The following is a 144179-nucleotide window of genomic DNA, read 5'->3' as shown; positions in this document are numbered from 1 at the left end:
ATCACTTTTCCTAAAGAAGGCACTATGCGGAGGCAAGAGCCTTTGCCTGAAGCCCAAGTGAGACAGATGCAGACCACCTCTGGCAAAGCATCATAGTCTGTCAATCATATCTTCCCAGGCTGTCAGGTACTGGATCACCTGGTATGACACCAGAAACTAAGCCAATTGTTAAAGTCAATAATTTTCTGTTTGTATTGAGGCATCATTCTGGGTGATGGTAAAATGCTGCTTAAGGCTAGGGACATACCTGCCAGTGACACATATTCAGCAAGCTCAATCATGTCTCTCTTCATATAGTCCAGGGAAGTATGTCTCAAGTCATTCACTCCAACATGGACTATGACAGAGTCATAACAGTACCTGTTGTTGAGAGACTTGAGTGCATGTGTGATACAGAGGATTCTTGCACCTGACAAATATATAACCATGACTAATCCAGCCTTGTGAGAGGCACATCTGTGTGTCTCACAATGGAGTCTGCTATTACTAATATGTTGGGTTTATGGTTAAGCCTTATTGGCTGTGAGACACAGGTGTGTGGACTATGCGTGGTATGTGGTGTGGACAATTGTGGAGTTCGCATGTGTTTTTGGCTCGGAGGTCTCCTTTGTTTGGGTATATTTTTGTTGAGAATCTCCATATACGTGGGTGTGTATTGTGTAAGTGTGGGTGATGTTTGAGGTGCATGATTGTGTTGTCAGCCTTCTCAGTGCCAGATATACTGGCTTGTGAGAGAGTGAGCATAGACTCCAGGATCCTAATGTAATTGCATCTCTCATAAATTGTGTTCCTAGGTGGTAGTAGTAGATGGTTATTCATGTACGTGAGGCAGTTGCTAGACTGTCGCAGGATGCCCATATCAACCAGACTGGCAGGAGAACTGTAGGAAACTGTCCATCCATATTTGTCAGAATCTGAGGGAGAGATGCCAGGGACAACTAAGGGGTAGGCCTAAAGCATGAGTGCTTAAAACAAAACTAAGAGGCTTAGAATAACATTTAAAATTTAAACGTGCTATAAACAAGCAGTAATAAATGCAGCAGAAAAGATGCAATTGAACACACAGCAATGCATTTGAAAGCATACCCAAACAAAGCAGCAGAAAAAGCAAGATGAAGTAATAGAGTAGGAGGAGGAAACACAAATACAGTAAAAGCAGCTGAATAAAGTTTTTTTTATGTCGAGTGGAAAGGGAGAGAGGTGCAACAGAAGATAATTCAAGTTAAGAAGCTAAGGGGTTTGGCCTTCCCAAATGATCTCGCTGTATTAGGTAGAATGGGCTAATGAGGCAGGACTGGGAGGAGTGCCCCCGATCAAATTTATAGTAGGGGTGGGCAATTGCAAAAGCCACTAAGTTTAAGAACACAACAACAATTGGTCTGGAGGATGAGAAAAGCAAAACTCAGATAGAGGTCAAACAAATATATAAATGCAGACACAGATAAATAATAATTCAGTCAAGGAAATAAATAAAACAGTACAGTCCTGTTAAGAATCACTGAAACAGTTAGATCAAGTGCAAAATTATACTTATATCAGCTCTGTATTTCCAGATTGTTTAAGAAGCAATCACAGTCAGGCACAATGAAGCTTCTAGCAAGATATGCACAAAGTCACACAAAGGTAATTATTTTATACCAGCAAGATAAAAGACCCTTCAATGCCAAGCCCTGAGGCAATCAGAAAAATACAAAAGCTGTTTGATCAATAGAACCACCCTGGAATGAGTTTACTTCAAACTCCCTCTCCCTACTGCTCCAGATAGTGTAAAGGACCCCCTATGTGAAACCAGTTGTTTCAAGCTCAAGTGCTGTGACAAATGCCTTATAACATAAATAAAAATCTCAGCAAAGATCAGGAAACAAAATAAAATTAAGACTTAGGTCAAGCAAATATGTAAATGCAGTTATAGATAAGTAATAATTCAGTCAAGCAAATACAAATAGCACAGTACTGTTATGAATCACTGAAACAGTTAGATCAAGTACAAAAAAATATACTTATATAAGCTCTGCATTTTCAGATTGTTTAAGAAGCAATCATGGTCAGGCACAATGGAGCATCTAGCAAGATCGATGAGTTAACTTTTTAGACATGCATTGGGGTGTATAAATTTTATGACCTGTCATATTTTTTGGTGGCTTTACACACTAATAACCTTTGTAAAATAGACAATATATAATCTCCAACATTTACCTTCTTGCCATAGGAGAAGTTTGTGTCAGACACGCTCATTAATTATATATAAATATTTAAGAGTGAGTGGTTAACTATGTATGTGTGTGACCTGACAATGTCCTGGTTGACACATTCATTTGTCTATGACTATCATTGAAGTAGGTAGTCTATCATAGGGCAGAAAGGACACTTTTAAGTAAAGTAACATAAATGATAGTATACACTCAGTCACACATATAATATACAATATCCACTACTATACACATTTATCTTTATGCAAAATTGCATTTCTATTGTTAATTTTAATATAAATGACAGTGGAACAGCATTAATAAAAATTGGAATTTACTGGACTGGAACCCTGCCTCACTTGTATTTTGGCCATGAACCGTTTAATTGTATAACCATGAATGTACTTATAACCACAGTTAGACATATAATGCATGCTCAATCCACCTGCTATACATAGTTATTTTTATGTATAATTATTATATATTGTTATTTTTTATATAAATTACAGTGGACCAGCATTAATACAACTTAGAGGTTGCTGGATTAGAACCTTGATTCACCTGTATTGTAGTGACTAACACCTGTATCGTAGCAATTAACTGACACCTGTTGCCACAGGTAGAGGTAAGCAGTAAGTGTATTTTTTAAACTTAATACTGTGTATGAATGCTGAATGCTAATTAGTGTGATCATTTGTTGGAAGACCAAACATGTTACAATGTATCTTTTTAGAAATTGACAAGTCAGCAGGTATTGAAGAACCATGTTAACCACTGCACAATACCACTTAGTACGTTTGCTCTATAGAAACCACAACTTGCAATAATGTATCTTTTTTGAAATTGACAATGTCTGCTTATTGTCTGCAAGTGTTGTGAGATTGTGCTGACTGCCACACAACACCACTTAGCAAGTTTGCTCGATGGTAGGCAAAAGATATAACAATGTATCTTTTTAGAAATTGACAATGTCTGCTTGTAGTCTGGGGCATTTTGCCATGTTTGAATGGAAGTGATCATCATGCAAATGAGACAGACAAAGACCAACATGTATTCTTGTATAACGTGTATTTTATTTTTCATCATTAAAAGATAAATGTGGCACTTGAACCATGATCTACATATGCTATGTGTATCATCATGTTTACCAGGTGTGCTACACACTCACTTGATTCACAGCTGTAATGTATGTTGTCCTTATCATAGAAGCAACTCCCATTAAATTTAATTTACTTACCTGTTTCACTGTGTTTGCACTAAGCCACATGTCATGCAAATACTAATATTTAAAATAAAAAAATAAAAAATAAAACCTAAACATCAATACAAAATACACTTTAACACACCTTACAGATTTTTACAAACTCTGGATATGAACTGTTATACTAATGAAACTAATAAACACACTAGGAGTGTCTTATCTCTCTTTGCCACAGAAACAACTTTTCAGCAGGAAAGCAAATCATTGTGCATAAAGCAAATCCAATTTCCTCCACGGTATTAAAAACACATATACATGTGTATACTCTCAGTTATTTGTACACGTGTTGCATACAAATGTATTGCAATGAGTGACTACATGAGTTTTGAGTATTGTTTGCAGTAATCGAACTCTGTTTTCTATTTATATTCTGGTCATTCTTCTCATATCTGTGCTGTACTCTCAGACATACAATATATTTGTCATTCTGTATCATTGTCCTTTAAATGTATGATAAAATGACATTGAAAAACAGTTTTTAGCAAAGGCAGGAGAGTTTGACTATTACTGAATAAAAATGAGAACTGGGTGCTGTTCTTTCCATTTAAAAGCTGCTACAGTTACTTCTACACTTTGTAAGTGTAGCCTGGGTGAAACGCTTAATGCATTTTAGGTAGTCTAAATTAAAGTTCTATTTTTCATTTGTGGCTGTTGTTTGTACTGTGGTAGTCTGAATTGCTGTTGTGTCTTCCTTCACTCTTATACTAAGCCTTCACAGTTGTAATCCATTAGTAACTAACACTGAGGTACTACCTACACTATGTTTACACCTGCTAAATAAAGTCGGAAGTTTGAAATTCAGCAATTCTAATAAGTTCACACATTATTTGCATCTTCACCATGCTCAGAGACCTGAATCTACACTATAAAAAGGTAACTGTATAGCTAGGGAACCTAATGAAGAGAGTTGTGTATTTGTAGAACATAGAAAATTGCTGTTCCTTTTGATTTATCTGCAGAAAAGACTTCATATCTTGCTAAGGTATGATTCTAAATTTCAAATACATTTAATCTTGTTAACATCTTACAAAGACGAATTTTATATACATGCCTTCGAAAATGGAAATTTTATCTGCATGTACTTTTTATAGTTCACTATTGGCATAGGCATGTTAGGCAGGCATTTTTTCTGAGATAGACAGCCTATTAACTTTTATCACAAGTGTCATTGCTAACACTGGGTTATCTTATAATTTTCTCATGTTATTTCAGGAAATGTAATGTATTACATTGTCAATGACACAGGGGTGTTATGCTTCTAAGATGGCCCATAAACACCCCAGGTGTGTGCTAGGTACAGTGAAAGTTGACTGGCAATAATATAAAATTGACATTTCTGTTTAAAATGTGTACACATTTTTTGACAATTATGTTGAAAACATAAATAACAATTAAATGATGTGGTATTCATTGGTTTGTACAAACTTTTTATTCGCCTGTTTTTGGGAGGTGGGGGAGTCAAGTACCATTTGTGTGCTGCCACAACAAAGTTATGTGAGTTTAAAGAAGTTTTCTCTTTAAATAATGTAGTCATCCTTTTATTTCTGTGGTAAAAATTACATTACTGAAATTATATTCCTTTTTTTGACCAAGCATTGGTTTGTGTGTGAGTGTGATATGTACATCCACATAACATTCAATTTTAATAACTGAAATGTGTGTCTCCACTGCTTCAGTGCGCTGTGTAGGTTTTATTGAATCCAGATTGGTCATTTGTTACAAGTATTTTATAATGGTATTTTGTAATCTACAGTCATTTTCATTTTATTTAGTTTAGTTTAGTTTAGTTTACTCATACAGTGTTGCATCTCATTTCTTCTGTCCAGATTATTAGTACACCAATCAGTGGTACAACAAATGGTCTCCTTTGAGGTAAATATAAAACCTGTACCCCCATCTAATCCTGGAGTATTCAGGACCTAAGGCTACCTTCCTGGTATTATGTGATAACCTAGCAAAATTTCAAGCTGCCATAAATATTGAGTACACTGCTACCTATGCAGAACTCTTCAGAGAAACAGTATACAAGCATATTAATAGCTGCATAGAAGCAACTGTGCCCACTATGAAGAAGTACCGAACTAACTAAAAAAGCAAGTCACCCTGGTGGATCACAAAATCAATAGGCTGTATAAGAAAAGGAAGAAATTCATGGAAAATATTAAGAGGTGCAGTGCCCAGCAGGATAAAACACTCTCATTTACATAAACAACTCAAAGGACAAATAAACTATACCAAAGCCAAATCTGAGGTAAATTAAGGACAACCACAACACATTTTTTAGCTATGTTTGCAACCTCAAATGCAATACATGATTGTGTGCACAGCTCATTGTAAATAGAGCCACATATAATGAGTCAGAAGATATAGCAAATTTACTGGCCAAAAAAATTCAGCTCCAGCTTCACCTCTCTCTCCCCTTCAACCTTCCCTCAGGAAACACCATCAAATATAACTCCCCCTGTTATCACTAGGAAACAGGTCCTTAATGATCTCTCTAAGACCAAGAACACTGTATCAATGGGTCCAAACAATATCCAAGATGCCTTCTAAATAGCATGTAATATGAACTATAAGGCCTTCTGGAATTGCTAATTAACTGTAGCCTCCAAACAGGCTTCATGCCTCATCAGCAGTCATCCCTCTGCACAAAGGTGGGCCATTTACAAACCCTGGAAACTACAGATCCATAAGTCTCAGTGGTCTCATATGCAAAGCCATGGAAAGAATTTTCATGGAAATGATCAATAATGATCTAGTAAACCTCCTGTCTCTGGGCCCAGCCCAATCTGGTTTTGTCAAGGGCATGTCAAGCTTACTCAACTAGTGGACTTCTTTGAGACAGTCACCAATGCAATGGATGTGAGTAAAGTGGTTCATATGCCTACTTTGACTTGGCCAAGGCATTTGACACAATACCCCATTCGGGCATTGTTGACAAGAACAAGACGTTAGTTACAAACCCTTATGTTACTCAGTGGATAGCCAACTGGCTCACAGGCAGGACCCAGGAAGTTAGAATTGGGGAGTCCACCTCTACAAAGAGGCCAGTCACAAGCAGAGTCCTTTAGGGATCAGTCCTGAGACTGGTCCTTTTTGGCATTTACTTCTCTGAAGTCAAGGCCGATGTCATGTTGCAGATGATTGCAAATTAGGAGCAGTTATTGAATCCCACACTGACACAAATGTTCTCTAGGAACGTCTGACATAGACAAACAACTGGTCTCAGAGCCATGGACTAAAACTAAATGCCAAGAAATGCATAATAGTACCCTTCAGCAACTCATTCACCCCTGGTAACTATCATAGTGACAACACCCCCCTCAGAGCAGACCCAATAGCCAGAGACTTAGGGACCCACATATACAGTAACCTAGCCTTTGGCCATCAGTTATCTACAGTAGTGAGGAAATCATTCTATGTTGAGCAACTTATAAACAAAGGTATGGCATATAGGTCCAAGGAGATCATTGTTCCACTGTATTCAGCATTCATCATACCTATCATTGAGTACAGTGCCCCCTTTGGTATGTAGCTAACCAGGCATATCCAACAATTGGAATGTTCACAGAGGTTCCTCTTTAAAAGTATACCAGACATAAGTAACATGTCCTATGCAGACCACCTGAAGGTCCTATCACTGTATTCTGCCTCCTACAGGCTATTGAGGGGAAATCTATGCTTGGCATACAGGGCATTGCCTGACACCACTCTGATGGACCTCCTGCATAGCCATAAAACAAACAGTACCAGAATTACCTGTTCTAAATACTTAAACATTGCCTCTGACATAAATAGGACCTGCTGGATAGACACATATGTATCATACAGGCTACCTCATCTCTGGAAGAAGCTCCCCATCCATGTGAAGCAGAGCTCCTCCATAACCCAATTCAGGTGTACCTTGGACAATTGGATGGGGAACAGGAAATTCATCCCTCGTTTGGCACCTATGTCTCTAACGGAAACAGGCAGCCTATAAATTGTTCATCTCCCAGGCCCCTGTCTGCAAACTTTTCATCTCCCAAGCACCTGCTTACACTTATCACGGGATACCAGAATTTGTCAGAAATTTGGGAGGCAAGGTTAGACTTAAAAAGGCCCTTGTGGTCATTAGCCTGGTAAAGACCTATGAACCTATGAACTTTATATTAGATCAGACACTGTTAGGTCTCTTAAATATTGTGACTGTATGTTTTGTTAGTCACACATGTCAGCAGGAGTACAAGCATCATATTCCTTTAGCTCTTTGTGCTGTTATTTCTTATTCATTGTGAAAAGTTTTGTTTTTGTGTAACTCAGATTAATGCTTCAAAACACTCATTTTATGACCATTTATGTACCCTAAACACCTTCTTTGAGTACTACTAGTACAACTACAGCATTCAATGTTGGAGAAGCACTCTCACAAAAATACAGAATCATTGTAGAAAAGCAAGAAAGGAAAACAAATCAATTTTTGTAACCATTTTCCTACAGTTTTGAACTACAAGACTTCCAAGAGATTCATCTAGAGATGGTGGCTGCATAGGAACATATGGCAAATGTCTCAGACCATTGATAAATGAGATACTTTAGACATTAATGATAGGTAATATGTTTGCCTGCTCAAGCTACTGCACTGATCTTGCACTCCATGCAAGCGTTTGAGAATCCGGGGGGGGTTTGTATTTGGATATCATAAACATGAAATGAAATTACACAAATGCTTTCCTTAAAATGCTCAATGAAGACAGAGAAAAATAATATTGGATTTCCCCTATCTAACAACTAAAGTATGCACTTAATAATACTCTCTAATGGCTAATGTCTGTTACTGAAGTAAAAACATCTAGAGACAGGTCTATAAGAAAACTGAAACCTCTGCAATCAAAACAGTTTATTGAAGGATTAAATATTATTCATATAAAGCAAAAAAAAAAACAAAACATTTCCAACAATTAAGAACAAGCATATTTTAATTTGAAATAATAATTCAGAATAAGGGTGGTGTGAAATAACTGTCATGGGTGGTCTTATTTATAGTAGAGAATAGTGACATCAGAAAAAAAAATATTTTAAGGACTAGTAACTTCTGAAGATGAGCAATTTAATAATTTATTACAAAAGGGTTAAACAACACAGAAATATTACATTAAAAACAGGTAGTGTAGTATTGTGGTAAACTATGTTATGAGCCTAGAAAACAAAAAGTTACTGAAAAAATGCAATGATCTCTACCAGTAAAAGGTACAACATATGCAGACATCTGTTAAACACACTGTTATATATATTCAAGTAAGAATGCCAGAATATAGCCTGTGAAGCAACATCTAAATTGTAGAGTGGACTGGAATATTTGTGTCTCACAATGTGACTTTTGAAAAGATTATGTAGAAAAAAGACCAACATCAAAATAGTAAAACCTAAATACTGATCCTTTTATCATGACACCACTGAATTTCACCTTGAAAAGATGTTCAACGCACTGACAGAAGAATGTCCAGTGACACATTGGTCTTTAATAATATTCACAGGCTGGAAAGCCATATTCTACTTGCTAAGGACAATGTTTTGACCATATAATTACCTCATCATTATACCATAAAGGAAAGATTTATATTATGGTCTCAAACCTTCAGTAACACAGGAAGCCCTTTCTGTTATTAACTGTGTGGTTGGATGACAGATAAAACAGAATTAAAAAATAAAGTACACTGTTACAAAATAATATAGGACCCACCTGAAAAGACACAGGTGAAAGGAATGTACAAGGATATTTGGAAACCTCTGTTTATCAAGTCATTGTGGGAGATATGTAATTTACTCCTACAAAAACATGTAGTGCTTCAGTGTACTGGTCAATAATTCGCTGCAGTACAAAATCTTTAATAATGTATCTGACATGGATTAAAAGTGGACATAACTAAGAAATGCAAATATATTACCTATCATTAATGTCTAAAGTAAGAAAAAAGAAGTTAAACCAGGAAATAGCAGCAGTGTGTACATTTGAGCACTCTGTTTGTGCGGCGTGCACACGGGCTTAAACAGGAAGGCGAAAACAGCAGTAGGAAGATAATCAAAGAGAACCTGATTAGCTGTCAGGTGAAATGTATCAGAATCAGCCAATTACACAAGCAGCAGACCAGCTCAGCCCAGAACACAACTATAAACTAAGGAAACACCTTCCCCTCTGTTTTTTCCCACACTCTACACCACCGGTGTAAACAAGCAGGGAACTTTTAACACTCACAACAGCAAAATGATAGGGGCTGCAGTAGCTATCATACAACTGGTGGAAGAGGTTGAGGGTGGTGAGGATGTGAATGCTGTCGACCAACCCACAGAGAGGAGATGGAGAAAAGTGTACTGACCCGGGGTAACCTACCAGGGGCTACATGAGCTGGATATAGTGGAGCGCTATAGGCTGGACATGGACCTCCTACAGCAAATTGTTGAGCTGTGCCGGCCATGCCTGACACACAGAACTTACAGAGGGGAACCCATCCCAGTGGATACCAAGGTATGTGTAGGCCCAAGAGTACTAGCTATTGGTACCTTCAAAAGGCCAACTGGGGATATAATGGGGATTTCACAAGCATCAGCATCCAGGGTACTCCACCATTTCCTGGATGCCATGTCAGCACATATCAGTGAGCATGTATATTTTCCCAACACCCGTGAGGCGTTGGACAGCAATATGCAACTGTTCCATCAAATAAAAGACTACCCTGAGGTAGTGGGTGCAATAGACTGCATGCACATATGCATCAAAGCACCATCCGGTGAGCGAGGTAGAGTTTACATCAACTGCAAGGGCTTTCCCTACATCAACTGCCAGGTTGTGTGCAATACCCAGGGGATAATAATGAATGTGTGTCCTGACTGCCCTGGAAGCTGCCATGATTCACACATCTGGCATCTGATGCAGCTGTACCAGAGATTTGCCAATGGGGACATCCCTCACGGTCACCTATTGGTAGTTGCTGGATACGCACTGGAGCTGTGGCTGATGACACCCATCAGAAATGCACACACACCCGAACAAGAACTCCATAATGAGGCACATGCACCGATCAGAATTATAGTAGAGCATATGTTTGGGATGCTCAAGTCACAGTTCTGGTACCTGGACACATCCGGTGGAGCCTTGCAGTACTCACCAGCTACATGTACCCAAATTGTCCTTGTATGTGCAATGCTACAATATATGATCCTGTGGAAACAGCTGCAGCAGGAAAAGCACGGGACAAGGCCACACAGCCCCCCATCATTGCCAAGGCCTGCACAGGCACAGAGTGACTCGGAGGAGGAAAAACCTGAGCCTGACCCAGTAGGCAGAAGGAGGCATGCCCAGTATGCCCTGGCCTTGGCAAAGATGCAAGGCATAGCACATACACTGACACAGGAGGGACCCAGGGAAAACACCTCTCTCCGACTCTCACATACAGTAAAAGGGATGTCAAACATTACATTACCTGTTCCTAACCATGTGTACGGAGTGTACTATGTGCATCCAACATAGGCAGCCCTGCAGCACCACCCTCAATATTGGGACACCCACAAGGTAAGTGACTAACACATGCCAGTCAGAGAGGGGTCACATACCCAACAACAGTCACAGCCAGCAGGACAGGTGCAGACAAACACGAACAAAGGCTGTGCTATGGCCTCTGAATGAGGCCTATGGGTAACCCCCCCCCCCAGGCCTACACTAACAGACTACAGCAGGTCAGGCAGTGGGATGACAGTTCTGAGGGGTAGGAAGTCAGAAACTAATGTCCCTCTCACCAGGTTGAATAAGGAGAAAATTACAGTCAGCTGCCTGTCGGGTGCCAGGATCCGCCACATAACGCATGCACTCAAGTCACTCCACAACAAGTACAAATATGACTCTGTCATTGTCCATGTTGGAGTGAATGACTTGAGACGTACCTCCCTGGACTACATGAAAAGAGACATGGAAGAGCTCTCGGATCATGTGGCCCAGGCAGGTATGACCCTAGCCCTGAGTAGCATCCTGCCTTCGCCCAGAATGATACCACAATATAAGGATAAAATGATTGACTTCTACAATTGGCTAAGTTTATGGTGTCATTCAAAGGGGATCCAGTATCTGTCTGCCTGGGATGACATGATTGACAGACCACGATGCTTTGCCAGAGATGGTCTGCACCTGTCGCCCCTGGGATTCAGGTTACTGGATAAGGCTCTTGTCACCCCTATAGTGCTTTTTTAGGCAAACTTCAAAGGACAAAACCACCACCGTAACAGGTACAAGCATGCAAAATCTGAAGGTAATGCTACTCAATGCTAGAAGTCTAAACCTCAAAATGCACTCTCTCGAGGCACTCCTAAAAATGGAGAACATCGATATCTGTGCAGTAACTGAGACCTGGTTCAAGGCTCCAGAGAGCACCCCTGCAATACCAGGCTACAACTCTTACCACACTTTTCGGCCACCAAACCAGGACCGAAACACTAAAGGTGGAGGAGTGTCAATATTCACCAAGGATATTCACACCACCAGGCTAGTTGGCCAACACAATGTGCCTGAAATTCTCCAAGTGCAACTAACACTAGGTAAGACTGCAATCCAAATTGTAGCTTGCTACAGATCCCCCCACCATACCCCAAGATTCTCACTACACCTTTTTATACATACTGGCAAATATTAAGATAGAACCAAACACCCTAATACTGGGTGATTTTAACTACCCTGCCATTAACTGGGAAAACTACTCATGTCCCAACACCTTTGCGCAATGGTTCTTGGAATTCATAAATTCCAACGCCCTAGATCAACTAATCCATAGTCCCAAAAGGGGCTCAAATATCCTAGACCTGGTCATTACCAACATGGGAAATCAATGCTCCACACCTATGGTCACCCCCTCGTTAGTCAGGTCTGACCATAAGCTAATCACCCTTAACATCCACATCCCACCCCCCACCCCCCAGTAAAGAAACCACCATAAAAAACTTCTCCAAAGCCAACTTCATGCTACTCAAGTCAGAAGTGACAAACTTCATGACACCCATACAGATGGGAACTGAAAGTTCAACTGCTGAATCCTACACTAAGGAACTGTACGAGCACATCCACTCATGCATGAATCGTGCCATCCCAAATAGAACCAAAATGCTCTCACCCAAAAAAAGAAAGCCAATCTGGTGGTCCCCTGCCATAAATAAACTTTACAACAAAAGGAAGAAACTTTTGCAGAAAAGAGGAAAATCCCAGGATGCAAAAAACTCCCTTACTAGGCTCAGTAAGAAACTGAGATGCCTCATAAAATCCTCCAAAGCTAGTTACGAAAACAAAATTGCCAAAGATTCCAAAGACAACCACAAAGCATTCTATAACTATGTCAAGAATCTAAATGGCAATGCTCAGATCTGCTCTGAGCTAAAACAGAATGGCATTAAATATACTGATCTGAAGGATATTGCCAATATCCTGGCAGATCGATTCAGTGCCAACTTCACCCCCCTCTCACCCCCTAAATGGCCCATCTCAATACCGGAAGATTGCCAAATTCCAGTAATAATGGCCACACAGGTACAAAACACACTCTCTAAAGCCAAGAATACAGCATCCATGGGACCAGATGACATCCCGGGCTGTGTACTACATGAACTACAATATGAACTGGCACCTCACCTAAGTGTCATATTTAATCATAGCCCACTGAGTGGCGCAGAGCTACAGTTATCCCAATCCACAAGGGAGGATCCACCTTGGATCCTGGAAACTACCGTCCCATCAGTCTGACAAGCCTTATCTGCAAGGCCATGGAGCGTATTATCATGGAACTTATAAACAAAGACATTGGCAACCTTCAAACACTGGACCCCACCCAGTTTGGGTTTGTGAAGGGCCGATCTTTTCTCCTGAACCTGATTGACTTCTTTGAATCAGTCTCCAGAGCCATGGACAAGGGTAAGGTGGTCCACACAGCCTATCTAGACCTTGCCAAGGCCTTTGATACCATCCCCTACTCTGGAATCATAGATAAACTTACTAAGTTGGGCATTAATCCCTATGTCACCCAATGGGTTGCTAAATGGCTTACTGATAGAACCCACACTGTAAAAGTAGCCGACTCCAAATCCAGCTCCAGACAAGTGACAAGTGGAGTACCTCAGGGTTCAGTCCTGGGGCCGCTCTTGTTTGGCATCTACTTCTCTGAAGTACAGGTCAACACTAAGGGACTCTGGCTAACAAAGTTTGCAGATGACTGCAAACTGGGAGCCATTATTGAATCCCCAAATGATGTGGATACTCTACAAAAGGGCCTTACAGAAACAGATGCTTGGTGCCAGAGCCATGGGCTCAAGCTCAATGCCAAGAAATGTATTGTTATCCCTTTGGGAAAAACATGTATCCATGAATTACCATATAGGTGGCAGTACACTAAACACAGAAAGTGTGATAAGAGACTTAGGGACACAGGTGGACAGTGGTCTCACCTTCGATAACCACATCGCCACAACAGTTAGGAAATCCTTCTATGTGGCACACCTCATCACGAAGGGCTTTTCATCCAGAAAAAAGGAGGTCATTGTCCCACTGTACTCATCCCTCATTAGACCCATTATAGAATACAACGCCCCATTTGGTATGTACCTCTCAAGACATCTGCAACAACTGGAAAGGCCTCAGAAATACCTCACTAAAAGAATCACAGGCCTAAAGCAGATGCCCTACGCTGACCACCTTAAAAAACTCCAGCTATACTCTGTCGCATATCGCCTACTCAGAGGCGATCTCTACTTAACATACAAGGCCATGTCAAACCCAGAGCTGTTGGACATGCTACACTTAAAGAAATCCCAATCCCTCAGAGCTACACGCTCCAGGGATCCAAACCTTGTCATCACAATAAACAAAACATGCTGGAGGGATAGGTTCTTGACCCAGAGACTCCCCAGATTCTGGAATAGATTGCCCATACATGTCAAGCAGAGTGCCTCTTTGGACCTCTTCAAGATGAACCTTGACGATTGTATGGGAGAAAGGAAATTCACCCCAGGGATCACGTCAGTCGCCCTGCTAGACAGGGGTCCAGGAAAGTAAATAATGTGGGAAGAAATAGCCAGGGAATTGTTATGGCTAGGCTTGTATAGGCCCTAGGGCTGATAGCCTAGTACCAACCTATGAACCTATGAACCTATAATATGTAGGTAATTCAAAGCTAAGATCTGTAGTACACTGTTATGTTTCTAGCCAACATGATAGGTAAGACTACAGACTGAAATGGAGTACCCGACATATCAGTACAGTCCTAGCAAATGTGTAGAAGTGTCAGGTGTGCCCCCCATCTGATGTAGAAATGTAGTCACAGTCAGGTGTGCCCCACCCCCAATCCTGTGTAGAAACATAGAAATAGTCAGGTGTGCCCCCCCCCATCCTATGCAGAAATGTAGTAACAGTCCATGCCAAATGATCGATGGATACCCTGCAGAGACAGCATGCTACCTGTAGGTGTACAACACAAAGGTCAGCACTGCAGTACTAATTACCTGGACTCAATCCACACATTCAATACAGACGGCTATACTGAGCATGCCCACATACTTAGAGTAATGAAGGCAATGTCAATCAACATACTGAAAGGTCATACTGGGCATGCACACACACTTCAACACATGGAGGCCATGTCTGCAAACACCAGTGGAGCAGACATATCTGGCAGCCGCAGATGTGAGTGCAGACACTTCTCAGTATGCACCACACATGCTTTGCACACACAGTGGATAGGAATACAAGCATATATGTAAGGACAACACACTATAATAAGCCAAAGGTAGACATACATAGATATGTGGAAGAGGATGACTGTGACAAGGAGCCATCTAGAGCTCTCCAACCCAGCACACAGCTAAAGGGCCACAACCACATGAGGGTCTGATGTCACACACTGCAGATACTAGCCACCAGTATCTGTCACCAGTACAGAGTATGTGGTGCATGTGCCAGCTGTGCAACATGACTGTTCAAGGAAGCAGTCATCTAGCAGCTGTATACACATACCTGTAGAATATGACCCAGGTTGTGCCTGCATGTGGCATGCCAACCACTAGATGAATGGGTTATGGCCCATGCACACGCAATGCCCTCCCCATAGCCCCACTCTGACAAGCCTGCTGAGGTCATCTACTGTGAAATACACCTTTGGGAAAGTTGTATCCCACTAATCTCCATGATGCATCCCATAACTGCGTACTGCTGTAGTGTGATAAACTAGTTAGATAGGAGCTCTAACCCCAGCTTTGACAACTGTGTGTGTGTACGTGTGTATGCACGTGTGTCTGTCTGTGTAGAGAGCAATGCTTTTTAGGGTGGTCACACTCCTTACAATTGAAATGCTGATGTCATCCACCTAGAAATACATCCCTGGAAAAGTCATGTTCCAGTAATCTCCATGGCGTGTCCCATAACTGCATACTGCTGTAGTGTGATACTATAGTTATGTAGGAGTTCAATTCTCAGACATGGCAATTGTGTGTTTGTCTGTGTAGAGACCAATGCTTTTTAGGGTAGTCATACTCCCTACAATTCAAATGCTCATCTTTGGCAAGGCTACTGATGTCATCCACCTAGAAATACACCTCTGGGAAGTTATAACCCAGTAATCTCCATAGTGTCTCCTGTAACTGCATACTACTGTAGTGTGATAAATTAGGTAAGTAGCTGTTTTCATCCCAGACATGGCAAGTGTTTGTGTCTCTGTCTGTGTAGAAATCAATGCATTGTAGGGTAGTCACATTCCCTACAATTCAAATGCTCATTTTTGGCAAGGCTGCTGATGTCATCCACCTAGAAATACACCTCTGGGAAACTGTAGCCCAGTAATCTCCGGAACACTTCCTGTAACTGTGTACTGCTGTAGTGTAATAAATTAGGCAGGTATCTGTTCTATTCCCAGCAGTGGCGGCTGGTGACTTCATATCAAAGTGGGGGCTGCAGGAGAGAGTTGAATGGGTGGGGCCAATAGGAAGGGGCGTGGCCAACTAGAAAGGGCAGGGTTAGGCTCAAAACCACAAAAACTGTGACTTTAATTAAATACGCTACCCTAGGTGCCAAACTGTCATTATGAGAGTACAATGAAGACCAAATGAAGTGTAGAAGAAAAAAAATATTTCAGTGCATTGGCTACATGACAGCTTACTTAATATCTAGATGGAAACAAAAAGGTTGTGAGGCGTGAAAAATTAAATTACTTTTTAAATACATTACTGGAATGCCAGTCAAAATCAAGTATAAAAAAGCAAGCAGCACTCAACTCAAACCACTTTTCCTTGCACTGCAGTTCTAATTATAATTTATGTGCAGCTTTATAAAAGTACTAAGTAACAGGTTGAAAGTAGCAATCTCTGTGATACCCCCACTTGTAAAAATGTTTCTTATCCGAAAAAGACCTGCTACCTGACAACTACCTACTTGTTTCATGGGGAAAACATGATCAAAGTAAAAAATGAACAGCAAACAAAAAACAAGCTCAAGATAAATTGCTTAGAGGATTACTGCAGAAGTTATGGGCCACACATGATAGACTGGCATTCTGTTTAGTTCACGGGTAGAGCCTGCAAAGGTGTCTGCAAGTCTCCAACAAATGTAATGAGCTTCTTTACTGTAATCCTGTCCTTTATTACAAATACTGATATATGCATTTCAATACCTAAGGCTTGTACGTTATCTAATTATGTAAATATTCTCTGCATGGCAACAACAAAAAGACTTTCAAAGTTGGTAATTCTTTAACAGTATGCTTAAACTTACTTGCATCTTACAATCTCAGACAAGCTTACCTCATGGTCATTAAAGCATTGCTACTTAAACAGAGAGCAAGAGGCACTGCAACAACATGCATTTTCTGAATAATAAGCATACATCAACAGTATAAAGATGACAGAAAACCAGAGCATTCTGCAAAATCAAAGACAGATGAAAAGCCACTGTAGTATTTGTGTCTACCTTGGATGGGGGATACTCTGCACAATTACATTGCATAACTGTTCCTTGCCTTGGTTTGACACATCCTGAGTCACTACATGGGGCAGTGGGGTGCAACACATATGTCACAATTTGAAATGTCTCTGGCTGACAATGATGGCCCTGACACATTTGTCATACCTCTCAACCTCAGAGCAAGAAATCTGGACAAAGCCATAAATAGAAGTGGCACAAAGGCCCAAAAATAAGGACAATTTTTAAATACTGCTCTTACAAACTTAGAAAGATAATCAAATTAGTAGGTCTTGCATTAGTATGACTTTTCTGAAGGGAATGAAATCTGAAACTCAAATATCTGTCATTATTTTCCAACTTCAGTCTTTAATGATTTGCCACTAATTTGCCAGTAAAGCACAATTTTAAGAAAAACGAACCAAAGATGTGATGCAAAAATATAAAATAGCTGCACAATACAGCTGGGAACCAGTTAAAAAAGGGACACATTTTTAAATATTAGTACTGTTAACTTGAGCAGCTGACAAAATGGGAGAATCTACATACATTTCTTAAATAAAAGTAATCTATAACTCTGATCATTACGGTTATTTAGTAATTGTAAACCCTCCACATTTTCTTCCAAAATTGCCATTTTGCAGAGGGATTATTAGGAGGAAAGCAACATTTTGAGCCAAAGTCGGGGACAGTTGAGAGGTCTGGATATACCTAATACTATAAAGCAATTTATTTGTGCGTACCTCTCAACCTCTTAACGCAGGATATCTGAACAAGGCCAAATATATTGTGGGAACATACAGACCGTAATTAAAATTGGTCTTGTATAAACTTAAATAGTTGATAGAATAACAGGTCTTGTTTTGGCATGTATTTTTCTGAAGGATATGAAGTCTGAAACTCAATGTTTCATTATTTATTGACTTCATTCCTAAATGATTTGCCAGAAATCCACAAATTTTCTGAGGAACATACCAAAAATAAGAAGCAAAAATGTAGGCATTCTGCAAAAATCTGGACATTTGATAGGTACAGTTCAGCCAGGGCTGTCTTTCAGTTTGCCGCCCCCCCCCTCACAAAATCATGGTCAAATGGAGCCTCCCCTGCAGCCATTCCAATGTCCCATTACTTGGCTATTTTGCCCTATTTACCATAAACACTATAATGTGCATGCTGCTTTACTTCTGTGACGATTTGTATTTCATTTGAAAGTTATATTTTGCATTTTACAGTACAAACATTAATAGACAATCTGCTAAACAAAGCAATGCAGTTTCACAATGAAAATACTTAGTATTAAAACTTCTCTGCCCTTGAAACTCACATTCATTGAAACAGCATTGAAACCCACATTCAAAGAAAATATATTTTGCCAGTGGCAGATAAAGATTAACTTTGGGCTGTTCTCAAATCATAGGCCCCTTGCACACGAAACATACATGTGTTCTTTGATACATCTTCCTGATTGTATTAAATAATATTCCTTGTATAATACAGTACAGTTGTTAGACGGCATTTTAGTTTATTGTTTTGAATGTTTTTCCAGTAAACAATGAAACAAAATGCATGCACCAATAATGACAAAACTTACCAATTCAGAACATTTCCATCATAAAAGTCTACTCAAACTTCTAGAATCCACCAATATCAATAAATATGCACAATCTCTGAAGAAGTCAGTCATCTAAATGATTCCACATTAAAGAGATCTGTAACTAACGAGGTTGTTGCTAGCAAACAACTTTAGATTTCATTGTTTCATCTACAAATAAAGTACCTGTAGCCCCTGAAGAATGAATTGCCTATGTTAAACTAAAAAAAAAAGATAAACTAGTATTATTGCAATAAGGGGTATATGGCAAACTGACAACAGGTTCATAGTCACTAGGTATCTTTGGCAGAAAGTACTGCAGCATCCACCCCCTTTACAACACAGTACAGTATCAGCAATGCATCTACATACTGAGGGAGTAGAACCCACAACCTTCAAAAGCAAGTACATTACATGCTGTGCTATTAACAATGCAAGCAGATTCAGCATAAGCAGCACTGAACTTCTCTTCCCTGTAGCTCTCAGCTCCTTGTAAAATCTACTAGACACTCAGCTGTATCTCTCAACTTTGCAGCACAAGAAATCTAGAAAAAGACAAAATTTATTGGAGGGGGGGACAAAAGCCCAAAAACCAGGGGCACATTTTAAACATTGCTTGTATAATCTTGGAAAATTGCTAGAATAAAATACTGTGTTACCACCATACATTTCACTGCACATCTCTTATCCAGGACCTTGTGCAAAACAGTCAAAGCAACATACCACTATGCCATATCAGGTGTTTTCTTAAAGAGAGGAAGACTGAAACTTAACTGGCTACTATTCAGTGAATTCACTTCTCACCACAGCTGTCAACCTCTTAGAACAAAACACCTGAACAAAGCCAATAATGTGGGAATACAGCTCCCAGACATATTCAGTGAATTCAATCCTCACCATAGCCATCAACCATAGCACAAAAAACCTGGATGAAGCCAATAATAGGGGTATACAGTCCCAAAAATAGGGACAAGGTTCAAATATTCATCTTATAAATTTGGAAAATTGGTAGAATAAAGGTTTTGTGTAACCATGTACCTTCTGAAGAATATAAAGTCTGAAATTCAGATGTCTGTCATTATTTATTTAACATTTGCTAACCAAAAAAGTCTGACTTGGAACAAAAGGCAATTTTCAGCAGAGTCCCAGGGAGAAACACTCCATACACCTGTCTTTATAACATGAGAGAACACCAAAGTACACCCATACAAACATGCAGACTCCCCAAGCAAGAATCAAACCAGAGAACCTGTAGCTGGGAGGCAACAATGTGACCACTTCACCATCATCAACTGCAATGACTTTTTGAAAGAAACCTCCATTCCAGAAATAAGCCACAGATTTTATGAGGAACACAAGAAAAATATGAGGGAAAAATTTGCAAAGTTTTCACAGATGGTGGTGGGTAGGGAATTCAGGCTCTTGGTACCTGACCCTAAGGTACAGGGTTCAAGTCAGAGGTATTTTCTACCCACCATCAGATGTGAACTGGGCCATTTTATACACACAGACACACACTAGATTGTGCTAAAACTCTGAAAAATACTTTGTACTGGCATTAGATTGTGCTAAAACTCGCTAAATACTTGGTGTTCATTTATGGCATGCAATCACTAACTCTGCACACACTTCACTTATCGGCATTAACTAAATGGTTGCTAACTCTGCAGCATTTGATTGTGCTAACTAAACTCTGCAAACTGCCAAATACTTACCTTACTGGTGTTAAACTCTGCATTAGATTGCACTAACTCTGCAAATACATCCAAAGCTGCTTTGTCTGTGTTCAAGCTGCAATGTAGCTTTACCGGCATTGTCCGTGCTGGCACTTGATAATCCAAAGTCTTGGCTGGATCTGTAAATACACTCAATCTCTGCTGCTAACTCTGCAAAATAAGTCCAAAGCTGCTTCTCTCTGCAAATGTGTCCAAAGCTGCTTCTTGTCTGTGTTCGCAGCTTTTGTACTGGAATGCACTCTTACGGTTTCCTGTTTGTGAATGTTCCAAGTTCCAAGACTGCTGACCTTGCAGTCTGATCCCCTTCCAGTCTATGCGGTGCTAACAAAATAGACTGCTGGGGCATTGGCAGTCTGCTGCCTTCTTCCTGAATCCGGACTGGTAAGGCAGCAGTCCAGATTCACTTTCTATTGAGAAGTTATTGGATTGCTGGATTGTACCATTGTGGTTCACAACTGGGGGGCTGCAGTCCTGCAGTCCGATATCACAAGCCACCACTGATTCCCAAACATGGCAAGTTTGTGTGTGTGTCTGTCTGACCCTGTCTGTGTAGAGAGCAATGCTTTTTAGGGTAGTCACACTCCATACAATTTGGCAAGGCTGCTGATGTCATCCACCTAGAAATACACCTCTGGGAAGGGTGTAATCCAATACTCTCTGTAGTGTGTGCCATACCTGCTTACTGCTCTAGTATGATATAGACCCCTGTGAGGGGTTCTGTATCCACACATGTCGGTTGTGTATGTTTTGTGTGTGATTCAATGTCTGTGTAGGGAACCATGCATTTTAGGCTAGTAACACTCAGTACATTTCCAATGGTCTACTTTGGCAGTCCTGCTGATGTCATCCAATGTGAAATACACCTTTGGGGAAGAAGCTCTCCGGTAATCCCTGTGGTTTGTCCTGTAATAGCTCCATACTGTAGTGTGATATAGACCTCTGGTGGCAGTTCTATACTCATACATGTTGGTTGTGGATGTTTTATGTGTGTTTCAATGCCTGTTTGGGGAGTGATGCATTTTAGGCTAGTCATACTCAACATATTTCCAATGGCCTACTTTGGCAGTTCTGCTGATAGGTTCATAGGTTCATAGGTTGGTACTGGGCTATCTGCCCGAAGGCATATATTAGCCCAGCCACCTTGTGCAGTATTCACCATCCCTTTAGTAGTTCCCTAGACCCTTGTACTAGCAGCTAGTACCCTTGGCCCCTATCTAGTCGTGCTGTTGGTGTGATCCCCGGAATGAACTTTCTTTCACCCATCCACTCATTAAGGTTCCTCTTGAAGAGTGATAGTGAGGGGCTCTGTCTTATGTAGATCAGGGCCCTGTTCCATAGTAAGAGAAGTCTCTGCAAAGGGAATCTATCCCTTCAGCATGTTCTATTCATTGTTGTGTTGAGGTTTATATCCCTAGAGCGTGTAGCTTGAGTAGATTTGGTTTTGCTAAGATGGAGCATGTTCAACAATTCTGGGTTGGACATGGCTCTGTACGTTAGACAGAGATCGCCTCTGAGAAAGTGGTATGCAACAGAGAACAGTCTTAGCTTTTTCAATCGTGCTGCATAGGGCAACTGTTTGAGGCCAGTAATCCTCTTGGTTAGGTACCTCTGTGGTCTCTCCAGCTGCTGGAGATGTCTAGCCAGGTGCATTCCAACTGGTGCATTGTACTCAATAATGGGTCTGATGAGGGAAGAGTAGAGGGGCACCATTACATCTTCAGATCTTGATGCGAACCCTTTCATGATCAGATGGGTCACATAGAAGGATTTTCTAACCACTTTGGCAACACGGCTATCAAAGGAAAGCTGACTATCTACTTGGGTCCCTTGATCCCTTATTTCTTCTTCAGATTTCAGGGGATTACCTCCTATGTTGTAGTTTGCGGGTACTCTGTTTTTTCCAAAGGGGATTACTACACATTTTTTTGCATTTAGCTTGAGACCATGGCTTTGACACCATGCATTGGTCTCATTTAGGCCCTTCTGGAGGATCAACATGTCAGCCGGAGACTCTATTATAGCACCCAGTTTGCAGTTGTCCGCAAACTTAGTCAGCCACAGCCCTTCTGTGCTTGCCTGTACTTCTGAGAAGTATATGCCAAACAGGAGGGGCCTCAGGACAGAGCCCTGAGACATACCACTCATTACTGGTCTGGATTCGGACATAGATCCCGCTACTCTTACTTTATGGGATCTGTCTGAGAGCCATTTTGCGATCCATCTTGTGATGTAAGAGTTATGCCCAGGCTGGTGAGTTTATCAATAATACCTGGATGGGGAATGGTGTCAAATGCTTTAGCAAGGTCAAGGTAAGCTGTGTGTACCTCCTTTCCCTTATCTATAGCCTGAGTAACTGTCTCAAAGAAATCCACCAGGTTCAGGAGGCATGAGCTGCTCTTGACAAAGCCGAACTGTGTGGGGTCCAGCGACTGGAGGTTCCCAATCTCTCCATTTATGTGTTCTATAATGATTCACTCCATAGCCTTACAGATCAGACTGCTCAGGCCTATTGGTCGGAAGTTCCCAAGGTCAGTTGTGGCCCCACCCTTGTGTAGCGGGACCACTGTTGCCGTGCGCCATTCTATGGGCACATATCCTGTGGAGAGGCTGAGATTGAACAGGGTATTAAGATATGGAATTAATTCCTTTTGGAGCTTGTGTATGACACAGCCTGGGACACCATCTGGTCCCATGGAGGCAGTGTTTGTAGCTTTAGATAGAGCCTTGTTTTTAGGGTAGTCACACTCCATACTACTGGATTTACACAATCCCCTGGAATGGTAATAGGCCCTGTAGGTGGTGAGGGGGGGAATACACCTTTGGGGAAGTAGATCTTCAGTGATCTCAGTGGTGTGTCCTATAACAGCTCCATGCTGTAGTGTGATATCAATCTCTGCTAGGTGTTCTGTACCCACACATACCTGTTGTGGATTTTTTGTGTGTGTTTCAATGTTTGCATGGGGAACTAGTCACACTCAGTACATGTCCAATGGCCTACTTTGGCAATCCTGCTGATGTCATCCAAAGTGAAATACACCTTTGGGGAAATAGTACTCCAGTAATCTCCATGGCATGTACTATAACTGTGTAGTGTAGTTAAATAGGGGTTCAACTCCCAGACATGACAGGTGTGTGTGTGTGTGTGTGTGTGTGTGTGTGTGTGTGTGTGTGTGTGTGTGTGTATGTGTTTGTATCCTGTGTGGAGGTGAGTGTGTCACACCTGGGCCCAATGCGGGGTGGCAATGTGGGGTGGGTTTTGCAAATGTCTTTTATGGTGGCCCTATATCACAATGCCCACTGTACGGGGATAACAGATGTGAAATAGCCGAGAGGCTGGGGTGCAAATCCATACCCATACATTTGACATCATGGCCAGGCAATCACAGTTAACAACCCCAGCATTACCCAGAGCACACTCTCAACCCATGTCACATACACACACGCACATGCTGAGGCAACAGTCAATATGTATGTAGTACACTGCATATTGGTATAATGGTGACTGATAGTAACTATGAAGTGAATGAAGTGGCCTACAGAGGGCATAGCATCCTGTCCATTTGTCCAATAGGCACATACATGCAGACAGTACACCTTCCCCATGTTTCCCACTGGACACCTGCAGCACCTGTGGTGCCATCACATGTGACCCACAAAGGACATACCATGCCTGAAAACATGACCTGTATGGACAGATGCCACTGACACCAGGGAATGCCATTAGCATGCTATCAGTGTAGGTACAGGGTTAATCTGCTGTCCATTACCAGTTCCTGCCACAGGTGGCCAAGACTGGCACATCTGATGATAATCTGTGTACACAACATGGGCCCGACACCCCAGGTACAGTTCCACATATCACTTTACATGCATGTGGGAGGTGTGCACATCCCAGACACCGTCCATGTCATGGACTAGGGAACACATACATGGCAAGTGATGCACAGCATTGGCCACATGCAATAGCCACTCAGGTGACTGGATGTTGGATACAATACCCACCTGTATGGGCAAATACAGAAACCACAGGCCTGAGCCACAATGCAGACCATAGTCATGTGGCCTGATGCCAAGGTATACCCATCACCTGGCCTTGTATAGCTGTCTGGCACAGTCGACCACCACATACCCGTGCAGAAATGCACCCATGCATGTCAGTACTGGCACCCTGTGTTTGTGTGTGTGTTGTATGATGCATATGACCACATTCACAATTATTACAACCCCCATGGGCATACTGAAGCATGCTGTCTGATGTCAGACACCTCCCCATACCCTTTGCCCATATAACCTCCATATGAACCATGTGGTGCATGGGATACCTGCACAGTAATGTGTTGTGGCAATCTCACTAGTGATGAGCTATATCCCTGGCCCTGCCAAGTGTGCCAATGTGTGTGCATCCCTGTGAGAGTGTGGCTGTGTTGACACTGGCACCTGTTCATGTGGACAGGCATGTGTACATCACCTACCATATAGCTACCATATCCCTGTTGCAGATGTCACTCACCATCACATATATGTTCTGTGGACTCCACAACAGTTATCCTATATGGTGCATCCAACAACTGTATAGGACTGTGATAGCACTACATAGTCATCAGGGGTTTGATACCCTGTGCTGGTAAGTGTGTGACACATACATGCTTAGGTTTTACTCTCCCACCCCTCCCTGAATTGTTGATGCATCTGTTTGCCTCTCACGCTCCCTCACTGGTGGATGTGGAGACCATTACCTGCTTTTCTTAGGCAGCAGCATGTGTAGTTTAGGTAATGCTCATGATCAGCTGATGGCCTCTGCACAAATTGCAGCCCTCCCCTAGCTGATTGCATGTGGAACAGCTGTGGTAACATTCCCATAGCCAATTGCATGAAAACACACTCCAGTATCTAGGAACATCAAGTTTGTGTTGATCCTTTTCATTCACTGTGAGCAGGAACTCCTTCTGTTGTTTGGCAGACAGCATCTCAGATGGAATGGGGATTTACCTCTGACAACATACACTGTAGAAACAGGCCAATACACAGGAGGGAGGTGTACCTGACCTGACTATAGACTGTAAGTGCTGCTATACTGCATTCATAGTAATGTTGGTTTAACAGGGTGTGTGTGGATATGGCTGCCCTACATGTATTAATACCTGCCATGTCAGTTGTATGTCTATGAGGATGCCCCATCTGTAGGGTCATCTGCAGACTGGGCAGTGTGTAGTGCATTTGGTGTCATGTGTTACCCATAGAACATGTATCTGTAAACTGCAGAAGGTAGTGTGAGGATTTTAGTCTGTAGGTGGTGAAAGCCATGATAGTTACTGACTTCATATCCCTCATAGGACATATGTTGCAACAAACCCTGTTACAACAGTAAATGTATGATGTTATCACAGCAATGTGTTAATATTGGCCCTGTGTATGTGCTTCCAGCCACAACTCAGTCAACCTTTGTACATATGTGATGCATTAAGAGGTGCATATGTGCTGTACACCATAATTAGTGTCATCATATCTGATAACAAGCCAGTGAGATATCAGACTGCTACACATGTTATGTACAGTAGAGGTTATATTTGATGATATAACCTGAACATACTGTGGTTGTTTGTGCAGTACTGAGGTCTGTGTACTTAAGGTGAATGTTGACAGTGTGTGTATTGTTAATATGTACCTTGGCCTGTGTACAGACTGTTGTAGTTCTCATCATCCTAGGTCCAGTCCTATCTGATGTTACATGCTGCTCCACTGCATGTTACTGTATTGGCTTACATATTTGTAGGGCCATACACACACAGGTCCCATACTACAGTCATCCATCAGACCAAACTGTGTAGCAGCCCAGGATATTTAGGATTAGTGTGTGAGTGGCACATATGAGGATGGTGTTGAACAGATAGTCCATATACTGTAATATTATGCTAGCTTGCCATATGTGACTGTGGCTGTGTTCTCATTGGTTGTGGTTATGCACTTTCACACTGGTGTATCTTACCCTGTACTGTGACATGCCTGTACAGCCTGCTATATAGGTACATGTGCATTCCCCTATAGGAGATGTAGGCCAGTGTTGAGCCAGTCTGCCTGTAGCCTACACAGTGCATTGTTACATGCCCAGCAGCTTAGTGTACTTACCCAGTGAGATGTCATGTGCGGATACTTGCCAGATGTACTGCTGCCGGGCCTCCCTTAACAGTCATGTATGTCAGAGAGAGCAATGGGATGCTGTACAGATGTATGTCAATATCTAGTGGGTAGTATAGGGCCATGGCACTCCTGTACCAGCGGTTATTACGTGTCAGGCCAGACAGGGGTGTGTGAATGCATAACCTATGGTGGCATATGTATACCAGTCATTATGTGTTATACCCATCTAGATTGCTGTTAACATCCATATTGTCAGGCATGATACACATGTTTTGCACTAAGGGGTTCTGTGTATACCTCTGGACTGTACAGAGTATGTCAGAATATCCACACATATTGGCCAATATCTCTGCTGCAGTCAAAAGGGGCAGTACATGCTAGCAGAGGTACTTTACTATGATGTCCTTAGGATGTCTGTCAGTAGCTAATGGCACACATGTGAAAAGCAGATGTGACCTCCCACACACACCATGTCTGTGAAGACAATCCCAATTACAGTAGCAATAGTATATAGAACTGTAATAATACACAAATAAAGGTTTTACATTTCTGCAAAACTGTGTGTGGTGTTTTGTCAGATGACCTCTCTGTGGGTATATGTTGCAGGCAAATGATTGTCATTTGTATGGGTGGCCCATACAGTGTCCAATTGTTCAGGTGAGAACTGTAGGCAAAGTGGCTGTTCCATACTTTGTGCACCTACTACATATGTATCTTACTGTACATATCTCTGTGTGTGTATGTGTAGCCACATGTATATCTATATATATATATATATGTAAATATATATATATATATATATATATATATATATATATATATATATATCTGTATCTGCATATATGTGTCTGTATATATGCATCCTGGGGATGTTGATAGCTTCCACATTTTACATTTCCTATGGGAGCCAGACTGTACTGCATGATATGTAACCAATACCAGCCTGACATCATACAGGTGGGATGTAGTACTGTTAACATCTTGTGTCCATGTCATGTCAGGTCCTGATTATGGGATCTGCAACAGTTGGGTAGTGTATTGCAGGGTGGATGTGTTTGGCTGTGGGGGGAGGGGGGGCTATGCCTATTCGTACAAGACGTATGTTGTTTGGGGCCTCTTAACCCCATTAACGGTGCATGTGGACATATTTGTTTTTGTTAATCTACCATTGCTATCTACAGATGTATGGCCACATATAGCTATATATATATATATATATATATATATATATATATATGTATATATATATATATTTTTTTTTTTTTTGCTTATATATATATATATATATATATGACTATGTCCGTATATACCAAACTAGATATATATCTGCATACATATATGTACCTTGCTGTGCATATGTAGACATATATATGTGTCGATGTAGGCATTTGAATATATATATATGTTCATATATATATATATATATATATATATATATATATATATATATATATAGATATAGTTTCATCTTTTCCCGGTTAGGGGTTGGCACAGCAGAACTCCAGTCTACTAATGATTGACAGTTGTGTTTTTTTATGGTGTCGAGTTGCCAGCCTGATGCCCAACCTTCAACAAAGGCATGCCCATTCAATGCATGTCTCCGAACGCCCACTCGACCGCAGGGAGGACATGCAGACTCCACACAGAAGGCACTCCCAACCCAAGCCAAGAATTGAACGCAACAATGCTACCACTGCATCACCGCAGAAGATATATACATATATATATATGTTGTATCTGTTTAGATATTAATATATTTACACCCACACATACATCTACAGGTTGGTATACATTCTCTGTACTGTTGCATGACTGGGCTGTATGATATGTTTCTGAAAACATCCAGTTTATCTATATCTGTAATGGCTTTGTGGTAAATCTCTTTGTCTATTGTGTATAGGGTCCTGTGTTTGAATTTTGCAGAAGCTGTTTATTTTGTTGCTGGGCAGAACACAGGCCATTGGATACATTGTGATTAAGACACTTTAAAGCAGCTGTAAGCAGTTTTGCATTGGTTTGCATGGAGCTAGGCACTGCTAACTTCCAGATACAGTTTCTTACTTGCTTCTAAATTGCTTAGTCTGTGTTGGCAGTGCTTACCCCTGCCCAAACGCACTTAAGCATGCTTACTTTTGCTTACATATGCTTACTACTGCTTATTTGTGCTTAAACCTGCTTACTAGTGCCTTATTCATTATGACACTGACACTTCACATGTGTATTTCCTGCAGTACTCCAGTTAATAAATATAGGTTATTTAGTGGGTTTTGCAACAAAAATATTGGTTATGATGTGCTTTGTCATGTGAAATAGACTGCATTGTAAAGGGACTCGAACCAGGAATGCCTGTTCATTAGGCGAATCTTCTGCCCACTACACTATTGATATGCTGCTTCAGTTGCATATATCTTCCTTGTTATCCTCTTCAGCCTTTTAAGCTGCTTTAACCATAGCTAAGCAATGGGCACACCCAAGCACCTACGGTTAGCTGTACTCAGATTAAAAAAAAAATAAAGGAGTTTCTTCATTTGATTTTTATGTACTGTTGCTGTTGTACACATGAAGATATGTGGACACCTATGAGTGATCTCGCTCATTTCTTACCACTTTCTGCTGTTCTACATTCCAGGGGCGTGTTTATTCTGAGAGCTCTGCTCTTAGACATGCCTCCTGTACACGTACACACTCCATGTATGCCTAGGAGCTCGGGCAGTGTGCCTTCATTAATATATATTGCGCGTTGCCATCCTGCTCTTAAGCGGGTGCTTCCATGCAGGACTATGCTAGCCCTGCAGAGAAGGTCAGTGAATATGGGAGAATGTTTTCTTATGAAATCCATTTTTTCACCAGTCCAGATATTCACACTCACACAAACACCCACACATTAACAACCGCACACACACACACACACACACACACACACACACACACACACACACACACACACACACACACACACACACACACACACACACCCACACTCAGACACACACTCACACACAATCAGTCAACAATGCACATGCCTTCAGTTTATTAAAAGTTTAATGTATTGGCATAACTGCGTGCAAAATATACAACACCTGCCTTTCTCTTTTTTTACAAAAAGTAGTCTTTTAGAGAGGAATATTTTATTTAAGTACTTCTTCAAATATCAAGGCTCAAAAGACAAACCCACCTCCTTAGAAAACAAAAATGGAAAAAAACTAAGGGTAATGCTGCTCAATGCCAGACATCTAAATCTCAAGATGCAGGCACTCGATGCACTCCTCAGCATGGAGAATATCGACATCTGTGCAGTAACTGAAACCTGGTTCAAGGCTCCTGAGAGCACCCCAGCACTACCAGGCTATACCTCGTATCATGCTTTTCGGCCCCAAAACCCGGGCCGAACCACAAAGGGAGGGGGAGTGTCCATATTCATCAAGGACACCCATACCTCCAGGTTAGTAGCAACACATGAAGCATCAGAGACCATACAGGTGCAACTAACCATAGGCAAAACTGCTATACAACTGGTAGCATGTTACAGACCACCCTCCCAATCTCAGGAACCCCACTCAGCCTTCCTGAAGACATTGGAGGATATGAATGTATCACAAAATACCATCATACTGGGAAACTTCAACTACCCAAACATAGATTGGGTACATTATTCTAGCCCTAACACCCTAGCCCAAAGGTACCTGGAATTCATAAATTCAAATGCACTGGAACAACTAGTCACCTCTCCCACTAGGGGAGATAATATACTAGACCTGATCATCACAAACATGGGGACAAAATGCTCCACACTGGAGGTATACGCCTCACTAGTGAGATCTGACCACAAACTAATCACCCTGGATATACATATCCCACCTCCACCCCCAGCACAAAAGACCATAGTGGAAAACTTCTCAAAAGCAGACTTCACTCTTCTTAAGACTGAGATGGTATCCTTTAAGCCCACTGGGCCAGTGGATACCACATCCCACAATGCCAAAACCTTCACAAATGCTTTCTATGGACATCTCCAAGAATGCATGGATCATGCAATCCCAAATAAATCCAAGTCCCTCTCCACCAAAGGCAAGCGTCCTGTCTGGTGGACATCAGCCATTAACAAATTGTATAACAAAAGAAGGAAGCTACTGCAAGTCAGAGCAAAATCCCATAAAGGGAAGACATCTCTGCTCAACATTAGCAGAAAACTACGTTCTCTTATAAAAACATCCAAGGCCAACTTTGAGAGAAAAATCGCTAAGAACACTAAAGATAACCACAAAGCCTTCTTCAGCTATGTTAGAAACCTGGGCGGAAACCCTCAGATATGCTCAGTGTTAGTTCACAATAACAAAAAAAACACTGAACCCACAGATATTGCCAACATTCTGGCTGACAGGTTCAGTGCAAATTTCTCCCCTCCCTCACCCCCAAAAGAAGAAATACTTATCCCAGCTGAATGTAATCTCCCTGTCATCTCAGATGTCCAAGTGAGAACCGCCCTCAACAAAGCTAAAAACACAGCATCAATGGGACCTGAGGGTATCCCAGGTTGTGTGCTACGTGAACTCCAAGAGGAGCTAAACCCGCACATAACAATGCTATTTAACCTTAGCCTTACTACAGGATATGTACCTGAACACTGGCGTACAGCAACAGTGGTCCCACTCCACAAAGGAGGTACCTCTACAGACCCTGGGAACTACCGCCCCATAAGTTTAACCAGCCTGGTCTGCAAAGCTATGGAAAGAATCATTATGGAACTCATAAACAGAGACATAGGGGACCTACAGACACTTGACCCCACCCAGTTCAGCTTTGTAAAGGGCAGATCCTGCCTTTTGAACCTGGTTGACTTTTTCAAAACAATCACTAGAGCCACTGATGAAGGCAAAACAGTCCATACAGCCTACCTGGACTTGGCTAAGGCCTTCGACACAAAACCCCACATAAGGCATCATAGATAAGCTCAACAGCTTAAACATAAACCCTTATGTCACTAGATGGGTTGCAAACTGGCTAAAGGACAGAACCCATAAAGTTAAAATCGCTGGAGCAATGTCAGACTCAAAGCCAGTCACAAGTGGTGTCCCACAGGGATCTGTCCTGGGACCCCTCCTGTTCGGCATTTATTTCTCAGATGTTAAAGCAAACATGGGAGGGTTGTGGCCGACAAAGTTCGCAGATGACTGCAAACTAGGTGCCATAGTCGATACACCAGCGGGCACATACATCCTACAAAAAGGCCCCACAGAAACAGACAACTGGTGCCGGAGTCACGGCCTTAAACTAAATGCCAAAAAATGTATAGTCATCCCCTTTGGGAAAAACAAAGTACCCACAAATTATCACATAGACAGCAACCCACTGAGTATGGAAAAAGTAATCAGAGACCTAGGGACCCAAGTCGACAGTGACCTCTCATTTGACACCCACGTTGCCAAAGTGGTTAGAAAAACATTCTACCTTGCACACCTCATCATGAAGGGATTCACATCCAGATCCAAGGATGTCATTATGCCCCTATACTCCTCCCTCATCAGACCCATGATTGAGTACAATGCCCATTTGGTATGTACCTCACCCGACATTTGCAACAGCTGGAGAGACCACAAAGTACCTCACCAAGAGGATCAAGGGTCTCCAACATATGTCTTATTCTGCCAGACTAAAGAAACTTCAGCTCTATTCAGTAGCATACCACCTGCTCAGAGGTGATCTCTGCCTGACGTACAAGGCCATGTCCAATCAGGATCTGATGGACATGCTCCACCTCAAAAAATCCAAATCCATCAGGACCACGAGAGCTAAAGACTCAAACCTCGGCACAAGTATGAATAGGACATGCTGGAGGGATAGATTCATAACCCAGAGGCTTCCCATGCTTTGGAACAAGATCCCAGTTCAAATTAGGCAGAGCCCCTCACTGACTCTCTTCAAGAGAAATCTTGATGAGTGGATGGGAGATCGTACATTTACCCCAGGGGTCACATCTGTGTCACTGCTAGACAGGGGCACAGTAAACTAATTCTATTATATAAGGGGACCTTCATTGTGTCACTACTAGACAGAGGCACAGTATTCTAAATTTATTCTGTACATTTTTGCACGATTTCATGGGGTGGAAAAAGCCACATCACTATGGCTAGGCTTACAAATGCCCCAGGGCAGATAGCCTAGTACTAAACTATAAACTATGAAACTATGAAACTATGTACAATTGTTTGAAGCAAGTCTACAGTTCTATTTTCATTAACATAAGTAGCTTAATACTCAATTATTATTATTATTATTATTATTATTATCATCATTATTAAAAGTAGTAGTATTTATTTTGTTTTATTGTAAACTACACTCACATAAAATGCACTGGGTTCTTTAATAGGAATCATACTGAATAATTCTAATTTAGTTTGTATTTTAACACTGGTATTATGGTTATACAAAGCACAAGCAGAAAACTTTAACTCAAAATAGAAAGAGATGATGATGAAACAGGACAGAAGCTCAAGTAACAGGGAGAGACTGGGGTTTTGAATGCAGGCCTTTAAGGAGAACAATAATAATCATACAGAATATTATATTCATAGAGTAGCAGAAGGTCTTCTAAGAATTAAGCCAGCATGGCAAAGGAGAAAGGAGATTCTCGCAATAGAGATGACTGCAATTAGGGTTACAGACAATAGACAAGAGGGGGAGGGAATATATTGGAGAAAACTGCAAAGGAACCAAGGTATTAGGAATAAATAACCAAAGAGGGCAAGGTAATAGAATGGGAAGATGCCAATAACTTATTTGGACTGCAGGCTAGAGATTGCCTTCCATATCAAGAATTGATATCAAAGTATAAGCAAAGAGAAATAAATAGGGGGTCCTAAACAAAAGAACAGCAGTGTTAGAGTTTTTAGTAGCATCTAGAACAGAAGTTGCTGTTAAGAAAGGAATAATTAGTAGAGCATATAAAGTATTGCATGATAACTATAAAAATCAATCAGAGGAGGTTAGTAAGAATTGGAAATAGAGATCAGATAAGCAATTCACAAAGAAACAATGGGGGAATACATGAATGTCTCCCAAATATGCAACAAAATATAGAAGATTTAGAATCTTTGCCTGGAAGTGTTTACATAGGTATTTTTATACCCCAAGCAGGTTTCAAAGAATTTTTCCTCGGGTAGGCAGCAAATGTTGGAAGTATGATGTGGAAGAAAGGGTTCCCTATTAAAAGACTGAAGATGCAGTCTTTCGAATGCATCTTGGTCTAACTCAAAAGCCTGAAATTGCAAAATATCGAAGCGGCTTTTAACCAAATTCTTTCCCTCGGAAAGAATTTGCTTGGCCACTTTGTTACTTTGCTTTTTTTGGCACTGCAGTGTGCTCTCGAAGTTGGTATATTTAAGTATGGGGGGGTGTTTTTTTTTAGTTGGAACAGTGATTTTATTCTCTTAGGAAAGAAATCGCTGTTCTGACAGTTCTAAATTGTACATAGGGTTGATTAATCACTGTTCGCTTTTGTAAGCGTTCGGTGATGTAATATAGACCCGGAAGAAAGACGTAACTGGAAACATATTTTTTGGGAGTGTAGTGTATTTGCAGACTTTAAAGATTCCCTGCAGACTGCTCTGTCAGAGATGTTGGATGAGCAAATTGACGTAACTGCAGAAATTATTTTTTTGAGCTGTGATACAGAATCAGAATTGGCTAGACATATTAAAGCCTTGCTGAGTCTAATTAAGATGGTTGCCAAGAAAGCAACAACTAGAAAAAGGAAATCAAAGAATAAACCAGCTTTACTAAAAGTAGTGAAGATAGCAATGGAGCTAAAAAAAAACTGGAACTGGGATCTTTTGAAAAGGATAAGAGCAAGTTACATAGGATAAAATGGGTAACGTGGAATCAATGCATGCAGAGGAGGAACAAGGTTTAAAAGAAGGCAGAATTTGAACGAGCTATATAATGGTTGACTAACAATGACTGGATATGTTAAAAGTGATGTATAATGTTTGCAGATAAAATTGTGTTGACATGGTTAGGAATTTATAATGTTTGCAACTGAGATTGGTTATTTTCATTCATATAAATGTAACATGGCCTACGTCATACATGATCATTTAATAAAGATGTTTCTTGTTAAAAAAAAAATAAGCAGTGTTCAATGCTTTGGTACATGTGTTTGATATACATATACAAATATGTATGCGTGTATATATTATAAGGTTTACTATCAAAATGACAAGTGTAGGTTTGGCGAGCACCGAATGTTGGACAACAGTTGGCTGACTCCATGTTGGCGAACCTACATGTTTTTGAGTCTCCTGTTCAGTGAACGCACTGTGCATTCACATATATGTGGTCAGCCTTAAGATTAGAGATCTCAGTAGAGTGTGGATCAGGAAATGTACCCTTTTTCCCACTGTAGTGCAATCTTAGAGTTGGCATATATAATTTGCAAGGTGTGTATGTGGGGGGCACATCTTCCCATGGGGGCAGGTGCAGGGGGCTTGCCCCTTGAAAAAATGTGTAGTTTAGTGTTGTTAGGCATGTACATACTTCTGAAAAGTTTAACTTCCATTGCTGTTCTCAAAGATGCAGGGTAAGCAGTATGTTGAATAATGCTGAATTTGAATATTTGGCATTAAAATCGACATATTGACTCTGTCATTCTTGATTTTGATAGTAAACCTATATATATATATATATATATATATATATATATATATATATGGGTCTACTTTGTTTCGTTGAATCTCATTTCACTGACTTTCATTTCACCTTGACCACATCGCTGAAAACACAAATAACTGAAAACTCATTTCAATGAATCTCATTTCACTGAACTGCAGTTAGTATATATGGCACTGTATAGATTATTGTAAGGCAAGTAAAAAGTACATGCACTTTTTCCCACTGTAGTGCGATCCTGGAGTTAGTATATATATATATATATATATATATATATATATATATATATATATATATATAGAGTTAGGGGTGTGGGGGGACAGCCCCCGCATTGGGGAGTCTGGAGGCATAGCCCCCCACTTAATTTGAGTACATATTGTCTTCTGGAGAGAGTTAGTTATTGGTGTTGTAACTATGCATGTCTATTATTTAAAAGGTATCGTTTTGAAATTTTTGGTAAAATACAATATAAAACAAACATAATGGGAGAATACACCCCCACACCCCCCAATTTAGGGGGCTGTTCCCCCACTCCCCCTAACTATATATACTAACTCCAGTGAAAATAACTGATAACAGAACTATTTAACTTGGGCTATTTACACTTTACCAGTTTATAATCAATTAAAGAGAGACAGTAAGGGAAAAGACATTTATCATTAAGGAACTGAGCAAAACTCCTGACCTGTGCATGATGTGTAACCTTGATCCTCAAATCCTCCAAGAGATGGTAATTTTGGCTTATTTATCATGACTCCTAACCGAGGTATCAGACTTCTGTTAAGCACTTTTAACTTGCAAACTTCTGGTCATACCAGAGCCAAAGTGAGCTCCCTTCGCAGGAAGTGAGCCTCCTGTAATTTCAAGATGCAATTGAGGGCAACCCCTGACAGGTCTCCATTTCAGAAACCACTGCCATGAAGTTAATAAAGTCTACAGTCTTTCTAGTCTTAAACATACCAAGCTGCCTTTTCCTAAACAGGCTAGTGCATAATCAAGTTCTTTGTTCCCTGCCCTTCTCAATCTAGAATACACTGACCCCGGGATTCATGAACCTTGCACCAGGCGCACGCATAGCGTAGGTGTAACAACACCAAATACGGCCGCCAATTGATTCAGGTACGATCCAATCCCACGTGCACTACCGGCGTGCACCGGATCTGCGCAGCCCCCAGCATAGGTATGCTAAACACCCCATGGGCGGTGTTGCACCATGCAAATGAAGGCATATAGCGATTCACGAAATGGCGCAGGCATAGCATAAGCCCACGGCAATGTAAACCAAAAAAAAACGGTTTACATATTCCCAAACAGAACATAGGAGTAACGGAAGAGTGCCAGACCCAGGTGTCACACTGTTACCATATGCCAATGGCGAAATACACAGAGAATGTCAAAAGAAAGCATGCACAACATGTAAATAACAACTTAAATGGCATGTCCACAACAACTCACATCAGAACCCTAGGACATGTTTGCGGAAGGTGCAATACAATGAAATAATATAACAATGTTATAAAACAGCAGCGTAATACACATCAGGGTCACAGCATAATACACCATGGTCTGCATGGAACGCCACAACCACGGTGCAAGGGTTGCCAAGGACTCGCGGCAGTGTGCAGCGTGGTAACTATGAATTAGTAGTCAATGCCATGCAAATGAGGCAGATAATATTGAATCGCAAATCCCCCGCCGGCGTAAAGCTGTACCAAATGGTGCAGCGGTAATACACCGAGGAGTGGCTTAGAGGGAATACATGTCATCTGCAGAGGGGTGTGCCACTGTAGCAGGAAGCACATTGGAGCACAGCAAACCTGGGCTGTACATCACAAATCACAGCTGCAGGACCGGGGTGTGGGGTAATAGTTCAGCTGAGAGCACACAATGCGCACAGAAGTGCATGTGCACGAGGATGACTACGTTCCCTTAACCTAGTCATGTGACGCTCACCCCGCAAACAACATCGGAAACAGGAAGGTGATGTTAAGAATATGAGGAAATGCGGAAGAAGTGTAATTGGAGTACTAATGAGCAATCAACACTAATCAACCCACGAAGGCCAATCGGCGGCAGCTGACAACTCTGCATGCAGAAACCTGCAAAACAGGATAGGGGAGGCATATGAATGCAAAGAAAGTAGGGGAGGTAGCAGACTGCAAAGATAGAAGACCGGACACAGCAGAGCAAAGCAGACAGGCAGCACAACAGCGGCAGCACACAAAACGCATGATATGCCATGTCCCAGAAAGTACACATGACAGTGCTCTGCAGGATGCATGCCAGAAAATAGTAGGTGCAACGTGCAGAAATAGTAAGGGAAGGTCGAAAGGTAATCCATGGCAGGCAAGAGTAATGCAACACCAAAGGCAACAGCGTTGTAGTTGCATCGGTAAAACACGGAAGATAACCCCCAGATACGGCCGTACAAACACACCCTATGACATCATCGGTGTGCACAGCACAATAGTATAAAGTGTGAATGTACACAACACACAGCTGTGTATACCCAAATGCCGCACCATAGGTGTAAACACACGGGGAACTTTTAAAATGTACATGTTGGGTGCTGCCGTGGCTGGGATCCATCAGCATGTGTTAGAGACAGATGGTGTTGTGGAGGAGGGTGCCGACAACCACCGTAGGCCTCGGAGGAGAAGGAGAGTGTTCAGACCAAGGGTAACCTACCAGGGGCTACAAGACCTGGAGATAGTAGAGCGTTACAGGGTGGACAGGGACACGTTACAGCAAATAGTGGAGCTGTGCCGGCCATGCCTGAGAACAAGAAACAACAGAGGGGAACCCATCCCAGTGGACACAAAGGTATGTATAAGCTTGCGAATACTGTCCACAGGTACCTTTCACAGGCCAACTGGAGATATAATGGGCATCTCACAGGCATCAGCATCCAGGGTACTACACCAGTTCCTGGATGCCATGTTACCACATGCCAATGAGCATATATACTTCCCCAGATCTCAGGAGGATTTGGCTAGCAATATGCGCCACTTCCACCGTGTGGCACAATACCCGGAGGTACTGGGTGCGATAGACTGTACGCACATACAAATCAAGTCACCACCTGGCGAGCAGGGTAGACGCTACATAAACCGCAAGGGATTCCCCTCCATCAATTTCCAGGTCGTGTGCAATGCTCAGGGCATTATCATGGATGTGTGTGCTGGCAGCCCTGGAAGCTACCACGACTCCCATATCTGGCATGCCTCACAGCTGTACCAGGTATTTGCCAGGGGGGACATCCCACAAGGCCATCTCGTGGGGGATGCTGGCTATGCACTGGAGCCGTGGATGATGACTCCCATCAGAAATGCACACACACACATGCAAGAACGCCATAATGAGGCACACACACAAACCAGAATAATCATAGAGCATGTGTTTGTGATGCTGAAATCACGGTTCCGGTGCTTGGATACATCTGGTGGAGCCTTGCAGTACTCTCCAGGCACATGTGCCCACATATTCATAGTATGTGCCATGCTACATAATATGATCCTGCGGAAGCAGCTGCTGCAGGGACATAACGGTGAAGGGCCACAAAGCCCACCACAACTGCCAAGGCCAGTCTAGGCACAGAGGTTTCCAGACCAGGAACACACTGTGCCAGCCCCAGTAGGCAGATGGAGGCGTACCCAATATGCCTACGCCTTGGCAAAGAGGGAACGTATAGCACATACTCTGACAGCGTAGGCCCCATGGACTGACACCTCCCTACCTGCACACATAGTGAAATGGACGGCACACAAACATGACCACCTGTAAAGTGTACTGTATGGGTGGCCTCATGAGTGACTCCAACATAGGCAGCCCCCAAACACTGTACACCCAACAGCCAGTGGAGCATGTAACGCCAACACCTGAACAGTACGTGGGTCCTACAGCATACGGCGTTGCTGTATGCCTGCCACGTTCACCGCAAGATGTATACATATAAAAAAAATATATATATATATACATATATATATATATATATATATATATATATATATATATATATATATATATATATGTGTGTGTGTATATACATATATATGTAGATAGATATAATTATATATATATAGAAATATATGTACACATATACATATATATACTACAGTGAAGACAGGGAATTAGAGGGATATAAGGTGACTGAGATGTAACCCGAGATATATGTACATAGTATACATAGTGAAACGACAACCTGAACATCCGGGAGGTTCAACATAAGAGGATACCGCCAACCATGGAACGGGTAACATACCGATATGCATAACCGTGAGGCAGAAAGATCGCCAGACCACAGTACTGTAACAGTACATGCGCGTGTAATAGTATGATGATATGAAGGGAGAGGTAGACACCGCCGCCGGTTTTCCGGTCCACGTAGGTACGGTGTGCAACCGTCCCCGTGAGTGCCGTAGTATGTGTACGTGTGTGGTGAGGGTGCCGTGTGCGTCGCTGTGTGAGTGTAATGTGTGTGTGTCTGCAACATGTGCATGTTGGTGCCACGTTAGAGGCAGAGCGGAATATTAGGTGTAGGCATACGGTAAACTAGCCTCAGGCATATGTACACTACTAGTCCCAAAGTAGTAGTGACAGCCCCACCCTGGCTAGGTGTGTCGCAACATAGAACGATACAAAGTGAAACTGTCCCAGATGGTAGCACAGGAATATACCCCATATGAAATGGAAAGGACGTATGTAATAGTCATGCCTGTATGTACGACACCGATATGTTAATTGCAATAAGATACGTCGGCAAGGTCACACAGCAATAGGTATGTACCACGGAAATATGTACGTGTTACCCCAGTACTGACCGTGGCCATGTGTCGGCCTGTAAACACTGCTGTGTATTCTACAAGTGTCAAACAATCAATCCCCATCTGAGTATGTGGCAACCACTGGCAAACAGGCTATCCCAACAACAGGACCACAATGACTGCAAATATCTGGGACAGAATGACAAGGGATAGTTGTCAAGTACACACAACCGCTGATATACCACAGATGTTACGGAGGTATACATGCATCAAGCTCACCCGCAGGCGATACCGACACCATATGACAACAGCCCAACCAACAATCCCATAACAAAGGACAATTAACTGTCAACGCTCCAAGTAGGGATGGAGCACACAGACAACTATACTGGTTATGTAGAGATGCAAGGCCCACAAACCGTATCCGTGACGTACAACCAATGACATCCCACACTGTACACAATAAAGGAATACAAACCGTAACAGCAGCACAAACATACAGTCGGTCAATGACATCTGCATAACCACAACATATCGCGTGGGGGACACAATTAAAGGCGGCTGCATAATTGCATGCGTTGTAGAACTGCAAACAATAGCCATGTTACAGTTTTGAATGTAATACTCCGTTATTATATGTCGGCAGGACAGGTACACCCACCTGATGAAACAAATACTACACCTGTCACACACAATCCATGGGTGACCTGAATGCAGACCAGACTTGTTCCCATGCATAGCAGATGCAGTCACACATAACATAAGACAATACAGACCATCCCCACGAAGGTAGGGCGAATATCCAATGCCCAGGCGGAGAATCCAATCATACCCCAGTATCGACGCGTAATTACCGAATGGAGTAGATGCACAGGGGATATGCACGTAATTACTCACGTACACATAGCCGCTGATATACCACAGAAGTTACGGGGGTATACATGCAGCAAGGCCACCTGCAGACGATATTGGAACCAATTAACAACAGCCCAAGCTACACTCCCATAACAAAAGACTATTAACTGTTAACTCTCCAGGTAGGGATGGAGCACACAGACAACTATACTGTGTATGTAGAGATGCAAGGCCCACAACCCGTATCTGTCGCATACAACCACCGATATCCCCCACCGTAGATATTAAAGGAATACAAACTGTAATAGCAGCACAAACATACAGTCAGTCAATGACATCTGCATAACCACAACATCTCTCGTGGGAGACACAGTTAAAGGCGGATGCATACTTGCATGCGTTGTATAAAGGAATACAACAGCCATGTTACAATTTTGAATGCAATACTCCATTATCATTCGTCGCCAGGACAGGGACACCCACATGTCGAACCAAATACTACACCCTACACACACATTCCACGGGTAACAGTACTTCGAAAAATACCTGTCGCCACGCATAGCGGTTGCAGTTACACATAACATAACACAATACAGACCATGTCCACGAAGGTAGGGCAAATAGCCAACGCCCAGGTGAGGAATCCAAATATACCCCAGTATTGACGCGTAATTTGCGAATAGGTTCATAGGTTCATACTAGGCTATCTGCCCGAGGGCATTTACAAGCCTAGCCCATAGTTTTGTGGCTTACGCCACCCCTTTAGTATGGGGAACTATACCCATTATTTTGCTGTGCCTCTGTTGAGCAGTGACACTGAGGTAATCCCTGGGGTATATCTGCGATCTCCCATCCATTGGTCAAGATTTCTCTTGAACAAGGCCAGTGAGGTGCTCTGCCTCACATATACCGGGATTTTATTCCACAGCATAGGGAGTCTTTGGGTGATGAATCTATCCCTCCAGCACGTCCTATTAATAGCCGTGTCGAGGTTTAAGTCTCCCGCCCTTGTGGCTTTGACGGATCTAGATTTTTGAGGTGAAGCATATTCATCAAATCTGGGTTTGACATGGCCTTGTATGTTAGGCAAAGGTCACCTCTGAGCAAGCGGTAAGTGACTGAATAGAGCTGGTGTTCTTTCAGTCGGGCAGCATAGGACAGATGTTTGAGACCCTTTATCCTTTTGGTGAGGAACTTTTGTGGCCTCTCCAGCTGCTGCAAGTGTCGGGTCAGATACATTCCGAATGGGGCATTGTACTCAATCATTGGTCTGATGAGTGATGAGTATAGGGAGACTATGACCTCCCTTGATCTAGATCAGAATCCCTTCATGATAAGGTGGGCAATGTAGAAGGTCTTCCTAACTACTTTAGCTACATGGGTGTTGAATGACAGACTACTATCAACCTGGGTCCCCAGGTCCCTGATAACTTCTTCTGTGCTCAGTGGATTGCCACCTATTTGGTAGCTAGGGGTAACCTTGTTTTTCCCGAAGGGTATGACTATGCATTTTTTCGGCATTTAACTTTAGGCCATGGCTCTGGCACCAGTTATCCGTTTCTGTGAGACCCTTCTGAAGGATATCTGTGTCAGATGTGTTTTCTACTATGGCGCCCAGTTTGCAGTCATCTGCAAACTTTGTCAGCCATAACCCTCCTGTGTTTGCTTGTACTTCGGAAAAGTAGATGCCAAACAAGAGTGGGCCCAGGACTGAGCCCTGTGGTACACCACTTGTGACAGGCTTTGAGTCTGACATGGCGCCAGCAACTCTGACCCTGTGGGTTCTGTCACTCAGCCAGTTTGCAACCCATCTTGTGATGTATGGGTTAACATTTAAGCTGATGAGTTTTTCAATGATACCCGAGTGGGGTATTGTATCGAAGGCCTTCGCCAGATCGAGGTAGGCTGTATGGACTGCCTTTCCCTCACCAATGGCTTTGGTGACTGTTTCGAAAAAGTCAACCAAGTTTAGAAGGCATGCTCTGCCTTTGACAAAGCCAAACTGGGATGGATCCAAAGTCTGCAAATTCCCTATGTCTGTATTTATGAGGTCCATTATGATCCTCTCCATGGTTTTGCAGATAAGGCTTGTCAAGCTAATGGGCCGGTAATTTCCAGGGTCGGTGGAGGCACCGCCTTTGTGAAGTGGGACCACAGTTGCAGTGCACCACTCCCTGGGTACGTATCCAGAGGTAAGACTATGATTAAACAGCTGTCCTAGCTGTGGGTTTAATTCCTCGTTGAGTTCGTGGAGCACACAGCCGGGGACACCATCAGGTCCCATGGATGCTGTGTTTTGCTTTGGAGAGAGCAGTTCTCACTTGGGCGTTGGAGATGTTTGGGGGCTGCAATCGCTTGGTATAGATATCTCTCCTTTGGGGGAGGGAGAGAAGTTTGCACTGAACCTGTCAGCCAGTGTGTTGGCAATGTCTGTAGGATCAGTAATCTTCACATCATTTTGAACTAGTTCTGAGCATATCTGGGAGTTTCCTCCCAGGTTTCTAACATAGCTAAAGAAGGCCTTATGATTGTCTTTTGAGTCTTTAGCTATTTTTCTCTCAAATTTTGCTTTGGATGATTTTATGAGAGCTCTTAGTTTTTTACTTATAGTGATCAAGGGTGTCTTACCTTTTAAGGATTTTGCACTATCTTGTAGTAGCTTCCTCCTTTGTTGTAGAGTTTGTTTATGGCTGGGGTCCACCAGACTGGACGCTTGCCTTTGGTACAAAGAGTCTTTGTTTTGCTTGGGATTGCCTTATCCATGCAGTCCTGCAGGTGCTGGTAGAAGGCATTTGTAAGTGATTCAGCGGCTTGAGTACTGTTTTCCGCGGCTCGGGGCCTTAAAGGAGACCACACTAGTCTTTAGAAGTGTGAAGTCGGCTTTCGAGAAGTTCTTTACTGTGGTCTTTTTATTTCAGGTGGGGTGGGATGAGGACCTCCAGCGAGATTAGTTTGTGATCTGATCTCACCAGTGAGGGGTATACTTCTGGTGTTGAACATTGTGCTCCCATGTTCGTGATGATGAGATCAAGTATGTTTTCTCCTCTTGTGGGGATGGTGACTAGTTGTTCCATGGCATTTGAGTTTATGAATTCCAGGAACTTTTGGGCTAGGGTGTTTGGGCTTGAGTAGTGTTCCCAGTCTATATTAGGGTAATTGAAGTCACCTAGTATGATGGTGTTTGGTGATACATTTATCCCTCTAGTGTTTTCAGGAAGGCCATGTGAGGTTCCTGAGTTTGTGAGGGTGGCCTGTAACATGCTACAATTTGCAGAGCAGTCTTGCATATGGTTAATTGCACCTGGATGGTCTCCGATGCATCGTGCGTTGCCACCAGTCTTGAGGTGTGGGTGTCTTTGATGAATATGGATACCCCCTCCTTTCTTGGTATTGTCCGGATTTTGGGGCGAACGCATGATAAGAGGTAAAACCTGATAGTGCTGGGGTGCTCTCAGGAGCCTTGAACCAGGTTTCTGTCACTGCACAGACATCGATGTTCTCCATACTGAGAAGGGCCTCGAGTGCGTGCATTTTGAGATTTAGACTTCTGGCATTGAGCAGCATTACCCTTAGTTTTTTTCCTTTTTGTGTTCTAGGGTGGTAGGTTTAGAATTTGAGCCTTGCCTAAAAAGGCACTATGGGGTGGCAAGAGCCTTTGCCAATATCCGAATCCCAGGGTGACAGGTGCAAGCCGTCCCTTGCGAAGCAGCGTGGCTTGTCCAGCATGTCATCCCAGGCAGACAGACATTGGATCCCCTTTGAATGACACCAGAGTTTAAGCCAATTGTTAAAGCTGATCATCTTATCTCTGTATTGTGGCATCATTCTTGGTGAAGGTAGGATACTGCTCAAGGTCAGGGTCATACCTGCCTGGGCTACATAATCAGAGAGCTCCTCAATGTCTCTTTTCATGTAGTCCAAGGAGGTACGTCTCAGGTCGTTTACACCAGCGTGGACAATGACTGAGTCGTATTTGTACCTGCTGTTGAGAGACCTGAGTGCTTGCGTTATGTGACGGATTCTAGCGCCCGACAGGCAGCTTACTGTGACCTTCTCCTTACTCAGTCTGGTGAGCGGGACGTCAGTGTGTCTGACTATGGAGTCACCAATGACTAGTGTGTCTGGCATTGTGTTTGGCCTTAAGGGCTGTGACTGTTTGACACTCTGACTGTGAGGTCTATGTGTTGCAGGTGTTGTGTTCTGAGGTGGTGGTTGTTTGGGTGTCTGCTTTGGTGGCCTCTGCTGTTTTGGTAGATTTTTGATCAGAGCCGCCAGTATGTCTTTGTGTGTTTATGTGTATGATTTGAGGTTGTGATGGTACTATGTGAGACTGGGTCTATAGTGTGTGTGGTAACCTTCTCCTCCTGACTGGTCTTGCCAGTCCTATGTTGAGAGAGCTCAGCCTCCAGTTGGGCCGTATAGTTGCATCTCTCGCATGTATTTGTGTTTTGTGGGAGGAGGAGAGGGTTGTCTGTGTACATGAGGCAATTGTAACATTGCCTCAATATTCCCAGGTTCACCAGCTGAGCAGGAGAGGACACTAGCAACTGATCCTCGACATGCTAGAAGGACTAGACAAAAACTTTAAAAGAGATTCTGGGGGATGTGGGTGACCGAGAAATGGGGTTTGCCTTTTGGGGTGCTATCTATAAGAGTGCCGTATCAAGGTAATAAGTACTGTAGGAGCAAGTGCTAGGTTTAACAGATAGAGAAAAGTCTACTTGGAGTCAAGTAGAGATGATCTTTTAGGTATTAGAGAAAGTGCTAGTAACAGGGATGCTTAAAGGTAAGATTGAAAAGAATGCACTCTGCAGTGTGCACTAGAGAAGTTAGATATGAAAGTAGGTAATTTGAGTTTTACCTGTTTAAAAGTTAAGGTTTAGTGGAGAGTTACTATTTTTAAAACAGCAAGATGGACTGAAAGGGTGGTTACTTTTGTATTTTGGTACTATGAAATACTGTAGGATGGCCAATAAATTTAAATAATTGAAGGGTGGGATTTCAAAAGTGATGGTTTTGTGATTACTCACATAAGCCAGTGAAAGTAGAGAGAAATGAGATATATGGTCAGATTAACATAAGAGGCGGGCAACTAGAAAGACAGTGGTATTTAACAAGACAACTTAAATGGGTGGGAGGTAGGGAAAAAATTCTGCCTGACTCAGAACAGAGAGAGCTGTGGTCTCTTTTGAAGTTTTAATATGCTGTTAAAACAGAATGCAAGCAAAACACAAGATAAAGAAAACAAACTACAGTATTCAAAATATAGAAAGGCAATACAGAAATACAAAAAATAACAGCAAACTAACCTTTCCTTCACAGCAAAGTGTAGCAGAGTCTGGATGAGCCTTTCTGATAAAGCTCTGAAATGTTTTAGTTTACACCTTAAATAGAAATTTTAGTTCCTAGCTCCACCCCCTCTGTTAACAAGTGATTAATCTTAAGTGACCTCTTCTGTCTTATGAATGAGTCCTTAATTAATCAGTTCTTATTTCTGCCTGACTCAGAACAGAGAGAGCTGTGGTCTCTTTTGAAGTTTTAATATGCTGTTAAAACAGAATGCAAGCAAAACACAAGATAAAGAAAACAAACTACAGTATTCAAAATATAGAAAGGCAATACAGAAATACAAAAAATAACAGCATACTAACCTTTCCTTCACAGCAAAGTGTAGCAGAGTCTGGATGAGCCTTTCTAGATGCACAGGTGATATGCACGTAATTACTCACCGAGGAACAGCAATTGGTGGGATGAATTCACATGTTGCAGGTATCGACGGATATAAGGATGGCTCTCAGGATATTCAAACCGTATGCTCATACCGAACCAGCAGTGTACAACCAAAAGCGAAAGAAAACGGAAAACGATACACGGAATGAAACACGGAACGAAACACCGACAAGGTATGTAGAAAACACGATATGTATGGTTGTGTAACGCATGATGTGCATGACGAAGCTGTACTGTATGTGAATGGTGGTTGCAATTAATTACACTTGTCCGTAATGCAGAAAGTGGTGAAAGGTAGTTATGTAGTGATATCCTGCCGAGCATACCAATGCTTGTGGACACCGTGTGTACAGCAGTGGGACATCATGTACACAGCGAAGACACCACAAGGGCTGCCACAGGGGGGCATTAGAGAGAACAATGCCATACCACACGCCGTTGCTGGCAGTGGATGTCCAACAAGGAAGTGCCACAGCACGGGATAGGACATGTATGTATACTGTCACAGCACGCATGTGTATGGGCATATACTGTTGATGTCATACGTAAGGAGCGGCCGACGTGCAAGTATGCCCTTCATTAGGGGATACTATGTGAAATATGTGTAATGTAAAGCTGTCTAGGTAGATATGACAGATATCATACACAGTATCACAGGCATATCATGCATAACACAGGTATTGCCTATTGGTATGTACAATAACAGGATACATATGGCCTGTTGGTATGGGACAGAGTAGTAGCATGATAGCTAGCCGAACTGAAAGGGACACCAAGTAACCATGCCCAAAGGCCCTGTAGCAGCTGCACAGGTGCACAGTGGGCAACAATGCAGTCTGGCGGGTCCATGTGTAAACACATGTGCAGTGTACACAGTAGTGTCACCTCCCCATGGTAGTGTCCTGTGAACAGCAGAGGCGGGTGTCAACCGCACGTCTACACAGTACTGCTGCTGTGGTGGTACCAGGACTATGTGTCACTCAAACAGCAAGGGAGGTATCACATAAACAGTGCTACTGTGTGTCCCTGCGGGATGTGTACAGGACCTATGTTCCACAGCATGGTGTGTGTTGTGTTTGTGGAAGTAACACAGAAGCCCAGCCCATGCAGTGTGGTATGTGTGCACATATCCAGGAGCAGTCCGTTCACACTGCCAACCGCAGATGTCATGTACGAGGAGTATATGCATCAGTAATGTGGAGGACATGGGCCGTGTCAGAGCAGAAGACACCCCTGAGTATGTGGTATGCAGATGTGTACAGATGTGTTGTCCGTATGTCAGCCACATATGTAAACCGTCTGAGCCTGGTAAACATCGTGGCATGACAATGTTGTGCCATGTAAAGCTGTAGCTGTTGTTGAAGGTACACCATATATGTGGTATTGTACCCTTGACTGTGTGTAGATGTGTGTATTGCACAGGTACAATGGCTACCTATGTACCAGCATCACACACAGTACAGAGAGGTGTGGCCTTGCAGAAGGGTATCCATGCCACAGTGGAATACGGTAACCACAGGACCATGTGTGGCATATGTATGTACAGCAACCATGTACAATGTGATATGTATGTACGGGACCAGTATCCATGTGATAGTCGGTGGGTGAATGTTGTTATGCAAAGGTGATGTGCATGCACCATGTGTCATGCATCCTGATGCCATGATACTCATATGATGTATCCGCCACACTGACACCCATATGGTTGGTATCAGTATGAGCTGGTGGAGCAATAATGGCACTTGGTATGTAGGCGTGGGATATCTAGGCATGGACAGTACTCTGTGATAGCATGTTCTGTATGTAAGCATATAGTGAACATGAGGGGCCCCATGACTGAGGACTGTGTAATGCCATATGTACCTGACATGTAGTAGGTACTATGGTATGCTCGCACCACTGTGTGTCCTGTCCATGAGCCACATAGCATAACATCCTGAGACACAGAGTATGATGTGCAGGTGGATGTGTAAGTTGCCAATACCGGAATGTGGAATGGTGCTGAAGGGCAATGTGAGGACAACGTCTGATTTGTCGGCCTCCGTACCACCCCAGCCACCCATGCAACGGTATGACAGGTGGCCAGCATGTGTATGTGCCATGCTGTGGCATACACAAGCCCAACATGGGTGCTAGGAAAGGCCTGGAGGCCATCAATGTGTGTGGGAATCACGTTCGTGAGGATGTGCCCCATTGCCATTCAGAATGGTCCAGTCATGGGTGTATGACAACAGTCCCACACGTGCAATGCAGTGCCACCCGTGGGTAGTGCGTGAAATGCCACTGTGTGGCGGTCAGGGTACACAATGTCCGACAACAGGCTAGCAGTGAATATAGTGGCTTGGTGTGGAGACATATACCGAACAGGTTGGTGGGACATTACAGCCAGGGACATCGGAAGGTGACATCGGGCCAGCGTCCCAGGACATATCGTGTGCATGTCAGTACCGTGTATGTGTCCACAGGGACACTACGATGTCCATGTACGGATTGCGACCCTGTAGTGAGTGAGAGGGTGTATTGTCAGTAAGTACGCCATCGCCTGGCACGTTGCCAACATTAGCTCGGTCTGCAATGCCTGGGTGACTATTGTATGTGACATCAGATGTGGATGTAGCCAAACAATACAGACATACCACCACAATGCCTGAGGCCCCACACCGCAATGTGCGGCAGTCATGTTTACGTAGCTAGCCTTGGAGTATGTGATCATGGACCTCGAGGACCCACCATGGCTGACAAGTGATGCACCCCACACATGTGAATGTACACCACTGTGCAACAGCCTGCACATGGGGTTGTACATCATATGTGCATGGAACATGACCACCACAGTGGCATCTGTGAACAGGTCAGTACCGCCATGTCTCTGTGTGGAATAGCATGGTTTCTGCAATTGTGTACATGCTACGGAAGCGCACTGTGGTATGTGTCAGCATATGTATGTGCACTGTCCATCTGCTGGGGTGTCATGCCGTTAACAACTGCTGTGAGCAGACGTCGGTAGTACTGGTTGTAGTACACATGTTCCGTGTATGCTGCGATGGGTGTGTTTCCAGGCTGTGGCTAGCGGGGCCGTGTAGCATATGTGTTTAATCCACCAAAGAGGGGATAACCCCAGGTGCGTCACACCAGTCACATGGAGGTATTGTGCATGCTAAGGGTAGTGTAGGTATGGTATGTGTTGTGTAATGTGTCACCCAGCTGAGTGGAGTGCATGACTCGAGCATGTGTAGGTACATGGGTGTCTATTCCAGGGAAGTGTGGGTTGCTGTCAGCACATGGCAGTATTAGCTGTCTGAGGCCCAATGTACAAATGTACAGTATAACAACACAGACGGTATGTAATCTGTGGTGTACAATGTCGACTCTGTCACGTGTTACAATGTGTATAGCTGTCACAAACACGGGTATCTGCACATGGAGCAGCTATGATGCATTGTGTTAGGCAACAAGACAGGATGTGTGCAAAACACTGTGTGATGTGTGAACCCCTAACCTGTGGATGTCCCAGTCCAGGTATGTGCCTGGGAGGTACGATCCGTGTACAATCTGTACTCGCAGGCATGCTGCGCAGAGCATGGAGGCAGGTCCCAGTCACCGCAGAGATATGTCAGTGGTGCAATAGTGTTTGTGCCTCGCTTGTGTGCAGCACAGTGGAAGATGCAAGCATTGTCCCACATGACCCCATGCCGTGCCTGCCTGTTACAGCCCTGCCGGAGACAGTTATGTGAAACTGCCACAGAGGCAGTATAGCATGTGAAGATGTACATGTGTGCTCCACACCCCAGGCCGATGGCTGCAGGTCATGAGTGCCACAGCATTGTGGTCGACTAGGACTGTCATAGCGGTCACATACCACATGCCGGTACAATAACAGTATGAGCATAGGCAACAGTTGCAGTGACACAGTAGGTCAATGTACAGTGTCCCTGTGTTCAGACCTCTGCCTACTGTACACTTGGCTAGACACACACCCAGAAGGCTATAACACCAGTGAGCCATCGCATGTCCCAGTACATATAGTCTGTGTAATGCCATCACAGGGCAGTCACAATAACATGTTGTATGAGAGATGTATTGTACCAGGTGATGTGTCATGTGTGCATATGTTGAGTTGCAGAGCTGTTCACCCGTCTGCAAAATCACAGTGCATGATGCCTTGTGTAACATGATGTGTGGAACTGCAATGTGATCCACAACAGGGTCATCCGGGACTGGTGCGTTGTGAATGGTGTAACCCATGGGTCTGCAGGATATACACTGGTGCTGTCGGATGCCATGCTGGGGGCCACCAGTGGTGCCTACAGTGGTCATACAGACATACTACATACATTGTTCTGGCAGGAATGTCCATTGTTGTAGATGATGTGGTACTACGTGAAGGTAGGTGTGTGTTGTGAATGTTACCCATCCAGACGTGACCGTCAGGTGCAGTCATGGTTGTCGACAGCATCACACCCATCCACAGCCATCAGCACCCTGTCCCCAGAATGGGTAACAGTAGCCCTCGTACTGTGTGACTAATGTGCAGATGGCGGAACACCTACTACTGGCTGGCTAACAGTGTCATCTAGGAAGGCTATATGATGGCTGGAATACGCTGCTCCAATGTATAATTATGGTATCCCAATGAATTACATTGATGCACATATAGTAAGCCATGGCTGGCATGTAAACCGTGTACAACAATGACTGTGTGACAGACCCAACCAATGTGGAGCCGTGATGAACATGCACCCGTTAGAACACCAAATGAGGTACGTTGCACGTAATGATGTACAACTGACAGCTATGGGCACAGCATGGATGCAGACGCACATCCCCCACATGCAGTACCGCTCAGTGTTGGTAGGGGGGCATTGCACGAGTACATGTGACAGTTGCTGTATTGCCACATGTACGGCATATCCGTCATATAGGGGTAGCACTGGTACGTGACTGTCGGACATGCCTGTACATACGACCATGTCCCACAGGATATGTGTTACGTGTGTACAACACCTGTCGTACCGTCATCAAGCTGCGAAGTGTATGGCTGCCAGTGTACCTGTGTGACATGTTGTGCAATGGGTGCAAAGGTACGCAGTAGCGCATTACATGCCCACATGTCCTGCACAGGTGCATAGCCTGAACATACAATACAAATAGGGTGTTGGATAATAGCAACCCACAAGAGGTGATGGGTACGGGTGGCAATCCACTATCACCTTTCCGGGTAAGGTGTGCATGTCCATGACACATTAGCACCTGAGATGGTAGCAGTACAGCTGTACAGGGCGGCATGCATATTTGATTACAAATACCCTTGCATGTTCCACCACTGGCCTGTTGACAGACAGACACCAACACAATGTGCAGCATTGACATGTGCACAGCACATCACCGCTGGCTACAGTAGAACAGCGTTACTGTGTTGACATGTGCACAGAACATCAGCGCCAGCCACAGTCGAACACGGTATGTGTTGAACCCCACCGTCATTGTAGCCCATGCCACGGACAGATGTGTTATGCATCTGTGTATGTACGGCTGGGAATGGCCCTGGCCTAGCAGTATAGCTGTGTCAGTGTTGCAAACAACATACTGAATGGGCTGTGTGTGTGAGGTGTGCGTCATACATGTATGGCCTGATGGATGATACCAGCAGTGCCCCCGTTATGTGAACATCCCCGTCCCCATAAATGAATACCTAGGCTGTGCTCAACACCATGGTCCCTGTGGGAGGGATGGTGCTGTGTGGTGCACCCGCCGACATGGTGTTGGCAGCAGGCACTGGATGTACACATATGTGGTACCCATGTCAGGCCGTGGTACCATCCATGTGCACGGGATATCACCGTGCGGGCACATACAGCACTGTGTTGAACAATATCACAGCACATAGCACCTGTTAGGGGTTATGTGTATGCATGGATGTGCGATACCAGCATGCACCATACACACCCCCACCAAGCAGCATGCTGCCTACATAGCAGAAGGCCATTGTCCACACCATGATGATAGACATGCGACATGTCCATATACCCATAGAAATGACATATGGAATGGACAGCCACCCTCCCAATACTGGTATCCCACAGGCGGGACACATCCCTGTGCCATGTATGTGATATACCCTGCCATACCATGCAGCCCTGTCCAGCAAGGCTGAACATGCCATCACAGTCATACATGGTGCGATAGCCACATGGCACTTGCACTATCAACTGACCAGATCAGTAATGTGGCACTGATGCACCTTGTGGTGTCACAAGTGCTGTGTGTCAGCATGTACAACGTGCGCACACACATGCTATGTATGACCATCCCTGCTAATGTCATATGATTAGACATTGCCCCATTTGTATCACATGTGCAATACAGGCGAGCCATGGCAGGTTGTCCAACACCTGTACAGTGCTGTGTAGATGTATATGGCACAACACATGTATGTACAGGTGTCCATGTGTATGTGTGCAGTGCCACCGCTGACATCCATAACGGCTGCGTCCGTGATGCCTACTGACATATACACAGCATCCAGGTGAACAGTAGAACTGTGCACACATCGGGCCACGTGCTGATTGGTATGAACACAGGTGCAGGCAGGTACACATGTCCACAGCAGGTTACCATCTACATGGGGTATGTACAGCGTGATGGGTTGACACAGAGATATGATATGATACCCACTGCATAACGGTGTGACAGGTGTGACAGCAACACGTCAGCTGTGTCAATGTCATGATGCGTCTCAGAGATTACTGTGCAGATGTTGTACATGTCATAGCAATGTATGTTCAGCGGTATGCCAGTACATCAGTGTGAATGTGACTTGTCACCATCATTATGTCTTACAGATAATGCCTCGTTCACGACTGCCAGCCTTCAGCCACCAGGAGGATGAAGTAATCATACCGTTGCTCCATGACAACTATGACCTGCTATTCAGCCATGTTCCACAGCAAGCGCAGCAGCGGGATGACCTCTAGCAGGATATGTGCAGGAGGGTGAATGACATGGGTGGCAACAACCGCACCTACCAGCAGATACGCCGACACTGCATGGACCTCATACGGCACGCGAAACAGCGTGCCGCCGCAATTGCCAGAGAACAAGGTGGAACAGGTGGTGGGCCACCAACCCAGCCCCCACTCACACACATGGAGGAGCTCCTGGCCAGTCTGGGGACACCCAGGGAACAACATGCAGAAACACTAGCCGCCATCGTGGAGGTGGGTGTCTCCCAACCAATAAGCCTGGAGCTGCCTGGTAAGTCAGTCTTGCATATGAGTATGATATCCACTGTAGGCGTAGGTGTCACTGTACATCATGTAAAGTAACAACACATGCCAGGTATATGGGCACACAATCCGCATACTACAGTATGCTACGTTGTGTTTGCAGACGTGTGCATACCACATGCTATCACACAGGTACATGATGTGACATACACAGTGCGAACTGTGGCTGTCATACAGTCATGGATAATGTTTATGTCGCACAGACATGGGTCCGTCACAGGTGAGACTGTTGTAAGTAACAGGCATGTTACAGTGTAGAGTTATTCACCATGTGGCCAGGTATAACATGCACACCTGGGTTTTGTTCCAGTCACGGTATACAGGTTGCACCACCAGACACACACATGCCACCTGTGTGCAGTAGATACAACCGTTATCATACACCGGCATGAAACCACAGTACCTGTCAGTGCTGTATGTGCGGCCAGCTATGAATACAACGGTGGAGGTGTTCTACAATGGATGCATATGTAGTATGCATTTGAACACCATTCGTGGTACGCACACAGTACCACACAGTGAGCAGTGATCTAGGCAGCACACAGGTGTCACCAATGTGACATATGCCCCTGCATTGTGTGCACACATTGTGACACGCCACCTGACATGTCCCACGCCCGTGGTGTTCTGTCTGCAATATTGTCACACCATCACATGACCTACACCCGACATAGCAAACATCCACAATGTTGTCTGCATAGCCCTCTGGATTGTGACACCTCCGACATGTATGGGTGTATGTCACATGGGACACCACAGGAATGGGTACACGATGCCCATCACACACAATTGTCCAAGACCCAGTCACAGATGGCCATGGGTGATAGCCACAGGAATATTGCCACACAGTACGTCTGATGTGGATAGACACCGTTGCACATTGTCCACACATAGTGAGATCATAGCTGTAGTGGACCACCTGTACATTTGATGTGGTACAACTGACAACCAGGACGCCTGTCTGCAGCCACCGGAGGTGCCACCGATGTCTACCATATACGTGCTGTGGAACAGCATGACTGTGTTTCAGTCATGGCAATGCAATGCGTCCATGTTATGCATCGCACAGCAATGTACATGCGTCCTGTTGCCATGCAGTAGCACAGTGCCTGTACTCGCCACTGTATAGCTATGTACACAGCTCACACTAACCACACCTGCACAGACATATATGCTAAACATGCATTCTATCTGTAGACTGTACACACAACACTGCACTGTGAAGCCCGTTATGATGTGGTGCATGTGGCGGGACACCATTGTCACACATGTCCACATGTTACCGCACATGTCGGCAGATTACATGTCAAGGTAACATCAGCCATGTGTACTGTTAACCTGTCTGTGGCCACATGGTGTATCACGGTGATGCATGCAAACTACCATGATTGTGTGTACTGCATGCCTACTGATATGACACCTGCTTGATGTAGTGTGCACCCCAGGGCAGTATGCATACTAACACTATTAATGTCTGGGCTGCATTCCCTGTGCTGTAGTGTGGGAATGCAGCATGCCATCTGCAATATCACATGCATGGTGTGTCTGCATGTGTGTGTGTGTGTCTGTGTGTGTGTGTGTGTGTGTGTGTGTCTGTGTGTGTGTGTGTGTGTGTGTGTGTGTGTGTGTGTGTGTGTGTGTGTCTGCGTGTGTGTGTGTCTGTGTGTGTGTGTGTCTGCATGTGTGTGTGGGTCTGCGTGTGGGTCTGCGTGTGTGTAATGTACCTTACAGTATGTCTTTGTATTCACAGGTGGTGTAGGTGCGTTCCCCTCCTGTGGTCCATCTGATGTTAGTGTCCCCACAGATACTAGCGGTGATGACCATATGCATGAGGTACAGGCAGGGTTGTCAGGGGCAGAATCTGTGCCATTGGTTACCATCCCACCTATGTCCCCCTCATCCCCGCACACGGTTCTGATGCCGACACATACCACATCACCGTTGCCCATAGAGGAAGGACAGTCAGCGTCTGTTGGCATTGAGCAGGAATGTGTGGTGGCTACAGAAGGTGCGCCTACACACCATGTTGCCATTGTAATGACTGGTGATGTGCCACACAGGCATGTGGCTGGTGCTGCTCGTAGGAGGACCTCTGGCAGACATACACCTGCTGTACAGGGCGCAGCAGCTGGTATCACCAGACGCATGTTCCAGACTGTAATGGCGGCACAGGCATGTGCAGAAAGGCAGAACCAAGAAGGGCAGAGGCTGCAGAGGGCTGCAATCCATTCCCTAAATGACAACATCCAGTCATTGGCAAATGCTCAACAGCAGATTGCTAATGTACTGGATAGGCGATTAGGTGAGATGGTTGGAATCCTCGACCGAGGCATGGCAATCCGCGAGCGTGAGCTGTCTGTGCTGGAACACCTGTTAGGGGTGAGGCGTAGGACACGTGGACATAGGCCAGCAACACCACCTGGTGTAGGTCGACGTGTGCGTACCACCTCTCATGCCCACTCACACAGTGCCGATAGCAGCAGCAGTGCAGCTGGTGCTACACCATCCACACCAGGACACAGCAGGCCACGTGGACGTGGCCCTGGCCAGTCCCAGCGTGGACACGGTTCCAGCAGACATGTGTCATCAGAGAGTAGCCACTCTATACCTCCGCCCGGTAGTGCCCGTGCAACCCCAGGCAGGCACGGGACACGTGGCCGCAGACGGACACAGTGAGCCGTACAACCTGCACTGTACAGTCTGGGGCTGCCAATTATACCCCGTGTAGGCATCACATATGGCTGAACTGTGTACACACATACCCACACACGGCAGACACAACTGTAGGGCTCCACCACATCCACATGCATTCTGAACAGTCATGCCCAGTAAACTCACCGGCCCTTACACACACACATGATGTCATCCATTGGTGCAGCCTATGCCCCTGGCAGACATATCACCCTGTGCATATGATGAAGCCTCTGCCACATCCCTGTCATCCACACCATTGGTGCAGGGTTATGCAAATATATTCTGATGCACAGGGTGGACAAGATAGTGAGAGGTGTATGTGATACCTGTGTATGCATAGCGTGTGATGTGTATGTTGCAGTGGTTGCGTATGACAACTGACTGGTGCGTATGTGACGTGGGTTGTGTACTGTCAACATGCAGCAGACATACCATGTAGTGCAGGTGCAGCATGCATTGAGCTGTGTTCATGGTATGTTTGACGGTTACATGTGTAGCACCATGCTGGTTCTGATACCCTGAATCCCTCCTATGGTGTACTCGCATGTGCCTACAGGGAGCACTGTTATCGGACCCCCACGTGTAGCTGTGGATTACCCACAGGCACATCTGGCAATATCAGCATACCACATGTACCCGCGACCTGCCTGGACACCTACATAGGTTCATAGGTGCATAGGTACATACTAGGCTATCTGCCCTACGGTATTTATAAGCCTAGCCAGAGTGTGTGTGGCTTTCACCACCCCTTAGGCTGAGGATACTATACCCATTAGTTTGCAGTGCCTCTGTCCAGCAGTGACACAGAGATGAGTCCCAGGGTATACCTACGATCTCCCATCCACTCGTCAAGCTTTGTCTTGAACAGAGTCAGTGAGGGGCTCTGCCTCTCAAGGACTGGGATTCTGTTCCATAGTGTAGGGAGTCTCTGGGTGATGAACCTGTCCCTCCAGCACGTCCTATTTATATCCGTGTTGAGGTGTGTGTCTCTTGCTCTCGTGGCTCTGGTTGATTTGGTTCATATGAGGTGGAGCATGTCCATGAATTCCGGGTTGGACATGGCCTTGTATGTCAGGCACAGATCACCTCGGAGCAGACAGTATGCGACTGTATAGAGCCGGAGTCCCTTCAGTCGGGCAGCGTGTGACATATGTTTGAGCCCCTTTATCCTTTTGGTGGGGAACGTCTGGGGTCCTTCCAACTGCTGCAGGTGTCGGGTTAGGTACATTCCGAATGGGGCGTTGTACTCAATCATTAGTCTGATACGTGAAGAGTACAGGGGTACAATGACCTCCCCTGATCTGGATGTGAATCCCTACATGATCAGGTAGGCAATGTAGAAAGTCTTCCTAACCACATTGGCAATGTGAGTGTCAAAAGAGAGGTCACTGAAAAGTTGGGTCCCCAGGTCCCTGATAACGTCTTCCGTGTTTAATGGATTACCACCTATGTGGTTATTAGGGGTTACCTTGTTTTTCCCAAAGGGTATGACTATACCTTTCTTGGCATGTAGCTTAAGGCCATGGCTCTGGCACCAGTTATCCATTTCTATGAGACCTCTGGTGGATGTCTGTGTCTGATGGGGTGTCGATTATGGTACCCAGTTTGCAGTCATCTGCATACCTTGTCAGTCACAACCCCCCATGTTTGCCTGCACATCAGAAAAATTAAATGCCGAACAAGAGGGGGCCCAGGACTGAGCCCTGTGGGACACCGCTCGTGACCAGCCTAGAGTCTGACATGGCACCAGGAACTCTAACCCTGTGGGTTCTGTCCTTGATCCGGTTTGCAACCCATCTTGTGACATATGGGTCTACAACCACGCTGGTGAGCTTTTCTATGATGCACACGTGGGGTATTGTGTCAAACGCTTTTGCTAGGTCAAGGTAGTCTGTGTGAACTGCCTTACCCTCATCAATGGCCTTAGTGACTCTTCCGAAAAGGTCGACCAGGTTCAAGAGGCAGGATCTGCCCTCGACAAAGCCGACTTGGGTATGATCCAGTGTATGTAGGTCCCCAATGTCTTCATTTAGGAGCTCCATTATGATCCCCCCCATAGCTTTGCAGACAAGGCCCGTCAAGCTTATAGGGCGGTAATGTGCTGGGTCCGTAGAAGCTCCACCTTTGTGGAGTGGGACCACAGTTGCCGCACGCCATTGTTTGGGTACGTATCCTGTAGTAAGGCTAAGATCAAACAGCAGCCTTAGGTGCGGGTTTAGGTCCTCATTGAGGTCGTGTAGCACACAGCCGGGGACACCGTCCAGTCCCATTGATGCTGCGTTCTCCACTTTAGAGAGAGCAGCTCTCACCTGGGCATCTGAGATGTTTGGGAGGCTAGACTCTGGTGGGATACATATCTCTCCTCATGGGGGGGAGGGAGGGGAGAAATATGCACGGAACCTGTCTGCCAGTGTGTTGGCAATGTCTGTGGGCTCAGTGATCATTGTACCATTCTGGACTAATTCCGAGTATAACTGTGAGCTTCCACCCATGTTTCTACCATAGCTAAAGAAGGCATTACGGTTGTCTTTTGTGTCTTTCGTGAGTCCTCTCCCACAGGTGGCCTTGGATGATTGTATGTGTGATTGTATTTTACTGCTAGTATTGATCAGGGATGCCTTCCCTGTTAGGGGGTTTGCTCTGTCATGTAGTAGCTTTCTCCTCTTGTTGTAGAGTTTGTTTATGGCTGGGGTCCACCAGACCATGCGCCTGCCTTTGGTGGAAAGGGTCCTGATGTTATTAGGGATTGCCTGATCCATACATTCCTGGAGGTGCTCGTAGAAGGCATTTGTAAGGGTTTCAGCAGCGTGGGTTGTGTTTTCCAATGGCTCGGAGGCCTTGCAGGGTACCACTCCAGTCGTAAGATGTGTGAGGTTTGCTTTTGAGCAGTTCTTCACCATGGTCTCCTTTGCTGGGGTTGGGGGTGGGATGTGGATCTCCAGTGATATTAAGATATGGTCTCATCTCACCGATGAGGGATATACATCCTGTGTGGAGCATGTCGTCCCCACGTGTGATGATCAGGTCTAGTATGGTTCTTCCTCTTGTGGGTATGGTGACTAGTTGTTCCATAGCATTTGGGTGTATGAACTCCAGGATCCTTTGGCCTAGGGTGTTGGGTCTTGGGTAATGTTCCCGGTCTATGTATGGGTAGGTGATGTCACCCAATATGATGGTGTTTGGAGAGACATTCACACTCTCCAGTGTCTTCAGGAAGGCTGTGTGGGTATCCTGAGTTTGCGACGGTGGTCTGTAGCATGCTACAAACTGTAGGGCAGTTCTACCTATGGTTAATTGCACCTGGATGGTCTTCGCTGTTACATGCGTTGCCACTAACCTGGAGGTGTGGGTATCCTTTATGCATATGGAGACTCCCCCTCCTTTTGTGGTTCGGTCCGGATTTGGGGCCGGAACGCATCATATTAGGTATAACCTGATAGTGCTCGGGTGCTCTCAGGAGCCTTGAACCAGGTTGCAGTCACAGCACAGACATCGATGTTCTCCATACTGAGGAGGGCTTTGAGGGCATGCAATGTGGGGTTTAGACTACTGGCATTGAGCTGTATTACCCTTAGTTCTTTCCAGGTTTGTTTTCTAGGGCGGTAGGTTTATCATTTGAGCCTTGCCTGAAAAAGGCACTATGGGGGTGGCAGGAGCCTTTGCCAATATCCGGAAGCCCAGGGGTGACAGGTGCAAGCTGTCCCTTGTGAAGGAGCGTGGCTTGTCAAGCATGTCATCCCAGGCAAACAGACATTGGACCCCCTTAGACTGACACCGGTAATTAAGCCAATTATTAAAGCTGATCATTTTGAATCTGTATTGTGGCATCATTCTTGGTGTGGGTAGGATACTGCTCAGGGTCAGGGTCATACCGGCCTGGGCCACATAATCTGAGAGCCCCTCTCTGTCTCTTTTCATGTAGTCCAGGGAGGTATGTCTCAGGTCGTTCACACCGGCATGGACAATGACTGCGTCATACTTGTACATGCTGCGGAGTGACCTGAGTGCTTGTGTTATGTTGCGGATTCTAGCACCCAACAGGCAGCCTACTGTGATCATTTCCTTGTTCAGTCTGGTGGGTGGGACGTCAGTGTGTCTGACTATGGCGTCACCTATAACACGTGTGTCTGGCATTGTGTGTGGCCTTAAGGGCTGTGACTGTTTAGCACACTGACTTTGAGAACTATGTGTTGCATGTCCTATGTCTTGAGGAGGCAGTTGTTTGGGTGTCTGCTTTGGAGGACTCTGTAGTTTTGGTATATGTCTGAACAGTGCCTCCGAGTATGTCTTAGTGTGTTTATGTGTTTGTTTTGCAGTTGTGATAGTTCTATGTGAAACTGGGTTTGTGGTGTGCGTGGTGACCTTCTCCTCCTGTCTGGTCTTGCCGGTCCTGGTTGAGAGAGCTCAGCCTCCAGTTTGGCTATATAGTTGCATCTCTCACATGTATTTGTGTTTTGTGGGGGTAGGTGTGGGTGTCTGTGTACATGAGGCAATTATAACATTGCCTCAGGATGCCCAGATGCACCAGCTGAACAGGAGAGGATGCTAGCAATTGACCCTATGACATGCTAGAAAATGTGCATGCGTTTGCTGTGTAGCTGAGTCAGAAGGGACCTATAGGGAAATGGGTACTCAGGGGGATTCTAGGCTAATGTAGTACTTTATTTAGTGTATATGTACTTTACCTATATAAGAATGCTTTAGGAGCAAGTGCTGAGCTTTTGTGATAGAGACTAGACAGTTTAGATTGCAAGTAGAGGAGTTCTAAGGGAAAGCTTGAAGAGCATACTGTATGGAGCCAGACATAGTTTAACGTTGTTTACACAGTACATGACACACATGTCCACACATATACTGCACCTGACGCCTGTGGTTGGTGCCACAGGCTACAGTGGACAGAGACATCACATACATGGCAGGACACAGTACAGGTATGGTGACATTGTGCAGGTGTCGTACACAGCCTGCTGGCCACTGACCTCCGGTGTCACCTGTCAGCTGTGGTGCACGCTGTGCAGCAGTAGGATGCTGTACCAGTACAGGAATACAGCCGCAGTCGCGGGGTGTACACCACTATGGAGCACACCCCATAGTGTGCAGATGGGGACACCTGCCTGTGTGGTCAGCACCCCACAATACAATGCACCCACACGCCATGTCACAGTGGGCGGACTTGCACAGGTGGCCAGTATGGCTCGCACTTATGGCATCGACAGGGTTGTGCAATGCAGCACCAGTACAGGATGGTCACCCTGTGTGGTTAGTGTCCGTTCACAACAGTATATCTGCATACACCCTCACACCAGGCAGCAGACATACAAACATGTTGACACACACACATGGTGGTGACCACACATGTATACACGGAGAGACGATGTGTTGCATGTACTGCACCATCCACATCCATGCACCCCACACTGCGGTATGTACAGATCTCTACTATGGTGTACAGGGATGTGTGGCACGTGGGACATAGTCCCCCCGATATGTGGCATACATGGGCACACATTCCTGCACACATGTCGGTGCTGGGAATGCCACACCCGCCATATGAGACATGTGCAGGCGTGCAGCAGTATGTAGTGCATTATGCGTACCAACACTGTATCCGGCAGATGTGCCGATATATGCACTTGGGAGGTGGTAGGTGTTACAGTAGCCATGTGACATAAAGTCGATGACACCTGACCAGTGGGTATGCATTATGGCAGCACTGTCATGTAATAGCGACATAGCATACTGTATGCACATGGCAGGGTATGATGGTGTGTGACACACCTGTGAGCCACCACCTGCACACATGCATGTGGACAGGTGTTTAAACACATGATGTACACGCATACCGCCATACATGCTGTTACTATGCCACCATATGACGGCCCCCATGATGGGTACGCATGTGGTAGGGAGTTGCAACTATGTTATGGACATTGGCCACTGTTCATGCATGGCTGCACCATGCACAGTACACGTGTCACATGTGTCCCCTGTTGCCATGTGTGTATGCATTGCTACGTTATGACATGTGTGTTGACATACATGGAACATGGACTGTGGTATGGTATCACAGCTGTCACAGGCGAATAATACAAGGGTATGTGTCCCAGTCAACACTGCTACACCCTGTAGTGGGAGCATACCACAGACATGTGTCCACCTTCCATTCGTGTGTGTAGCACCACGTATGCCAGTGTTATGCATGTGGTACATCACAGGCTTTGTATGTGTCCTGTGTGCAGTCCATGCACACAGCCAGACAGTCACATGTATGACATATCCGGACGTTGGTTCACTCTGGTACAGCAGCAGTCATGTGTCATAGCTGTGTCAGTGCCGTGGTAGGTGTGAAGCCGACCTGTCTATGTATACTGATATGGGCGGACCACATCACACATGTGGGATCATTGTTGGTACAAGTGTACTCTGCACGACTGGTGTACACCGCTATACAGACCTGTCGATATATGTCACATGCTGTTGTTGGACCATGAGGCATACTGCTGCACCGCTGACATGGTGCTGGCATGGCAGCTACAGTTTTCACTGCAATGTGTACATGTTTGACCTGCACCCGTGATGCCTGTGATGTCATTTGTGTGTGTACGGTTAACTGCATGTGTGACCACCCTGTGCATGTGGACGGGTTTACCTGCACGTGACCTGCGGTGTGTACACACCGTCTGCACGGCAGACGGCGAGTAGCACATGCTAAGTGTGTGAGCTTGCCCGGTTTGCTGTTGTGTAGGTGGACACGCACGAAGTTCCACACTCTGCCCTTTCATGCTCACACTCCATGTGTATGCATGTCTGCACTTTGCAGATGCTAAGTGTGTGAGCATGCCCGGTAAGCAGTTGTGTAGATGGACACACAGTACAGTGCACACTGCGGCCGTCTGTGATCATACCCCGTGTGCATGTATGTTCCCCCTTTGCGACCGCTAGGTGTGTCAGCATGCCCGGTTTGCTGTTGTGTAGGTGGACACACACGACATTCCACACTCTGCACTTTCATGATTCAACCCCATGTGTATGCATGTCTGCACTCTGCAAATGCTAAGTATGTGAGCATACCCAGTAAGCAGTTGTGTGGATGGACACACAGTGCAGTGCACACCACGCCCATCTGTGTTTATACCCCGTGTGCATGTATGTTCCCCCTTTGCAACCGCCAAGTGTGTGAGCATGCCCGGGTTGCTGTTGTGTAGGTGGACACACACGACGTTCCACACTCTGCACTTTCATGATTCAACCCCATGTGTATGCATGTCTGCACTCTGCAAATGCTAAGTGTGTGAGCATGCCCAGTAAGCAGTTGTGTGGATGGACACACAGTACAGTGCACACCACGCCCATCTGTGTTTATACCCCGTGTGCATGTATGTTCCCCCTTTGCAACTGCCAAGTGTGTGAGCATGCCCGGGTTGCTGTTGTGTAGGTGGACACACACGACGTTCCACACTCTGCCCTTTCATGATTCAACCCCATGTGTATGCATGTCTGCACTCTGCAAATGCTGTGTGAGCATGCCCAGTAAGCAATTGTGTGGATGGACGCACAGTACAGTGCACACCGCGCCCGTCTGTGATTATACCCCGTGTGCATGTATGTTCCCCCTTTGCGACTGCTAGGTGTGTCAGCATGCCCGGTTTGCTGTTGTGTAGGTGGACACACACGACGTTCCACACTCTGCACTTTCATGATTCAACCCCATGTGTATGCATGTCTGCACTCTGCAAATGCTAAGTGTGTGAGCATGCCCAGTAAGCAGTTGTGTGGATGGACACAAAGTACAGTGCACACCACGCCTGTCTGTGTTTATACCCCGTGTGCATGTATGTTCCCCCTTTGCAACCGCCAAGTGTGTCTGTGTTTATACCCCGTGTGCATGTATGTTCCCCCTTTGCAACCGCCAAGTGTGTGAGCATGCCCGGGTTGCTGTTGTGTAGGGGGACACACACGACGTTCCACACTCTGCCCTTTCATGATTCAACCCCATGTGTATGCATGTCTGCACTCTGCAAATGCTAAGTGTGTGAGCATGCCCAGTAAGCAGTTGTGTAGATGGACACACAGTGCAGTGCACACTGCGCCCTTCTGTGAGTATACCCCGTATGCATGTATGTTTCCCCTTTGCGACCGCTAGGTGTGTAGGCATGCCCAGTACACCATGCATGGAGACACAGTACAGTCGGCACCGACGTCTGATACTAGGCTTGTAGCCATGGCCAGTGACATCCTGCTTAGCCATGGTGGCCGTCCAGGCGAGTTATATGTAGTTGCTATGCTACAATGGCTGCCTACATCATGCACGCCGGTTGCTCTCTCATAGGGTGTACTGTTTGTGGTGCATCCTGTACCCATGTCGTGATGTTGTGCTCCGTAGTTAGTTAGTATTCCCGAGGGCAGCACTGCCGTGTTACTGTATGCCCACCTTGGGATAGCAACATGCTGTGTGACTGTGCACTCTGTCTTCATTCCCTCTCAGCTGCCTTGCCTCTGCAGATGATATCACCCACCTAGGAGTATGCCTCTTGACAGTGCTGTGCTCAGTAATCTCGGTAGCGCATTCTGTAAATGCATCATGCTGTAGTGTGTTCATGTGGGTAGGCGTAGGTTCAACTCCCGGCCCTTCCCGTGTGTGTGTGTGTGTGTGTGTGTGTGTGTGTGTGTGTGTGTGTTTCCAGCTGCCTCTGGGGATAGTAATGCTTTTAGACGCTTCACAACACATACCTTGGCTATCAGCGTCTATTCCTTTACGGATGATGTCACCCACCTAGAAGTATGCCTCTGACAGTGCTGTGCTCAGTAATCTCGGTAGTGCGTTCTGTAAATGCGTCATGCTGTAGTGTGTTCATGTAGGTAGACGTAGGTTCAACTCCCGGCCCTTCCCCGTGTGTGTGTTTCCCGCTGCCTCTGGGGATAGTAATGCTTTTAGATGTTTCACAACACATACCTTGGCTATCACCGTCTATTCCTTTACAGATGATGTCACCCGCCTAGAAGTATTCCTCTGACAGTGCTGTGCTCAGTAAGCTTGGTAGCACGTTCTGTAAATGCATCATGGTGTAGTGTATTCATATAGGTAGGCATAGGTTCAACTCCCGACACTTCCCTGTGTGTGTGTGTTTCCAGCTGCCTCTGGGGATAATAATGCTTTTAGATGCTTCACAACACATACCTTGGTTATCACCATCTATTCCTTTATGGATGATGTCACCCGCCTAGAAGTATGCCTCTGACAGTGCTGTGCTCGGTAGCGCGTTCTGTAAATGCGTCATGCTGTAGTGTGTTCATGTAGGTAGGCGTAGGTTCAACTCCTGACACTTCCCCGTGTGTGTGTGTGTGTGTGTGTGTGTGTGTGTGTGTGTGTGTGTGTGTGTGTGTTTCCAGCTGCCTCTGGGGATAGTAATGCTTTTAGATGCTTCACAACACATACCTTGGCTATCAGCGTCTATTCCTTTACAGATGATGTCACCCACCTAGAAGTATGCCTCTGACAGTGCTGTGCTCCGTAATCTTGGTAGCACATTCTGTAAATGCATCATGCTGTAATGTGTTCATGTAGGTAGGCGTAGGTTCAACTCCCGGCCCTTCCTCATGTGTGGTGTGTGGTGTGTGTGTGTGTGTGTGTTTCCAGCTGCCTCTGGGGATAGTAATGCTTTTAGACGCTTCACAACACATACCTTGGCTATCACCATCTATTCCTTTATGGATGATGTCACCCGCCTAGAAGTATGCCTCTGAGAGTGCTGTGTTCAGTAAGCTCGGTAGCGCGTTCTGTAAATGCGTCATGCTGTAGTGTGCTCATGTACGTAGGCATAGGTTCAACTCCCGACACTTCCCCGTGTGTGTTTCCAGCTGCCTCTGGGGATAATAATGCTTTTAGATGCTTCACAACACATACCTTGGCTATCACCATCTATTCCTTTATGGATGATGTCACCCGCCTAGAAGTATGCCTCTGACAGTGCTGTACTCGGTAGCGCATTCTGTAAATGCGTCATGCTGTAGTGTGTTCATGTAGGTAGGCGTAGGTTCAACTCCCGACACTTCCCCGTGTGTGTGTGTGTGTGTGTGTGTGTGTGTGTGTGTTTCCAGCTGCCTCTGGGGATAGTAATGCTTTTAGATGCTTCACAACACATACCTTGGCTATCAGAGTCTATTCCTTTACAGATGATGTCACCCACCTAGAAGTATGCCTCTGACAGTGCTGTGCTCCGTAATCTTGGTAGCACATTCTGTAAATGCATCATGCTGTATTGTAGGTAGGCGTAGGTTCAACTCCTGGCCCTTCCTCATGTGTGGTGTGTCTGTGTGTGTGTGTTTCCAGCTGCCTCTGGGGATAGTAATGCTTTTAGACGCTTCACAACACATACCTTGGCTATCACCATCTATTCCTTTACGGATGATGTCACCCGCCTAGAAGTATGCCTCTGAGAGTGCTGTGCTCAGTAAGCTCGGTAGCGCGTTCTGTAAATGCGTCATGCTGTAGTGTGCTCATGTAGGTAGGCATAGGTTCAACTCCCGACACTTCCCCGTGTGTGTTTCCAGCTGCTTCTGGGGATAGTAATGCTTTTAGACGCTTCACAACACATACCTTGGCTATCACCGTCTATTCCTTTACGGATGATGTCACCCACCTAGAAGTATGCCTCTGACAGTGCTGTGCTCAGTAAGCTCGGAAGCACGTTCTGTAAATGCGTCATGCTGTAGTGTGTCCTTGTGGGTAGGTGTAGGTTCAACTCCCGACACTTCCCCGTGTGTGTTTGTGTATTTCCAGCTGCCTCTGGGGATAGTAATGCTTTTAGATGCTTCACAACACATACCTTGGCTATCACCATCCATTCCTTTACGGATGATGTCAACCGCCTAGAAGTATGCCTCTGACAGTGCAGTGTTCAGTAAGCTCGGTAGCACATTCTGTAAATGTGTCATGCTGTAGTGTGTTCATGTAGGTAGGCATAGGTTCAACTCCCGACACTTCCCTCTGTTTGTGTGTGTGTTTCCAGCTGCATCTGGGGATAGTAATCCTTTTAGATGCTTCACAACACATACCTTGGCTATCACCATCTATTCCTTTACGGATGATGTCACCCGCCTAGAAGTATGCCTCTGACAGTGCTGTGCTCAGTAAGCTCGGTAGCACGTTCTGTAAATGCGTCATGCTGTAGTGTGTTCATGTAGGTAGGCGTAGGTTCAACTCCCGACACTTCCCCATGTTTGTGTGTGTGCGTGTGTGTGTGTGTGTTTCCAGCTGCCTCTGGGGATAGTAATGCTTTTAGCCACTTCACAACACATACCTTGGCTATCAGCGTCTATTCCTTTACGGATGATGTCACCCACCTAGAAGTATGCCTCTGACATTACTGTGTTCAGTAAGCTCAGTAGTGCATTCTGTAGATGCATCATGCTGTTGTGTGTTCATGTAAGTAGGCGTAGGTTCAACTCCTGACCCTTCCCCATGTCTGTGTGTGTTTCCAGCTGCCTCTGGAGATAGTAATGCTTTTAGATGCTTCACAGCACATACATTTGCTATCGGCGTCTATTCCTTTGCGGATGATGTCACCCACCTAGATGTATGCCTCTGACAGTGCTTTGTTCAGTGCTCCGAGTAGCACGTCCCGTACCTGTGTCATACTGTCGTGCAGTTGGGTAGGTAGGGGTAAGGTCAATTCCCATGCCTGCCAGCTGTGTGTGTGTCTGTGTCTATGTTCCCAGCTGCATGGGTTCATAGGTTATGGTTGTAGACGCTCTGCAGCACACATATATCCTGCTGACATCTCTGTGTTTGCGGATGTTGAGACACAGCTAGTGGACTGCCTGTGTGCCTGCTGTGGTTAGCGACCTCCATAGCGTGTTCTCCACGTGCGTCCTGCTGTGGTGTGATAGGGTAGTGATGTGTAGGTTCCACTACCGGCCTTGCCAAATGTGTCTGTCTGTATGTCTCTCGATGTATATATACATACATATGTTATGCCCATAGCGCTGCTCTTGCATGGACAGCTGTCTGTCCCATGTATCGCATATTTGCACGGCTGACACATAGAAATGTGGTACGATGCATATCCAAACATTGTCCATGCAACGTCCGTGTTCCGGGAGGTGTTGCACGCCCTAGAGACATCTGCTGTATATCTTGGCAGACAGCTATCCTTGCTGTACTGTCACTGTACTGCATACGCCATAGACCTTGTGTATCATTGCCTGTTTATGGTGTGTGTATGTCTATCTGAGCTGTGTGCATGGTCGTGTGTATGTCCCACTATAATTGTCTGTGCAGGTGTCGCCACTATGGGTAATCCATGTAGACAGCTGTTTCATGTGCATTTCAGCACATACCTGCAGACAGTGCTACCCCTCCTACAGCAGCACATTCCATCGTCTTGCAGTGGATACTAGTGTTTCCACACACATGTATCTGTGTCTGTTCATAACACTCCACCTCAGGGAGTGTATATCTGGACACGGCCTTATGTGATAGTGTGACACTCGGGGCCAGTCATGTCATGTTGCTCTTAGAAACATTGGTAGTGGGCACAGTGATATGTTTTGCATGCGTATGGCATTTCTGTCTGGTTTGGTGTGTTCCTCGCATGTTTGTTGTTGCTTCCTGTCATCAGTTATCATGAGTGCGCCGGACTGTTACTGTTACGTGGAACACAGCAAACATATGAGGCAGACTTCTACACAGTCTGCGTACATCTGTGCAGTTGCAGGGTATGTGTCTAATACAACATACCTACTGTCCACCTACAATACACACACAGTGTGTGGCGGCATAATAGACCACATGACATTACTTTGTATTTGCACGGCACACCCACGCAGACAGTTGTATTCCTCACACAGGTCTACATCTGCTTATCCACACTACTTGTTCTTTCCTGTACCATATGTGTGCGTCATATTTGCGCTTCCCGTCAATGGCGGGGCTCACGTACGACTATGGGGGCCTGGTAATTGTTATGTTGACACTTCATGGCACCCTGGGGGACACTTCACCTTTGTGTCTGATTACCTTCCACATTGATCTTCGCGGGGCATACGTTGTCATTCACAATTACCGGGGTAGGACATATACATGTTTGCACATCTGTCCTGCTGTCTTTCTTCCCACCTGTCCACCTAGTATCACCGGTTCAGTACATGTATTCTGGACAGGTAGATCCTTCATACCCTGACCTGTTGTCATTATGTGTACACACCCTGACGTTCGGCCACTGCCCTTGTTACGTTTCGCATAGTGCTGTGCCTTTCTAGCTGATTGCTGCCTAGGCATTCCGGACTGTGCGGTGGGTGATAGGGAGCGCTATTTCCATTGCATGATTACTGACACTCATAACATCCGTATTCATGGCTATGCCAGCATACCTCTCAAGTGTACCTCGTTATGGGGGACGTACCTCATTTGGGGTCTTACACGGGTCCTGCTCCTCGAAATTCCACAAAGTTCCACATTGAAAGGGTCTGTTACACATTCAGTGTTAGGAATGTTTTAGGTGAAATCCATGGTAAATTGACATTAATCATATTAATTCATTAAAGGATCTTCATTATACGTGTTAACAGCGTATTTTAACCATCCTATGACCTTCCTAGTTGAAGTTGTTAGTAAGTCATTAGTATGTGTTCCACATTTTGCCCATTTGTTCCACATTATGGGGGCGAGTGTTCCTCATGTTGGTGATGGAAGGTTGAGAGCTATGTACGCCAGTATTCGCACAACGGTCTGACTTTGTATGGGGTATTTCTAATGTAGTCCCTATCTGTATTTCCTGTGCTATGCCTTACTGCAGCTGTGTTATTCCGACAGATTTCCAGTTATGGGTGCCATCTTGGTTGTACGCATGTCCATCCATGGGGATCGCCTAAAGGACACTGATATAGGGCTGTACATATTTCACACCTGCTTTCCGCATTATCCGGTGGATGCTTTGCACCATTAGTGGGGATTAAGGCATGTGCTATACCCACATCCCTCCCACGGGGCGGGGCTACGGATTCTCTGCCAAACAACACCTAGGCCCATTTCTGCATACCCAGGTTCCCATGCCTGCAACCCTCGACGGTACACATTACACATGGTTAATGTGTGCGGTACTGGGATGTGGACGCACTTCTATGGACTCGCCACTCTGGGGATATCTGTCCATATGTCCTGCATTTCATGGACACATGTGTCATCAACCTTGAACAAGCATTTAGTGCATGTATAGCTGTTCCGTAGTTGTGGCTGTCACTTCTTTTGCGTCAATCGCAGCAGGGGTTGCGAATGGAGCAATTTTTGGAGTCCTACAATGGACACCAGTGTGCATGTGTGAAGTGTAGAACTTGCTGGACTGTCACCTTCTGGCCAGTGGTTTTGACTGCTGCTGTATGTTCCACGTTCGCGGACGTCTGTTTGACTACCCATATTATCTATTACTTGGCATATTTATATCCATGTGTCATATATATGGGACGTTGGTCTGTTGTGTGTACATATATACATGTGAACCCCTCGTTTCATACCTTGCTTTGTTACTGTCTGTGGATTACCTGTGTACACACATATATAACCATACCATACCTTTCCACTGTACAGGTTCTGGCAGAGTTTATGGATGGTTGGCCCTTTATCTTAGGTGTGTGTTCCATTGACCTGTGTCTATCTGGCAATTTGCTGGCATTTCATGTGAGACTTACTTGATTCTATAGAGACCTGATTCTATATTTATGACGTGCTTCAACTGACTACATTTTTCTTTGTCTTCTGGAATCTTTATGTAACCAGTCCTTTTTGGACACTTTCTATTGTTGTTCATTTTTGTTTACATATATGACTGCTTTGGTATGTTGTGCTATTATTGTGTGTGGAGCATTTCTCCCCGGGCCTCTACTGACACTGGACATGTATACAGCTAGCCTAGCCCGGTCAACAAATGTAAACCAACATAAAATGTACATAAACGTACGGTGGCACCTTCTGACAAGTAGGTTGGGTTACAGATGCATACCCTTCATCGATCCCTGCTACTAACACACCCATTATTCTATCCACATTCTATGTTTGTCTTATCACATATAATGTGTTTCTCACTATTTGTACCAGTACTTTGCATGGCATTGTCCGGTTCCATACTTTCAGAGGCTGACAGTTTTGAGACATGTATAACTAACGTGGGGGACACGGCATTAACTTACCCTGCTGTGAGCGGATCACACACGCACAGGCGCACTTGCATTTCCTAATTGTGGGTTACGCGCAGGCGCACATGCATATCCGTATTCTGGGTTACATATGTTTACTGAGTCTGTGTGATTACGTGGCCTGTAGTAGTTGGGACTGTTCCAGTAACATATCTCTGATCCGGTTAACGGACGTGTGCGGTACACACTTTCACATTTACACATGTAACTGTCTTTGCGGCACAGACGCATTACTTACACATTCACATTTATATGTTCTATAGTCGTAATTCGAACGGGACTGCATTCACGTTGGCCGGTTGCTGTGAGCACTACACGTTTGCTGTTCTGTCTCATTTATATGCATACCCATGGTACATAGCTGCATTAACATATCCCCCCCCGCACTCACTTACGTCACAGGCATCCATTCTCCTGCTGGGAAAAGTGCTGTACTACATGTTACACATTCTCTATTCCCTACTGCTCATGACCCAGGTTGCATATGGCGTGACCGCAGGGATATTCAGATCACAGGGGCTTATAGCCCCAATGCATACAAGTCTTTGATTGTCAGGGTGTTCCTGTGGTGCTCTGGGTTTGGTCTTGTCCGCCTAGTGTACGGAACTGCCCTGACCGTGTACGAATGTCAGACGAGGCACATGGGCACGGTTTGTCCATGTCTATTATACCATAACCACCCCCATTATTCCTAACCGTGCACGCTGATTGGCCAGCGTGCCCATTATAGATCGGGTTATAGTAATTGCACACGGTCCGGTCGCCCGAACCTATTTCCATTAGTATACCTCGGTATTTATAACCTGTCTCGCTATGTTACATGGGTTTAACATAGCGTGACAGCTTTAACTGAGTCACGGTGATGTCTGTTGCTTACTTTGTGCCAGTCTCTCTCTGCTACACACATTTAACATAGCGGGACAGGTTGTACAAGACAGCAACGGGAACACCGAGCTCTCCGTTGCTGTTTTGTATTGATTTGCTATGTTGACTGTTTTTTACATAGCGAGACAGTTTTGACATTAGCAACGGATATCTCGCGCAGTACGTCAGCACTGCCACGGATGCCAGACATCTGCGAATGGGCAGCAGACAGGCATTATGCTGTGCCATTATGTCTGGGGATTAATAGTTTATTTTCCTAGTTGATATGGCATAATAGCAATAACCCACGTCTGGGTGAGGGTACTGCTGTATTTACCCACGGTGGCCTTTGTTTGGTCCCTCGGGCATCGCCCTCGAGACCGCACCATGTCTACCGTGGGTATATCCAGCATTACCCACACCCAGGCGTGGGTTATTGCTATAATATTCATTCCGTATGTACAGACACGAGTGTTTGGGCAACCACCAATAGCTTCTGCTATTGCCATACTATGCTGTGGGTGGTGCCGGTTATCATACATATGCCATGTTCTGCATTTTTCCCATTCACACTTGTCTATCCCCTGTCCTCATTCATACGTGGATATTTATGTGGCACATGACTGAACTATGTATTACCTGCAGGTATGCTGTCTACAGTGCACATATGTGACGGTTGGTTACAGTGTATCTGTGTACCTACCTCTGTGATACTGGGGACTACCACACATCCTTCGCAGCATTACATGCGTATGTACATACTATTATCTGGTGGCTTGTGGAAGGTTGTCGGAGCACCGGTTACATGATTCCCTATTTGTGCACGCATCGTATTGGTCTTTGTCCGGCCTTCGTTGCTATCATGGGTTGGATGGTGGTGTTGGTGTGTGTTTGGGTTGTATTTATACTGCCAATATGTCAGTGGGGGGTGGGGTTGGCACGTGTTCCTCTTTGCAGGGGGCCCCATTATGGACATATGTGCCCTGCGTCGACACTTGACACGTGCCATATGTCCTGTGACATTGACACAGTCGTGTATGTCTTCCTGCATTATTACTTGCGTGTTACAGGTATTTTATATCTGGTACGCATGACTATTATGTTGGATAGCTTAGGCTATTCCCATGCTATGACATAACCATTCATCCGGGCATATACGTGTTATTCTGTCCTTTGCATTGGCCGTGGGTGTTATGCCATACGGAACAACACATATCTACAAGTGATGTCCTACCTTGACATTCTGTGCATGTGGCAACCCTGCTGGGGTGACCTGCTTGGTGTACGGCTGTTCCGCCCTGTGTATTGTGTTTGACATGTCTGCATAGCTAATCATCGGTACAGTGGCTGCACATACTGCTTTGTCCAAATGTGTCCAGTTATGGACATCGTGGCGTGTGAACACCTGTGAGGCTTCGACAGGTCCGTAACCACACGCGGCATGTACACATTCTGCCGACACATTCACTTGCGGCCATTGGGATATCAGTACCTGGGATAGGATGTTGACATGTGGGGTACATATTTGCATGCGTGTCGCTGCCTAGGACAATACTTCCTACTACATCTGGGGTATACCCGCTGTGTGTAGATGTGCAGCTGCGCAAGGCTGCTAGCTGGATTGGGTGGACAGTCGGACATGGGTGCGGGTTACGTGCTATGACGGGGTTGTTGTGTATTACATTTGCATGCATGGGTTCTGCTTCTGGATATTCCGATTCGGCATACACCATCCTATGTGTATGTGACGGGTACGTTGCTGTGTCTAGCACATTTTACTATACACATGTTTGTCTGTGTTTGGGATATCTGGTTTCTTTCTGGTTGTTATATGGCCACAACTGCCCAGCTGTGTACTCTCACTACCACTGTGGGACTGCTGGTGACCATGCCCATGGGGCTAGCCATGTGTAGTTGTGGCGCGCTGACATGATGCAGTACACCTCCAATGGGTATGCCTGCTGACAGTGCATTGCGTGACGGACACAGTATTCCAAGTATCCTTTGTTCCGTGGACGGGAACATTTTGTACTTCGTGGATTTATGTTTGGGTCTCCATTTTGTGTGGATGGGTACTGTGTTGCGTACTCTGCATACGTTTCATTTTCCACGGACACTGGTTGGTGCGGTTACTATTGCAGGCGGCCTGTGACAGTCAGCACTTTAGGTTGCTCATCGCCTGCCGGCTTGGCCACGCCTACGGGCGCATCCTACTTGGGTTCCCTGGACTCGCGCACGTGCCCTATGCACGAGGTTGTGGTTGCAGCGCACACTCATTACTATGCACGTGGTGCTGCTATGCCAGTTATATGCTGCACGGCCGGCGCAAGCCTTACGCCGGCCTTGCGCCGAGCTTCATGAATCCGGGGGTGAGTCTCATCACTGTTGACATGATCAAACACTTCAATGTGTTTCCTCACCCATTTGTTTTCTTTTTTTTTTTATTTTAATGGATTGGAGATATGGGCCATAACAGAGACCCTTGATGTAACACAGCTGTCACCTTGGAAGCATTCTCTCTCACATTACTATCCATAATGAGTACAACACTGGCCCCACCTGAAATAGGGCACTGATGTGCAAAATGAAGAAGAGAAAAGGACAAGATATCATGCATACCAGTCTATGTAATGTCCTCTCCTGAACCTAAGTGGGATAAATGCCAGAAATTGCTTAACATTTTGTCAATGAACAGATCAAATCACTTATCCATCCTTTCTTGAAGCAAAACATCTAAAATAACTAAATATACTTCCAATTATTATTTCTGCATGTTAACCTCTTCTGAATGGTCTGGATGGGGCTCATCACCTGAATGCATCTCTGTAAGCTCTTTCATTGATAGAGGATTCAATGTAGTCATTTGAGGCCAGTATTTAGCATTGTTTAAAGGAGGCTCACTGTCTTTGGAGTCTGCTTCTGTGGACTGAGACCTCATCCTCACAGGCTGGCTATTTGTAGAGCCCTCCAAGTGCTATTGACCTTCAACCACAAACACCTGATAAGGAGTCTCAGCCAGTGAGGCTATAATTTACAAGCATGACTTCAGCTCTTCCTGTAATGACATAATTTCTGAAAAAGAAAGTAAAAATAATAGTAAAAGTGATACTTTAAAGGACTTAGTATTAATATTCAGTTCCAAACGTAAGCTAAAAGAGAGGAATGTACGAAATAGTGAAAAGGATCCAGAAAACATATATAAGAAATTACATAAAGATATATATGCTAAAAGTATGTATAACTAGTAGAAATTAAAAATTTTATATGTCTTTACTTAATGAGAAACAGCATAATATATCACTAAAATACACTACTGAGGCTCAAACCCATGACCATGGAATCTTTTTAGAATAACGTTTTGTTCCAGTGTGTATCATCTGAAGGTTTTAAATCTTATCACAAATGTCTGTCATTTAGTGAGTACAGTCCTAAATGAATTTTGAGAAAAAAATATGTGGTCTGAGGAACAACCACATCAATAAGACAAATATGGGCATTCTATAACATTCTTGGTGGTCACTAAGTGACGAAAAACAGGTTGTTGGACCCAAAACTCACCAAAAGAACCACTAAGCATGATAGCAAAAAAACAAGGATATGAAAACAGTGCTAAAAAAATCACAACATAATAAATAAAGGGAAGAGTATTCCAACCAGGATGTTGGTATGCATAAAAGAAATGTTCTCCCACTACATCAAATGAGTTTTTGAACAAAACTGAAAAATAACCCACTTGTAAATTAAAGGATTCCTGAATTACAGTAAGTTTAAAAATCATAGTAATGTTATTCTGTGACACAAACATGAACCAAATAACCATATATTTTTTCAGAGAAAACTTTTTAGAATATTATAAAATTAAATCACATCCCACCTTGAAGTAGTTGCTGTTCTATTCTCAAATCTGAGAGATTCAAAGGAATTCAAAGCCACTTAGCCGGTAGCCAGTTAAAGTAGCACATGCCCTGTGACTCTAAAAAAAAAACACCATCCAGATCACCAAGTTGTACATCACTAAATTGCAAACCTTCAGCCTCATGGACAAATATATCTATGAGGCAAATAACATTTCTTAACTATATTTTAAGTATTAATCCGTGGTAGTGCAGCTGTAGCATTGTTGATTCACAGCAAGAGGTTCTCCCGTTCGATTCTCGGCTGGAGTGCGGGGATTGCCTTCTGTGTGAAGTCTGCATGTCCTCCCCGTGGTTAGGTGGGCATTCTAAAGACATGCGTAAAGTGGCGTGCCTTCATTAAAGGTTGAACATCGAGCTGGCACCTCAGCGTTCGTCAAAATCTACTGCCAATCATTAGCAGACCAGAGTTCCACTGTGGCGACCCCTAACTGGGAAAAGCTGAAAGACAACAACAACAATGATATTTTAAGTATTCTGATTAATACTGATAATGTGGATGAAAGGAGATAATGTCCAGGACTATTAAGTCTGCAAATTTTGGGAAAAGGGTTAATAGTTGGTGTTTTCCATTCATCTGGGATGAGCTCATTTTTAATGGTAAAACTGTAGAAATATGCAAGGGATTCTGAAACAAAAGAAGCAGCATTTTTCAAGATTTTTGGATATAGTATTGCTATCTGAATTTGTGGATGTAGAGAGGTTTTTTATGAGTTGAAGACTAGGATCAGAAGACAGTGTTTGAGGTTTGGAAGATGAACTGAGGTAGTTGAGGAGTATTGGTGTTAGAAATAAGGTGTCATGTTATGATTTCTGCTTATGTTTGGCATGGGATTATCATACAACTGTTAAATTTTGCTTAAGATTCTCACAGAAGAGTTTAGCTGTTTTTGAATATAGAAGAGAAATGTCAATGCTTTTGCTAAGATTCATATTTCAATTTTTAAACATTTAAATATTGAGATCAGTTGTATTGGTTTTAGTTACGGGAGATTTTCTCTGGTGCCACTAATTATCACTTGCTCTCAGATTTTATTTAATTGCAGGGATGTGCTTCTCCTTCGCCAACATTTTTTAAGTATATACTTTGGTCTGTTTCATTAAATGGAGTGCAATAAAAAGGTTAAGACATCCACAGGGTCAGTTTTATGATATAAGGAATTCAATCTCCTGATTTATTTAGTATAAAAGTTAAAGTTCTTTAATACTATGGAATGAGCATCTGAGGATAATTATGGTTATGTTTTAGTAGTTTTAAATATCAAGTTAAATAACAATGTATGAAGTCATTTATTGCATAAGGAAGGACAATAGTAGATTTGCAGCAGTTAACGATAATTGATGACAAAGCTGTCAAGAAGTGAGCTATTGCCATTTTGTGGATTAAGTCAAGTGGGAATAAATTATTGTACGAGTTGGGGCTGATTCTAATAAAAAGACATATTGTCATAGTTGTTTCATTTTTCTAACCTCTTCTCTTTTATAATGGAGTATGTTAGTAATATGAGCTTAAGATATGAAGGTCAAGTTTGCAGGGTGTCTCGTAACTATAAATGTTTATTGTGATTCATATGCATTGGTCGGTTAACACAGGTGATAAGTAGTTTGATCTTTTTTCATAAAATAATTTTCCTATCTAGTACTTTGGAGTGTGATGCTATTGTATGAGCTGATGATGTTACTCACACAGAGGATTATGATCTAGTCTCTACTCATAACCTTATTATTATATGTTTGAGGCATGAATGCCAAGAAATTCCCCTTGAGAGCAACGTTTGAGAGGTGAATCCTGTCATCCATGTTGAGAAAACATAATAATATGTTATGATTGGAGATTCGATCATAATTCTTTGTAGTGTATGGAGATGTATCTTCTTCATGTGCTACAGGTTACAAAAATGTAAATAAAGAAAAAGAAAAATGCAATGTGTTCTGCCAGCTTTGAAAGCATGTAAAGTAGTGGGGAAGTGGTTTATGTCTTTACATATTTACTGTCTAAGGGAAGCAGTTTGTTTCAAAAATAGGATGTGGAATATGAAACGTACACCAGGCCTGCTCCCATGTCCCTTATGGATAGAGGTACCTTATAAATGCCTGGCCCTCAGTGTTCTGTTTGGATACAGGATGTCATTATTATTTGGTGAAAACATGATTAGACTTAGAAAGCACCCCCATGAGTCATTAACCTAGTAACAATCTATGAATCTATGAATCTATTATTTGTAATGTAGTAGACAGCAGGCAGAAACAGAGTTGAAATGAAGCTCTTTCATGTTCTACTGCTGCTGTTTACTGGCTGGAATGGCCAGATTTTAGTCCCAGATATGATATTAATTGTTAAGCAACCTCCTAAACATTGTTAAGGTCGGGTCTTGCACTAGAATAGCACTGAATGAGGATTTTATTTAACTGTAATTGTGGTGCTCTATGCAATACATTCATTTTAGGTATTTGTTTGTTAAAAGTAATGACCCTCCAACTATAGTTTGCCCCATTGATCAGTAGAGAATGGAGTGGATTATCTATTAGAGATGTGGCAGTAGGTCATTCTGTGTTAATCTTGCATTGTGTGTTAATCTTGCTTTAATTCTACCGGAAATTACTAGCTTGTATTTTTGCAGGAACAGATCAAGTAAATTAAATCCATTATTAATGCTTCTAGCATTTAGGCAATGAATAGTGATACTCTTTGACTTTTCTGTGGGTTTCTTTTGTTGCACTTCCTACTATTATTAGGTGAGTCGAGGTAGGGGTCAAAGTCCCCGTACTGCAGTAGTCTAAGCTAGTTGTAGAAAAATTGCAAGATAATACTTTTTTTTCAAGTGTGTTAAGAATTCTAGAGGTTTCTTATGGTGAAAATGAATTTTGTTTGAGTGATGGGTTTATTATTTTGTATATGACTTTTAAGAGAATACTTTTATTTAACTAATCTGAAGGCATTATATACTGATTATGGATTTCTTTTCTGACATGTAGTAGAACATTTTGATGGAAATGAATGAAGGAATAAATGTTAAGAAGAGCTTAGTCTGATGGCTTGAGAGAAGAGGTTGAAATTTCATAAGTACAGGGAGGGGAGTCGTTAACATGGTAAAAAAAATATTTATATTAGAGCAATGGCTATGAGTAGAAAATAGATGTGGACCTGCAGACTGGAGGATAGTAGTAGCAAGTAGTAGAAAAAGATGAGGGAATGCAGGAGTGGGGAAGATAGGTATATTAGAAGAAAGAAGATGCATTTTGAGGAATGACTGCTTCGTATGTGGTGAGCAGTATCAATTGCTATCATCAAAAATGTAATAATACATAATAAATTGTTAATAAATGTTACAGAAGTATTATAGAGGCATTGTAGCCATCTTCAAAGGCTTATGTGAATGCAGATATGGTGGAAGAACTTTTATTTTCACCTAAAGTCTGACAGGGTGTCAGAAAATAATAGACTAAAGGAATAAAATTAGGGATAGAAGGTAGATGAGGCAACATAAAGCCCTATAGGTTTATAGGTTCACAGGTTCATAGATGTTTACTAGACTAACAATTACAAGGGCCTTTTTAAGCCTAGCCATGCATCCCAAATATCTGACGAGTTCTGATACTCTTGATAAGTGTAAGCATGGGCCTGGGAAATGAACCATTTACAGGTTACCTGTTTGCATCAGAGACATAGGTGCCAAACCAGGGATGAATGTCTGGTTTCTCATCCAATTGTCCCTGTTGTACTTGAATTGGATTAGGGAGGAACTCTGCTTCACATGGATGGGGAGCCTGTTCCATAGACTGGGTAGTCTCTGGGATACATATCTATTTCTCCAGCAAGTACTATTTATATCACAGGCAAGGTTTAAGTCTTTAGAACGGGTAATTCTGGTACTGTTTGGTTTGTGGATATGCAGGCGGTCCATCAGAGTGAGGTCTGAACATGTCCTGTATGCCAGGTATAGATCTCCCCTCAAAGTCTGTAGGATACGGAATACAGGCATAGGGCCTTGAGATGGTCTGCATAGGACATATTACTTATTCTCTGTATTCTTTTAGTGAGGAACCTCTGTGGACATTCCAATTGCTGGATATATCTGGTTAGGTAAATACCAAAGGGGGCATTGTACTCAATGATAGGTCTGACGAATGCCAAATATAGTGGAACAATGACTTCCTTGGACTTAGATGCCATACTTTTGCTTATAAGTTGTGCAATATAGAGTGATTTCCTCACCACTGTAGAAACATGATGATTAAAGGCTAGATTACTATCTGTGTCCCTAAGTCCCTGACTACAGAGTCAACACTAAGGGGTGTGTTGCCAATATGATAGTTACCAGGGATAGATGACTTCTCAAAGGATACTATTATGCATTTCTTGGCATTTAGTTTTAGTCCATGACTCTGACACCAGTTGTTTGTCTGTGTCAGCCCCTCCTGGAGAACATTTGTGTCAGTATAAGATTCAATGACAGCTCCTAATTTGAAATCATCTGCAAATTTAGTCAGCCAGAGTCCACTGACATTGGCCTTGACTTCTAAGAAGTAAATGCCAAAAATGAGCAGTCCAAGGACTGATCCCTGAGGGACTCCACTTGTTGCTGGCCTCTTTGTAGAGGTAGACTCCCCAATTCTAACTTCCTTGTTCCTTTCTGTAAGCCAGTTAGCTAGCCACTGGTTGACATACGGATTTGTACCTAACCTACTGAGGTTGTCAACGATGCCTGAGTAGGGTATTGTGTCAAATGCATTGGCCAGATCAAGGCCGGCAGTGTAAATGACTTTGCCCTCATCCATTGCTTTGGTGACCTTCTCAAGGAAGTCCACCTGGTTGAGTAGGCATGATCTGCCCTTTACAAAACCAAACTGGGTTGGGTTCAGTGTCTCGAGGTTTGGAAGATATCTGATATAGCAATACTTTAATAATTGCTAACCTGTGACTGAAAAGGTACAATACAGATTTTGTTATACTGTAAATTAAGAAAAAGCTTTAAATAAACCACAAACTTTCCACTGGGAATATATGTATTATAGATAATAAATATGTAATATATGTATAGCACTTCACCAAAAACATGCCTTCAAAGACTTGAAAAACACACATGACATAAACACTATTAAAAAAAGAAAGCACATCAGTTGAAAATTCCAGTCCATTAAATACATCTTTTGTGAGTATTGATACTTCTGGGGGAAAGTATAAGAATATAGGCTGAGGACAGAAATGTAGATGAAGACATACAACTTTGTTGTCATCAACATTTTTGAGGTAAAACATTATGGAAGCCATTTGTTGGAAGGTATGCTAAAGATAAGAGAAGACGACTTTGCAACTTACTAAAAAATTCTTTAGTGATAATGAAATATGAGGAAAAATTATTTAACAGATGTGGAGGAGGAGGTAAGTGAGTAGTGAAGGTGCTGGAGGTATAGGCTTTGCTGTCACCAAAAGCTGGTTTAAACAGAAAACAGAAGAGGTGTGAGTTTCAGAAAGGTTGAAGAGGTGTGACTCTCTGCTGCCAATGAAGGGTTTTTGACTTAAAGAAGTTCAAGTTCAGTATTTGGAGGATGGGGCAACGATTAAATGGAATTCTTTGCAGATGGGGCAAAGATTAAATGAAATATTTTGCTGCCAGGAAAAGGAAAGTCTTTGGGGGAAGTTAAGTTGGAGATAAAAGAGTATAGAAGACTGTAGAAGTGTAAACCTTTCCTGTCACCAAAAGTTGTAGATGAATTGGAGTGGGGTGTGGACGATAATGATTGGAATAAAGGGGTGTAAGTACTGTGCAGTGGGGCACCCGATGGGAAGAGATACTTCTACTGCTCTCAAAGACTTAGAAGAAACTATAGTTACAAATAAAGGGGACAATGAGTAAAGCTGACAGAGCTTTGTCTACTACTCATCCCAGCAAGGAAATTGACCTTTTAGGGGGATAGGACTGATTTCTACTGACACCATCAGGTGATGAGAAAGTAAACTTGCAGGATGGCGAAAGATGGCCAAAGTGATGGAGGGTACAGTACTGTAGTTACTATGTGGTGGGTTAAATTATCCAATTGAATTAAACTGGCATAACAAGTAAGATTTTTGTATAAGCTGGTGTAGTTAGTTGAAAGTTAAAGCTGCTTTAATGTATCAGAATATGGGCTGTAAAAGGAAGAGTTTAGTTTGTGTTTAGGAATACTTGTGAGGACACTGGGACAAAATGAAATATAATGGATATTGAATAATTAAAAAGAACAAAAGCAGCCAATCAGTAGATTGGTAGTTAATGGCAGTAGTTTACAGGGGTATAAAGGAAATGTGGGCACTGGGTGGTAGAAATGGGGTAGGGTAGAGAATGAAGCAGGGATGAGTAAAGTATGAAACAGCATGGGGCATAATCCAATACATTATCTAAAAGCAGTCTTAGTTTCATAACCAGTGACACCACCCCTGAGACTAGTTTGCATATTACAACTGCTCTCATATGCTTCATGCTTTATGCTGCTGCTGCATTTTGTGTTCTAAACATAAATGAGGTTTGGCACAGACCAATTTGTCCAGGGGACATCTTCAGTGTGGGACTAGATTAACAGAGTAGTAGGAATTAGTAGGGTAGGTGGAGGATAGAGTTAATTAGGGATGAGGGTGATTAGAAGGAAATGAGGCAAGGGCATGGAGAGGCTTAAAGGGTTTTAGGCAAGTATAACTGGAGTAGATGTCACATTTTTGGTGTGAACTTGCTACTGCAAGGCTTACGTCCATAACAACCTGTAGGTAATGGGGAACAGGTATCCCTTCAGTTACTGTGGTAAGTATGCAAGAATTGGGTTGCTAAGGGTTTTTTCCCTCATTACTGCTGTTGGGGGGCAAGTTACAAATGTTTTTTCCTTTCTTAGATACGCTGGCAGCTTTCATCTCTGAGGTGGACTCTTGTAACACATGGGGGTGCATTTGTTTCACGGTCCTTCCTTACCCCTGTTTTGTTTAAGGGTAGAATTTTATTAGGCTCCTCCGTTTAGTCTGAGTTTATTTTGTTTTGGTTGTGAGGTAATGGAGAGGTTTCTATTGTTTCTGGTGCTGTTAACCCCTTTGTCATCATTGGTGGTAGCAGGGTAGGAAAGGTGGAGGCCCAAGAGGAGTTAGTATCAGATGATTACAGTGGATCATTGAAATGTTACTGTATTGGCTTGCTTGCTTTTTTCCCTCGCTTATTTCTAGTCATAATCTGGGTTGTTATGTGACTTCTTGAATGGGCATGATGAGTTGTACGCACATTTTCTTTTGGTGTCCTTACTCCTTGGCAGCAGGGTTAAATACAGAAACCAAAACAATTTCATGCTATTGCAATCTGATATTATAAATGGTGATAGGATTTTGTGTGCAGGCTTATGCATGGGTCTGACATGGTTACTAAAGTGGTGTCAGGGTTTGTGAGCAGTTGGGCAACCAGGTGGCATGATGGCTCAAGAGATAACGCTTCTAGAAAATCTTGGGGCTGGGTGCAGTCCTGACTTTCTGTTACTGTAGATGTGGAGTCCATAGGTTAATTTCCTAAATGGTTCTTCTAACGTGCTTGATGCATAGGCATGGTATTGGAATTCTTTTAGTGGTAGCCTGTACTGCATCATTTCAGAATGAGTAGCCAGCATGGAAAGTTATGTTGAAAATGGCAGTGGCCATTGTGGTGTGTACATCGGAGAGTAGCAATTAAAAAAAAAAACATGCTCTAAAGAGGTTTCATGTGTATTAGACCATTTGCTGCACAGTTCTTTCATTCATACTTACATCAGTATTTTATTGTAACAGGTATGTAGCTATGCATTATTTGTGTTATTCAAAAGTAAATGTTGATTTAATAATCGATTTTCAACATGCATGGTTTGCCTTTAAAAGTCTTTGCAGAAAGGGAGGAGATCATTTTAGCATGAGGGTTGCAGTGTGATGTAACTTGGTGAAAAGGTAAATGTCAACAAGTTTGTCAGTGTGGGATATGTGGGTGGGCATTAATCTGTATAAAAAACAAATTGTCAACATGATGGTCCATCTTTGATGGCTGTGAAAGGAGGAAGGGTGTGTGACTAAATGTCACTGTGAGCATGTGTGCGATTGTGGTATGGTTGTTCTGGGGTGGTTGGCTGAGCTGTGGCCTTGGTTTCAGATATTTTTTGCGAGCTGCAATGCACCTGCATTTAAATACTGGCAGGCAGTGGAGATCAGATGACATATCTTTAAGAAAATTCAGGCTCATACAAACGAGCTGGTGTGAGCAACAGTGTTTTATTTTTCCCTTCACTGAGGCAAGGAGCATTTCACTGGTGCTGTCGTGATCCCTGTGTATTATAACAGATTGTATTATTCCTATAGCATTATCAAATTCCCAACACTTCTTATATGCACATTTATATGCTTTAGTTATTCTTTCTGTGAGGTCTAATATTAGTTCCACAGTTAAAATCAAGATGTACAGGGGAAAAAACACATGACACGAGCGGTTAAATTCTGACATGGCTTTAATGTTTAGCATTACTGCTTCATTTCAGGATGCCACTTGTGCTAGGTTTGTTCTCCATACCTCTCAAGGGTACCTCATCGAGGGTCCTAAAGTTTCAGTGTTGAGAATGTTTTAACTGATAGCCATGGTAAACAGAGAAGAATTATATTAATTTATTAAAAGATCTTTTTCATATGTAAACCACTATATTTTAACATCCTATGACCTTCCTAATTGAGGTTAAGTAAGCTGTTACTATGAGTTCCACATTTTGCTAGTGGTCCTCATTTCGAGAGATGGAAGGCTGAGAGTTTGGTTCTCTCCTTTAGCTTAGAGTAGCAGGTGGGCTGGAAGGGTAGCACCAGCTGTTTGCGGGGTGAGAAACACCCGCGGGTAACGCCCACGTGGCACATGTGCAATTGTGGCCTTGGCGGACTTGAGTCTCAGTTAGATACGCTTTTGCTATTGCTTTTGTTGCTGAGTTACAGGGGCAGGTAGGAAGGGTGGCTGTTTACAGGGTGATAAGGAAGGGAATTTTGTTTACAGATGACTTGCATTGAATCGGTCACATTCTCTGGCGCTTTTGAGGTGAATCATAGGATTAAGTCATTGGGGGATAGTTATTTGAGTTTGTCTGCGTCTTCTTCATCGGAGCATAATGGCTCAGGACCTCCATATTTTATTGCACCATCTTTCAGGTTAGGATTTCATGACAACATTCAAAGTACACAATCAGTAGTGAGGGATTTGAGCATCCAGGTTGAGAGTAACCTGATTTTTGACCACCATGTTTCTTCCTTGTTTGAAAGTTTTCTACATGGCACACCTCATAGGTAAAGATATCTCATCCAGGGATGGTAAGGTCATAACGTCCTTGTATTCATCCATTATAAGGCTAATTGAGTACAATGCCACTCTTAGCATATACCTTGTTAAGCACATGCAGCAGCTGGAGAGACAACAGAGGTTTCTCACCTGGAGAATCCAGGGCCTTGTTGGGTAGTGGTTTCAGTTATAGACTTTGTTGTTACAGACAGGCCATAGTGTTAAGTCTGATGCATACAAGGCATAGGGTTAAAGCTTATTTTTTGTTCACTTTTTAAAAGGCATATTGTTTCATTTGTTTTTGTTTTTTTTTGCAGATTGCGAGGTATGAAAATGGAGTTGGCAGTGGTTGGCGACCTGAAGAAAGGTTCAAAAGGTGATTGAGACTGTTTCAATGCATCTCCTGGTTAATAGGGTGGTGCACAGAGATCACAGATGCTGGGGCACAGAATAAACTATGGTCAGTGCCCTGATGAAAGTGGAATTGAAAGTTAATGGATTTTGCTTGCAGGGATGTTGCATTTGTTGGAATGGTGCACAACGAGGTTGAAGGTAATCTGTCTATGTGGGTCATTACGGCACATCTGAGTTGTAGGTGGTAGGTATAAGTTGAGGTGTAGGTAGGTGGGGACACAGTAATGCTGGGATGGGAATTTTTGGGGGTGTATGGTGTCTTCCACAGAGGGGATGGAGCACAATGATCATAGGATCATAGACAACAACTAGGTTAATGGTTCTAGGGCTTTGGTGAGCTATCCATGCTCAGTTTTTTCCAAATGCTGTGCCAATTGTCTTTCAGGAAGGGCATGGGCTGGACCTCTGGGGGACTTTATAGTAAGCATCATGCCTCTCAGCTTTACAGTATTTTGCAGCATGTCCACTTTTTTTTGTCACAATTTGGGGACTTTTTGAATTGTGATTTTCTGGCAAATTAGTGGCAAATCATTAAAGACTGAACTTGGCAAATAATGACAGAAATTTGAGTTTCAGACCTCATAACCTTCAGAAAAAATCATGTTAATGCAAAAAGTGTTATGCTATCAACTTTCTAAGTTGATAAGAGCTATATTTAAAACTGTCCCTATTTGTGGCCCTTTGTCCCACTTTTATATATGATAAGCAATGACCAAACTAATAAACAAATATAGATGAAAAGCCACCAGCTAGATGATAAATATTGTTTAATAACAAAACAAAACTTGTACAGCTAAAACGTACTTCGAACAAACTTGCGACAAACTTAAAACGCCAAATAGAAACACTTAAAAAACAAGAATAGAATTCAATGTGAGTGCTTTCGTTTAAATATTTTAAACTTCCTCAGACAAAAGACATCTATTACATCACTTCCTTTTATAACCTTCACAGAAAATTGCGCCAAAATCAAATTCAAATTGGAGCATGCTCAGTAGCTAAAAAATGGGAAATAGAATTTCTAAATACAATTCAAGGAATGCTTAAACAACAGCAATTGAATACTAAAAAGGTAATAATAATACATTATATTATATAAAAATTTAAAAACTAATAATTTAGATCATTCTTTTTATATAAATCATGAAATCACAACTTCTCCAGCCCTTAACATTTATAGATTATTAAATATTAAATATTAAATAATAAAATGTCACAACTAATATATTCCATATAGTAAATTATCATATAACATATATTATTATTATTACATAGCTTCCTCCATATACACTCAAAATTATTAAAATACTTAAAATCAAATATTAAATTAATCTTGAATTTTATTACGAGTCAATGCTTTTAATTTTAAAATTGGCCCTATAGAACTTCTTTCATTTAAGCCTGGCATACAATTAGCTTGTAATTTAATTTGCCAGGTAAGTTCTCTTTCTTCTAAAATTAATTTCCACTGGGTTCTTTCTTCTATTTCCACTTGATCTATTACCATATAATTAAAATTATGATTATTACATTCATTTATATGTTTTGCTAGCGCGTTGTTTAATTTTTTATTTTTTATGGCATATTCATGCTCATAAATTCTCTGAGTGAATGTTCTCTCAGTTTTTCCTACGTAAAAGGAGAAACAAGAATTACAACTTGCAAGGTAAACAACTGCTTTAGATTTACAGTTAAACTTCTTTCTAATATAATAGTTCTTATCACGTATAGTGAAACTATCTCCTTCTTGAATTTTAAAGCACCATTTACATGCTCCACATCTATAGTTTCCACTCTTCACTTTTTTACACATTCCTATATTATTATTAGATTTTAATAAATCTTTAAAACATTTCCCTTTCCTATAAACTATTTTTGGAGATTGACCTATATGGTTTTTATATTGGGCATCTCCAAATACGGTTTCCCAGTTATTATGAAAGACTTCTTTGAATATTTGATAATCTTGTGAAAAAGTGATAACTAAGGCTTTTGAAAATTCTTCTACTCTAGTATTCTTATTTTTACTAGATGTATCTAAACTTATGGTAGTCTCTCTATCGTCAAACCTACTTAAATCTCCATTACTTGCAGCATCAGTGACAACTTCACTTTTACCTTGCAAAATTGGTTTAAAATGACCATTTTCTCTTTTTCAATAACTTCTAAAATTAATTTGTTTATTAACCACATTGGATATTCTTTATTAATAAACATTCTCCTTAAATATTCACATTAATTTAAGAAATCTGAATATCTTGTAATAATTTGCGCAGCTCTCACCAATTGACCTTTAATTACAGATCTTTTTTGGTGCTCAGGGTGTGCACTAGTATAATGAAGGAAGCCATTAGAATATGTTTTTTTCCTAAAAATCAAGGAAATATACACTTTTGCCTCATAATCTTTCATCAAATTAATGTCTAAATAAATAATTTTATCCAAATTAATATTCCACGTAAATTTGAAAAAGTTTGTGGTTTCATTGATATAACTTAAAAATTCATTTAAAATATCTATATTCTCTCTCCAGACTAAACATATATCATCCTGAAACCGATGTTATGATTTAATATAATTATTATATTTACTATTAAAAATAAATGTCTGTTCCCAGGACATCATAACTAAATTTGCATAAGTTCACCCACATGATGATCCCATAGCGACCCCTTTCTTTTGGATATAATATTGATTATTAAATTTTAAATAATTATTATATAATGGCAATAAAAATGAGAACAACTACACCCAGCCAGGTAAATGCTGTGTTGAGAAACTCACGAAATGTAAGAAAAACAGCAAAAATTCCAACAACAGCAACCATGCGATAATTATACTATCCTGAGCTTAAGACAAGTCCAAAAACGTCATTCAAAGTTGTTAGAATCAAAAATATCCTTCAGTAATAAAGCAGAAGATCCAAGGTACTTCACAAACGAAAATTTATTGTGCGCTCAGTCGGTGGTTAGCGCTTTCACAAAATGCTTCATCAGACCATAACTGACCAAGTGAGAAATCACATTTAAAACCTGTATCAACCTATCATAACTCTCCTAAACTACAGCATCACTTCCTGAATTAAATCAGGAAGTTCATTTATTTAAAGAGCTAGCATTCATTAAATAGTCTACCAACATGACAGTTCACAGACAAAACATTACAGATGCATACTTATAAATTCTTTGCAAACTTCCCTCCTAATGTTATAAACCATAACCATAGGAGCATCATTAAAATTCAAATTTTAAAGTTATTAAAAAATGTAGTTAAAAAAGTGTTCGCTATAACTAGCGATCATAAACAATGCTCTATATCATCACACGAAGGAGATATAAAGACCTGAGCTATAAATAGAACATATAAAACCTAACAACGAAACTAGAAGCTGTTGACTAGCACAAAGTGGACATATCACCTCTAACTACACCTTAATCCAACGTGTGAGCTTCTAGTAACTTAATTCAAACACTCCGAGACGTTGCAAACTGTCAAAAAATTTTTTTAAAAAAGAACGATAACAACGTCTTTCCTTTCTTACATTCACTCAAGCTACACAAATATTCCCTAAATAAATCTACCTACATTTCAAAAAAAGAGACACATAACTATAGTAAAATAAACAAACCTATCCTACTCACAACCAAAGGACCGACAAAACATATTCGTCTGTGCAGTCACAACCACAACACTTTTAAAAGATCTAGCACTTATATGCCATGTCAACACCCCCTAATACATGCATTTGATAAAATGGTTGAAGATGATATACATAAATATTTTAATGTTGAATGTAATAATACATCGTCTGTTAGATGCAATTTAAATTATAGGGAACGTGAGGCACTAAAGAGATTATAATCAGATTCCAATGTGATCGTACGTCCAGCAGATAAAGGTGGACTTATTGTGCTAATGAATATGGATGCATATAAGGTGTCGATGTTTGAGATGTTACGTGATGTGAGATTTTACAGGATAATAGATAGGTCTGCCATTGAGTCTAAGGTTAATAATATTAAGAAAGTGTTGAATGGCCTAGTTGAATCCAACACCATTACAAGGGATATGTTTAAGTTTTTCTATGTTGAGAATCCTATTATTCCGGTTATTAATGGCTTACCAAAAATCCATAAACATAGCACTAACCCACCCATGAGACCAATAGTCTCAGGGAGAGGCTGGTGCACCAAACCTTTCTCTGTTTTTATTGAGAAACATTTAAGACCTCTGATTAATAGTAATATCAACATTTTGAAAGATTCCCAACAGTTTTTGAAGGAATTGTTTGTGCTGAGCACTACTATTAGTAATGATAGAAATGAATTATTAATGGTAACATTTGATATACAGTCATTGTTTACTGTGATTCCCAATGTTGAAGGTATTAGTTACATCAAAAGTTACCTTGAGAGATATAGCACTTATGATGAAAGACTTAGAGATCTGATAAGTTTGTTCTTGAAAATAGTCCTTGAAAACAATGTTTTCATGTTTGAGGGCACTGTCTTCCTACAGTGCGATGGCATGGCCATGGGCACACCTTGTGCCAACAGCTACGCCAACATGTTTCTCGCACTGTGGGAAGAAGATGTCTTATATAAGATGGATTTATATAAGAAGAATGTTAAGTTCTATAAGCGTTTTGTCGATGACGTTTTTCTATTATGGGATGGAAGTCTTGAATTACTAGGAATGTTTTTTGAACAGATGAATCAAACCACCAGTTATCTGAAATTTACTATGACCTTCTCTAAGGAGAAGGTCAACTTCCTAGATGTATGTGTTGAGAGGACCAGTGCAAGTCAAAGTTATTTTGATACTGGGATACATAGGAAAGATTGTTATAGGAATACTATACTTCACCGGAATAGTATGCATCCCAATTATGTTTTCAAGAATGTTGTTAGAGGCCAGGCTATGCGTGTCTCTAGGTTGAATAATACAGATCTAGGTTTTGAAAGTGAAATTGGGAATTTGAAGGATAGATTATCCAACAGGGGATATACCCCTTATGACCTTAGTTCAGGACTTTCTGATATTAATCATTTGAGGAAGAATAGAGCTCAACCCTATTTCTCGAATCAAATAGAGAATAAACCTGTGTCAGTTATTAACATGAACACTGACGTCAGAATACCTATGTTTTTTACCAAGGACAGAGACAAGATTTATAACATCTTTGAAAAGCACTGGGGTATCCTACTTACTGATCCACTGATAGCGGAAGTTGTAGGAAATAAACCCAAGTTTAGATATAAAAACAGGAAGAATATTAGAAGGATGTTATGTGGTTCATCCTACAACAGAGAGGTTGTGGGTGCAGAAGGGACGTCTCCATGTGGAGCTTGTAATTATTGTGCTCATATCAGGAAATTAAATATCTTTGTGCACCCTGATACTGGCAAGGAATTTAAATTTAATTGTGTGGCCAGTTGTGAAACTCAGCATGTAGTTTATTTAGCCACATGCGTTGAGTGTCACTCGTTCTATATAGGAAAAACAGATAGGTTGCTGAAGAATCGAATTAGAGAACACCTTTATAACATCAGAACTGGTGTTAGCACAAATGCTTTAGCGAAACATGTAATGACCACTGGTCCCACTCATTCGTTTGAGTTTATGGTCATTGAAACCATTACACCCAATGTCAGAGGGGGGAATGTTACCAACATAACTGAGGAGAAGGAACTGAAATGGATCATTCATTTGAGAGCAGATTTTGGTAGAGGCCTGAATGATAGGATGTCTATTAAGCCTATTCTACGCTCTAAAAGTCTTAGGGTGAGGTAATTATGTTTGTCATATGTTTTTTAGTGTTATATTATTTGACTGTTCAACAAGTGACAGGTCTTATATTAGAGTGTTAAATATTGATTTTTGTAAATTAATATTTAATAGACAGTTTTGATATATTTTTTATTATTATTAGTTATAAAATTTTTGTTTTAAAATATATAAAAAATTTTTTAAGAAATAATAATATTATGTTGTACGTGGGAAGCTCTTAACCATGTTGGTTATGAGATACTGGTTGAACTGTCTGTATTAGCTGATTGAGCTATTTATGTTTATGATAGATGCTTGTTTGCATTAGAGAAGTCAGTAATTGTCGTTTTCATTTTTTCTGACTTCATGTGATTGTTATTTATTCCCTCACATTGATTCCTATTTGTTTATTGTTTGTCTATATGCAATACTGGTTTTGCTTTTGATTAGTTATCTTTAGAATGTTTTGACACCTTAACGTTGGTTATTAGCGTTGTCTTCTTGTGATATGGGTGGGGTTTAGCAGTTTAGTAGCTAACAACACTGAGTTCCGTAGTTAGTTCTATGTGGCATGCTCCTTGTTAGCTCTTCTTGTCAATTGGGCGGAATCTAGTAGCTCAGCAGTCATTAGCGTTGAGCTCCGTATTGAGTTTTAATGTGGTATGCTTTTTTGTTAGCTCCTTTGTGACTCTTGTGTGGAGCTATGGATTCACTGTTATTACTCACCTATTACAGCTTTGATCTTCATCAGTTTGAGCTTTTAACTTCTACCGACGAGTAAGTATTGTTGGTTGCTTGATTGTAGGTTGGACAGTTTTGTTTTCATGATCGTAGCAATGCTTTCCCATGCTTTTAGATGTAGTTAGATTCTTTGTTAGAAATGTTAGCGTTGGTTAGTTATACATGAATAACGTTGAGCTCTGTGTTGTGGATAATGTGGTACGTAATTTTTTAGTTTTGATTTTGGTATGGTGCGATGGATTAGCGTTAACGCTCGTTGATTGTAGTTCAATTTGAGCTGTCGAACTGCACAGACGAATATGTTTTGTCGGTCCTTTGGTTGTGAGTAGGATAGGTTTGTTTATTTTACCATAGTTATGTGTCTCTTTTTTTGAAATATAGGTAGATTTATTTAGGGAATATTTGTGTAGCTTGAGTGAATGTAAGAAAGGAAAGACGTTGTTATCGTTCTTTTTTTAAAAAAAATTTTTGACAGTTTGCAACGTCTCGGAGTGTTTGAATTAAGTTACTAGAAGCTCACACTTTGGATTAAGGTGTAGTTAGAGGTGATATGTCCACTTTGTGCTAGTCAACAGCTTCTAGTTTCGTTGTTAGGTTTTATATGTTCTATTTATAGCTCAGGTCTTTATATCTCCTTCGTGTGATGATATAGAGCATTGTTTATGATCGCTAGTTATAGCGAACACTTTTTTAACTACATTTTTTAATAACTTTAAAATTTGAATTTTAATGATGCTCCTATGGTTATGGTTTATAACATTAGGAGGGAAGTTTGCAAAGAATTTATAAGTATGCATCTGTAATGTTTTGTCTGTGAACTGTCATGTTGGTAGACTATTTAATGAATGCTAGCTCTTTAAATAAATGAACTTCCTGATTTAATTCAGGAAGTGATGCTGTAGTTTAGGAGAGTTATGATAGGTTGATACAGGTTTTAAATGTGATTTCTCACTTGGTCAGTTATGGTCTGATGAAGCATTTTGTGAAAGCGCTAACCACCGACTGAATGCACAATAAATTTTCGTGTTTGTGAAGTACCTTGGATCTTCTGCTTTATTACTGAAGGATATTTTTGATTCTAACAACTTTGAATGATGTTTTTGGACTTGTCTTAAGCTCAGGATAGTATAATTATCGCATGGTTGCTGTTGTTGGAATTTTTGCTGTTTTTCAATTATTATATAATACTAATTCAATTAATTCAATTATAAGATTATTTAAGTCCTGTTGAACAGAAGACTTAAACAAAACTTCACTAATCCATTGAAGCCCAATATCATGGGGAATAACTGTATATAGATCGCATATGTCTATTGTTACCAAAACATTTTTGGCATCAAACGATATATGATTCATGTGCTCTAAGAATGTCCAAGAATCCTTACAGATATATTCTTCTTTCATCATAACTTTTTTTAATTCATAATCAACATACTTAGCACATGCTGACATGATGGAATCTCTCCCAATCTACCAGAGGCCGCATGGGGGGATCTTCTATATTTTTATGCATTTTCGGATTACCGAAAAATACCGGAATCCTGGTTGTTAGAATATTAAGATAATTAAATAAATTAATATCTATTCGTTTATCTAAAAACATATCATTAATCTGTAAAAAAATCTTTCTATAAGCACAATTCAACTCATTTAAGGATACCTTTTCGTAAGTGTCCGTATTTAGGATCAACTCCATTTTGTTATTATAAAAATCTACATCCATAATCACTGCCCCTCCCCCTTTATCTGGTTTCATAACTCTTATATTCCCTTTCTGTAAACATTTTAAAATTTCTAATTCATCTTTACTTACATTTGAGGGATAATTTGTTTTTTTATTAATTCTATCTAAATTCCTTAACTGACTTTCGCACATTTTTTCGTACATTAAAAGTTTAGGATGCAAGGGGGGATTATATATACTTGATATATTAAATTTATGTGATGCATTATACATTGAATCCTGAAACATAAATGAAAAGTTAATCTTTCTTAAAAACAATTTCATATCAATGATAGTTGAAGTAACATCAAATGTATTAGAAGGAACAAATGAAAAGCCTTTTGACAGTAAATTCGCAACTTCCTGATTAAAATCAATTTGAGTAAAATTATAAACTTTAAAGTCACCAGATTTATTCATAATGACTTGTCGTAACTTGTTATGTAGGCTCTTACTACATTGTTGCATAATCGTTTCATGTCCATTCTCGTCAATATCCGAACCATTATGCATTCTTATGTTCTCCATTTTTTGTCTTTGGGCCTGGCACCTTGAAACCCCGCCGATTGTTGGTTACCATAAGGAATTTTATTTTTAAGCCTTTCAGAGCGTCTTAATTCAGGGTATTCATCATCATGTACCAAATCATTATGTAGATTCCCTTCATATTGGCCTTCTCTTGCAGGGTCAGATCTATAAGCTTGATTTAAAGAATAGGTTTTGGTTTTCTTATTAAATCCGCCTGGAGGTCTGGGATATGCTATCCCATTTGCGTATTGTTTAATGTCTCTTTCAATTTTTTCTGTTTTAGCATTCTTTAATTTGATAATGTATTGATCAATACTATTATATATTCTAATCATGTCATATTGAACTGTATCAAAAGAAACATCTGCTCTAATTATTTTATCAAGTTCATCAAGTTCAGATATCAGATTATCAATTTCTATCTGATTATATTTAATCAGCATGTTCAAAAGATCTTTGCCACATCGATCGAACAACTGCAACAGTTCCATATGCATAGGTGAATTATAAACCAATCCCATAGGGTATCGCCATAAGCGCAACCCTTTAGGGTTAATATTAAGTCTGATGCACTCTTTCAAATATGCACTTTCAAGTTGCAATTTCGTACATTTCATTAATTTAATATCAAAGTCATTTAATTTATGATCAATATCGTTATTAGCATTATTACCTCCTTTAGATTGTCCAGAAAAAACAAACAATGATTCCAACCACTCATTTAGCATTGGAACAGATTTTCTCTGTCCATCTCTGTGCATAAGTCCAAAGTTACTCGACTGCATTCCTTGATTAACAGAAACATCTTTCTCTTTTTCACCATTGTCCAAACCTGTGGCTTCCTTCCTGCCCATCTGGTTATTAAAACAAACTGGAGTGATGTTAAAATCAAAACTAGTCTGTGAAGGTTGCATTGGTGCTTCTTTTCCACGCCTATTCATACGACCATCATCGTTTTTGTTTAGTTTCTCATACAAAATATCCACACGCTGCGTTAATTTCAAAATCAAAGCTGTTAAATTCCCAATCGACCCTTCGGTACCTTCGATGGAGTCATCTAGCTGTACGGCTGCTTCGTCTAAGCAAACTGTAGACATGATAAGCAACGACCAAACTAATAAACAAATATAGACGAAAAGCCACCAGCTAGATGATAAATATTGTTTAATAACAAACAAAACTTGTACGGCTAAAACGTACTTCAAACAAACTTGTGAAAAACTTAAAACGCCAAATAGAAACACTTAAAAAACGAGACTAGAATTCAATGTGAGTGCTTTCGTTTACATATTTTAAACTTCCTCAGACAAAAGACATCTATTACATCACTTCCTTTTATAACCTTCACAGAAAATTGCGCCAAAATCAAATTCAAATTGGAGCATGCTCAGTAGCTAAAAAATGGGAAATAGAATTTCTAAATACAATTCAAGGAATGCTTAAACAACAGCAATTGAATACTAAAAAGGCAATAATAATACATTATATTATATAAAAATTTAAAAACTAATAATTTAGATCATTCTTTTTATATAAATCATGAAATCACAACTTCTCCAGCCCTTAACATTTATAAATTATTAAATATTAAATATTAAATAATAAAATGTCACAACTAATATATTCCATATAGTAAATTATCATATAACATATATTATTATTACATAGCTTCCTCCATATACACTCAAAATTATGAAAATACTTAAAATCAAATATTAAATTAATCTTGAATTTTATTACGAGTCAATGCTTTTAATTTTAAAATTGGCCGTATAGAACTTCTTTCATTTAAGCCTGGCATACAATCAGCTTGTAATTTAATTTGCCAGGTAAGTTCTCTTTCTTCTAAAATTAAGTTCCAGGATTGAGTCATTGGGGTACAGTTATTTGAGTTTGTCTACGTCTTCTTCATCGGAGCATAATGGCTCAGGACCCTCATATTTTATTGCACCATCTTTCAGGTTAGGATTTCATGACAACATTCAAAGTACACAATCAGTAGTGAGGGGTTTGAGCATCCAGGTTGAGAGTAACCTGATTTTTGACCACCATGTTTCTTCCTTGTTTGAAAGTTTTCTACATGGCACACCTCATAGGTAAAGGTATCTCATCCAGGGATGGTAAGGTCATAACATCCTTGTATTCATCCATTATAAGGCTAATTGAGTACAATGCCACTCTTGGCATATACCTTGTTAAGCACATGCAGCAGCTGGAGAGACAACAGAGGTTTCTCACCTGGAGAATCCAGGGCCTTGTTGGGTAGAGGTTTCAGTTATAACTTTGTTGTTACAGACAGGTCATAGTGTTAAATCTGATGCATACAAGGCATAGGGTTAAAGCTTATTTTTTGTTCACTTTTTAAAAGGCATATTGTTTCATTTGTTTTTTTTTTTTTTTTTGCAGATTGCGAGGTATGAAAATGGAGTTGGCAGCAGTTGGCAACCTGAAGAAAGGTTCAAAATGTGATTGAGACTGTTACAATGCATCTCCTGGTTAATAGGGTGGTGCACAGAGATCACAGATGCTGGGGCACAGAATAAACTATGGTCAGTGCCCTGATGAAAGTGGAATTGAAAGTTAATGGATTTTGCTTGCAGGGATGTTGTATTTGTTGGAATGGTGCACAACGAGGTTGAAGGTAAACTGTCTATGCGGGTCATTACGGCACATCTGAGTTGTAGGTGGTAGGTATAAGTTGAGGTGTAGGTAGGTGGGGACACAGTAATGCTGGGATGGGAATTTTTGGGGGTGTATGGTGTCTTCCACAGAGGGGATGGAGCACAATGATCATAGGATCATAGACAACAACTAGGTTAATGGTTCTAGGGCTTTGGTGAGCTATCCATGCTCAGTTTTTTCAAAATGCTGTGCCAATTGTCTTTCAGGAAGGGCATGGGCTGGACCTCTGGGGGACTTTATAGTAAGCATCATGCCTCTCAGCTTTACAGTATTTTGCAGCATGTCCACTTTTTTTTGTCACAATTTGGGGACTTTTTTGAATTGTGATTTTCTGGAAAATTAGTGGCAAATCATTAAAGACTGAACTTGGCAAATAATGACAGACATTTGAGTTTCAGACCTCATAGCCTTCAGAAAAAAATCATGTTAATGCAAAAAGTGTTATGCTATCAACTTTCTAAGTTGATAAGAGCTATATTTAAAACTTTCCCTATTTGTGGTCCTTTTTCCCACTTTTATATATGGTTTATGTCCAGATTTCTTGCTCTATCAGACTGAGGGGTATGGTAACCATCCAATTTTCAGTAGATGGCTAAGGAGGTGTTTGATATGATGTGGGAGTTGTTCCAATGTGGTATTTTCTGAGAGATAATCTCCTTCAAACAAGTTTTACTCATGTTGTATATCAGGTAATGTTTAGAGTGAGTAGCGCATGTAACATTTGATTTCTGTCTTGGGCTGGTAGATGTGCAGCATGGGTATGACTTTTATGGGTGGATAAGGTTCTGTGGGAGCATTATGGGTATGGGGATGCTTTGAGGACATGGGTGCAATCAGATATTTTGTTGATAAGTAGAAGTCAGCAGGCTTATGCCAGGCATGTTTGGGATTCTATGCAGACGTATGACAATTTTACCTACCAGATATGAGGGTGCCAAAGGGATTCTAAGGCCAAGCCACTGTTTAAGAATGTTCTCAGCTGTGTGGATCACTGACACTGCATGTTGGTTAGTTTAGTTACATTGCTGGGGTAAGGGTTAATAAGTTGGTTCAGTTAACTATTGTGTTGTATCTAAGAAATTTAAGGGGGTGGCTCTCGGGGCAGATGGCTAGGGGAGGTCATGGGGATTTACCTTTGTTTATGAATGCTCAGTGAGGTGTTGAATTTGGGGGGCTTAATTTAAGGGGGTGGTTTGTGGCCTGTGGGACAACAGGATGGAAGGATAATGGGGACACTGGATATTAAGCCTTTTACTATGGAATAGGTTTGGGGGAGTTGTTGGGGACTTTGGTTCATATGATAGCTGTATGGGTCATGTTAAATGAAGTATGTCAGGTTATATTAGGTTTAAAGTTAGGTGCAGTAGTTTGCGCTCCTGTTATAAGTAAAGTATATGATAGGGCATTTGCTAGTTTGGTTTTATGTATTTTACAGATGGTTATCAGTAGGAGTTCAGTGGGAAAGTGTTATTTGTCAAGAGTGGGAGCAAGGTAAGGCAGTTCAGTGGTAAAGGAGGATGTTTCCATAAGTACAGCTATTGCATGGGTGGCAGGGCTAACTGTAATAAATTTCAATTTATTTCTTATTCTTTGGGTGAAAAAAGGGAGGCAGTTAAGCAAGATAGCATGCAGTCTGGCTTGCCTTGCTTGACAACTTTCAATTTGGTGTTTTGGTGGACGGGTTTGCATTTACTGTTTTTGGTGCATTTGGAGTCATACTGATAAATGGCTATGATGGTGGTTTGTGTCTTATTGGCTATAATGGGTATTTGGTGTGGCCAAGAGTCCGGTGATGGAATCTTGGAAAGAGATTGTATGTGGTTATTAGGTTCATTGGGCAGTTACAATGGGGCTGCAATCTGATATGTGGGGTTTGTATTACTTTTGCAAGGTTTCAAGTGAAGAGATCTCATTTGGTTATTATATTTATTGAGCAGTTAAATGAGGTAGCATTGTGACATGATGGTATGCAATTGCCTTTGCAAGGTTTACAATGACAGAGAGCTTAGTTTTGGTTGTCCACTTGGCTGGTAATGCGATTGGAATTATTGGGAGGCTTTCTTTGGATGTTAGGTAAGGAATATTTAGCTCACGTGCAGTGATTATGCTAGGTTATGAGGTTATGGTTTTGTTACTATACCACAGGAGAGGGATCAGTGGTTTGATTTCAGCTGTTTAGGCAACTGGATATTTTCATTAGTTGTGTGTTGGGGTTAGGAGGTGATGACTTGGATCCAGCTTGGTTAGGGAGGAAGGGGTACACCAAATAATGTCTGGCCTAATGCCTTAATGGTGGCTAGTTTGCTGGAAGTTTGGTTGGAGAGAGTGGGGACAGCCTGGTCAGGCTGGTGGGTGGAGAAGAGGGGTAGGCTTGCCCTCTTCTGTTCCCCCCTCTGGTGGTGGATGTTCAATTAGGAAAGACAAGTGAGCAATTGCACTGCTTGATAAGGAAAGGCAAGTGAGTGGTTGTGCTGCTTGATCAAGTGAGCCGTTGCGCTGCATGATAAGTAATAAGCAAGTAGGGGTAAGCTGCTTATTTGGTTGGAGGTGATTCAATAAATGGTAACTGAAGTGAGTGGTACGCTGCTTCATAAGTAAGTGAGTGGAGGTATGGATGCTGCTTACTGATCAGGATGAGCAGGTTTACGCTGTCCTGTCCTATGATGATGTTACATGGATGTTATTTTCACCTGTATCATGTTTTCATTTAAATTAATGAATATTGGTTAACAATCATGTTTATGAAAATTTTAATAAAGGTTGTCAAATATAATTCGGTGTGATTTTCTTATTGAAGGGGACCTGAACAATTTAGAGTTACTACTTGACACAGATGTGGACAACTATGGAGTGTCAAAGAAAGGTATGACAAAATTATCTGAAATCTGTAAGTGCAGTTTAGATTATACAATGTACACTCTGAATTACTGGATTCAGTAACTTATGCTCTGTTGGCTAGAACATCTTTAAACTATTTTAAGGGATACTTTGCTTCAACTGCAGGGATACTTTGCTTCAGCTGCAGGCAGTTTGCTCTGAAAACAGGAAGCCTGTCTTGCAGAAAGTATAAATACAACTGCAGAGAAAGGAGTCAAATTAATGGTGTTCTGACCTTTCCCAGAAAATAAACTGACTGGCTTAGAAATTAAACTGAGTATGCATAAAAAATACTAAAATATATAAAACTGAAGCAATACATAGATACAGACATTTTGGACATATGGTATCGTACTATAAAACTTCACAATAACACACTACAAAACTCTCTGCAAAAGACATACAGTATGGCTCCATTACTGCAAGAAAGATGACTAAACAAGCATTGGCTTACAGATAACACGGGGTGATTAGTAGATTGTTAGAAAACTGTGCAATTTCTTGGTTTAGGACTGCACTGCTAACATGGCATACAAACAATGTACCCAAGCACACCTAAATGAGAAACAGCTGCTGAGATCATTTAATGCTGTATGTGTTAGTAGCCCCGCCAAAAATAGCATAACAATAAAAGCACCAGTTATTCTGCACTCTGTTGCCATAGAGAGATAAAACCTTGACTAAGGTCCAGCTGACACAAGTTTTACTACTAGGTTGGGAGATTGACTGAGTGGCAAGGATGAATGGGTGCGCCAACCTAGATGTGATTGCATTTGTTGATGACACCCTCTAAGGGGAAGCATTTTCCAAAGAGGGGAGTTGCCCTGAGGCATAGTGAATGAGTGTGAGGGGCAGGAAAGAGGAAAGTCTAGGGCATATCAGTAGTACAGCAAGGGTGGGGCAAAGGAGGCATGTGCCCTGGGCACAACCTGATAGAGGGTAGAATCTGTGTGCTGACCTTGCAACTTTTTTGTGCTGTTGCTAGTAGGAAAGGAGCATGCCTAGGAGGACACATGTGATTCAGACTGCCATAAGCAGTATATCTGAGCATTTCCATATTTCTTTGGCTTTTCACTATGAGCAAAGAGTTGGGGAGTTAATTCTGGGACTGGCCAAGTATTCTGATTCAGCCAGCTACACCTCTGGAGCATATAACAAAGGAAAAAAATCTGAACATAGACAAACATGGACACAGACTGGCCCCAGTAATACTCGAGTAGTCCACAGGGGTAGGATGATGGCTGGTAGACACAGTGGAGATGTAGGGCACTGGGAGTTAAGCCAATAGGCTCAGGTCTGAGGAAGCTAAAAATAGAAAAACCACCAATGGTCAGTGTAACCAAGTCCTGTACAGGGGACAGTATGAGTAAGAATAGAGCAGTGGATGCTGAATTTGATAGTATTCCTTGACCCTCCTTAATTGATTGAGCTCTCTGGCAGGCCAAAGAGACTAAAACAACCAAAGCAGTATTGTTGTTTGGATGGCTGTATGGCTAACTAGTTGTACTGAACAGAACAATGTACAATCCAGATTTATATAAGACAAAGCTGCCATCCCCCCCAACACCTCCTTTATGCCCTTCTAATTTACTCCCATTGTTGCAGATCATCTAGCTGAAATGATATCTGGAGAAGTATATACACACTTTTTCCCTTTCCTTTATTTGATCAGCTTTGATGCACTTTAGTATTTAGAACAAAGCAGATTTAGAACCCTTCGCTACCGTCAGCATAACATAAAGTGCACATGATGCTGAGCTGCTTCTCTTCTATATGTTATACATCTTGCTTAGGGTTACTACTAAGCAAAGATAAGGGGAACTATGCAGAGGCACTTCTGAGTGGATCACATATTATTCGAGAATACCTCTGCACTCATTAACATTGCTTCCATGGTTGCATTGAGGTAACTCATTTTTATGACACACAAAAAAAAACACTGTTAAAAATGAATATGCCTTGCCATCCACAAAACAATTTAGGGTTACATATTCCATTAGTACATTTTGTAAGTACAATTAATGTAACAATAAAATCATTTCTATTAACATAAAAAAGAAAGGTAACCCTGTATAAACTCAGAACTAATTGCATACTGTTTTATAGTATACTGTCTTACATTCATCCTTGCCACACAGCTATAGGTTATGCTTAACAGGTCCGGTTACTAGTACTCCCTAAGATAATCATAGTTTAGTAATTTCAAGTATCTGAGACATGGCTGAGTTGAAGACAAATTTGAATGAGGAGGTCAAAGCAAAAATCAGAGTTGAAGACAAATCTGAATGAAGTCAAAGCAAAAATCGGAGATGCTGCAACCAATTGGCAGAAATCGTCAGAGGTAGTACTGAATAAAAGAATACAATAGTTGCTAAAAGGTAAGGTATTCAAAACAGTTGTGCAAGCACTGCTCCTGTAATGAAGAAACTGCACCTGGTTAGTGAAATCAGATCAGGTGAAGAAGCTTTGGGTGTTGGATTTAAAAATGCTTGAGATGTACAGTAGGATATACACTGTGAGGGAGGCAAAGAAATGAAGGTATCAGAGTGGAAGCAAAAGTAGCTCCAATTACAAACAAGGTCAAATTGAGCATATTATGGTGGCTTGGTCACATGATATGAGAAAGCAGATTTGGGGCACACAGGAAGAAGTCAGAAGGAGATGACAGTATATGGCGTAAATGTAGTAGAAGATGTGTGGCAAACTGACAGAAGTGGCAACAGCTGACAAAATACCACAACACCTCAAGTAAAACTGGGAAAAATGGAACTGATAATGATGATGCTGATAAGATAGTTACTGGTTGTTTAGATGCAGCTAATTTCATTGCTTACCTCAATCACTTATCTGAAGAAGTCCGTACAACGTACCGACGAAAAGCACTTTATTAAATTGTTTGTTACCGGCTGGTACTTGTGCTGATTTCACTTGCCTTAGCAACTCATTTTTGGATTCGTTTAGTGTGTCTGTTTGTTAACTCATCATTTAGATTAAGGTTACTGAAGTAAATGAATGATTTCATCATCAATGGCGGTTTTCTCTTCTTAAGCTTAAAAGTAAGCTGTCATGACACCACATAACATTTATGAGCACAGTGATGCCACAAATGCCTATAAACAGTGCTTACAGCACACACCACCTCAGTTATTATCCTCAGTTTTAATTTAAAAAAAAATCAAGAGTGATTAGTATGATTACAGAGTAGCAAAGGCTGCTTCTGCCAGAAAACCAGTTAACTAGTCATGGGTAGTGATTGGAGTATAAAAAGTCAACACTGATGATGTTTTCCTTATTGTTATAACAGTGATCACAATGAATAGCAGAGATGTATGACTTATACCTCTCAGTTACTCATGATTTCCAGCGACATCCCTGATTTTGTCTCAAATTAAAGCTCTATCCTTCCTAAAACTGATGACTTTTGGAGAAAAGGTGCTGAAGTATACTTAATTAGCAATGACAATAATTAGAGTTATAGACTTCTGCTAGTTCAGAAAGTGTATATTAATTTACATTCTCTTTATTCTGTCATTTTCTCAAGTTAATAGTACAAAAATGTTAAAAGTTTGGTTGATTGTTGCTGATTATTTCTTGATTTGTCACTAATTCATTTAGAGTTATGGATAGTGACTTGCTAACATTCCAAAAAAGCCAGACAGTTACTCATCTAAGTCTTTTTCATTGGTAGATAAGTATGTTTGCTTTTCTATTTGGGATGAAGGGGAACATTATATTGTAACATCTGGTCAGTATACTGTGTTACCTGACAAGATGAATGAAAGAATAATATAATTTAATGTTACATTCATATCTGTGGGAGAGAAAGAAGGAGATGAATAGATGAAAACAGACAATCAAAGAGAGAAGTTAATTTGCATTAATTGTAGCATTAATTGTGGCTAATATCTCTTTCCCATGATCCCAGTAATACACTAATTTGTATTCAGGAATAAACTAGTTACTCCTGGGGGCTGAAAAAGCATTATGTGCAAGAAAGCAACTGATTACTACAGTAATTTCATCACAGTTATTAAGCAATTAACTATCTGGCTTTAAAAGGGGTAGTGTGCATATATGAGTACATTAACAATGAAATGCATTGCTATGCTTGCATGAAATAATGAAATGTTAAATGTTTATACAGTCAGAAAGTGGTTATCTGGGGAGAAAGGAAGGCAGGCTGTGTGTTTGTGTGTGTGAGATATGAGACAGAGAATACATTGTAAGAAATTAATTATTAGGGGACTGAGGAGATGATCTATGTGTGTAAACAACTGTCCACTGCAGTCTCGTGATCAGTGTTAAAACAATCATTTGTGTTTTTGTGTGGGTGTGAAAAAGAAATACTATTACGGTTGCAGAATTACTTACTTTAATACAGTAAGAGTCTGTATGTGAAAGGAGTTATGACTTTTCTTGAGGTTTTATTTATATATATTTAATTTTAATGTGGTTGCCAAGTAATCCCAATGAGCCAATTCCCCACTTACAAGAGAGACAATGGGGGTTAAAGTCACCATATAGAAGTACAAATACAGAGAAAAAAATGCCACAAGAATGGCTTCCATCATCACAAAGACATAGATATGCAGCTATCTAGTGTCAATGAAGTAAGGATACAGACATTCAGGCACTGTCTTTTAGGGCTACTGCGGGCATGGGATATTTAACATAAGATTAAACCCCCCCTTGGTAGGCACTGTACTGGACAGAGATTTGTATACATGATTGTAGAAGACAAGTGAGTTCATGAAGAAGCATTGAACATATCCATAGAATTCAGTTCTCTAATTTGCCTGGGTAAGGAATTCCACAAGGTAGGTATATCTCATGAAAAGCAAGGGTCCCCGACAATGAAAGAAATTGGTGATCTCAAGATTAGAAAAGTTGGAAGTGCTAAATCCTCAGCTGTGGTGTGGGGGAGGTGGTACATGAGAAGGTTATATAAACTAAGAGGAGAATCTGATGGCAAAGGACAGTCAATTAGAGATCAGCCTATCAGTTAAGCTCAGACAATCAAGTTGTAAAATATCATGGTCGTGGGTTTCATGAGACACTCTTAGAATTTATCTTTTAATCCTGCCATGTACAGTGCTGAGACTTTTGATGTATACCTGGTAAAAATTAAGCAAGATTAATCACTTTATATTATTATAGTTGTGCATTTATTTACATTTGTTATATTTTATTATAGGACCGAAATGATTTGCATTGTTAACTGCATATTTAGATGCCAATGCTAGAGTCAGGAAAGCTTTGAGACCATACAGTAGTATCAGCCTTGAATGACTCCTTGCTCAGAGTATGGCATTGCTTCATCAAGCAGAAATACCAGATATTTGGAGGACTTCACCTACACAGTGGGAGAACCACATGAGGACAAGATACATATTAAAGGGAAGTCAAGGCTACTAAACTTCAGTTTGCTGTACTTTTGATGGTGATTTGTTTCACGGATTGTATTCTTTATAGCAGAAAATACAGATACAGCAAAGTAAGGGATTCCATTCTGCACAGTGTAAGATGGACAGAGACAGAAAAAGAACAGACTAAACAATGACTGCTTGTAAGAATGATGCTGAAGACTCTTAATGTCCTCCAAGAAATATCAGAAAATTTCAAGGAGTCTTTACAGAAGGAAAAATAATTGAATTACCTAACTAATAACGTAGGAAATGGACTAGAAGAAAAGCAATCCAACTTCAGAAAATGTGAGTATGTATTAAATATGAAAAGATGAACTGAAAACATATGAGCTGCTATAGCCATGTGCACAGACCAAGTGTATGAAATGGAAAATGAAGAATAAAGACTGAACTGAAAGATAAATTATGAAAGGGGCCCTAGATCACAAAAGAAGAAAAAAATCACTCTATAAGCACATCAGATGTTAAAACCTGTTCTGTGAGTGCCAGAGGAAATAAACATAATAGAAATAAACACAATAGTGACTAGAACACAGACATTTGGGAGAGGTGCAGCTATAAGTTTCATAATTTAAGAGCAAGACAATGGGATCTGGATCAAAAAAGAAGAAGAAGAGAGACACGGGAGGAAAACCAGAAATTAAAGAGTATATGCCTGTCCTATGCCAGATAAGGATGAAATATAATGATACTACAAATGAGATGAGAAAATGGAAGCCCAGTCCTATATATTATTCAGTGTAAGTCTGCCTGTTCAATGACATTGAAGGAGGCTGTTCTCGAACCCAATGAAGGGCCACTAGAAATGGCAGGCCAAGAATGAGAAGAAAAGCAGATGGAATTGCTGAAAGAAGAATCAAGTTCTACAGTAGAATAGGAAATGAGCACATCAGCTCTAGTCTGCTGTTATTTCTCCTGATAGAAAGAAAGAAAAAAGGGAGACAGAGATTTCAAAATGAGAGTATCAAAGGCTAAATAAATAAAAACATACAAAATAATACTGTGAATGAGATATAGAAATCATAAATGCCGAGGAACTAAATACCCGATGTAATGCATCAGCAGAACTAAGAAACATAGGGCAAAGAACAACATCTAGCAGCACGTTCAAGGAAAGGGACTGCATCCATAAAGAGTAAAACAACAGAAAGTAGATGTTAATAAAGATAGGATGAAATGTTTAGAGAAGTGATAATCCAAGAAATATGTCTGGAATGTGATGAAACAAACAATGAGTATGTGTAAAGTGGATTGGAAGTCTTACGACTTGAAACATACTTATAGGTTTGCTGAAGACAAAATTTAGATACAACTGCCATCAAACAAAGTGATCAGTAATTAAATTCGGTGTACTTGTAAGGTCAAAAGAAAGAAGGAAAATAACGATGGCTAAAAAATATAATTCATAAAGAAGATTGTTGGACAAGTGAACATTCAAACACTATTCAAAAGAACAATCTGCAGCTGTAAATCACTTAAGCCAAGTGGTAAAGTGAGTTGACATTTTCAGTGTAAAGGTACTCGGCCGTCATCTTAAAATTTATCAGTGGATATTACTATCTGGGATTCAAAGCTTGATTGCTCTGCTGCTGTATTTCAATTAAAGTATAAGTTCATGACTTTCAAGGTGGTGGCTAGACTCCCAGAAGTACTTCTGATTGTTCTGGATATTCTGCTTGCTTTTCTTGGCTTAAACTACAAAGGAATCTTCGTTTCCTGTGAAATCTCTGTAGGAATGCCTTCTTCATAGACTAGTGTCAGTTTCAGTGAACTTTCCAACTTTTTTCGTACCATCTGTAAACATTTTCCAAAATATCTGGTTATTAATATGTTTTCAGAGCAATTGTTTGCAGCTCTTGTACAACAATGGATAATAAAAGGACTGAAGACTTAGATTTCCAAACTGATTATACAAAATTATTAGAAGGGAAAACTCTAAAAGATGTAAAGTCACAGAAAAAAAGAAGAAATCACATTTGCATAAATATAAATAAAAAATCAATTTTCCTTTGGAATAACTGAAGGATCTACTCTCCCCAAAACAGTTTGCTGTCAAAAATGCCTGCAAATCATATAGCTATAAGAGTTAATATTGTGCCTGATCTTGTTTAAAGAAACAGGAAATTGAAACATATATTTCTTACACTGAGTACTCTAGAGCATCATATTCTTCTGTAATAACAAATCAATATAAGGGAATCATCAGAAAAAACAAACAAACAACAAAAGGTAACTACTCCCAAAGCCTCCAAATATAGGTAGATAAATTCACAGGTGTGTATTAGGCTAATGCCCCTGGAGCCTTTACAGGCCTAGCCCATAGGATTACCCTGGCATCATGCCACCTGACCTTAGTTCCAAGTGCTTCTGTCGAGTAGAGCCACTGGCATGATCCCCGGAGTAAATTTTCTATTTCCCATCCACTCAACAAGATTTCTCTTGAAGAGGACCAGTGAGGTGCTCTGTTTGGTGTGTATGGGAAGTCTTTTCCATAGCATGGGCATCCTCTGGGTTATGAACCTGTCCCTCCAGCACGTTCTGTTGATTGTGGTAATGTGGTTGAGGTCTCTGGACAGTGTGCTGTGGAGGGATTGAGATTTCTTTAGATGTAGCATTTCTAACAGAGCTGGGTGAGACATGGCTTTGTATGTCAAGCAGAGATCGCCTCTAAGAAGGTAATATGAGACAGAGAATAGGTGGAGTTTTTTGAGCCTGTCCATATAGGACAAGTGTTTAAGGCCTAGGATCCTCTTTGCAAGGTACTTTTGCAGCCTCGCCAGTTGTTGCAGGTGTCTAGTGAGGTACATGCCAAATGAGGCATTGTAATCGATGATTGGCCTAATGAGGGAAGAGTAGAGGGAGACAATGACCTCTTTCTTCCTGGATGCAAATCCCTTAGAAATGACATGTGCCACACAGAAGGACTTTCTGACCACAGTGGCAATGTGATGGTCAAAAGAGACGTTGCTGTCAACCAGTGTTCCCATATCTCTTATAACGCCTTCTGTGTTCAGTGGACAACCATTGATGTGGTAATTCATGGGAACTGGGTTTTTCTCAAAGGGGATGATGATGCAATACATATGACTGTATTTATTCTTACAAAAACTGGCATAGAGGAATTATGTCCTGTTTATGGCCCAATGGACAATATGAGCAAGGTTTAACTAATAGCTTAGGTTCTTAGCATTGCAGGCAATGAGGATGAGAGTTTACTCCTTGAGTGGAGGACCTTGCTCAGGATATGCTCTCTATACGAATTTCCAGAATGTAGATTGTGAAATCAGCAAGCATGTTTATTTCCTGAAGGCAGTTGGGTAGTCCTGCCAATGGCAAGCTTCTTCTAGAAGTAGTGAGTACAGTGGCACTGATACCCATTGCATGACCCACCTACATGAAGTTGTGGGGTGGGCTGGAGTGGGGTTATCAGATGCTAAACCCTCCTTGACTCAATATAATATTGTTACAGGTGTGTTAATCTCCTCACTGGCCCTGATTATGGGCCAGAGTTTGCTGGAGACAAGCTAGTTCTGGTTCAGCAGACCCAAAGGACAAGAACAGACCCCGGGAACAGTTGATGGTCAGCTATACGGAGAAGAAAATCTCAAAAATAACGTTTGTGAGATTTTCCCACGGATTCACTAATCTTCCATGCAGGACTAGCTTAGTCCTGCATGGAAGTGCCCATTTAGGAGCAGGATGGCAGCGCGCCATGCATATTAATAAGGCACGTTGTCCGAGCTCCTAGGCTTACACGGAGCATGTACGAATGCAGAGGGCATGTCTAATAGCAGAGCTCTCAGAATAAACATGCCCCAGCAATGTAGAATAGCAGAAGGTTTAAGAAATGAGCGAGATCACTCATAGGTGTCCGCATATCCCCACCAACAGTCCCTATGAGTACAACAGCAACAGTATATATAAATTAAAAGAAGAAACCCTTTTATTTATTTTTTAAAATCCTAGTACAGCTCACCATAGGTGTGTGGGTGTGCCCATTGCTTAGCTGCAATTATAGCAGCTTAAAAGGCTGAAGAGGATAACAAGGAAGATATATGCAAATGAAGCAGCACAACACTAGTGTAGTGGGCAGAGCATTCGCCTAATGAGCAGGCATTCCCGGTTCGAGTTCCACTGCAACACAATCTATTTTACATGGCAAAGCACAATATAACCAATATTTATGTTGCAAAACCCATGAAAAAACATATATTTATGAACAGGAGTACTGCAGGAAATGCACATGTGAAGTGTCAAGTGTCAGTGTCGTAATGAATAAGGCACTAGTAAGCAGGTTTAAGCACAATAAGCAGTAGTACGCATATGTAAGCACTAGTAAGCATGTTTAAGTGCATTTGTGTGGGGGCATGCATTGCCTACACAGATTAAGAAAAGTAGAAGCTAACTGAGTGTAAGAAACTGTAACCGGATGTAAGTACTGCTTAGCTCTGCACAAACCCACTTACAACTGCTTTAAAGTGCCTTAACCACTCTGTATCCATTGGCCCCTGTTCTGCCCAGCAACAAAATAAACAGCCTCTGCAAGGCTTGAACCCAAGACCCTATATACTAGGGTCACAGTTGCTAACCACTATGCCATCATAGCAGTATAAAAGATTGACGGTTCAACAAACACTCAACATAGGAAAATCAAACTGAACATGTGAAAGGAATCTATGTACAGTGTGATGTTGTATAACCTTCTACATAACATAAATATGTGAACTTGAGTACTGCAGTATGGCCAGATGTGAGGAGGTATTGTAATAAATTGTTGAAGTCCCCAGGACTCCATACAGTGTATGTACATGTGAATCACGGATAACAGACACATATATAGCATGTAACAAATAATAAATCAATGCCAAAAGGAAAATATAATGCAAATTAAATATTAAGCAATGCTAAGCATTGCACAGCTCAGCTTAGTTGGGGTAAGCAATGTGTAGGCAGCTAACTCAATCTGCCCAGTGGTATGCCCCGTTAAGCAATGCCAACATTAGGTACCCAGGTGTGCCCATAGCTTAACCTTTTGAAAACCGTCCAATCACAGGAAAGTGTGGGAAATTGGGCTTATTTAAATCCCACAGCCGCCAATAATTCCCATAACTAGTGTAGGCAGAATGGCTAGCATTGAGGAAGGCACTTGATTTAGAGTGCAGCGCTGGGGCACCCAGGAGTCCAGATTCATGGTATGACTCCTGGTAAAACACCATGAGGAGAAACTACTGCAGGGCCAGTACCAGGGCTCTCAGTATAAAGTGGAGGCCTGAGACAGTCTCGTCCATGACCTCACCAGTGTCACTGGTATCCCCCAGACTGGTGAGCAAGTCAGGCATCCCCATGCTGACCTGAAGTGGTGGAGGGGTGATCTCTTGGACCAGTGCATTCAAGAAACAAGGCAGATGGCCGATGCCCCAGCACTAAGTACCCATTCTACTATGTAGATAATGATTGCCTAGCTTGTGTATACTATGGATAGGTAATGGCTAAATATCACTGTATTTCTCTGACAGCTGCAGATGTGCAGGCTGTGAAGCAGCAAGCCCATGCTGCTAGGCTGCAAAGGCTGCGTCGCGAGGCAGGTTAGTAATATTCCTGCATGTACTGTCATAACAAATAAATATAACACTTCTGGAAAGTGCTGTACAAGTGAAGAAGTGTATTGTGTATGGGATGTACTGAATAAACCACACAATATGGCAGGAGGACCATCATATAGGTTGCGTGGAAATAAAGGTGTAATATATTGTGAATAAAAGTATAACCCCTGGAGTACTTGTGTACATCCTGCTTTCATGTGTTGTTGTAGTGTTGCATTCTATAAAGAGTACTGTTGTATTAAGCAGTGTTCCCACACTGCTGAACACAGTTAAAATGTGTAGGAATTTCAGTATAACAATGTTGGAAGTCCAAAGAGGTCAGTTATATAGAACAACTGAGGGAGACTTAGATAGAAATCACTGGAATGCTTTCCACCAATTCCCTGATAGCACAGTGTGTTGTGATATCAACTGTAATATTTTTACCACACACAGCAGGGGTTCAAATCCTGGGAGTGGTAGTAAGTTGTATATATAATCATACCCCACAACTGTACAGATTTTGTGAGACTGTTCATATAGAAATCTGTAAGCATAATTAGACCAAACAACTGTACAGACTTTTGCTAGAATGTTCAGAGAGTACACTGTAAGCATAATCATAACCATCGACTGTACAGACTGTGGCAGAATGTTTGGGTAGTAAGCTGCATGCATAGTCATACCCCTCAACTGTTCTGATCTGTCCAGCATGTCCAGATAAATGGCCCAAATCTGCTACCCGGTAACCTGTTCCCCTGACAAATCAGTGTGCTGATCCAAGAAATGTAGGCAGCTTATACTGACATATAATGGATAGTCAGATCTGAACATAAAAAGAGAATGTATATGGAAACAAACCTGTCATTGTAGCATCTCACCCAAAGTGTATGAAAGCTATTCCAAAATATGTCACGTTAACACATGCATCCTGTCAAGCCTTGACCAGAGTGTGTGCAATAAGTTAGGTATGTGTATAACATCAACATGGAATCTTGGAGTATGTGTAGTATTTGTCAGGTAGTGTTAACAAAGATTTTCTCCAAAGCTATAACAGGTAAGAGGTGAAGACTGTAGGTACAATAAAGGGCACATATATACTTGTCTACAAGCATGGAATCTTAGATTATGTGTAGAAATTGTCAGGTAGTGTTAATGATTTTCTCAACAGGTATAACAGGTAAGAGGTGTAGACTATACATAAGATGCAGTCCACGCATATACTAATCTAAAAACATACCACTGTACAAAGTAAGGACATTGGGTAGTGTAATAATACATGTAAGGGACAGATCGCTGCAGTGACTAAGAGCGTTGTCAAAACTACAGGGATATATTAGTTGTTAATTGACCTCTCTCTCTCTCACCTCCTCCATATGTGCAACAATAACTTTATTACACACCTCAATGGGTACGTGTACACTCCAAACTATTATTGGGACATATGTCCTATTGGTTTATAAATATTCACATTTGGTTCTCTGCATGTGCCATGTTAAAATACTCCCATATTGGTGGCCTGTTGCCATCAATGAAACCTGCATGCTGTTGTAATGGCCACTGTTGTCCCATATATGCATGTGTTCTGCTTGATCTGCAACTGTTGTAAAGTGGTGTCTTGGGTTAATGGGAATACCTATGCATGCTGTTATAACTAATCCTGAATGCTGTTGACTATGACTAACTGATATCTTTCTTAAAACTGCAACACCATAGCTCGTATGGGAAGGCCAGTCCCAGCGGACCCACCTGTCCCACCTTAGCTGGCCATGGCACCAGGCATCAGCACATCTGGGGCCCAGCCTGGGACCTCCTCCTCCATTGGCAATGTACCACCTTTGGGTGGAACCACTGCAGGGGATAGGGCTCGCCCCCCCCCCACCGGAGCGGGATGGAGAGATACCTGTCACCCGCTATTGGATCCTGGCCATGGTGCGTAGGGAGCTCGACAAGGAGATTCAAGACCAGCTATGCCAGCTTGAGGGCCTTGTGGCACAACTAGAGAGTGAGCCTGCCCCTTCTACCCAGCCCCCAGCACAGCCACCTTTGGGGCCATGAAGTTGCAGTGGTGACTGTCCATGGGTGAGGACCTCAGTCCCATTGTTTCCATTTGGGGGCTCATGGGCTTGCAACTTCCAAACAGCCCTCCCCATCCAAGGTGTTTACCCCCCACGTGTCATATACTGCCTCTGTATGCATCTTGTTTGTCTTGTCTGTTAACCTACCCGACCTACCTCCCCAAATATACCTACTACCCCTCCCCAACATCCCAGTCTCACCTGAAAAAAAAAAGGGCAATATGTTCCCACAAACAAATCTCGCCCCATACATAGCTGTCCATTTTGGACACCTGTCCATTGGACACATGTAATCCAGTCTAATTGGCATCACAACTTATTATTGTTGTCCTCACCCCCACCCAGGGGTTTGAGTGTCCAAATCTACCTCCAAATTCAGTGTATATGCACAGCTGTTGCTGCAGAAGAATGGGCAGCTATGGACCTTCCCTACAGCCTTCCTGCAGATCCCTGACTATTTTCCCTACTGTCTTTCCCTCGTTGTGCCCCTTTTTTCACCACTTTCCTATCAACCCCTTTTTCTTTTCTTTTAAAGAAAGTAGCACAGGGATAAGCAGGAGTAAGCACTTTTAAGCAGCAGTAAGTGGGTTTAAGCCTGTTTGCATGGCGGTAAGCAATGCCTACACTGGTTAAGCAATGTAGAAGCTAACTGAGTGTAAGAAGCTGTAACCAGAAGTTAGCAGTGCTTACCTCTGCACAAACCCATGCAAACCCACTTACAACTGCTTAAAAGGGCCTAAATCACTCTGTACCCAATGGCCTGTGTTCTGCCCAGCAACAAAATAAAAAGCATCTGCAAGACTCAAACCCAGACACCTGCACAACATAGACAAAGTGATTTACCACTAAGTCAAGCCAGATATAACTAAATCTGATGTTTACAGAAACATATCATCCGGTCCAGGGATGCAACAGTACAGAGAATGTATACCAACATCTAGATGTATGTGTGTGTAAATATAATAATATCTAAACAGATACGACATATCTATATATGTATGTATATATATATATATATATATATATATATATATATATATATATATATATATATATATACATATATATATATATATATATATATATATATATATATATATATATATATATATATATATATATATATATATATATATATATATATTTTTTTTTAAATATATACATACACACACACATATATATATATATATATATATATATATATATATATATATATATATGAACATATATACGTGCAAATGCCTACATCAACACATATATGTGTCTAAACCTATATGTCTATATATACACAGCAAGTTACATATGTGTACGCTGATATATATCTGTGTAGGTATATACGGACATAGTTTTATATAGATAGATATATATATATATATATATATATATATATATATATATATATATATATATATATATATGTATAAGCAAATATATATATCTATATAGGTATATATGGCCATACATCTGTATATAGCAATGGCAGATTAACAAAAACACATATGTCCACATGCACCGCTAATGGGGATGAGAGGCCCCACACACTATACGTCTTGTACGAATAGGCATACCACCCCACAGCCAAACACATCCACCGTGCAATACACTACCAAGTGTTGCAGATCCCATAACCAGGACCTGATATGACATGGGCACAAGATGTTAACAGTACTACATCCCACCTGTATGATGTCAGGCTGGTATTGGTAACATATCCTGCAGTACAGTCTGCCTCCCATAGGAACTGTAAAATGTGGAAGCCATCAACATCCCCAGGATATAGATACACAGATATAGATATGCAGATACAGATATACATATATATAGATATACATGTGACTACACATACACATGCAGATATATGTACAGTAAGATACATATGTAGAAGGTGCACACAATATGGAACAGCCGCTATGCCTACAGTTAACACCTGAACAACTGGACACTGTATGGGCCACCCATACAAGTGACAATCACTGCCTGCAACATATACCCACAGAGAGGTCATAGGAAAAAACACCACACACAGGTTTGCAGAAATGGAAAACATTTAATTGTGTACTATTACAGTTCCATACACCATGTCATACAGCTGTTCAGACACTGACATCCATATAAACAGAGTAATGCAACTATGAAACAGTCATATTAATACAGTTGTCTGGAAAGGTTCACAACTGTTGCTGTCCAGGCAAGCCCTTCAAATTGTACAATAGTGAGTACAGACTGGGCCACAGGATACCAAACAATCAGCAGTATGTAATGCAGTTGTATAGTTCAGCAGCCTCTGTCTACACTCTGTACAAAATCACTAGGTGGTAAAGACATCATGTGACCAAATGGGTTGTAACTGTTACATAACAAGGCATCAAAAAACAAAAGTAAAAAGGCATAACTGACACCGTCACAAGCACACTGACAAACAGAACAGTCTGTATGACAGGAGGCAGTAGGCTTGCATTAACTTAATTTATGTAAGTAATGTAAATATAGGTGAAGTGTATGGTACTGTACATCCAGATACCTTAAGGCAGCTTACCCCTGATACCCCCACATTTTGTAACAGCCTAGGTCAATTATGGTGCTTCCCCCCTAGACTCAATAATACAGGGCCATATACCACTGTTACATACACTAGCCTCTGGAGTGCATAACAGCACACATGTATTGTGTAGGTGATGCCCACACATATATGGCCCCAGCCCCACCGTATGTGTGGGGGATACAACAGCAGTGGACTGATGGCAGCAATGGCAGTGTGATATACTCACAGCCTACTACAGAACCCCCAACAGCATGTCATATGTGCAAAGCTTAGTATGTCGGTGGAGGACAGAGGCTGGAACACAGGCACGAATGTGGAAAACTGTTGTCATACACTAAGCAAGTTGCTGGTGTTACAGGATAGTCTGCAACATACCCTTAGTCAGGGAATTGAAGTTATAAACAGAAATGGATGTAGCCATGTACTGATAGCACTCAACACATACACTGCCAGTGAAATATCTGACACAGGACCTGTGTGGTGGACAGATAACACATGACAGGCACACCTCTGGCCACCAAGAGGATAGGCCCACAGTTGAAAGCTATGCAGACAGACTACATTCCATGGTAAACTACTATGTACACTCACACCCTGTAACACCAGTACTATACAAAGCATAATACAACTCTACTCACACTGTGTCTGTAGTTCCTGAACCTCCTACAAATATGTAGCTGCCCTGAATGTGCCGGTTCTCCTGTAAGAGGTATTGCTACCTGCTGTCTGTAGCGCTGATGCCCACACCCAGGAAGGATGTCCGTCACACAGGAAATGTAAAGGAACACACCCACATAATGTAGGGGTTTAGAGTAGGTGGTTGTCATGACAGTGATAATTGGGAGTACTAAACATGTGTAATCATAGATATATATATATATATATATATATATATATATATATATATATATATATATAAATGGCTGTCTAGATAATAATATGTACATATATTTCCACCATATGTCCTGGACATGGAGTGTACCCCTACCCCAGCCTGTGTAGTCCCACAAATGTGCAAGGAGATGTCAGGTATGTATAGCAGGCATATTAGTAGACTATAGCTACTGTCATTGGGATTGTCTTCACAAACATGATGTCTGTTGGAGGTCACATCTGCTTATAACATGTGTGCCATTGACTACTGACAGACATCCTAAGGACATCATAGTAAAGTACCGCTACTAGCACATAATGCCCCTGTGGACTGCAGAGGAGATATTGGCCAATATATGTGGACATTCTGACACACTCTGTTCAGTCCAGAGGTATACACATAACCCCTTAGTGCTAAACATGTGTACCATGCCTGACAATGTGGATGTAGACAGCCATGTAGATGGGTATAACACATAATGACTGGAATACATTTGCCACCATAGGTTATGCATTCACACACCCCTGTCTGGCCTGACACATAATAACCGCTGGTACATGGGTGCCATGGCCACATAATACCCACTAGATATTGACATACATCTGTATATCATACCACTGCTCTGTCTGACATACATGACTGTTAAGGGAGGCCTGGCAGCAGTACATCTGGCAAGTATCAGCACATGACATTTCACTGGGCAAGTACACTAAGCTGCTAGGCATGTAACAATGCACTGTGCAGGCTACAGGCAGACTGGTTCAACACTGACCTACATCTCCTATCGGGGAATGCACATGTATCTGCATATATAGCAGGCTCTACAGGCATGTCACAGCACAGGGTAAGATAGACCTGTGTGAAAGTGCATAACCACAACTAATGTGAACACAGCCACAGCCACATATGTTAAGCTAGCATAATATTAAAGTATATGGATTATCTGTTCAACACCATCCACATTTGGGCCAACCACAGACTGACCTTACATTTACTGGGCTACTACACAGTTTGGTCTGATGGCTGTCTGTAGTATGGGACATGTGTGTGTATGGCCCTACAAACATGTACGCCAATACAGTATCATACATTAGAGCAGCATGTAACATCAGACAGGACAGGACCTAGAACAATGACATCTACCACAGTCTGTACACAGGCTAAAGTACATATTAACAATTCACACACTGTAGACATTCACCATAAGTACACAGACCTCAGTACTGTACAAACATCCACAGAATGTCCAGGTTATTTCATCAAATATAACCCCTGCTGTACATAACAGGTGTAGCAGTCTGATATCTCGTTGGCTTGTTATCAGATATGATGACACTAATTATGGTGTACAGCACATATGCAACACTTCATGCATGACATATGTACACAGGTTGACAGAATTGTGGCTGGAAGCACATACACAGGGCCACTAATGACATGTTGCTGTGATAACCTCATACATTTACTGTTGTAACAGGGTTTGTTGCAACATATGTCCTATGAAGGATATGAAGCCAGTAACTGTCACTGCTTTCACTATGTACAGTCTGTAATCCTCAAACTACCTTCGGCAGTCCACAGATAGATGCTCCGTGGGTAACACATGAAACCAAAGGCACAGCACACTGCCCTGTCTGCAGATGACCCTGCAGATGGGGATTACTCATAAACATGGAACTGACATGTCAGGTATTGAGACATGTAGGACAGTCATATCCACACACACACTATTAAACCAACAGTACTCCAAATGCAGTATAGCAGCACTTACAGTCTGTAGTCAGGTCAGGCACATCCCACTCCTGTGTGTTGCCCTGTTTCCACAGTGTATGTTGTTAGAGGTAAATCCCCGATCCATCTGAGATGCTGTTTGCCAAACAACAGATCTAGTTCCTGCTCACAGTGAATGAAAAGGGCCAACACCAACATGATGTTCCTAGATATTGGAGTGAGTTTCCATGCAACTGGCTATGGGAATGTTACAATAGCTGTTCCACATGCAATCAGCTAGGGGAGAGCTGCAATTTGTGCAGAGGCAATCAGCTGATCATGAGCATCACTTAAAATACACATGCTGCTGCCAAGCAAAGCAGGTGTAGGTCTCCACATCCACCAGAGATTGAGTGGGGGAGGCAGACAGAGGCAAAGACAAGTCAGGGAGGGGTGGCAGAGTAAAACCTAAGCATGTTTATGTCACACACCTACCAGCACAGGGTATGAACCCCCTGAAGACTATGTAGTGCTATCATAGTTTTATGCAGTTATTTGATGCACCACATGGGTTACCTGCTATGGAACCCTCAGAATATATATGTGATGGTGACTGACATCTGCAACAGGGATATGGAAGCTATACGGTAGGTGATGTACATGTGCCTGCCCACATAAACAGGTGCCAGCATCAACTCAGCCATACTCTCACAGGGACACACACACACACACACATTGACAAACTTGTCAGGGCCAAGATTACAACTCATCAGTAGTGGGATTGCCACAACACATCACTGTGCAGGTATCACATGCACCACATGGGTCATATGGGGATTATATGGGCAAAGGGTATGGGGAGGTATATGACATCAGACAGCATGCTTCAGTATGCCCGTGGGGGTTGTAGGGAATGCGGATGTGAACATACGCACCATACAACACACACACAGACACACAAGGGTGCCAGTACTGACATGCATGTGTGCATGTCTGCACGGGTATGTGGTGGTCAACTGCGCCAGATGGCTACACAAGGCCAGGCAATAGGTATGCCTTGGCATCAGGCCACATGACAATTGTCTGCATTGTGACTTAGGGCTGTAGTGTCTGCATTTGCCCACACAGGTGGATATTGTATCCTCCATCCAGTCACCTGGGTGACTATTTTGTGTGCCCAATGCTGTGCATCACTTGCCATGTATGTGTTCCTTAGTCCAGGACATGGGCGGTGTCCGGGATGTGCACACCACCTACATGCATTATACAGTGACATGTGGAACTGTATCTGGGGTGTCTGACCCATGTTGTGAACACAGGTTATCATCAGATGTACAAGTTTTGCCCATCTGTGGTGGGAAGTGGTAATGGGCAGCAGGTTTACCCTGCACCTACATTGATAGCATGTAAATGGCATTTCCTGGTGTCAGTGGCATCTGTCAATACAGGGCATGTTGTCAGGCATGGTATGTCCTTTGTGGGTCACAAGTGATGGCACCACAGGTGTTATAGGTGTCCACTGGGGAACATGGGGAAGGTGCACTGTCTGCATGTATGTGCATATTAGACAGCTATCACCCCATAGTTACTATCAGTGGCCAATATGCAGTATACTACCCACATATTAGCTGCTGCCTAGGCATGTATGTGTATGAGACATGGGTTGAGAGTGTGCTCTGGGTAATACTGGGGTTGCTAACTGTGATTGCCTGGTCTTGTTGTCACATGTATGGGTATGGCTTTACACCCCAGCCTCTCAACTGTTTCACATCTGTTATCCCTGTATGGTGGACATAGTTATATAGTAGGGCCATCATATAAGAAATATGCAAACCTCACTCCACAGGTGTCTCTCTCACACACACACACACACACACACACACACACACACACACACACACACACACACACACACACACACAAACACACACACACACAAACACCTGTCATGTCTAGTAATAGACCACTACCTAACTAGTTTATTACACTACAGCACTACACAGTTATAGTATATGCCACAGAGTTTACTGGAATATTCCTTCCCCACATTGGATGACATCAGCAGGATTGCCAAAGTAGGCCATTCGAATTGTAGTGAGTGTGACTAGCCTAAAATGCATTGCTCCCTACACAGACAGTGACACACACACAAAACATTCACAACCAACATGTGTGGGTATAGAGCCCCTAACAGAGGTCTATATCACACTACAGCATGGAGCTGTTATAGGACGCACTATGGGGATTACTAGAGAACTCCTTCCCCCAAGGTGTGTTTCACAATGAAAGGCATCAGCAGGATTGCCAAAGTAGGCCAACTGAAATGTATTGTGTGTGACTAGCCTAAAATGCATTGTTCCCTACACAGACCGGGACACACACACAAAGCATCCAGAACTACCATGGGTGGGAATTGAACCCTACCAGAGCTCTAAATCACACAACAGCAGGACACAGTTATGGCACACCCTACAGAGATTACTGGGCTACAACCTTCCCAGAGGTGTATTTCTAGGTGGGTGACATCAGCAGCCTTGCCAAAGTTGAGTATATGAATTGTAAGGAGTGTGAGTACCCTAAAAGGCATTGCTCTCTACACAGACAGGGTCAGACAGACACACACACTTGACATGTCTGGGATTAGAACACCTACCTAACTACTTTATCACACTACAGGAGTACACAGTTACAGGATGCGCTATGGAGATTATTGGGCTGCAACTTTCCCAGAGGTGTATTTCTAGGTGGGTGACATCAGCAGACTTGTCAACGTTAAGTATATAAATTGTAGGTAGTGTGAGTACCCTAAAAAGCATTGCACTCTACACAATCAGAGAGAGAAAGTCACACACACACACTCGCCAAGTCTGGGGTTAGAACTCCTACCTAACTAGTTTATCACACTACAGCAGTATGCAGTTATGGGACGTGTCATGAAGTTTACTGAGCTACAACTCTCCCAAAGGTGCATTTCACATTGGATGACCTCAGGAGGCTTGTCATAGTAGGGCTATGGGGAGGGCAGTGTGTGTGCATGGGCCATAACCCATTCATCTAAGGGTTAACACACCACATTCAGGCACACACGGGGTCATATTTCACAGGTATATGTATACAGCTGCTAGATGACTACTTCCTTGAACATGTTGCAAAGCTGGCACGTGCACCACATAGTCTGTAATGCTGACAGATACTGGTGGCTAGTATCTGCAATGAGTGACATCTGCACCTCATGTGTTTGGGGGCCTTTGGCTGTGTGCAGAGTGGGACAGGCCTGGATAGCTCCTTGTCACAGTCATCCTCTTCCACACATCTATGTACGTATACCTTTGGCTTATTATAGTGTGTTGTCCTGACATGTATGTCTGTATTCCTATCCACTGTGTGTGCAAGGCACGAGTGGTGCATACTGACGAGTGTCTGCACTAAGAACTGCAACTGCCAGATATGTCTGGTCCACTGGTGTTTGCAAAAATGGCCTTCATGTGTCTGAGTGTGAGTATGCCCAGTATGACTTTTCAGTATGTTGTTGACTGACATTTCCTTCATTTCTCTAAGTGTATGAGCATGCCCAGTTATGGCCATCTGTATTGAATGTGTGGATCGTGTCCAGGTAGTTTGTGCTGCAGTGCTGAACTTTGTGTTGTACACTGAGAGGTAGCATGCTGTCTCTGCAGGGTATCCATTGATCATTTGGCTTTGACTGTTACTACATTTCTGCATAGCAGGGGGGGCACACCTGACTGTTTCTACATTTTTACACAGGAGTGGGGGGCACACCTGACTGTTATTACATTACTGTGCAGGATGTGGGGGGCACACCTGACTATTACTACACTTCTACACAGGATTGGGGGGCCCACCTGACTGTTACTACATTACTATGTGTGATGGGGGGGCACACCTGACTATTTCTACATTTCTACACAGGATTGGGGGGCACACTTGACTGTTATTACATTATTATGTGGGATGGGGGAGGCACACTTATCTATTTCTACATTTCTACACAGGGTTTGTGGGGCACACCTGACTGTTATTACATTACTATGTAGGATGTGGGGGGCACATGTGACACTTGTACAAATTTGCTATGACTGTACTGGTATGTCAGGTACTCCATTAAATTCTGTATTGCTAACTATCATTCTGACTAGAGGCATACCAGTGTACTACAGAACATGGCTTTGGTTGCCCTACATATTATTGTCTGACTTCCTACCCTTCAGAACTAACATCCCACTGCCTGCCCTGCTGTGGTCTGTCTGTGTAGGCCTTGGGAGAGGAGGTTAACCATAGCTATCATACAGGGGCCATGGCACAGGCACTGTTTGGGTTAGTCTACACATGTCTTGCTGGCTGAGACTGTTGTTGGGTATGTGAACCATCCTGACTGGCATATGTGGATCATATGGACACACATGTCACTCAGCACATTTCCTGCAGTGGGTTTTGTCACCCTGTGTAGTACTGGCTACTATGGTGACTCCAGTATGTGTTACAGATGACATGGTGCCACAAAGGGTGTCTACTGTCTGCTGCCATAACATTCAGCCACCCAATTCGCTTGCATGCTCATATCCATTCCATAGCTACAGATAATGACACATTCTACTCCATTTGGCAATTGGTAGGTTGATTGACTTACCTTGAGGGTGTGCCAGACTGGTGGATGGTGCTGGAGGGCTGCCTATATTGGATAAACATAGTACATTCCCTATACATGGTTGAGCACAGGTAGTGTGATGTTTGGCTTCCCTTTTACTGTATGTGTGAGTCAGAGAGAGGTGTCATTCTGTGGGTCCCTACTGTGTCAGTGCATGTGCTATGTGTTGCCTCTTTGCCAAGGCCAGGGCATACTAGGCACGCCTCATTCTGCCTACTGGGGTAGGGTCTGGTTGTTCCTCCTCTGGGTCACTCTGTGCCTGTGCAGGCCTTGGCATTGGTGGGGTGGCTGTGTGGCCCTGCCCCATGTTGTTCCTGCTGCAGCTGTTTCCACAGGACCATATTGTGTAGCATAGCACATACCATAACAATTTGGGTACATGTAGCTGGTGAATACTGCAAGGCTCCACCTGATGAGTCCAGACACTGGAACAGTTTCCTGAGCATCCCATACACATGCTCTATTATATGTCTGGCCTCTGCATGTGCCTCATTATGGCGTTGTTGTTCAGGTATGTGTGCATTTCTAGAAACACAACAACTGAAGTGAGCGTAATTCAGAGATGGCAAACAGTAAGACAGCCACTGCAGGTAATAAAGTCACTTTAATCGTAAGCGCTTTCGAAGGGAACAATGCCCTAACTTCCTCAGACATATGACCTGGCAGTTGATGGAGGAGATGCCGCTGCGGTTGATGTAGGCCCTACCCTGCTCACCGGGTGTTGCTTTGATGCATATGTACATGCAGTCTATAGCACCCACTACCCCAAGGTATTCTGCTATTTGGTAGAAGAGATGCATATTGCTGGTCAACACCTCATGAGTGTTGAGGAAATTATCCATGCTCACTGGCATGTGCTGACATGGCATCTAGGAACTGGTGGAATACTCTAGATGCTAATGTCTGTGAGATCCCCATGATATCCCCAGTTGGTCTTTGGGAGATACCTGCGGCTAGTATACCTAAGCCTACACATACCTTGGTATCCACTGGGATGGGTTCCCCTCGTTCAGTTTGGTGTGTTAGGTTTGGCCAGCACAGATAAACAATTTGCTGTAGGAGGTCTCTGTCCACCCTATAGCGCTCCACTATCTCCAGCTCATGTAGCCCCTGGTAGGTTACCCTGGGTCTGTACACTCTTCTTCGTCTCCTTACTGTGGGTTGTTCGGCAGCATTCACATCCTCACAACTCTCAGCCGCTTGCACATGTTGTTCTATGTTGCCTGCTGCAGCCCTTCTCATTTTGTAGGTTTGTTTGTTAAAATTTCCCTGCTTGTATACACCGGTGGTGTAGAATGTGGGACAAACCAGAGGGGAAGGTGTTTGCTTACCTTATAGTAGTGTTCTAGTTTGGGCTGGTCTGCTGCCTGTGTAATTGGCTGATTCTGATACATTTCACCTGCCAGCTAAGCTAGTTCTCCTTGATTACCTTCCTACTGCTTTTTTTCCATACCATTGCCTCCCTGTTTAAGCCCATGTGGGAGCCGCACAAACAGAGTGCTCAAATCTGCACACTGCTGCTATTTCCTGATTTAACTTATTTTTTCTTCCTGTAAAACCCGGTGTGTGGTGTGCACACCCACTTAGGCTTTGTAAACAGTGCTAGGTAGGTTTAGACACACCCTCTAGCTTAGCTGTGTTAAGCTATGAGCAAACCCAAGCCACAGGGCTCCAATCCACTTATAGTATGCCTGACACCCCCCCCCCCATGATGTCACCTACCTCCTAGGCTTGCACCAAGCTATTCCTACTCTTACACTGTTGGGACCTAACTCACATGCTGAAGCAAACTGGGATTCACTATCCTTCCCCTCATTTGCATAGGATTGCCTGCTAATGCATAGTTACATGTCTCACACTGAGCCTCCCCCCTTAGCAACCACTACTCACTGGCCAGGATGCCTTCTGCCTGCCATTGACTTGCATGACAGAATACTGATTTTAGTTAGAATGCTTATTTTAGGTTTATTTTATTATTTTCCCTCCGATCCTGTTTGTGCGCCGCTGCCCCACGCTTAAACAGCCGAGATCGTCTAAAAAACAAAATAAAAGTTTTTTTTTTATTTTTTGTTTTGTTTGCAATGCCAATGGCCTTATACTTGGCCATTGGCATGCAAACTACTTGATATGCAGCCTTTATTCAGAGCTGTTATAGTTCTGTTTTGGATTTTGCAGAAATGTACTCAATTACTAACCGAGTACATTTCTGCAGATAGCACTAGTCTTACACGGACTGTTGCAAGTTCCTGGATTGCAAAATCACCTAATTTGCAAGGATTTCACCAGAAAATGGGGTGATTTGCATACCGGGGCTTAGTCCGTGCAAGATTAGTGCAGGAGCATCGTGCACGCCCCTGCGGTTTGTTCCTGGATCACACGGCAGGCATTGCCTGCTTGAGCTCCTGCACCGATCTTGCATTCTGTGAGACCTTTTGAGAAACCAAGGGTTTGTGTTTGTTTGTTAACGACCAGTGACTAAAGAATTCCAAAGTAGTCAAGGGAGCACGCCATGTACTGCAAATAACCGTAGCAACTGAGCACCCAGGGTTGATTTATGTCAAGTTTTTGAGATATCAGTATCCTGTAAAATTCTTCAAATTTGCAAAAATAAATCTGTCATCACTTGGAATGTTCAGAGGTTCAAAAGTTAATGAGAATTCCTACAGACTACATCTTCTTAGATTAAATTGTATACCTTACTCCCAGATTCTTATTACAGGATTAATTAAATTCCAAATTGATTTCCCTGCTAAATTGACCTTCTCTTAGAATAAATGCAAGTACCAACTTAATGATATCAATGATGCAAAAACTACATTTGACATATTGTTATCATGTAGACTACACTTCATATGGTTTCTTTTCCATCTACCTATCTATTTTTATAACCGCTGATCCTCCTGAGAAGATATAAATATACCCTGGGATTCAGAAAGCTCTGGATGGCATGCAGGAATAGTGCAGGAGGTGCTAGAGGCAATATGGCCACTGAGAGATCCAGGAACAAGCTCCCAGGATGTGCATGAGTGCTCCTGCACTATTCCTGCACGGACACAGCTCCTGTGTGTTAATTACCCCATTTGCATGTGAAAAAACATGCAAATTAGGTGAATTGGTGATCCAGGAAGCTGGCAGCCATCCGTGCAGGATTAGTGTAGCCTGCAGAAATGTACTCGTACTTAGTTAGTAACAGAGTGCATTTCTGCAAACTACAAAACAAAGCCATGACAGCTCCAAATAAAAGGTGTATATAATGTGGAAGGCATGCCATGGAAAACAGTTTCAAAAATAACAAAAAATATATATATTTTTTTTGGCCGATTTCCACCATTTAAGCATAGGGCACTGGTGCACAAATGGGATCTGCCAGAAAATAAAACTAAAACCTTGAAAAAAACCTTTTAATGAAAAATCAGAATTTTGCCATTATAGTCAATGGCAAACAGAAGACAACAAGGCCAGTGAATAGTGGTTGCTAAGGGGGAAAGCTCAGTGTCAGACTTGTAACTAGGCATTACCAACCAGGCAATGCTCTGCAATGAAGGGAATGATACTGAATCACAGATTTCCCCTCATGGCTAGCCTACACCCAACCATGTAGGTGCAGGAAAAACATGGTGCACTCCTAAGAGCTAGCTGACATCAGAGATGGGTGTGTCAGGCATACTTTAAGCATATTGGAGCTCTATGGCTCAAGTTTGCCCTTAGCTTAGCAGATCTAAGGAAGGGGGTGTGTCTAAAGCTGCCTAGCACTCTTTACATTGCCTAAACGGGTGTGCGTGCCCTGGGTTTTAAACATAAAAAAAAAAAAAATTAAACCAGGAAATAGCAGCTCCATTCACATCTGAGCACTGGGTTTGTGCAGCTCGCCTCGGGGCTTAAACAGGAAGGCAATGGGAATGGAAATCAGCAGTAGGAAGGTAATCAAGGAGAACTAGCATAGCTGGCAGGTGAAATGCATCAGAATCAGCCAATTACACAGGCAGCAGCCCAGCCCAGCACACTACTATAAACTATGCAAACATCTTTCCCTCTGTTTTTTCCCCACAAACTCTACACCACTGGTGTACACAAATGGGAATATTTTACCTAACAAAAGCAACAAAATGATAGGGGCTGCATTCGCTTTCATAAATCAACATGTGGAAGATGCTGAGGGTGGTGAGGAATGAGAATGCTGATGACCAACCCACAGTGAGGAGAAGGAAAAGACTGTACAGACCCAGGGTAACCTACCAGGGGCTACATGAGCAGGATACAATGGAGCGCTATAGGGTGGATAGGGACCTCCAAAGCAAATTATTGAGCTGTGCCTACCATGCCTCACACATAGAACCAAACAGAGGAGAACCCATCCCAGTGGATGCCAAGGTATGTGTAGCCACAGGTACCTTCCAAAGGCCAACTGGGGATATCATGCGGATCTCACAGGCATCAGCATCCAGGGTACTCCACCAGTTCCTGGATACCATGTCAGCACATGCCAGTGAGCACATATATTTTCTCAACACCCGTGAGGCATTGACCAGCAATATGCATCTCTTCCACCAAATAGCAGAATAACATGAGGTAGTGGGTGCTATAGACCACATGCACATACACATCAAAGCACCACCCAGTGAGTGGGGTAGGGTCTACATAAACCGCAAGGGCTTCCTCTCCATCAACTGCCAGGTTATGTGCGATGCCCAGGGCATTATAATGAATGTGTGTGCTGGCAGCCCTGGAAGCTATCACAACTCCCACATCTGGCATATGATGCAGCTGTAGCAGAGATTTGCCAATGGGGACATCCCATATGGCTACCTAGTGGGGGATGCTGGTTACGCACTGGAGCCGTGGCTGATGACACCCATCAGAAATGCACACAAACCTGAACAAGAACTCATAATGAGGCATGCACACAGACCAGAATCATAACAGAACATGTGTTTGGGATGCTGAAGTCATGGTTCTGGTGCCTGGACATATCCAGTGGAGCCCTGCAGTACTCACCAGCTACATGTACCCAAATTGTCATTGTATGTGCCATGCTACATAGTATTATCCTGTGAAAACAGTGCAGCAGGAACAGCATGGGGCAGGGCCACACAGCTCCTCATCATTGCCAAGGCATGCACAGGCACACAGTGACTCTGAGGAGCCTGCCCCAGTAGGCCGAAGTAGGCAGTAGCACATACACTGACACTGTAGGACCCAGGGAATTACACCTCACTCCGACTCGCACATACAGTAAAAGGTATGCCAAACATGGCACAACCTGTGCTTAACCATGTATAGGGAGTGTACTATGTGCACCTGACATAGTCAGCCCTCCAGCATCATCCTCAATACTAGCACAGCCACAAGGTAAGTCACACTCGCTATCAACTGCTGAATGTAGTAGTATGTTCTGCTACCTGTATCTATGGTATGGATGTGTGCATGTTATGGAATCGGGTGGCTGAATGGGATGCCAGTAGATAGTAGACACCTATATCGGCAGCATGAAATCCTTAACAAATACTGGTGTCAACATAGTAGGCAGTACTAGACAAGGTGACAGAACCCACTGCAGGACATGCAGTGGGCCAAATGTGTGTCCATAGGACACACGCATGCATGTCAGTGAGGCTCACATACCCAACAACTGTCTCAGCCAGCAGGACAGGTGAAGATAAATGCAAAGAAAGGTAGTGCTAAGGCCTTTGATTGATGGCTATGGAGAACAGCCCCCCTCCAGGCCTACACAGGCAGACTACAACAGGTCAGGCAGTGGGATGTTCTGAAGGGTAATAAGTCTGAAACTGAAATGTAGGTCAGTAAAACCTAAGAAATGTAGTACACTGATATGCCTATACTCTGCATGATAGGTCAGAATACAGAATTAAATGGTGAACCTGAAATACCAGTACAGTCATAGCAAATGTTTACTGTTGTCAGGTGTGCCCACCCAACAATCCTATGTAGAAATGTAGTAACATGTATGTGTAGGGTTTCACTTCATAATTTCAAAATGCTGAAATCTTGAATTTCAGCATTTTGAAACTATGAAGACGAACCATTCACAATCCTGAAACCCACAATCATGAATCACGCAATCACGAGCATACATACACCATACACCACATAACACACACACCATTCCACCCACAGCACACAAACCACACAACCCTACACTAGAACCCTGCACCACCCATGTTGGGGGCTGCACCCCCCACAACCCCCCTACTCATATATACCAACTCCGAGATCGCACATAACGAAAAAAAAAAAACAATCACACCACGACATTCTACACTCACACACAAATACACATCACACATACACAAACACCAGCAAATCCAACACTCACACTCATACTTAACCTCTCTACCCTTACTCACACATACAATGTACAAAACACACACACACATTCAATAAGCTTAAATTTCAGACACCATACCAACCAAACACTTCAAGCAATGTACCGGAAATGCGTAAGTGCAGATTTGAGATATTAAAATTTGCTCTTATGCACTTTCGGCATTCTGTATTTTCAACTTCATGGTCTAGGAATGCTGAAATTCAAGATTTCAGCATTTCAAAATTATGAAGTGAAACCATGTGTAGGTATAATAACAGTGGAGCACAGATTATCTGAGCTGAGCAAAGTGGCAGGATAGATTGTATCACTTGTACAATATGCAGGGCTATGTGTGTTAGGTTGTTCTGTGCTGTATATTATGTGAAAGTGGTCAGCATGTAGGCATGGAGGGTTGTGTCCCAGTGGCCAATGGCCAGTACTGTTGATGACAGGGCCATGTTCTCACAACTGCAGTGCCAACACAATGCATCCCAGCAAGACACAATCCAGCAGTAATCCATACTAATTGTTCGGATGTAATATCTGTCACCATCTGAAAGATGAACATGTCATGAATGTAGGCCCAGACATACAAACAGTACAAGATGGAAGTACCCTAGACAGAGAGTGTATAAAATGTTACTGCCAATGGACACACCTTTGGAATTGTACATACAGGTGAGCAGCACATTAGTTGGTTGTGTAGTATGGAATACTGATGTCGTCTGGCCAAACACTGGCAGACCACAAAAGGCACAGGTATGAAGTACTGAGAAACTGCTGATGTCCCTGTACAAGCCAGCATAAGTGGAATGCTCCACACATATCTGTGAGTCAGCTGCAAGTAGCTTCCATAGCACACATGCACCCAGTTCACCTCACCATAAGCCATAGGTACCTCATAGGTCTTATTCCTGCTGCTAGGAATGAGTACAATATGACCCCCACCTCTGTATGGGAATAGCCACAGAATGCAGCATGCTGAAGAGGTGTCCCATGCAGATGTGTCCCTAGCTGTAAGCAGCTCCCTGCCAGCATCCACAACAATGGATCAATAAGCACAGAAACCACTGACATTAACACCTTGCACAACTACCCTGTCACCCCAGGGGAATATAGTGGCTTGCAGCCTGGAATTGTAGGAGTGACACAATGCACTGGCCTGCATCACTACCAAATGCCTACAGTCCTCTGTCAAAGGCCTGTGTCTCTCCTGTACTGCCAATGTATGTTATATCATGAACTCCCAAATATCAACATAACATAGTCCACAGAACTACAAATGCAAGACCATGTCGACAAATCCCAGTATCATGTCCACCATGTCCTACTGCATGAACTGTGGGCAGACCGCTAAATACTGCTAGGATGAAGTGATAGTTATAGGGATACTTATCAGATAATGTTTGCATATTGTTCTGAAGAGGATAGAATAACGGGGGGGGGGTAAAAGCATGGATGAAATGGAGTGTGTGAAGTCTAAAACTTAGATGTGCGCACATACTAACCCTGCCTGCAAATACAGGAATGGGTGGCTAGAAACCTGTTCATAAACCACAATGTGAAGGGGTAATGACCAGAAATATGAGCCCTGCCTCTGGGTAACTTGTGTGAATCTGTACAACTGTGAGTTATGGCCACAGTAAGATACGGCCATACTGTCATGTCAATGGATGTACAAGCATGGTATCCTCAGCCACCACAGTATCAAGGTGCTGAACCATTAACACAGACCCATCGGCAAGTGTCTGCAGCTCCCCCTCCAGAATGGCATGATTGTGCAAGAATATGTAGGCTGCAGACCACAATACTGGACAGAGCTTCATTCATCTTGTGTTCCCCAGGAAATTACTGCAAGCAAATATGTATATGTGTCAGTAGTTGATGACATAAAACATCACAGAGTAAAACAGTACATATGTCTGAATATCTCTGCTAACTCCAAAACCATGTACAGAAGCAGCACAAACACAATTAGTTACAGTATCCCGTTATCCTTTGCCCATTGTGACCCCATATCATCAACCAATCTACAGATATCCTGCATAAGCAGGCTACTAGCTGTAGGTATAGAACACAAATGTCTGCACTGGAGTACAACCTAACTGGAATGGATTCACACATTTAATACAGAAGGTCATACTGGGCATGCTCCCACACTTAGAGAAACAAAGCCCATGTCTGCCAACAAAATACTGAAAGGTCATACTGGTCCTGCTCCCACACTTAGAAATGAAGCCCATGTCTGGCAACAACAGTGGACTTTACATATCTGTCAGTCACAGATGTTTGTGCACACACTCCACAGTGCACACCAGTCATGCTTTGCACATACATCGGATAGGAATACACACATATATCCATGGACAACACGCTATAATAGACCAAACATACACATACATAGATGTGTGGAAGAGAGTGACAGACAGTGACAAAGATCTTCCCATCATGAGGGCTGTCCCACCCAGCACACATCCAATTGGCCAATACCACATGATGTGCAAATGTCAATCACTGTAGACATTTGCATCTGGTATCCCTCAGCACTATGGTGTCTGTGGTGCTTGAGATAGCTGTGTAACATGACTGTACAAGTCATTATTCATCTAGCAGTTGTATACACGTTCCTGTTAAACATAAACCTGTGTGTGACTGAGTGTTGTGTGTGTGCTTCCAGATGTATGGTTTATGGCCCATTCACGCAAACTGCACTCGCCATTGCCCTACTTTGGCAAGCCTGCTGATGTCATTCATCTAGAAATACCCCTTTGGGGAAGACGCAGCCCTATAAGCTCTGTGGCATTTGCTATAACTGTGTCATGCTATAGTGTGATGTACTAATTAGGTAGGAGCTCTAATCCCAGACATGGCAATTGTGATATGCTGTGTGTGTGTGTGTGTGTGTGTGTGTGTGTGTGTGTGTGTGTGTGTGTGTGTGTGTGTGTGTGTGTGTGTGTGTGCGTGTGTGTGTGTGTGTGTGTGCAGGGATCAATGCTCTTGAGGCCATTCACAGTTACTACGCTTTCCATTATCCTATTTTAGCAAGCCTGCTGATGTCATTCACCTTGAAATACACCAATACACCTTTGGGAAATAAGTAATTTCATAAGCTCCAAGGTGTGTGCTATAACTGCATAATGCTATAGTGTTATGTACTAGTTAGGTAGGAGTTCTAATCCCTGACATGGCAACTGTGAGACTGTGTGTGTGTGTGTGTGTGTGTGTGTGTGTGTGTGTGTGTGTGTGTGTGTGTGTGTGTGTGTATGTGTGTGTGTGCATAGGGATCAATGCTTTTGAGGCCATTCAGTCACTACACTTTCCATTTCCCTGCTTTGGGGTGCCTGCTGATGTCATTCTCCTTTAAATACACCTTTGGGGAAAGAGTAGCCCTATAAGCTCTGTGGCGTGTGTTATAACTGTGTAATGCTGTAGTGTGATGTACTAGTTAAGTAGGAGTTATAATCCCAGACATGGCAACTGTGTGTGTGTGTGTGTGTGTGTGTGTGTGTGTGTGTGTGTGTGTGTGTGTGTGTGCGTGTGTGCGCGTGTGCGTGTGTGTGTGCGTGTGTTTGGTCGTCTGTGTAGGGATCAATGCTTTTGAGGCCACTCACAGTCACTACACTTTCCATTTCCCTACTATGGCAAGCCTGCTGATGTCATTCACTTTGAAAGACAACTTTGGGGAAAGATAAGCTCTATAAGCTCCATGGCTTGTGCAATAAATACAGTCCACTGTAGTAGCAATACATAGCTAGGTAGGGGGTTGAATCTCAGCACTCTCAAGTGTGTGTGTGTCAGTATCCTGTGTGGATTTAACTGTGATTGTGTAATAACAGGACTCATTTTGGGATGGGTTTTGCATATTTCTTATATTGAGGACCTATTATATGTCACAATGTCCACCTTACAAGGACAACAGATGTTAAACGACAGAGAGGCTTGTGCAGACAATTTATACCCCTACATTTGAAATTATGGATTGGGGAACATTATAGGCAACCCTTGTATTATCCAGAGAACACTCTCCACCCATGTCTCATAAACAAACACACTTGGCTAGGCAAAAACCACTATGTTGGTAGTTCCCTGCATATTGCACAGAGGTAGTAACCATGGTGTGATTGCAATCGACTACAGAGGACATGGCACCCTGTTCCATCCCTAAAATAGGCAAATAATTGCTTACAGTGGTCCTTTGCTATGTTCCCCACTGGACAGCTGCAACAACTGTAGAGTCAGCAAATGTAACCCACAAAGGAAATACCATGCCTTATATGCATGCCCTTAATGGACAAATGCCACTAACACCAGTGAATACCTGTATCATGCTGTCAATATAGGTGCAGGATCAACCTCAATTCCATAGCCAGTTCTCACCACATGAGATCAGGAATGCCACATCAGATGATAACAATCTGTCCACACAACATGTCCCAGACACCCCAGGTACACTTCCACATGTCACAGAACATGCATGTGGGACATATGCACATCCCAGACACCGTCCATGTTATGGAAATATAGAACACATACATGGCAAGCATTGCACAGCACTGGCTACTCACAATAGTAACCCAGATGAGTGGATGCTGAATACAATACCCACCTGTGTGGGCCAAACCATGGACTACTCCCCTGAACCACACTGCAGACCATTGTTATGTGGCGTGATGCCAAAGTATACCCTTTGCCTAGCCTTGTACAGCCTTCTGGCACAGTCAACCACACCTGTGAAGCAATGAACCCATGCATGTCAGTACTGGCAAATCTGTGTGTGTGTATGTGTGTGTGTGTGTGTGTGTGTGTGTGTGTGTGTGTGTGTGTGTGTGTGTGTGTGTGGAGATTAATTATTTGGGAGCCATTCACACTCACTACACAACCCATTGCCCTGCTTAAGCATGCCTTCTGATGTCAGTCACCTTGACATACACTTTGCCCATACATCAGCCTGATAACCTATGTGGTGCATGTGATACCTGTATAATACTGTAGTGTAGCAAACTAGTTAGTTAGGAATTCTAATCCTGACCCTGCCAACTGTGATAATGTGTGTGAGTCCCTGAGACAGTGTGGTTGTGTCATCCTTGACACCTGCTTTTGTGGACAGGCACATGTACTACACCTACCTTATCCCTCCTTTATCACTGTTGCTGATGTCACTCACCTTCAAATATACTTTTGGACAACTCTCTAACATGTACTCTCTGTGGTGCATGCAATAACTGCATAAAAATGCTATAGCAATACATAGGCAGGGGTTTGAAACCCTGTACTGGTAAGTGTGTGTCACAAAAATGCTTAGCTCATACTGTCCTATCCCCTTCCTTTCTTACTTTGTCTCTGTCTGTCTCTCTCACTCCTACTCTGGTGGATGTTAAAAATTACAACTGCTTTGCTTAAGCAGCAGCTTGTGTTTTGTAAGTGATGAAAAAAAACACAAAATATATCCACTCTAAGGACCCAAATGAGGGTATGAGTACAGCAACCAGGTGGATGGTAATAAACCACTGGTGAATACAAGATAAAAACTCCGGAATCACTTGTTTGTATCAAAGGATTTAATATAACGCTTTCCCAAAAGGACATACGTTTTCGAACTTCTTCATCAGAAATACATTCAAGTATGAACAATGCTGCTTATATACAACAAAATAAAAGTGAATAATTGAATAATTTGAATCAATTAGTTCAATTAAATATTTAAAACATTTTTTATGTATCTAAAGTTAAAAACACATAGGTATTTTATTTCATCATGTAAAAAACATATGCCTAAAATATTCCAAATAAAACAATTTTATATAATTCATGGGCTGGTTGAATGCAGAAATCATGTTGAAACAGATAATACACAATATTTGTAAAATGTTGTGTTTATTATTGTGTGCTGCTTATAATATACCAGTGATGTTGGTGTAGTCTTTGTCCCCCTCTAGTGACCAAAAAAGACATTACAATTTGGCTGCTCTCAACTTTAATACAGGTGCTATAGAGAGCATATCATTTAAACCAGGCTCCCTAGTAGCATCCAAAACTATCTGCCAATATAATTCCCTGTATTCTAATTTTGTTTCCCACATGCCACCCCTGATTTCTTTGGGCACAATTTCAAGAACAAAGAAAAGAAAGGTGGAATTAGTACATTTTTTTGAATGTCGGAATAATGCATTGTTAATATTCCCCTTTCTGATTTCATAATTATGTTCATAGATTCTGGCTTTTAACTTCCTTTCAGTTTTTCCAACATAGAAGGAAGAACAGGAGTGGCATGTGGCAATATATACTACTCCTTGGGTGTTACAATTGGCAAAAGCATTACTGGTGATAGTTTTGTTGCGATCTAGGATAGTTAGTAATGAACCTGTTTGAATGTGTTGGCACTGTGAGCAAGAACCACACTTGAAAGTTCCCTTCTTGTGGTTTTGAAAATTAGCAGTACCTGTTCCACCAAATTCAAAAATGTTTTTTAAATTGATATCTCTTCTGTATACAAATTTGATAGATTCATTTTTTAGGTTGTCCAGGTCTGTAATTTCTTGGAATTTTTCCCATTCCTTATTTAAGACTCTTTTAAGAATAAAGGAATCCCCAGTATAGTCCATAACATATGCTGAAGAATAATTGTTGACTGTACTGGATGAAACTTTGTCATTAGATGTACCTGCTGACGCAGGTAGAATGTTGTCATTGTTTTCATCACACCCTAGAATAGGGGAAAATCTATCCTTCCTACCTTCTAATACAGTATCATACACTTCATCACATAAGAAGGAAGGATATCCCCTTTCCTTAAACATGTCAATGATAAACCTGCTGTCTAATAAATAATCTGCATCATCAGAGGTCATCCTACTAGATCTAATTAATTGACCTTTTAAAATATTCTTCTTCTGTCCAAACGGATGACCGCTCGAAAAATGAAGGTAGGAATTGGAAAACGTCTGTTTTCTATATACCTTAGAAATAAAATGATTGTCCCCTTTTCTTAATAGTATATCTAAATAGTTGCATTCATCATAACTAATGGTGTGTGTAAAGTTCAAAAAATTGGTAGTCGTTTTTATATATTCCAAGAATTTATAAAACCTTTCAAGGGTGTCTGTCCAAAAAATAATAATGTCGTCAAGGTACCGTTTATATAAAACCCAAGAATTGCTAAATTCACAGGAAATAATATATTCTGTTTCCCACCAGGAAAGAACAATATTGGCATAGGTTGGGGAGCATTTTGCCCCCATTGCCACTCCTTTTTCCTGCTTGTAAAATTCACCCTGGTAAAACATGAAATTATTTCTTAAAACAGTTTCCATTAAAACTAAACAAGTCCTGAAGGTATCATTGTTTAACTCTCCGTGATGCAACATATATTCCTCAAGCCATGCAAGCCCAGTATCATGGGGTATGCTACCAAAAAGATCAACAATGTCTAAGGTGATGAAAATTATGTCATGAGAAAACAAGTTAGACCTAATCTGTCTCAAAAAATCCCAAGAATCTTTAAGCACAGTGGCACCTTTGTTTGATAAACCTTTTAATTTGACATCCACATACTTGGCTAAAGGGGTTGTGATAGAGCCCTCAGATGCCACTATCAGCCGCAGTGGTGGATCACAAGGATCTTTGTGGATGCTCATGATCACCTGATGGCCTGTGCATGAGTTGGAGTCCCCGAATAGTGGATTGCATGTGGAACAGCTGTGGTAACATTCCCATAGCCAATTGCATGGAAACACCCTTCTATAACTAGGAACATCATGTGAGCGTTGGCCCTTTTTCATTCACTGTGAGCAGGACTTCAAGTCGGTGTTTGGCAAACAGCATCACAGAGGGTAGTGGAATATACCTCTTAAAACATACACTGTGGAGACAGGCCAACAAACAAGAGGGGGGTGTTCCAGACATGAGGACAGAATGCAAGTCTTGCTCTTCTACATTTGAAGTAATGTTGGTTTAACAGGGTTTGTGTGGATATGGCTGGTCTACATGATTTAATACCTGTCATAACAGTGTTATATGGTTGATGAAACTCTCACCTGTAGGGCTGTCTGCAGACTAGCCAGTGTTTGGAGTCTTGCATGTGTTGTGTTACTCACAGATTACCTATCTTTAGAAATGCAGTAGCATAGTGTGAGGATTGCAGTCAGTACATGGTGACAGCCATGAGAGTTACTGATGTCATATCCCGCAGAAGACATATGTCACAACAAACCCTGTTACACCAGTAAATGTATGAGTTTATTTTTATTTTATTCATTTTATTTATCATTTGTTGACCGGGAAAGTCCGACTAGGTTCCACAGAGCCTGTTTTCAGTGGAGGCCCGGGGAGAAATGCTCCAGATGTTCGCCGATAGGGTACCATACACTGGAGCATACATTTACTGGTGTAACAGGGTTTGTTGTGACATATGTCTTCTGCGGGATATGACATCAGTAACTCTCATGGCTGTCACCATGTACTGACTGCAATCCTCACACTATGCTACTGCATTTCTAAAGATAGAATCTTTAGATGTTATCACAGCAACATGTCAATATTGGCACTGTGACAATGTCATTGTTCTTGATCCCGTTCTATCTGATGTTGCATGCTGCTCCAGTGTATGGTACCCTATCGGCGTACATGTTTGTAGGGCCAAACTTACACATGTCCCATGCCACAGTAAGGCATCAGACTACACTGTTTATTAGCCCAGTATATGTAGGGTTAGTGTGTGAGTGGCACATATGAGGATGGTGTTGATCAGACAGTCCATATACTGTAATATTAAGCACGCTTACCATATGTGGCTGTGGCTGTGTTCAGAGTGGTTGTGGGTATGCGCTTTCACACAGGTGTCTGTTACTCCATGGTGTTACATGCCTGTAGAGCCTGCTGTATTTGCAGGTACATGTGCATACCCCCATAAGAAATGGAGGCCAGTGTTGTGGCAGTCTGTCTGTAGTTTGCACAGTGCTTTGTGACATGCCTAGCAGCTCAATGTACTTACCCAGTGATGTTATGCCAGATATTTGTCAGATGTACTGCTGCCAGGCCACCATAACTGTTGTGTACTTCTGACAAAGCAGTGGGATGCTGTACAGATGTATGTCACTAACTAGTGGGTAGTATGTGGGCTTGTGACCTCTGATCCTCTAGTTATTATGTGTTAGGACAGATAGGAGTGTGTGAATGCATAAACAGTGTGAGCATGTTAGGACAGACAGGAGTGTGTGAATGTATAAACTGTGTGAGATTATCTAGTCCAGTATTTACATGATATCCCCATTTACATGGCTGTTAACATCCACTTTGTCAGGCTTGGTCCACACGTCTTGCACTAAGGGGTTCTGTGCATACCTCTGGACTGATCTGAGTGTGTCAGACTGTCCACATTTATTGGACACATGATTGTATGTAGGGTTGTCCATCAAACATGAATACATTGTTGTTCAATATAATTCTCATTAGACCACAAATAACCTCAATTTTCCTTTCTCCATACTCACTTTCTCTAGACAAAAGGAGATGCACTGTGTGCAAATACATCTATACAGATAGGGAGTTTATACACCCGGACACTAAGATGGTATATACAAGTAATTTTTATGCAGACTGTACTACAAAAAATATAGTTTAATTGGCCACATGTTCAAAGTGTACAAGTTTCTATATAGGAAAAACTATTAGACAAATGAAAGAGAGGGTCTCCAAGCACGTAAGTGACATAAAGCTTAAGAATGACAAGAATCCCTTGGTAAAACATATAAAAGACAATATGAGACATAATTTTGTCTTTAGAGCTCTGCAAATAATCCATGCGCCAGAAAGAGGAGGGGATATAAATAACATTATGGAACAGAAAGAGATGCATTGGATTGGAAAATTAAGAGCCTATAAGGTACAAGGCCTTAATACAGCTTTTCAGTTGAAACCAAGTTACAAGGGTAGAGATTGAGGAGACACATGTGATTGGACTTCTAGGAGGTGTGGTTAGAAAGGAATATGGCTATTGGTGAGAGTTTTATACAAAAAGAAGAAGCAGATGGTGGATAATTAAATCTGAAGAATGATCAGTATTTGGATCCGAAAGTGCTTATCTCTGAGAAATTGATCCACCTTGGCTCTACAAGTTTTATTCACTGAACAGTTTTTATTTTCATTCACACTTAATAAATAATTTAGAATTTTATCGTAAACACTCTTTATTTGGTGATAAGGAAGTGGATGTCCTAGCTGTGGATTAGGTGCTGGATGCTGTTGATATATAAATATATATATATATATATATATATATATATATATACATATACATATATATATATATATATATATATATATATATATATATATATATATATATATGTACAGGTAGATCTATATATGACTATATATATATATATATATATATATATATATATATATATATATATATATACATATATACACACACACATATATATATATACATATATATACATATATATATATATATATATATATATATATATACATATATATATATATATATATATATAGATATATATTTATATATATATATATATATATATATATATATATATATATATATATATATATATATATATATATATATATATATATATATCTATTATGCAATATACAGATGTATATAAATACATATATATGAATATATATGTGTATGTACATGTACACATAATATCTACATATGTATATATATATATATATATATATATATATATATATATATAGATATATATGTTAAAAAGCAAGTAAAGGAGGCGCTGTACAGCACATAAAACAGTTTATGTGCTGTACAGCCATGTTCTGGAGCCTCTTTTACTTGCTTTTTAACATGGATTTGTTGCTGGAGGAACCGTTTGCTAGCACCATCTGCATTTTGACTGCTGGAATATATATCTATATATATATATATATATATATATATATATATATATATATATATATATATATATATAAATACATATCCTTGTTATGTGTAAACATGACTGTTGTATATACCTTCCCAGATGTATCACACCGTATTTATCTGATATGTGTATATTTAGATATAACAACATACGCAATTCAACAGTAATATCACTAACAAGTACTACACAATTGTAGAAGTCATAGCAGTTGTTCAATACTATTCAGTATGTGTACTGACAGATATATTGGAAAAAAACAACAACTGTCTTCACAGCTGTCATGGCTTAGTAGTTAACTGCTGTCACTATAGTGTACAGCGTCCTGGGTTTAAGACCTGCAAGGGCTGTTTATTTTGTTGCTGGGCAGAACAAGGGCTGTTGGATACAGAGTGGTAAAGGCAGTTCTAAGCAGCTTTATGTGGGTTTATGGGATTTAGTGCACTGCTAATGTATGGTTAAACGTACAGGTGTTTAAACATTGTAGGCTTTGCTTACCAGTGTGTAAATGTGCTTAGCATTTATACTGCAGCAATGCTGAAACCTGCTAAGCATGCCTCAGCCCTGGTAACCAGTGCTCACATTCCGGTACGATAAAATAGCAGGGTAATGACATCTTTAATAAGTGTATTTAATTCCATGTACTTAACATGCATCTATGTGCTGTCATTACAGTAGCAAGTGGTGTGAGTCTACTGTCTGGGACACCTGAGTATATATGGCTTGTACAACATTCTTTTCCATTTGAATGTGTTACATATATGGGTAGTATCCCAGGTTATATGCAGTCACACTGGCATGTAGTGTATCATTATGTTACTACTGTTGAGAGTGCTTTCCCAAGTAAGAGTAGAATGCAGATTGTAGTACTGGAACCAGACACCGCTGCATGCAAAGATGGACTCTGAGTCCTCACTGTCGTGTTTTTGGTATGTGAGCTGTGTCTCATTAAATATTTACTACTGGATATTGATCTGACATGTGGATATTAACTGTAGACTACTGTGTGTATAGCACATGTCAGTGAGGGCTGCTGCCATTTAGTAATGGCATACCTATTGGTGCCAGACGTCTATCTGTCAACACATTCATTCTAATGCAGAGCCAGTTGGCTAGCTGATGTATGTATGTCCACTGTACAGATATGCAGATGTCAGGTATCCATCTTGGCTACTTACAGGCAACCTTTGCTTGACTGACACTGACATGTCTGTCCAGCTGTGTTATGAATGCCACAGCTAGGAATCCATACCCTGTATGCACCACATGCTATGGATACCTCAACTACACTACCACAGTCTACAGAACATGCTTGGGTACAGGTCTCCAAGACAGACAATAACCATGTCGTGTAATACATATTGCATACATATCAACTAGAGCACCTCAATGACCCTCTGCACGAGGCAACCAGATGATTGTCTGTTGCATGTAACTCTCACTTTGGGTATCACCCTTGTGATATCTGTTGATAGATGGCCTGCTGACACATGTCAGGTGACATGATACCACTGTTCATACATCCCCTACACTTCCCATCTTTCCATGGACAATAGCCTGGTACACACCTATGAACACCTGCACCAATGGACCCCAGTACTGACAAATGTGCACTTGTGCATTTCTGAGAATAACAGTGTCTGTGTGTTTGTAGACCTGTAGTTGGGAATACCCTGAGGCCCCTCACAACCACTGCACCCCCCATTGCCATAGTTAGATGTGGCTGCTGCTGCACCAGACATTACATGTACCTTGTTATACTCTTCTCCCTAAGGGCTACCTGGGGCTTACAGTACCAGCACAACTCTGTTGTACAAATGGGCATGGGATGTTTTCTGAGCTCTGGAAAGTGTGTGTATGTGTGCATGTATGTATATTTGTAGGATACAGCATTCTGAGGCCACATTCTCCTAATACAAAATGCCTTGCCATACATTATTAGGGATAGTGATGTTGCTGACCGTAGGAGAGCCATGACAATGCATCACTCTACTATCCCTGTGGCATGTGCATTAGATGCATATCCCTGTAGTAGCACACTTGGGATAGACAAGGGGCTGTATTGCAGTCCTGGTCAATGTGTGATGGTGGGCATGTCAGAGTGTTATCATGGGTTTCAGTGCATCCAATATCCACTGTGGGGTGTGGATGCTGGGTATACTGCCTTTACACCATAGTACCCCCAGTACATGTCCCATGGTCCACTGTATGGGGACCACTGACACCATCAACCATATAGGTAACTGATAACACTATCCAGCCCAGTTATGCATGTGCTGTGTGCAGTTTATTTGTAACAGAATGGACACACTGACAAGGTAATTATCACTGATAAGCCCAGGTCTGTCAGATGTGTGTATGACTGTTATGTGTTTGTCAGTTTGTATATGACAATATGTCACACTATGTATTGTTCATAAACAACCAATACATTCCCCATTACCATACTGTACAGGCCTGGGGATGTTCATCACATAACATGTATCCTGCAACACACCTCATCCTAAAAGCTGTGTGGTGTGTGCAGTTAAGGCCACACACATCAGTAGCACTACCTACCTAGGTAGGGGTTCTAGTCCCAGTGTTGCCAAGTAAGAGTGTGTGTGTGTGTGTGTGTATGTGTGTGTGTGTGTGTGTGTGTGTGTGTGTGTATGTGAAGGAACCTTCTTCCATTTGCAGAGTATACATGTCCCAGGAGGTCATCTGTCCAAGAACTGCCTGCCATATGCTAGCATTTCACAAGCATCATCACCTGGAAATACATTCAATCACTACTAGTGGTAGATGTGTAAATGCTCTCTTCCCCACTGCATAGGTGTACAGTGATACTGAGGTTGGTATATATAACTGGGTGTGGCTCTTGTGGACACAGCTGCCATTAAAGCAGTTACTGTTGAGTGTATCCCCCTGCTTATCTGGCCATAATACTGTCCAGTTCATGTTAACATGTTAAGTAGTTCTCTATCACACTGTCTGCAGTTCTACAGCACCTCTCACCCTCCAAAGGCTGTGCAACCCACACCAGCACACCAATGTTTACTGAGTTGAGGAGTGCACTACATTGGGGAAGGGATATATATACCCTGCCAGTGCCATCGTCAATGACATTAAACTAGCAGACTGCTTATTTCCCAATGTGTTGTTGTGTCTATTATGTCTTGGTGGAATTACATAGGCTAATGCGGGTTCCTTGCACAGGTACATACATCCATGTGTACAGTAT

This window comes from Protopterus annectens, chromosome 2.part2, assembly GCF_019279795.1.
Source record: "Protopterus annectens isolate FY-2018-M chromosome 2.part2, PAN1.0, whole genome shotgun sequence".
Classification (NCBI taxonomy): domain Eukaryota; kingdom Metazoa; phylum Chordata; order Ceratodontiformes; family Protopteridae; genus Protopterus; species Protopterus annectens.
The sequence above is the reverse complement of the archived record's forward strand: the minus strand, read 5'-3'. Positions refer to the sequence as shown.